This window comes from Salvelinus alpinus, chromosome 2 (genome assembly GCF_045679555.1).
Source record: "Salvelinus alpinus chromosome 2, SLU_Salpinus.1, whole genome shotgun sequence".
Taxonomy (NCBI): domain Eukaryota; kingdom Metazoa; phylum Chordata; class Actinopteri; order Salmoniformes; family Salmonidae; genus Salvelinus; species Salvelinus alpinus.
This window is the reverse complement of record NC_092087.1, coordinates 53,988,729-54,132,907: the sequence shown is the minus strand read 5'-3', so window position 1 is coordinate 54,132,907 and position 144,179 is coordinate 53,988,729. Positions and strand designations below refer to the sequence as shown.

At 43.1% G+C, this 144,179-nt stretch overlaps 2 protein-coding genes across 5 annotated transcripts in view; both read right to left on the bottom strand.

The window, feature by feature from the left end:
• LOC139564882 (histone deacetylase 7-like) overlaps positions 1–10,871 on the bottom strand; it is an 88,494-nt gene extending 77,623 nt beyond the window's left edge. Inside the window, exons 1-2 of one of the 2 annotated variants that reach the window (XM_071384737.1) lie at positions 10,643–10,871; positions 2,949–3,016 (exon numbers count right to left, since the gene is read on the bottom strand). The gene's annotated coding sequence lies outside the window, so the exon portion shown is untranslated. Of the gene's footprint in view, positions 1–2,948; positions 3,017–3,320; positions 3,618–10,642 lie in introns of those variants that run through there. The other variant, XM_071384746.1, reaches the window with a different exon arrangement.
• Positions 10,872–70,886: 60,015 nt separating this feature from the next.
• LOC139564866 (vitamin D3 receptor B) lies at positions 70,887–140,796 on the bottom strand. Of its 3 annotated transcripts, none has more exons than XM_071384714.1 (11): positions 140,562–140,796; positions 139,889–139,971; positions 105,154–105,301; positions 100,996–101,126; positions 96,767–96,951; positions 92,063–92,162; positions 89,603–89,783; positions 87,603–87,754; positions 84,219–84,335; positions 81,390–81,634; positions 70,887–74,433 (listed from the first exon to the last, which is right to left on the bottom strand). In XM_071384714.1, the coding sequence occupies exons 2-11, from the start codon at positions 139,953–139,955 to the stop codon at positions 74,410–74,412; spliced, it is 1,350 nt and encodes a 449-aa protein (XP_071240815.1). In that variant the 5' UTR covers positions 139,956–139,971; positions 140,562–140,796; the 3' UTR covers positions 70,887–74,409. The 3 variants fall into 3 exon arrangements, with proteins under 3 accessions (XP_071240815.1, XP_071240807.1, XP_071240823.1); XM_071384706.1 differs by having other exon boundaries at positions 140,222–140,795; XM_071384722.1 differs by having other exon boundaries at positions 70,887–81,634; positions 140,222–140,792.
• Between the last annotated feature and the right edge of the window lie 3,383 nt (positions 140,797–144,179).

Sequence of the window (144,179 nt, the reverse complement as noted above, 5' to 3'; positions counted from 1 at the left end):
CTTCCAAAGTTGTGGCAAAATGGCTTAAGGACAACAAAGTCAAGGTACTGGAGTGGCCATCACAAAGCCCCGACCTCAATCCCATAGAACATTTGTGGGCAGAACTGAAAAAGCGTGTTCGAGCAAGGAGGCCTACAAAACTGACTCAGTTACACTCACTCAGTTTCTCTGTCAGGAGGAATGGGCCAAAATTCACCCAACTTATTGTGGGAAGCTTGTGGAAGGCTACCTGAAACGTTTGACCCAAGTTAAACAATTTAAAGGCAATGCTACCAAATACTAATTGAGTGTATGTTAACCTCTGACCCACTGGGAATGTGATGAAAGAAATAAAAGCTGAAATAAATCATTCTCTCTACTACAAAATAAATTGTTGATTCTAACTGACCTAAGACAGGGAATTTTTACTCGGATTTAATGTCAGGAATTGTGAAAAACTAAGTTGAAATGTATTTGGCTAAGGTGTATGCAAACTCCCGACTTCAACTGTATGTGTGCACATATCATGTTTTTTTGTTTCAAATGCGATCTGTGTAGACAAATGTGATGTTAGTTTGGTAGCTCACATATGCATGTACGCAAACACACACACACACACACACACACTGCAGTACTGCTAGATTTTGAGGGAGTGTGTGTGCGGTCAGCTGAGCTGGTTTAAAACCAGAAAGAGGCAACAACGTGATCTTCACGTCTAGTCCTGTCCAGCCCACAACACTATCCATATTGTCAGCACTGCTCTCTCACACTGTTTTTAAAAAAAAGTGTTTTTTTTTTAAAAATACACAGAGGTAGAGGAGCCAATTCCCTGTACCAACCAAGTTCCCAAGTACCAACCAAGTTCCCAAGTACCAACCAAGTTCCCAAGTACCAACCAAGTTCCCAAGTACCAACCAAGTTCCCAAGTACCAACCAAGTTCCCAAGTACCCAAGTACCAACCAAGTTCCCAAGTACCAACCAAGTTCCCAAGTTCCCAAGTACCAACCAAGTTCCCAAGTTCCCAAGTACCAACCAAGTTCCCAAGTACCAACCAAGTTATATTACTTTCTTCGCTTACCTCAAAAAGTCTGCTAAGATATAGTCATGTTAACACATTCTGTTTACATTTGACATTTTTTGTCATTTAGCAGACGCTCTTATCCAGAGTGCATACATTTTCATACTTTTCCCCCCAGTACTCTTCCCCCGTGGGACTCGAACCCACAACCTTGACGTTACGAGCGCCATGCTCTACCAACTGAGCACACACAAAAATAGCAACAAGCATATTATTGAGTGAACAATCACTTCATTGATACATATCAAATTACTAGCAACCAATGTTTCAGCAGGGTCTTCTTGTTAAGGGGAAACGGTAATGGCTAGCCATTTGATAAGCATGAATAATGCATTGTTCGGCCAAATGAATAACTTGGCACGATGCATGTTGTATGGACTATGTTGTCACACTGTCACACTTTTCCCAAGTTATAGCACACACTATGTTACATAAAGCAAGTTCCTAAAGGATTATGGGCTGGTGTCCCAGACTGAGATTAAACCCAGTCCTGGACTAAAAAGCTTTTTGAATGGAGATCTTCCATCGAGCATGCTCTTAAATCCAGAACTAGGCTTAATCTGTGTCCAGGAAACCAACCCACAAGAGTTTAGTTTAGTCTGCATCATGTTTTCCTTCTTGCTATGGAAAATGTAGTATCGTGATACCCCCCCATGAGTAAAAGTGCAGTTCAAACCCATGGCAGTGGCACATAACAGAAACCTCCAAGGTAAGGTTATAACATTTCACTTGAACCCTCAGCACCCAGTCTCCTTTACACTGTGTCTGTTATAACACTTGCGCGGCCAAACAAATGGCAGTCATAACAACTGGAGTCGGCCTGAGGCTGTGACGATCCCTGTGTAATGACACTTTCAGGTAAAGTGATACTAAAAATGTTTTAGCGCATCTATGCAGGCACGCACGCACGCACGCACGCACGCACGCAGGCATGCAGGCAGGCATGCGGGCAGGCACGTACACTCACACAGTGAACTAAGTTGGTTATCGGAGAGGGATGGAGAGAAAGAGGGAAAGAGGAGAACAAGACGGAGAGAAAGAGATCTAAAAGGCTATACAAACGGAGAGTGGTGTCCATTCCTCTGGCGTGGCACACGTGAAACTGGCGTAACTATATCCTCACATTACTATGACTATGACCTCATCCTGACTAGTGTGTGTGTGTGTGTGTGTGTGTGTGTGTGTGTGTGTGTGTGTGTGTGTGTGTGTGTGTGTGTGTGTGTGTGTGTGTGCTACTCTCATGTGTCCAGGTTTTTTCCTTTTCTCATACACACACACACACACACACACACACACACACACACACACACACACACACACACACACACACACACACACACACACACACACACACACACACACACACACACACACACACACGCATACACACACACACACGCATACACACACACACACGCATACACACACACACACACACACACACACACACACACACACACAAACACAGCTGCTCCCCCATTGCTACGAAACATCAGCCATACTCATAAACTACTGTAGCCTACAGTACATCAGAGAACCAAGTGTTTTGCCCATTGCATGAGTCAAACTTTTCAATGACTTTATAGGTCGTATTTGAGCCTCTTGTAAATGTAATACCTTCACTGACTATAAGGCTATTCTGTCCAAGCGTATGCTTTAGTTGCACAATTACACGATTACCAATGATTTATATCACATTTTCTAGTAATTGAGGCAAGCTTAACCTACAATACATGGTGTAGAGTACAACCACACCACCATTCAGTTAGCGCACTCCTTTCAACAGGAAATGTAGCCTTCATTAGTTTACAGACGCACCTGATACTACCTCAGGTTACACTACACCTGGATTCCAGACAACCTTGATATTAGTGAAATATGGAATCCTACCCGTCACTGTCGAAAACGTCTTTCCAGTCCGCCTGTCTCTATTTGAGGTCCAGATTCTATTGGTCCATCTGTTAGGAAGTAAAGGAAAACAATCGTGAGTACAACATACATTCAGCACTGAGTGAGTTTTGAGGTGCACCATTTAAGTGCATCATCACTTTCTGATGGGCAACCAGATGACGCGAGAGACTTGATTGTTTCAATAAATGGCTAATCAAATACGTGGGTAAATGCAAAAGCGTGCTGACCTTTCACACGCACTAAACTCAAACTCAAACTCCAAACATAATGTTAAACGAAGAATTGAAGATTATATTATACATTTAAATTGTACAGACTATTCAAGAGTAGACCAAATAATAAGTAGCCTACCTCCGCGGTTACTATTTGACACATTCATTTGAGATCAGTTTTCTAATTTATTGATGTCTTCGACGCTGCTATTAATTAGCGAATACAATTCAACAGGGGAGCAACATGTGGTCCAATTTTGCGATACATATAGGCCGTCTGTAATAGGAGGCTACTGTAAATGTAGCGAATGAAACTCCAAAAAAAATGACTAGCCTACTTCCCTTTGTCAAACGCGCAACAAAAAACTAAACTAGAGGTGTTGACATAATCTGTCTAATTTTCGCATTGTTGAAGCTATCATTTCTGCGACGTTTCTGTTGAGTTGATCTGTTAGTCTAACGTTCATCTCCTTTGAGGAACAGTAAAATGAGCCAGTTCGGTCTCAGGGCTCCACCTGCTGAACACCCATTTTATCAGCTTGTCTGAATCATGTCCATTTGAGCTAAAAGTGGAGACCACACAATCTCACAATAACACTGAAACAGCTCACTCTAAATATAGGGCTTTATTCAATCTGGAACGGTGAAGCGTTATAGGCCTACATATTCTGCCCAAGAAATGTAAAAGTGATTTCCGATTGAGCCGAAATGTGCAGTATTGACCGCTCCGCTAACGGGAACATTGCCTTTAACTTTCAATCGCGCTGTAATGCTGAATTTCTCTAAAGAGATTGCTGCAAGGATAATAACAAGTATAGAAAGGATGTGGTATATTGTGCTGTTATAGAGGATTTCGAGTTCACAAACACAAACAGAAAGTCATATGCAAGTACTGATGAAAAACTACAAATAGCAAGAGACATGTAGAAAATACATGCAAAAGCATTATAGTATACATTATGGTGTTAACTGAATTGTACTGTATGTATGTGTATGAATGTCGAGTAGCAATTAGCAAATTAACAAAAATAAACTAACAGACAGAAACTCACAAACACAGACAATACTAGTGCACTGCCCTGATGTTCACATACAGTAGTGTCCATAGACAGACTCTTCAGAGTGTGAGGGTAAGATAAGGAACATGGCAGGGAGGGAGAGATGAGATGAGTGCAGACAATGTACAGTGCCAGCCTCACCCTGCTGGAATAGGCAACAACATGAGGTGCCAAACACACATACAACACACTCCAACACAGCTTTATTGAAAACAGGTCATGACCTTGTCACTGTAAAGTCAAAACTGGACATTATTTTTGTCTGTTGTCTGTTGAGCAAAGAAGAGGGATAACTCCTTTTATTCAGCTTACAGTTGTAAAACATTGTGGTGTAAAATAATAGAAAAAAAATGGCAATTACTTTTAGTGTTAGGTAGATATGCCAAAAGGATTTTCCCTTTTCAGTCTGTGTGTGTCAAACATCAGAAGGGATGTGGATGTATAGCAGTTTACCTCAACAGCATTTGCTTTGAAATCATGTACTGCTTAATGTAAAATGATATGTTCCTAACATATTTTCAAAGAATCAAACATTAAATCTAAGTTATTAGAGTACAAATTGGGGCCACAATTAATCAAGGATGGACCACAAACGGTCCCCGGGCCACAACATTAATATAAATTGTGTATTGATCCATGGGAGTGCTGAGTTGAAATTCAAGCTACAAGCTTGTTAGGATTGGGTCCACCCCACAGTCATACCCATGACTTGTTGGCTGAATACTCTTGCCATAAGTACCAAAGGAGAGACACAAGCTGTGTTGTATTATGGTTCTGATAAACTTGTTGATATTAGTTTGTTTTGAGTGGAATTGTAATTTCACCTTAAATTAACTTAAGAGAGCCAAAGTGTAAACAGTGGTTCAGACAATTCCAAAAGATGACCTGAATTGATTCAAATCTATTTGACCATCCCAAATCAGGTTAGAGTTATCTCCATGGGCCGGGCTCAACGACATATTGTAGACATAGGGTGGATTTGGCCAAATGGAGAACCTTTAGTCTCATTTATAGGGAATAATCCTATTATCTAGGAGAGTGAGTTGAGGAGTAGCTGCTGATCTGACTGACAATGACCAGGATTGTGCGAACTAAGAGTTCAGCTGTGACTGTGGCAAATGGGCCAGACTGCTACTGCTGTTGTGTCTTACAGAATGTTGTCAGCATACAGATGGAGTTTAGTGGATTTTACATTCCTTCCAATAAAATAAATATACAGCGTAAAAATAATAGGCCCTAAAACTGAACCCTGGAGGACCCCCTTCGTAAGCTGCCGAAACTCACATTTCCGTGCCCTCCTGTACCACACATTGTGTTCTGTCAGAGAGATAAATGCTGAGGTGTCTGTGGGTGAGGACGGGCAGAGCTGAGAGAGATGGGGAGGAGGACAAGTGAGGTGGAGAGGTACAGAGAGAAACAGAGAGGGAGAGAGATACCATGCACATATGCCTCAGTAATAATGAAATGTACAGCTCTGAGCTCTATGACCAGTGGGGTGCCAGCTCCGCTCCCAGGCACAGGAAGCCAATAGGAATGAAAGGAATGCAGTCAGGCAATGCAGTGATGGAGGGAACAGAAGTTACCGTACACACAGGGCAGATTGCCAAAAAGAAAGAAAGACAGAAAGAAAGAAAGATAGATAGATACATACTGCACCTATCACAGTGTTCAACATGTACATGTATATGGCATTATTAAATATTAAATGTAGAATATTTGACAGAGATTATTATTATTATGAGGAGTCCTACTGTAGCTTCATGCAGTGTTATAATTCCTGGAATATGTCATATTATCTCAGTCACAGATTTCCTGGTACTGGGTGGAGGCCTGAGGGTATATCCCTGGGCAAACACTCATCTGTTATTCAATCTCTGGGGGGGGCACAGGGTGTGTTCACCACCCTCCATCTATTTATTTCAGTCTCTCTGTTCTGTGTCTCTGTTCTGTTCTGTTCTGTCTGTCTGTCTGACTGTCTCTTTCTCTGATTGTGAGACACACCAGCTGAGTTATGACTGCTGTGTGTCACTGAGCAAAACTGTCCTTTCCAATGGCAAGGCAGAGCAGGAAGCGTGAAAGAACTGAGAGAATGAATGTAATGGATCATTGTTGTGTTCCAGCCTTTCCCAGGCGCATTTGAAAGATGTGGTTACATTTAGCTTTGACACTTGGAAGGTCTTATATCTTTTTTTGGGGTGTATAGTTATGGTGTATTCCATTTACTGATATTCTATTTACTGTCTCTCTCTGCCATTACATCAATTCCCTCTCATATCAGGGTAGTGTGTTTTCTATCAGAGACCACTCTAGTCAACGTCCTGTAACAAACCTCTGACTCGACTGTCGCTAGCTAGCAGTGGTGCGGTGACTTTGAAGGTGTTGAGATGCTAGCGAAAAAGGGTTGCCTTTCAGCCTTTCCATTCCTGGTAGATGCTATGTTATGCTAGGCCACAGAGAAGACAGATAAAACACACTCGCTTCATTTCACTGGAAACAAAGATGCTGGAAAGCGTAGCGATACGACGCCCTCACACACTCCTCTCTGTGTGTGTGTGTGTGTGTGTGTGTGTGTGTGTGTGTGTGTGTGTGTGTGTGTGTGTGTGTGTGTGTGTGTGTGTGTGTGTGTGTGTGTGTGTGTGTGTGTGTGTGTGTGTGTGAGTGTGAGTGCGTGTGAGTGCGTGTGAGTGCGTGCGTGCGTGCATGCGTGCGTGTGTGTTTGCGCATGTACTGTAACCTCAATGGATTGTAAATGTCTTGTCTTATGTCTTGCTCTCTGCAGGCAACAACTTGAAATCAATGACATCAAATGTAGGTTTCATTTAAACCCTGTGCCCTGACTCCTTTGAGACCACGGGAACGAGTTGAAACTCCGTAAGCTAGTATTATGTGCGTTTCAAATCTAAAATGCTCAAACAAAGTTCATTCACGTGGAACACACCTCTTTGATGACAACCAATTGAAAAGACGAGGGAGGCCATGAATAATGGATAGAAATAGACAGTACAGCATTTTTCCTTTCTGTCTATGTTGCTATTAGTGGGTTTCCTTCCACCCCCAAGTGAGAATTGAGAAAAGTTGTTAGTCATCATTACATCCAGCATCACCTTCTACTGCAGTGGGCTAAATCAGGGTCAAACAGAGTGTTTCTTGGTTGTCTTACACAAATCTACTTCGAAAACAAAAGTATACACTTCACACACATGGTTATGTTTTTTTTTTTTTTAATAAGACACCTGTACCATGGCAGATATAGAGTTGAAATGTATTTCATTTTTAGTTTTCATCCCAATATTACACTAAGTACATCAGAGAAGACTGAAATATAACAAAACCGTTTGACAAAGAAACACTAGATTTTTGTCCGGTTTAAAAAATGAAATAAAACTTTATTCAATGATCAAATTCTGAAAAATATGAATAACATTCCACCCAGGAGGCCAAAGAGGGTGCTTTTGATCATTGACTGCCGAAAAAGGCTACCACTTCCCCTTTTGCACATACCTGCAAATCTCCCTTTCCATCACCCAGTGTCTGTGCCCCTTTCAAAAGCTACCTTTCAAAGTGACACCTACAACTGGTGATGGTTGCTCATTATATGGTATATAGTTTTGCAGTTATAATTTTGGGCGACAGGTAGCCTAGTGGTTCGTGCGTTGGGCCAGTAACCGAAAGGTCGCTGTTTCATAATACCAGAGCCGACAAGGTGAAAAATCGGTCGATGTGCCTTTGTGCAAAGGCACTTAACACTAATTTACTCCAGGGGTGCAGTACTACTATGTCTGATCCTGTAAAAACAACACGTTTCACTGCACCTACCGTATGTGACAATAAAACATCTCTTTTTGTTGTATTGATACAGAAATATACTGAGAGTCGTGCAATGACTAAACTTTTCCAGCAGGGGGTGGCATTTAACGAACCATTTGACCACCCTGAGGCTACAGTACTTCTCTTTGAATCTCAACATTGGCTAAAGCCCAAGGGAGTCTTACCATAAAAAAAATCACCCATCACACATCCTCTTTACCCATTATGCACAATAATTCCCTCTCTGCACTTGACCTATGGTCTAGGTCACTCCTCTACTGAGACTGAGAGTCAACTACTGTCCCAGAGAGAGTGTTATGTCCCAGTGGGCTACTTCTGTCTGACAGTGACCTTTTGACGTCTTGACCTAGTGACCTCCACAGGCTAAACACAGTCTGAGTTGGAAGATTTATCACCGCAACAGAAATACTGGCCATAAGTAATTAAAGCGGAGGCTGATTACCCAATCTGGCATTTCACAGAGAGAGTTTCTGTTCCGCTAAAATGAAATTAATTTAATTGAATTTCAATTAATGTAATAATCAGAGAACTCATACCATTGGTCCAAGAAGCATAACACAGGGTGCAATCATAGTGGTTACTATGCAAATATGACCAATTTTAACTTTTCATAACTAGGTACCAAGGGCATTTTGTGAAATATCACTGTTTTGCGATGTCATGCTATTTTCTGTAACTCTCAACAAGAGTTGGTCTGGAGTGAGATACCATCTCTATTATGGAAATACTTAATTTGTGTGTTATATACAACACATACTCTCATCTACGTCTCGTATAACTTCAATGGTGAGCTGTGAGCATCTATGAAACGGTGCACATCTACAATATGAATTCATCGAATTGTTCTGCTTAACAGTAGAGATTTATTTAGGTATAGATGACATCAGTCCAAACCTCTATATGAAGCGCTTTCAACTATCAAACCAACAAGAACTCCTTGGACTGTAATTTGAGTTTGTCACCTCCAAGTCAGAGCAAAATAGCTTGTGAATGTCCTCATTATGGACCATTATTGTCAAAAAAGGACATAAAACTCCTGATTTAGGAGCTCAACAAACCACACATACACAACTGGAGTAGCCCTGGGAAGATTAAAAATAGAGAGGAACTTTAGTGTTTTGGGCAAGAGAGTGAGCAAAAGGCTGAGCCATGAGTTCAATCGTGTTTTTTATCAAACTAGATTTAAGTGTGGTGCATTGTAAGTTCAAGATGAGGAGAATCAAGAAATCAAGAGCTGGGAATGCTCTGCACTCTGTTCTTTTGTGTGTGTGTGTCTTATGATGACTAGTTTTGATCTAGTCTCTGATAATGACTTTATGTTTTTCAACTTTTGGTTGCCTGAAGATTGTCCCACGCCATAGAAATACAACCAGTGGTAAAGTACACAAATGTTGAACGATACAGCTAGGACAGCTTTCGTAGCTATACAACTCAGAAAACGTTTGCGTGTTGCAATTTCAAATTGCGCTATCGCTATCATAAAGACAGTTTTTCTAAGGAATAAGAAGACGTGTGCCAATGGACAGGAAGGGAGTGTGTGGGGGGGGGGGGGGGGGGGGGGAATGAGATGGACAAATTGCAAACACATTTCGTTGATTTGTTCTTTTTCCCTGCTTAGGGACCTGTAGGGCAGTGATCAGTGCTGTGGGACACATGGAAATACATTGGTCAGATTATGAAAGCAGGCCAATTCACTCTCAACGCTCCTATAGCTATCTCTCCTCCTTCTCACTCTGCAAGCTCTATTAACCGTATGCGGAGAAAGTAGCACATCAGAGTGATCAAAACAAAACAAACCATTAGGAAAGTTCCCCTTACCCTGTGTACTCTCTCTGTTTCTGTGTGTGTCTCTCTCTACACACGCACACACACACACACACACACACACACACACGCGCGTGCGTGCGCTTGCACGCACAAACACACACACACACACACACGCACACACTCTGACACTGGTGGTGGGACTGTTGTTTTGTATTCCCTTCTTCTGAGCGGACTGACTAACTCTCAGGGGTGGGTGGGGTCTGTTTCCAATTTTCGACCCTCTCCCCGTCCCGAGTCCCAAGCAACATCACCTCCGAATTCAACGACAAAAGGAAAAACCTACTGTAGGTACAATAATCATATTTTCCTCCGAATGCCCAGAGTTTTTCCGCATGTGATATTAGTGTGGTATTATTTAACATGAACAACAAAGCGAGTGTGGGAAGCTACATCACAAAGCGAGGAAGAACCAAAGCTAGAGCTGTTCTCCAGAAACGCACAATGAGAGACTTGACACATGAACATCTGCCGTGGAGTTTGACTCAAACAAGATGACAACAACGATGAATCAACAAAACTCTGTCTTTACCAACTTAAATAAACAACATATCTCCTCATCTGCACACTTGTTACCCTTACTCTCTAACTTGAGCATGTCAAGTACAGTGGGAGTTGAAGTGAAGTGTAAAGTGACATCTCATTCTCTTGTCAGCCCATCTCTAATAGCATAGAACCCCTGAGAAACCAGATTGCAGAGTGATACAAAAGTACCCATCTGAAACAGAACAGTAAAACTATTTTTTCTTACCAGTATTAGATCTGGACAGCCAGTGTTATGTGCTTTCTTGTCCCTCATACAGCAGTCAGCAAGCAGGTCAATCTCAGAGGGACGGGTTGAAGTGGGCGGGTGGGTTAGATACTTGCTGGACAGCGGAGTGGGTAGAGAGCAAGTGCGTACGTTCAAGGAGAGAGAGAGAGAAAAAGTGCTTGAGACAAGGGGCTTGCTCTGCCTTTTGAGCCACTCTCACTTCCGCTCTCTCTCTCTCTTTCTCTCTCTCTCTCTCTCTCTCTCCCCCTCTCTCCCCCTCTCTCCCTCTCTCTCCCTCTCTCTCAGACTCACACAGTTGCTCAGCTCTATCAGTGTGATGTAGGTTTTGTCAGTGCAGCCCCCGAACCAGAAGCTACGAGGAGAGGAAGAGAAAAAAATGGAAAGTGTGTGTGAGCAGTGGTGTAAAGTACTTAAGTAAAAATACTTTAAAGTACTACTTAAGTCGTTTTTTGGGGTATCTGTACTTTACTTGACTATTTCTATATTTTTGACTACTTTTACTTTTTACTCCATATATTTTCCCTGACACCCAAAATACTTGATATATTTCGAATGCTTAGCATGACAGGAAAATAATCAATTTCACGCATTTATCAAGAGAACATCCCTGGTCATGCCTTCTTTCTCTGATCTGGCGGACTCACTAAACACAAATACTTTGTTTGTAAATTATGTCTAAGTGTTGGAGTGTGCCCCTGGCTATCCATAACTTAAAATAACAAGAAAATGGCACCCGTAAGGTTTGCTTAATATAATAATGGTGAAACGATTTATACTTTTACTTTTTATACCAAATACTTTGACTTTTACTCAAGTAGAATTTTACTGGGTGACTTTCACTTTTACTTGAATCATTTCCTATTTAGGTATCTTTACTTTTACTCAAGTTTTAAATAAGGTACTTTTTCCAACACTGTGTGTGTGTGTGTGTCTGTGTGTGTGTGTGTGTGTGTGTGTGTGTGTGTGTGTGTGTGTGTGTGTGTGTGTGTGTGCGTGCGTGCGTGCGTGCGTGCGTGCGTGCGTGCGTGCGTACGTGCGTGCGTGCGTGCGTGCGTGCTTGCGTGTGTGTGTGTGTGTCAGAGAGAAAGAAAGAGCGAGAGAGAGCGAGAGTGTGAGAGAGAGAGAGAGAGAGAGAGAGAGAGAGAGAGAGAGAGAGAGAGACTGTAGCAGCCAGGGGCAGACATTGACAATGGCAGGAAATGTTGTATCAGGATGCACTGTATGAAAATACAAACAGTAAAATCAAATAACACCCATAAAAACAACTTAAAAACACATTGTACTCAAAATATCCTTTAGGAAGGTAGTGTTTTGACAGTTACTGTACGTTTTTAACCTGGCATTACAATGCAATATCCCTCGGGCATAACAATGTATCTTGTAGAGGGCTTTTACTGCAAATGATTATTTATTGATAGTCACTGGTTCAGGGAGGTCTCTCACAAACCATGATCAATAAGTTGAATGTGTTATTAGTCATATATACGGGATACGCATGGAATACATTTTCCAACAAAATTCTTACTCGCAGGTTCCTTCTCAACAATGCAACAACAATAATAAATAAGAAAATAAAAGAATACGAACATAAAGTAAATGGCAGTAGAATAATACATTTTAGTATAAGTATAATACAGGAAGGCACAATTTATAGTCCAATATTTACACCTGTATTGGGGAAGGGGGGAGGGCAAGTGTACAAATTGAGCAGTATAATAAGAGTCTGGTAGCAGCAGTTGTGATGTGTGTGTAGCATTAAAGTGTGTGTGTGTGTGTGTGTGTGTGTGTGTGTGTGTGTGTGTGTGTGTGTGTGTGTGTGTGTGTGTGTGTGTGTGTGTGTGTGTGTGTGTGTGTGTGTGTGCGTGCGTGCGTGCGTGCGTGCGTGCGTGCGTGCGTGCGTGCGTGCGTGCGTGCGTGCGTGCGTGCGTGCGTGCGTGCGTGCGTGCGTGCGTGCGTGCGTGCGTGCGCGCGCGCGCGCGTGTGTGTGTGTGTGTGTGTGTGTGTACTGTATGTCTGTTTGGATGCGTGCGTGAGTGAGTGAATGTGTGGTAAGGTGCGGACATACAGAGCAGGTGGTCTGTCCAGTTCAAATGTTTAGCAGTCTGATGGCTTGTAGATAGAAACTGTCTCTGAGACGGTTGGTATCAGACCTCATGCTTCGATGCCGTCTACCCGACGGTAAGTGAAGGTACAGCTCGTGGCTGGGGTGTGTGGGGTCCTTGATGAAGCTGCGTTCCTTCCTCGGGCCCCACTTCGAGTAGATGTCCTGGATGGGTAACAGTTGTGTATTTATTGGCTGCGACGACTGCCAATTTACCAATATTAACTGGAAGGACAGAGTCATCTCCAAAAAAGAATAAGGGAAGGATCTAGTGGTACCGTCATATTAGTGACCTGTGATAAAATCTGAATAATGCCTTCCCAATAATTGCCTAGTTCAGGGCAGGACAAAAACATATGCAGAAGTGTGCCCACACCCGTTTTACATCTTGGGCCAAATGTTGAATATTTAGAATGTATCTTATACAGTCTCTCGGGTGTAGTAGACCCTGTGTAAAAGATTTGATTGCATCAACTTGTGCCTTGTGTTAATATGAAAGGTGCTGGGCATCTAAAAATAGTTTTCTCCATTTGTCATCCTCAAAAATGAGACCAAGGTCATCATGCCACTTCATGCAAGCCTTCAGGGCTTCATCATTCCCTAACAGAGCTTGAAGACTAGAGGACATGTAAGAAATGAAACCTTTTACCCCTTTCCTCTCCAGTCACAATATATCATTTGTCGATTTACTCAATGGGCTGAGTCCTACCTCCCTGTTGAGTGGCAATACAATGCCTAACCTGTAGGTACTTGAAGAAATTAGTTTGAGGTAACTAAAAATGAGATGCCAGTTGTTAAAAGGATAGTGGTCCACCTTCTCTATACAGATGACCAAATGTTTTAATTCCTTTGTTGAACCAAGAAAATGTAACACCATCTCTCAGGGCTTTGGGTAAGATGGGGTTATTATAGAAAGGTGTTTGTTCATACATGCTATGCCCTTCTGTTTGTTTACAGACTTCAATCAATATGTTTAGAGTGTTTTTAATTAAAAGGTTGTTTATCAGACCTAGCAAAGATTTAAGTGGGCTAATATAAGGTATAGATGCCAATGAAACAGGGGAAAGACTATTCCTCTATCTGTCTCCAAGAGGGTGAACACGGTGTTGTATCTTGCCATAGCCACAGCCCTTTAACTGAGATTCCCAGTAATACAACTGGAAGTCAGGTAGAGTAAGACCTCCTTCTGAGTATGGTTTCAATAAAGTTGTGTGTTTCAGAGACTTTCCTATTAAGTTGTTTGTAGAAAACTTTGGGAGTAGGAAAGGCCAAGGTTTGAAAAAGGTACAGAAATGGTGGTAATATATTCATCTTTAAGAGAAATGGGTAAATCCTGCCATCTATCCAATTCTTCCCCAACCTTTTTGAGAAGTGGAGTATAGTTCAGTTGATACGGCTTAATATTTTCAGAAGGAATTTGCAATCCCAGATATGTCATTTTCGGATGTCTCCAAGAAAACGGCTGGTCTAGAATTGGGTTCTGCATAGCTGCCCTGTTAAAAGGCATGATTATACTCTTTCATAGGTTTATTTTATATCCTGAAAAGGTCCCTTATTCTTTCAGGATGTAAACTAATGCTCAGAGTGAAATTTCTGGTTTAGTGAGGTAAAGCAAAATGTCATCGGCGTATAGCGAGACCAGATGTTTACGCCCACCTATACGAACACCATCGATGAATGGATGAGATCTAAAAGCTTCCGCCAATGGCTCGATAGCCAAAGAAAAAAAGAGAGGACTAGCGGGATAACCTTGTCTTGTGTCACGTGATAGGGAGGACTGGGAGGAAACGTTTCCATTAGTCAGGATCTGAGCTACCGGACATTTGTACAGTAATCTAATCAGACCTACATACTTAGGTCCAATATTCATCATCTGTAAAAATACAAACAGGCGGTTCCATTCTATGCGGTCAAAAGCTTTTTCCGCATCAAATGAGGCCGCCACCACACGTTCTTGGTCATTCTCTACATAATGCATACTATTAAATAATCTTCTGATATTATCAGGAGATGAGTGGTTTCTTACAAAGCCAGTTTGGTCCATATCAACCAAATCAGGATGAACCTTGTCTAGTCAAAGAGCTATGAGTTTTGCAAGAATCTTATATGAAGTGTTCAATAAAGATATTGGTCTATTCAACCCACAAAGCAGAGGATCTTTCCCAGGTTTCTAACAAAACTGTGACCAGTGCTTGTTCAAGTGTGCCTGGGAGCTTTTCTGTCTCTATGGCATGAATAGGCATATTGCAAAGAGCCTCAATTAGTTTGGGTAAAAAGGATCTATAGAATTCAATAGGGAATCCATCTAACCCTGGTGATTTTCCCCCAACAGTTTTGAAAATGGAATCTCTAATTTCCTCAAATCTAATCTCTTTCTCCAAGTACTATCTATCGTCATCAGTTATAGCTTGTAAATTGAGTTTGTTCAAAAACTTGTGCATTGTGGCAGGGGCATCCCCTTCAGACTTGTACAATGTTTCATAAAACTCCCTAAGACTAGATTAATTTCCTCAGGACCCTGAACAACTGTGTTATTGGGCAGCTTAATAGAACTAATAACTTTACTAACTTCCTCTCGCCTTATCTTCCAAGCAAGCAACTTTCCTGCTTTATCTCCATGTTCATAGTCGTTTTGTTTTGTTCTCCTAAGTGCATGTTATATTGCAATTGCTTTGAGTCAAATTTTTGTGGAGTTGAGTTGTCAAATGTTATACTATGTTAATTTTCCAGATCTCAAATGTATTTCTCCAACAAATCTACTTGAGCCTTATACATCTTAGGAGCACCTAATATAAACAAAATTATTTGCCTTCTCAGATACGCAAGGAGAGCGTACAATTGGGGGGGAGGCAGAGTTGTTATTCGTGCTAAACAAAAGAAGTTGATATGAGTGTTTAGAAATGTTACAAATGTGAGATTATTTAGTAAGTATGTGCCAAACCTCCACCTTCTTGAGGGTGGTTGTGTTTTACTGACTGGTAATGAAGCCAGCATGGCAGAATTATCTGATATAGGTTTTGGTAAATACTTACACCCCCGTAGTTAAACTTCCCTTGCCTGCAGGAATAAGAAATAAGTCAATTCTAGAGTAACATTTTAGCTACTTGTGTGAGGTTGATACAATTAGAGGAAGATATATCATTGGAAGAGTCCAGTACCAAGTTAAAAACCCCTGCCATTATTATCTCTGATGAGGGGCACATTAACTTCCGAAAGATCATGGTTAGGCCCATACACATTCACAATGGTTGTGGGCTCAGTGTTAATGGAATCTTGAATGATCACAAATGTACCCCCTTTGTCTTTAACCTGAGTTTGTAGCTGAAAGGGGCAACGCTTATTAATGAGAATGGCCACCCCTCTTGCCCGAGAGGTGAAAGATGAATAGTACACTTGACCCACCCACTCTCTCTTCAGTTTATCACGCTCAGAGTCAGTCAGGTGTGTCTCCTGAAAAAGAGCTATATCAACCTTATGCTGCTTTAGATTATTCAGAATGCACTTGCGCTTGACTGGGAATTTAGTACCCCTAATGTTAAGTGTCATAAATGTATAGGTATTAGGTGCTGAAATCTTTAAGGAAAATAAGAAAAAGGGAAAGAGATATATACAAATTGTACAAAAGGATATTATGAAAGTATAAAATAGTCAACATCTAGTGTTTAAATTCGAGTGCCTTTGGAAATTTTTATAAGATTCGAATTGCTCCTCGAGTTTAGAAATGGCGTCTTCCAACATCTTGTACTTTTGATCCACATCCTCGTGGACGTCCAGGATGGCAGCCTGGTGGGTCAGCATGGTATTTTTCTAACTTTGTCACTCGTCCCTTTGTGACTTTCTGGTCTTCGTGGAGTTTATCGACCAGCACATGCATTTTGATGAGGCGTTCAGAAAGTGTCTCTTCAATGTTTTTTATACCCTTGTCCATCTCCATTCTGAACCATGCTGGTGCTTCTTCCGAGCTAGCATCCACCGAGGCCGAAGAAGGGCAGACAGAGGGGGAACTTTTCCATGCGTCATCTGAGTCTTTGCAAGATTGGGCATCTTTTGTTTTGGTGATAAAAGAGACGTATTAACTTCCAACTCACTATTAACAAACAGGTCAACCATGTCAAAATGCCTTAAAAAATTTCAAAAGTTCGAGGTCGATATACAGACGCGTCTTGTTAGAGCTTTGCTATTGCCGTAAGTCCAAGTATTCACTCTTTTGAGAGTTATCCTCACATCAGCCTCAGAGAGCGAAAGCACCTGGTCGCCCGGAGCAGCAAGAGTCTTGCTGGATGGCTCAGTATTGTCTGCCTCGAAGCGAACATAGAATGTGTCTGGGAGGGAGGCTTTGGTGGGCAATGCACAGCTGGATTTGCCAATAAGTTAACCAGATCATTTCTGAAAAGCCTGATCTGTCCTAGTTCACAGAGAAATATTAAATTAATATGGACATGGCATGGCCTAACTGACTCTGTATAACCCACACTCAACTTTAGTTTAATTTAAGTGTTTATTAAAGTTAGCTGGCTAGCTTATTGATCCTGCTTTCTGAAAAGCAACGTTACTATGGTAACAACGTACAGTGGCAGTGTAAAGACACAAATGGGCCATTCTCTGTAATCACAAACACAAACCGACATTTTTTACTGATTCGATTTCAGCTTGAGTGAAAGTTAATGATAGGAAAATGCGGAGGATGTGGGTGATATGGAAAAAACAATTGAGGCAGGAGGAGATTCAGAGCTTTTAGTAATGGTTGGACCTGGAATTGCTGAAATTATTGGTTTATAAATAAATCTTTGCTTCAAACTGAGAGTAAAAATACTTTCAGAGAGGCAACTGAGGAAATGTAGGAAGTTCATGTAGGAATATGAATACTGCTGTAGATGATCCTCAGTGGTGTTCTGGTTATGGATTACGAAGGAGAAAGCTTGACTTGGTCGCACACACATGCACACACACAAGCACATTAATACATCTCTGCATGCACACACTTCAGAAACAGTGCACACCAAGGACATGTAGGCTACAACACCATGGAAGTAAACACTTGACCGCCTTTATTTTTCCTTTTCTTTAATGAATCAACATTATGCTTTCATTTCACCTATCAAAACAACTCTAGCCCCACCAGACATAACTCAAGGACAGAACGAACCAGACAAAACAAGTCAACAACAACTGCCATGTTAAGGCTAGGTGACACTATGCTAGGTTAAATAACAGCAGGTACATTGCTAATGCTAACATTAGCAATGTTATTGTGGATTCATGTGTTTGTTTGAAGGTGGCACGTGACCTTAGACTTTCTCTGTCAGTCGACTGAAACAGCAACTGCTCCCTTGGAGAGATAATAGGAGAAGTGGCGAAGGTTGAGAACTCGCGTGACCTGGGCCTGTGGTCTGGCTCTCTGCGCTACGGCGCTAGCCACCATGGATTAGCTAGCCGTCCAACTGTAACCCCATCCTTTGGGAAAACACACTGACCAAAGGGGACGCGTGTTTGTGGGTTCTGACATTTTGTTTTCTTGGCGAAGCAAAATAATTATTGGTTAGGCTTCCCCCCTGGTTTCAAATCCTCTCCAAACAAACAAGTTCCATGGGCAGAATGTAGACTAGAATCCTGTCCATTTGCTCTGTGTACAGTATTGTCATAATTACAGGGTCAAAAAGGTGAGCTACAAAAATACATTTAAGATATAATTGCACGAACAGAACAATTAATGTAAAACTATAGCCTACAACATATGCTAATCATAATAAGGAGTAACCTTATGAAAAATATGTTTATTATGGTATACTGTTATTAATCTATAGGACTACTCATGAAGAAGCGTGGGAGGTTTACAAAGGGGAAAATCCTGCTCCTATTATCGGTTACAGTGCCTTCATAAAGTATTCAGACCCCTTTACCTTTTCACATTTTGTTACGTTACAGCCGTATTCTAAAATTGATTAAATAAATAAAACATCCTCAGCAATCTACACAGAATACCCCATAATGACAAAGCAAAAACAGGTTTTTAGAATTGTTTGCAAATGTATAAAAAAAAATATAAAAAAAATACCTTATTTACATAAGTATTCAGATCTTTTGCTATAAGGCTCAAAATTGAGCTCAGGTACATCCAGTTTACATTGATCATAATTGAGATGTTTCTACAACTTGATTGGAGTCCACCTGTGGTAAATTCAATTGATTGGAAATTGTTTATAAAGGCACACACCTGTCTATGTAAGGTACCACAGTTGACAGTGCATGTCAGAGCAAAAACGAAGCCATGAGGTCAAAGTAATTTTCCGTAGAGCTCCGAGACAGGATTGTGTCGAAGCACAGATCTGGGGAAGTGTACCCAAAAATTTCTGCACCACTGAAGGTCCCCAAGAACACCTTGGCCTCCATCATTCTTAAATGTGAGAAGTTTGGAACCACCAAGTCTCTTCATAGAGCTGGCTACCCAGCCAAACAGAACAATCGGGGGAGAAGGGCCTTGGTCAGGGAGGTGACCGAGAACCCGATGGTCACTCTGACAGAGCTCTAGAGTTCCTCTGTGGAGATGGGAGAACCTTCCAGAAGGACAACCATCTCTGCAGCACTCCACCAATCAGGCCTTTATGCTAGAGTGGCCAGACGGAAGCCACTCCTCAGTAAAATGGCACATGACAACCCGCTTGGAGTTTGCCAAAAGGCACCTAAAGACTCTCAAACCATGAGAAACAAGATTCTCTGGTCTGATGAAACCAAGATTGAACTCTTTGGCCCGAATGCCAAGCGTCACTTCTGGAGGAAACCTGGCACCATCCCTACAGTGAAGCATGGTTGTGGCAGCATCATACTATGCGAATGTTTTTCAGCGGCAGGGACTGGGAGACTAGTCAAGATCGAGGGCAAGATGAACGGAGCAAAGTACAGAGAGATCCTTGATGAAAACCTGCTCCAGAGCACTCAGGACCTCAGACTGGGGCGAAGGTTCACCTTCCAACATAACAACAACCCTAAGCACAGAGCCAAGATAATGTAGGAGTGGCTTCGGGACAAGTCTCTAAATGTCCTTGAGTGGCCCAGCCAGAGCCCGAACTTGAACCCAATTGAACATCTCTGGAGAGACCTGAAAATAGCTGTGCAGTAACGCTCCCCATTCAACCTGACATCGCTTGAGAGGATCTGCAGAGAAGAATGGGAGAAACTTCCCAAATACAGGTGTACTAAGCTTGAAGCGTCATACCCAAGTAGACTCGAGGCTGTAATCGCTGCCTACTGAGTAAAGGGTCTGAATACTTATGTGAATGTGATATTTGAGTTTTTTATTTTGAATAAATTAGCAAAATGTCTAATATCCTGTTTTTGCTTTGTCGTTATGGGGTATTGTATGTAGACTGATGAGGGGAAAAAACAATATAATACATTTTAGAATAAGGCTGTAACCTACCAAAATGTGGAAAAAGTCGAAAGGGTCTGAATACTTCCCGAAGGCACTGTAAGTGTGTGAAGATTGGTGGGGACATGGTTAATGTGGCCAGTTGAGTTACAGCACCTGTGTTCTGAATACCCATCACCACATTTACCAAGTGTACTATTAGTGTGCTAACATGGTGAAATGAACTACACCATTCTTCACCTGCTTATGACAGGCTTCCTTTAACTCCTCAAAAGCTTTACTGGAGACTATGATTAGTTGATGAGTAGAATAAGTTGTGCTACTGCCTGGCTGGAACAAAACCTGGACCAATGTTTTGCAGGGTATTGCCAACCCCTGCCCTAAATCATGGACAAAATAAACTAAGTCAAATTGCCTCACTAAAGTTGGGGGTACACAGGGAAAAAACTATCAAGGCCTAATGTAAAAATAATTATGTTGCTTGACAGATATATTTAGATGTACAAAGGGGTTCACTACTGGATGTGTTTTGTCCATTGTGTGTCCCAACTGTTAGCACTTTGTTGCGTGCATATGTGTCTGTTTACATGAGCAAGAGAAGGCGTCTATAACTGATAAAACCTCTTTACAAATGCACTGGTTGTACCCCCGACACAATGTAACGCATTCACTGCGATCTGGAAACCCTGAGGGCTATGGTTAAGTTATTACAAATGGCTAAATTATTCATTTTCCAATACGGAGAGAAAAGAAGGCGAAAAATACGTCAATGCTGACAGGAAGCAGGTTAGGAGTCCTTGAGGAGTACAGTGGGATCTGCATCATCTGGAAACATGAGGCACGCGTAGGCCGATACAAGACCCTAAAGATCAGTAGGAGGATGAGGAGGATGAGGAGAGGAGAGGGTTGCTTTATATGTAGGATACAGTTGAGATATATTCATGTTGGATGATTACTGTAAATGATAGATGGCATGGAACTGGAAATTATACTCTATTCTATTCCTGAAAAAACACAACTTTGTGATCCGCATCATCTGGAAATATGAGGCACGCGTGGTGGTAACAACACCGTGAAGATCAGTGGGAGGAGGAGGATTAGGAGGAGATGATTGTGACTTTATCTGGTGAACTAGTTTAGATTCACGGTAGATGACAACTCGATGAAAACATGACTTTGTGCTATCATGATTCAGTAAAAGGTCCACTACTCAAGTAAAAGATGTACACTGTGAATAAACACACACACACACACACACACACACACACACACACACACACACACACACACACACACACACACACACACACACACACACACACACACACACACACACACACACACACACACACACACACACACACACACACACACACACACACACACACACACTTACTTCCAGGAATTTTCTGAGTGTTTTTTAGCTTTCAATCAGCCGCCCGGCCCGGCGAGCCAACCTTTCCAGCAACGACGGGACAGACAGGAAGTGAGTGTTTCCTGAAAGGTCAGGGGCCGTCCAGCCAGACAAAACAAAACAAGATGCTAATTGCGTTATTTCTCGGCCTGCTTTCTATGTTACCACTTTTTTCCCTTTGTTTATAATTCCCAGTCTATTACCTGAAGACTATGTCTGTAATAGGAGTATGGGGGAGGTAGGCTAGTGGCAAGGCCCCAAAAATGTTGAGATAACCGTACCCTAGATATAACGAAACACAGCCATGTTTTTCCATATCTCTAAGGTCTTCAAAATGAAGTGAATGATTGTGTACATTTTTTTTACTGCAAAAGTGGTTAAACTGATAGATATCGTGACACACTCCCTTAACTCAAACAGTGCAGAATAATGCCTGGCTCGGATGGGGGCTCATAAACTCATCTAACCAAATATTGCACGCTCCGATACTGCTCAAATTTGGAATACAAGTACTGAGTAAGTATTAGTACTGAGTAAGTATTAAGTAAGTCATGTCTGCCCTACATACAGAAACAAACAGCATTAGGATATCTTTAAGCATTTAGGAAATATAGACCTGTAAACACACAGATACAATAGGTGGAAATATGATGAATGTAATCTTCACTTTTTGGTAGCTGTTTAATAGACAACTTTGTCAAGTCAAATTTGCTCTCATTCGGTGCTGTATGGTCCCGCCTGACAAAAATGGATACAGTAAAACATTTTTTTTAATGCTGTGGCTATTGTAATCGGCTCTAAGGGAAACAATTGGGGTCAGACATTGAAATTACATTTTTGGGGGTCCAAGATTCTTTCAACGATTTTGTATCATTAGGCCTTAGTCTTGCAATTAAGTAAGGGGGCCATCACAGATTATCTTTATATTTAGCCTCAAATCCAATATGGCGGCCAAAATCTAATAGAAGTTAAAACACCTGTAAATATTAATTTTGTAAATGAGAGTCATGCCTATAAAGACCATTTGGCCAACATGATTTACATTCGACTGCATATAAGTAGCCCTTATTAATTTTGTATTGTGTTATTCTTTCTTTAAAATGGTTTCATTGGTATATTTAGGACTATGAGTGGCACTGCCATGCCTCTGTTGTGTTTGAATAGCTTAAGCAAACTAGTTGTTTAATGTGTGTTCATGTTTTAATCTTATTCACACACTTACAGCATTTTAACAATGGGCAATTCCACAAAATATAATAACAAACACACAGTAGCGACCCTTCACATGCTACAAGTCCCGCCTTTCCCATCTCCTCATTGGTTTTTAGGAGCATATACCCACGTGCCAGCTCCTCATTGGTTTTTAGGAGCATATACCTACGTGGGTGATTCAAAGATGAACTGCGGTCCACACTCCAGTCCAGTCGGTAGTGGTAATGCACCTTAAAGTTGGTTGCCAACCACCATATAAAGTCCGAAGAAGAAGAAGAAGCCTGAAGCAGGAGAGATTTCTAGAAACAAACGTTTTCTGTTTTATCTGTGGATTAATTGTCGGAGTAGAGGACCTTGTGCATTTCAGGTAAAATAACAATGTTTATATCCCAGGCCAAATTTGATAGTAACAGCAAGCTAGTTAGTTAAATTGCCATAAATGTTTAATGCGTTTCGACCTGTCCCCAAATTAATATAGTTGGTTCAGAGTTTGTTTTGATATTTCAACATGCGTGTCCTAATCACATCTGGTGAGGGTTGACAAAATCAACATGCGCGCGATGGCGCACGTGGATGCACGCACACGTGTGGTCTGGTAAGCATGTAATACAACATACAATGTATGCACAGCCCTCTTATCCCACTAAAACTAAGTGTGCAAGGTAGCCAGTGGTGGTTGTAGTTATGGGGTCTCACCAGCTTGCGCAGCTGGTTGTGAAGGAAAGTTTGTGAATAGGCTGTCACAAAAAGACTTGCCTTTCGATCTTTCTAATGACTAATTGGCCTGTGGATGGATTTTTTTTTATGTTGAATGTGGCAAAAAGTCCAACATATTTCTTTATATTCCTTTGGAAGTCATTTAGGATGAAACGTTGGCCTATATTAACTGTGGGTGGTTGGCATTGATTACGGACTACTGTCGGATACATTTGCACTCGGTCTTGACTCGGTCTCGGACAGTAAGGACTCGTAAATTCTTCCCGAGACCAGCTGAGACCAGCAGACGAGCGGAGTAAAAAACTCATAATTATCAGCTTCCATTCAGTCAGCGGGAAATAAACTGATTCGCCAGGCCAAATATGTCAATGTCAATCCAATCAAATTAGCAAGGGCAATGATCACAAGTCAGTCATAATGTGGCTAATAGGCTAGTGTATATATTTATATAGCAAGCTAAAAACACAGAGCCTGATGTTAGCTAGATAGCTAGCTAGCTGCTAGGAGGATGTCATGTCATGCCATTGGAGGACTGAGTGAGAGACTGACTTTTTCCCCTCATATCGTTTTTCGGTGGCTATACACAGCTAGAGATTGTAGGTATCATTTGATTAGCTAGCAAGAACTTGAATGACTGTTATCCAGTTAGCATATCACTTGCGTTCGCAAATTCACTCTGGCTATCTACTCCAATTTCAGGGCACTCTCGTCTGAGTGTGTCAGAGCGCAAAACCATTGATGAATTTACGAACGCTCAACACCCGCTAAATATGACTGGTGTCTGTAAATGTCGGCAAAAAAAGTAATAGTTAGTCAAGAACGCTCTAGATAACATGTAAACAGCCTAACCAGCTCAGCCTAACCAGCTCATATGTGTCTGGAAGTAGCTAGCTAGCAAGCTAGCCAACTTTAGCCAGTTAGCTTGGGTGCTTGGTTGGGACAAGCATGCATTAGCAGGCAAGCTGCAGAAGGACGGGGAGGCTACAATTCCCTATCGTTTATCAGTGCAATTTTGACGGCCAACTAGCGGAAAAAGTTTGAGAAGGTTAATCTAATGTTCCTTCGTTAGATTTTAGCTCATCTTGCTCTGGTTAGCATTAGTTGTTGTTGATGTGCATAACTTAGAGAGAGACTACATTTTCATGGTTGTTTGATCAATAGGACTGTAAAGTTCACAAATGTAATGACATATTTTCAGAAATCTATTCAGGTGTATTTTGTGGCTTTTGGCGAATGCGTTCTAATGATCTAAAGCCACACTGTTGCAATTGCCTGTAAATACACAGTAGGATTCAAAGAGAATGATAGCAGGCCCGTGTGGCAAATGGCTTTTTTGTATAAAGGCTTACGGTAGCTCTGATTGGCTATAGCGCACCGGTCTGTGTAGACTCCGGTCCTGAACAAGACAGATTTTTTTTCTTCTGTTTTATTTACTGCAGTGTCTATTAATTGTCCAAACGCACGGCTGCTTTCCCACTCTACTGTATTTTCACAAAGGCCAAAAAATTCTAAGAATTTATGAAAACATGGAAATGACTTTATCTAAATTGTTGCTTGTCAGAAAATGTTTATAAAAGATTTTAATAAGATTTCATGTTGCTAAAATTGTGATGACCCTCCCACTCTGTCTGCTGAACTCTGTCTGCTTTGCTCTTGTTTTCCTTAACAGGATGTCGGTGGGCGGAGCTGGGAGGGTCGCCAGTGACATGGGACACACCTGGGCCCGGGTGTGTCCCGGGATAAATACACCTCTTCCCCATTCATCGAGGAGACTCTCTCCATGCAGACACACTGATAGATTTTGGTTGTGGCATTTTTATCGCCATTTTATTTGTTTGCTTTGGCACCTTTCAACACCACTCATTATCACATCTATGCACGCATCCACTCACTTACCCTGCTGATTACTGACTACACACACCATTGTTAATTGTACTTAGGTTACTTCAGTTAAGAAAATATATTTTTGTTATTCCTTATCTCCACGTTGTCTCCCTTTTTGTTACGAACTTCGAGCCGTAACAAAAAAGTTCCACTTTAAATGCAACAATGTTATTTTCAATGATAAAAAACACAGTTCCACTCACCAGATGATAATCATTTGAAACGTATCTTCTTGTTGAAAGTTATACTTGATAAGGGAGAAGCTAACAAATTAGCAATAACATCCTTTTTGATAACACCTGCTGCAGCCGCTGAAAACTAGCCAACAACTAAAGCCATCTAGCTACCTAGACCGTGGGAAAACTACTGCTTGCTATTGCGCAGTGACCTGTTGGCCTTCAAGAAGGCAGAAGTTCCCATACATGTTTGTAAAAATGGTCCCATCCGTTAAGTCAAAATGTGATTGGTAGATTCCACTGTCACTCCAAAATTTTGCCCTAATACAGTTGAATGGCAGATTTCTTTATCTAGCTTCTGATGGCGTAGCCAATGGCTGACTTGGCTAGCTAGATTTATCTCCCCAAAGACCAGCAAAGAAAATCCTGATTGGATATGTTTTTCTCTTCAGTGTTAACTCTTACCTTTCCAACAAAAACTGAAGAGCCAAGAAACACGGGTAATGGACATTAGACCCGTGGAAATCTGTCCCTCGGTCTGATGAGTACATATATTTGGTTCCAACCGCCGTGTCTTTGTGAGATGCAGAGTAGGTGAACAGAGGATCTCTGCATGTGTGGTTCCCACCGTGAAGCATTTGTCTCCTTCATTTGTTTTTCAACAGGACAATGACCCAACACACCTCCAGGCTGTGTAAGGGCTATTTGACCAAGAAGGAGCGTGATGGAGTGCTGCATCAGAATACCTGGCCTCAGCAATTACCCGACCGCAACCCAATCGAGATGGTTTGGGATGAGTTGGACTGCAGAGTGAAGGAAAAGCCGCCAACAAGTGCTCAGAATATGTGGCAACTCCTTCAAGACTGTTGGAAAAGCATTCCTCATGAAGCTGGTTGAGAGAATGCCAGGAGTGTGCAAATCAGTCATTAATGCAAAGGGTGGCTACTTTGAAGGATCTAAAATATATTTAGATTTGTTTAACATATTTTTGGTTACTACATGATTCCATATGTGTTATTTAATAGTTTTGATGTCTTAACTATTATTCTACAATGTAGAAAATAGTACAAATAAAGAAAAACCCTTGAATGAGTAGGTGTGTCCAAACATTTGACTGGTACTGTACATATACAGGTGATTACACCACCATTTAATCCTAATGTGGCAGCCATATTGGATTTTGGACGCAATATTGGATTTGGATTTAAATCTAGCGGGGCCCCTAATTGCAAGAGTAGGTGCTAAACATATAAAATCCACAGTGGAACCTTTGACTGGAAGAAAATCACAGTTTTTGGTGTCTGAGACCACTTTTTTATTTTATTTATTTAACTAGACAAGTCAGTTAAGAACAAATTCTTATATACAATGACGGCCTACCCCGGCCAAACCCTAACCCGGACCCGGACGACGCTGGGCCAATTGTGCGCCGCCCAGTGGGACTCCCAATCACAGCCGGTTGTGATACAGCCTGGAATTGAACCAGGGTCTGTAGTGACACCTCTAACACTGAGATGCAATGCCTTAGACCGTTGTGCCACTCTGAAGCCTACTTACTTAAGAGCTGATGTACAATAGCCACAACATTTTTTTTAAACATGTGTAACTGTATGCATTTTTGTCAGGCAGGACCATACAGCACTAAATGAGAGCAAATTTTACTTGGAAAGTTGCCTATTGAACAGCTACCAAACAGTGACATTTGCATTCATCATAAATATTCATAGTGGATACTTCCGATTGTTGTATCAAAATCAAATCCAATTGTATTTGTTATATGCACCAAAGGTGTCACGACTTCCGCCGAAGTCGGCTCCTCTCCTTGTTCGGGCGGTGTTCGGCGATCGACGTTACCGGCTTTCTAGCCATCGCCGCTCCATTTCTCATATATCCATTTGTTTTGTCTTGTTTCATGCACACCTGGTTTTCATTCCATAATCACGCTACATGTATTTAGTCCTCTGTTCCCCTCCATGTCTTTGTGTGTAATTGTTTATTGTTAATATGTTAATATGTTCACGTGCATATGTTCACGCGCTATACTTTTGTTTATTGTTCCGTGTTTTTTGGGCACTTAGATGTCATTTTGTGCCTATTGTTTTACCGGAATAAAAGTGTGCCTGTTTACTCTAATCTGCTCTCCTGCACCTGACTTCGCCTCCCTTACACAGCCTTAACAAAAGGCGTAGACCTTACAGTGAAATTGCTTACTTGCAAGCCCTTAACCAACAATGCAGTTTTAAGAAAAATACCTAAAAAATGAGAAATAAAGTAACGTATAATTAAAGAGCAGCAGTAAAATAACAATAGCGAGACCATATACAGGGGGGTACCGGTACAGAGCCAATGTCCGGGGGCACCGGCCAGTCGAGGCAATTGAGGTAATATATACGTGGGTAGTTATTAAAGTGACTTATGCATAGATAATAACAGAGAGTAGCAGCAGCACAAAAGAGGTGACTAGATGTTCAGCAGTCTTATGGCTTGGGGGTAGAAGCTGTTCAGAAGCCTCCCGGACTTGGAGCTCCGGTACCACTTGCCGTGCGGTAGCAGAGAGAACAGTCTATGACTAGGGTGGCTGGAGTCTTTGACATGCTCTCGATTGTGCAGCTGTAGAACCTTTTGAGGATCTGAGGACCCATGCCAAATCTTTTCAGTCTCCTGAGGGGGAATAGGTTTTGTTATGCCCTCTTCACGACTGTCTTGGTGTGCTTGTACCATGTTAGTTTGTTGGTGATGTGAACACCAAGGAACTTGAAGCTCTTTACCTGCTCCCCTACAGCCCGTCAATGAGAATGGGGGCGTGCTCGGTCCTCCTTTTCCTGTAGTTCACAATCATCTCCTTAGTCATGATCACGTTGAGGGAGAGGTTGTTGTCCTGGCACCACACAGCCAGGTCTCTGACCTCCTCCCTATAAGCTGTCTCGTCATTGTTGGTGATCAGGCCTACCACTGTTGTGTCATCGGGCAAACTTAATGAAGGTGTTGGTGTCGTGCCTGGCCATGCAGTGATGAGTGAACAGGGAGTACAGGAGGAGACTGAGCACGCACTCCTGAGGGGCCTCCGTGTTGAGGATCAGCGTGGCGGATGTGTTGTTACATACCCTTACCACCTGGGGGCGGCCCGTCAGGAAGTCCAGGATCCAGTTGCAGAGGGAGTTGTTTAGTCCCAGGGTCTTTAGCATAGTGATGAGCTTTGAGGGCTCTATGGTGTTGAACGTTGAGCTGTAGTCAATGAATGGCATTCTCACATAGGTGTTCCTTTTGTCCAGGTGTGAAAGGTTAGTGTGGAGTGCAATAGAGATTGCATCATATGTGGATCTGTTGGGAATGCAAATTGGAGTGGGTCTAGAGTTTCTGGGATAATGGTGTTGATGTGAGCCATTACCAGCCTTTCAAAGCACTTCATGGCTACAGACCTGAGTGCTATGGGTCGGTAGTCAGTTAGGTAGGTTACCTTAGTGTTCTTGGCACAGGGACTATGGTGGTCTGCTTGAAACATGTTGGTATTACAGACTCAGACAGGGAGAGGTTAAAAATGTCAGTGAATACACTTGCCAGTTGGTCAGCGCATGCTCGCGGGACACGTCCTGGTAATCCGTCTGGCCCTGCGGCCTTGTGAATGCTGACCTGTCTTACTCACATCGGCTGCGGAGAACGTGATCACACAGTTGTCCCCGAGGTGGTATACAAGTACATATTTCCAAGATGCATTAAGATATCCTAATGATGTTTGTTTGTGTATGTACAGTAGGGCAGGCAACTGACTACTTGTATTCCACATTTTTCAATATCAGAGCTTGCAGTTTTGGGTTACATGAGCTTAGGTGCATTATTCTGCACTGTTTGAGTTAAGGGTGTGTGTCACAATATCTATCAATTTACTTTTGCTGTAAAATATTTTTATACAACCATCCATTTCATATATGGGAAACCTTAGCGATATGGAAAAACATGGCTGTGCTTTGTTATACCTCGGGTAGGGATATAACAACGGGGCAGCAAGTACGTATAATTCTAGAGCCTAAAAGGGTTCTTCGGCTCACTCCATAGGAGAACCCTTTGAAGAACCCTTTTAGGTTCCACGTCGAACCCTTTCCCTTTTGGTTCCAAGTAGAACTCTTTTGGGTTCCATGTTGAACCCTTTCCACAGAGGGTTCTACAGGAAACCAAAAAGAAAGCCAAAGAAACCTTTTGGAATCCTTTTTTCTAAGAGTGTAGCCAAGCGGTTAAGAGGGTTGGGCCAGTAATCGAAAGGTTGCTGGTTTGAATCCCCAAGCCGACTAGGTAAAACATTCTGTCGATGTGCCCTTGAGCAAGGCACTTAACCCTAATTGGTCATATAAGTCGCTCTGGATAAGAGCGTCAGCTAAAGGACAATTTTTTTTAAATGGGTGTCTCAGAAACTAAAGCCCTTTTTAAAGATTGGCCATTAGCCTAAGGGTGGGGGAGAAGGAGTGAGAGGAGGGAAGGAAGGAAAGCCGAAGGAAGGCATTGACTGAGAATTTGAGACCAGTGGTTGTCGTGATTGGCCCTAATGGGGTGTCTCTCCCTCTCTTTTTCTCCTTACTTCCCCCTCTCCCTACCCATCTTTCTCCCACATCTTGTCTGGACATATCTAAAAATAGACTGAGCAGGAAGGTGCTTATAGGATCGAGCGGAGGGATAAGGGGGCAAAAGGAGCGGCATTGAAGTAATTAGCCAGAGACAAACAGCTGGGGAACACACGGTGTGTGTGTATGTGTTGGGGGCTGACTCCATGCAGCTGTGGATTGTCTGTCAGAGTCTACATCCCTCTCAGACTGTTACATAGCCAAAAACACATACACACACACAAACACACACACAGCAGGAAAGAGAGTAATGGGTCCCTGACAGCCAGAGCCCTAAAGAATGAAAGAATGTGCAACATGAGGCAAAGGAACAGCTGTATAGGGAAGTGGGTTTAAAGTTTAGGCTTTTTTGGCGGGTATTGGGATACGGCCTGAATTGAAGGATAGAGAGAGAGAGAGAGAGAGAGAAAAAGAGAGAAAAAGAGAGAGAACAAAAAAAAGAGATAGAGAGAGAGATGGGAAGGAAGATTGAGAGGGCGTGATGGGGAGTTTAAGAACATTGTTTGACAGAGGGAAATACACAGAGAGGTAATTATATAAAAAGCAGTTTAATTCATTGATTCAGTAATTTCATTCGAGCTTCAACTTAGAATTTCCTGCCTCAGAAATAATAGCTCCACATATGTCTCGATCAGCTAAAGAATTTGGACTTAGATCATCAGGTTAACTAAAGCCGGATATCTTCAGAAAATCCCTGATGTGTTAAGCCCTTTCTAAAACTACCTGCAGAACAGGAGAAAAGTAGTGAATAAAAAACAACACGCAGGCATGTGCACGACAGACCACAGTTCCCTACGTGGTTGGGCTGGAAATAAAATAATGTCATCAAGGTTAGGTGGGATACAAGCTTTTCGGGGTGATGATCCATGTACTGCATGTGTTCATACTGTACCTGGAAATACTGATTCATGCACAAAGCCATACATTGTGTGCACACATAACGCTCTCTCAGTCACGCAGTGTGCACACACACATGAACACACATACACACACCTCTAACAATACTATCATGTGTCAGAGGAATACATTTGTTGACGCCTTTTCCGCAACACTTAGAGATTAGGACAAACTAGGCTAAGTACATGCAGTTAAGCAATACTCATCCCTTTTGTCTTTACTTGGACAACAGATTTAGCAGTAGTACGTTTTTTAGCTAGATGTACTAATGTACTGTCTTATTACATCAGTTGTTCTGTTACAGTTACCCTTACAGTTACCCTGGCATAATGCCTATTTCCTTTAAGCTCTTTCCCATTACTTCTTTGCGTGTGGGTGTCTGTGTGTTGCCTTGTCTCTTCCTCTCTTGGAGATAAGAGCAGTAGACAGCACCTGGGTGTCTGTGGTTGACAGTGTAACTCTTAGACCCTTCAGAAGAAAAAAAAAACACACTAACTCTAAAACACACTTAGACAGTATTACCAAGAAAGCAGCAGGAAATAACTTGTGAGCAGCTACAAAGGATTTTAGGCACAAATAATTATTATGCATGCACAAAGTAAACATATGCATACACACTCATTTTTGTATTGCTATCCCTGTGATGACCAAATAACTGATTCCCATCCAAAATCCTATTTTCCCTAACCCTAAATCTAACCCTTAACCTAACCCTAACCTTAACTCTAAGCCTAAGCCTAACCTTAACCCCAAACCCATAACCCTAACCATAAAACTTTACCTAACCCTAACTCCAAACCCTAAATCTAACCATAACCCTTAACAAAATGTCTCCACTTATCCAAATTCTGCTCCTTATACTATCCTCGTGAGGACTTTTGGTCCCCACAAGGATATTTAAACAAACACACACACACACAGTTTTGTACAGCTAACCTTGTGGGGACACACAATTCGGTCCCATTCAAAATCCTATTTTCCCTAACCCCTAACCCTAAACCTAACCCGTACCTTAACCCTAACCTTAACCCAAAAACCTAACCTTAACCCTAACCCTAAACCTAACCCTAGCTCCTAACCATAACCTTAAACCCCCTAGAAGTAGCGTTTGACCAACAAAATGTCCCCAGTTGGTCAAATTTTTGTTTGTTTACTATTCTTGTGGGGACTTCTTGTCCACCCCCCCCCCCCCCACACACACACACACACACACACACAAAACACTTTGAATAGGTCAATGTGGATCATAGTTACATGTGCACGTTCAAGAGCCTTTGGCTTTGAGGCCTCCTCTTGTGAAATTCCCCTTACAGTGGTTCTACTGAAAACTTGACTGTCACCGTAGTAGACGTGACTTCATCAGAGCAAGTGTGTGGTGTGTGTGTGTGGTTGATAGGGAACAGGGGCGACATATTGACACACCTGCATACTGCCGGAAATGCACCCGGCAACTCACCGCACACACACCATCTGCACTGTAACACTATTCTGTCTCCCCAAATGTTAGTCTCTGATATACAGCATGACCATAGTCAGTAATTACGTCTTTCAAACAATGGTCATACAGAAATAATTAACGTCCCAAGTCATTAAAAAAATGATGGGTCCTGATAGGCAGGGCTCATTTCAGTGTGGACAAAGAGGGTTAGGTACAATAACACCGGTGCATTTACCTCATTAGGACTCGAGGGACAGTGATTGTGTGTATGTGTGCATGCATGCATGCGTGTGTATGTGTGTGTGTGTGTGTGTGTGTGTGTGTGTGTGTGTGTGTGTGTGTGTGTGTGTGTGTGTGTAGAGACAACACTCTCTCACGCTTGTCTGTGCAAGGGATAAGTTACAGGCGGCGTAGGAGAAGTAGGAGGAGAAGTCTTTACTATCCATATCTGCTCCCACACACTTCCTTCACTTAGTGCCTCGTCCCTCTGGGATTAATAGGGAAGAAAGGGAGAGGAATTAGGGAACCTCCCTGTTATGTTACAAACCTTTGTGCCATTGACAGACATACACGCGCACACACACACGCACACTCACACGCACACTCACACGCACACAGGAATGTCTTACAAACTGTACACATACAGGCACACACACAAGCTTGCACGCACGCACGCACGCACGCACGCACGCACGCACGCACGCACGCACGCACGCACGCACGCACGCACGCACGCACGCACGCACGCACGCACGCACGCACGCACGCACGCACGCACGCACGCACGCACGCACGCACGCACGCACGCACGCACGCACGCACGCACGCACGCACGCACGCACGCACGCACGCACGCACGCACGCACGCACGCACGCACGCACGCACACACACACACACACACACACACACACACACACACACACACACACACACACACACACACACACACACACACACACACACACACACACACACACACACACACACACACACATCAGAATAATAGAGATAAATGTGTCAGGCCAGTAGATCTAACATGTCTAAAAACAACATTTTCTACAACCCCCAATCTACCCCAAAGTCTCATGGGAGGTCACACTGTCTTTCTGATGTATCCAAGTATCCCTTCTCCCCTCCTCCCGATATAGACAAAAACATAAACAAAGTTATAGTCAAAATCCACAAGCTTAAATATAGCCACTTGTGTGACACACTCCTTTTTAAATAGCCTCACGGTAATTGAGTGCGTGTGTGTGTGTGTGTGTGTGTGTGTGTGGGTGGGTGGGATGGTATAGAAAGTTTAGAGGAAAGACGAATACACTGCGAAAGGAAGAATAAAGAGAAGGCACATGTTTAGGGCCCAATTCTTCCCAGAAAGAGGAGCCTGGGTGGGATCAAGTACCCTTTACTTTACATTTAGTCAACTGAAATACAAACATTTGGCATGGAAAGGAAGAGTTGACAAAAGCTGTCTCGTCTGGGTTGTGTTCGGTAGGGCATAACGTAACAAAATGTTTTAAAAGGAAAACGAAACATTTGGCATGGCAATGAAGAGTTGACAAAATCTGTCTCATCTGGGTTGTGTTCAGTACGGCATAACGTAGCAAAGCTTTAAAAAGGAAACATTTTAATTCAGGTTGGACAAGTTCAGATACTACCTCCATTTCACTGTTTCTCCTGTATTGTGCCTACAGAACATGATACTTAGGTCAGGGATCAAGGTAACCATTGGCACTGGCAATCTTTATTTGATTAGTTAATGGACACCTGTCATAAGCCTTTCTCTCTTTGCATGTCCCTCTCTCACGCTGTACTTTTCTCTTTCTCTCTGTTAGGTGTATGTAGGTCAATGTAACCACAGGGCTGAACTGGAGCTCTACAGGTGTCCTGGATCCACAGCTGTGAAGCACAGAGAAGCCTGTGGTTTTTACACAGAAAACACCCTGCTCCTGTACACGGACCATATCACAGGCTGTTTTCTGTGTATTATGCACAGTGCTCAGCCACAGTCCTGTTGCAGGGAAATCTCATTACGACTTGGACACACATGCACACAGAGAGAACCAAAATACCCATGGCTTACTGTATTGCTCAATGTTTTCTCTGTCCCACCTAGGGCTTTAGAAAAGCACAAAGGTGCAGCTTACGTATTTGACATTTACATGACACAGTAACATTCACAGCCCTGAGTCTTCAATATATGCCATTTAGCAGACTATTCTATCCAAAGCGACTTATATTCATGCATAGATACATGTTACATACGGGTGGTCCCAGGAATCAAACACACTATCCTGGCATTTCAAGCCCAGTGCTCGACCAACTGAGCTGCGGAGGACAACAGTCTCACCACTCCGTTTGATACTACATGCCCTTGCTATAGAGCTTTCACATCTTTCTCTCATCTCTAAATCTCATCAGATCCATTTCTGTGGGTATAACTAACAATATACACCGAGTGTACAAAACATTAAGGACACCTGCTCTTTCCATGACATAGACTGACCAGGTGAATCCAGGTGAAAGCTATGATCCCTTATTGATGTCACTTGTTAAATCCACTTCAATCAGTGTAGATGAAGAGGAGACAGGTTAAAGAAGGATTTCTAAGTCTTAAGACATGGATTGTGTATGTGTGCCATTCGGAGGGTGAATGGGCAAGACAAAATATTTAAGTGCCTTTAAATGGGGTATGGTAGTAGGTACCAGGCGTTTGTGTCAGGAACTGCAACGCTGCTGGGTTTTTCACACTCAACAGTTTCCCGTGTGTATCAAGAATGGTCCACCACCCAGAGGACATCCAGCCAACTTGACACAACTGTGGGAAGCATTGTAGTCAACATGGGCCAGCATCCCTGTGGAATGCTTTCGACACCTTGTAGAGTCCATGCCCTGATGAATTGAGGCTGTCCTGAGGGCAAAAGTGGAGGGGGCAACTCAATATTAGGAAGTTATCCTTAATGTTTTGCAGGCTACTGTACTTATAGCCACATCAATACAGTGTTCATGTTTCACTAGCTCACAATCAGCGACCAAATTCTTGGGCCTCTGACTCATGATTTCTAACATCGCTTTACAGTTCTAAGGTCAACTTATATGGATTGCAGGATCGCTTCATCAACGGTGCTTATTCTCTTGAATTCATGTCAAAAGTAAGTTAAAGCTGTAACACATAGGGTATATCTCGCTTCAGCCAATGACCTTTTGCAGAAACCCAAAGAAACAGTCTCAGACATCCAAGTCCATGGATTCAGATAAGACTTTCTAGACAGATCTTGCTTATCACTTCTTATGGTGTGCAGAGTGAGGAGCAGGGTGGAGACTCATCCCTTACAGATGGATGGCTATCACCTCTGACAAACAGCAAACTCAGATCCCCACAGCAGAGGAGACAAGACGGAAGAATTAATGAATGAAGACGGAAGAAAGATGTTTTCAAATGAGTCATCCAACCTTCAGGTTTATGATTCATTGTATTCTTTAAAAACATTTTTTTATGTAATGTTAAGGGTTGGATCAGCTTTAATATTGAGGATAGATTGTTTCTTCCATCAATGTAATTGTCTGCATCATTTCCAATCCCCCATATATTTTTGGGGTAAATATATACAGTGGGGCAAAAAAGTATTTAGTCAGCCACCAATTGTGCAAGTTCTCCCACTCATTTTGTCTGTCATAGTTGAAGTGTATCTATGATGAAAATTACAGGCCTCTCTCATCTTTTTAAGTAGGAGAACTTGCACAATTGGTGGCTGACTAAATACTTTTTTGCCCCACTGTATATCCATATACAGTCGTGGCCAAAAGTTTTGAGAATGACACAAATATTAATTTTCACAAAGTTTGCTGCTTCAGTGTCTTTAGATATTTTTGTCAGATGTTACTATGGAATACTGAAGTATAATTACAAGCATTTTGTAAGTGTCAAAGGCTTTTATTAACAATTACATGAAGTTGATGCAAGGAGTCAATATTTGTAGTGTTGACCTTTCTTTTTCAAGACCTCTGCAATCCGCCCTGGCATGCTGTCAATTAACTTCTGGACCACATCCTGACTGATGGCAGCCCATTCTTGCATAATCAATGCTTGAAGTTTGTCAGAATTTGTGGGTTTTTTGTTTGTCCACCCGCCTCTTGAGGATTGACCACAAGTTCTCAATGGGATTAAGGTCTGGGGAGTTTCCTGGCCATGGTCCCAAAATATCGATGTTTTGTTCCCCGAGCCACTTAGTTATCACTTTTGCCTTATGGCAAGGTGCTCCATCATGCTGGAAAAGGCATTGTTCGTCACCAAACTGTTCCTGAATGGTTGGGAGAAGTTGCTCTCGGAGGATGTGTTGGTACCATTCTTTATTCATGGCTGTGTTCTTAGGCAAAATTGTGAGTGAGCCCACTCCCTTGGCTGAGAAGCAACCCCACACATGAATGGTCTCAGGATGCTTTACTGTTGGCATGACACAGGACTGATGGTAGCGCTCACCTTGTCTTCTCCGGACAAGCTTTTTTCCGGATGCCCCAAACAATCGGTAAGGGGATTCATCAGAGAAAATGACTTCACCCCAGTCCTCAGCAGTCCAATCCCTGTACCTTTTGCAGAATATCAGTCTGTCCCTGATGTTTTTCCTGGAGAGAAGTGGCTTCTTTGCTGCCCTTCTTGACACCAGGCCATCCTCCAAAAGTCTTTGCCTCACTGTGCGTGCTCACACCTGCCTGCTGCCATTCCTGAGCAAGCTCTGTACTGGTGGTGCCCCGATCCCGCAGCTGAATCAACTTTAGGAGACGGTCCTGGCGCTTGCTGGACTTTCTTGGGCACCCTGAAGCCTTCTCACAACAATTGAACCGCTCTCCTTGAAGTTCTTGATGATCCTATAAATGGTTGATTTAGGTGCAATCTTACTGGCAGCAATATCCTTGCCTGTGAAGCCCTTTTTGTGCAAAGCAATGATGACAGCAAGTGTTTCCTTGCAGGTAACCATGGTTGACAGAAGAAGAACAATGATTCCATGCACCACCCTCCTTTTGAAGCTTCCAGTCTGTTATTTGAACTCAATCAGCATGACAGAGTGATCTCCAGCCTTGTCCTCGTCAACACTCACACCTGTGTTAACGAGGGAATCACTGACATGATGTCAGCTGGTCCTTTAGTGGCAGGGCTGAAATGCAGTGGAAATGTTTTTGGGGGATTCAGTTCATTTGCATGGCAAAGAGGGACTTTGCATTAATTGCATTTCATCTGATCACTCTTCATAACATTCTGGAGTATATGCAAATTGCCAACATACAAATTGAGGCAGCAGTCTTTGTGAAAATTAATATTTGTGTCATTCTCAAAACCTTTGGCCGGGACTGTACATACATACATACACATACATACATATATATATATATACATAAACATTCATACATACACACATATATACATACACATATATACAGTTGAAGTCGGAAGTTTACATACACCTTAGCCAAATACATTTAAACTCAGTTTTTCACAATTCCTGACATTTAATCCTAGTAAAAATTACTTGTCATAAGTCAGTTAGGATCACCACTTTCTTTTCAGAACATGAAATGCCAGAATAATGGTAGAGAGAATGATTTATTTCAGCTTTAATTTCTTTCATCACATTCCCAGTGGGTCAGAAGTTTACATACACTCAATTAGTATTTGGTAGCATTGCCTATAAATTGTTTAACTTGGGTCAAACGTTTCGGGTAGCCTTCCACAAGCTTCCCACAATAAGTTGGGTGAATTTTGGCCCATTCCTCCTGACAGAGCTGGTGTAACTGAGTCAGGTTTGTAGGCCTCTTTGCTCGCACACTCTTTTTCAGTTCTGCCCACAAATTTTCTATGGGATTGAGGTCAGGGCTTTGTGATGGCCACTCCAATACCTTGACTTTGTTGTCCTTAAGCCATTTTGCCACAACTTTGTAAGTATGCTTGGGGTCATTGTCCATTTGGAAGACCCATTTGCGACCAAGCTTTAACTTTCTGACTGATGTCTTGAGATGTTGCTTCAATATATCCACATAATTTCCCTTCCTCATGATGACATCTATTTTGTGAAGTGCACCAGTCTCTCCTGCAGCAAAGCACCCCCACAACATAATGCCGCTTCCTCCGTGCTTCACGGTTGGGATGGTGTTCTTCGGCTTGCAAGCCTCCCCTTTTTCCTCCAAACATAATGATGGTCATTATGGTCAAACAGTTCTATTTTTGTTTCATCAGACCAGAGGACATTTCTCCATAAAGTACGATCTTTGTCCCCATGTGCAGTTGCAAACTGTAGTCTGGCTTTTTTGTTGATGGTTTTGGAGCAGTGGCTTATTCCTTGCTGAGTGGCCTTTCAAGTTATGTCGATATAGGACTCATTTTACTGTGGATATAGATACTTTTGTACCTGTTTCCTCCAGAATCTTCACAAGGTCCTTCGCTGCTGTTCTGGGATTGATTTGCACTTTTTGCACCAAAGTACATTCATCTCTAGGAGACAGAATGTGTCTCCTTCCTGAGCGGAATGATGGCTGTGTGGTCCCATGGTGTTTATACTTGCGTACTATTGTTTGTACAGATGAACGTGGTACCTTCAGGAGTTTGGAAATTGCTCCCAAGGATGAACCAGACTTGTGGAGGTCTGCAATTTTGGCTGATTTCTTTAGATTTTCCCATGATGTCACTGAAAAAAGCACTGAGTTTGAAGGTAGGCCTTGAAATACATCCACAGGTACACCTCCAATTGACTCAAATGATGTCAATTAGCCTAATAGAAGCGCATAAAGCCATTACATCATTTTCTGGAATTTTCCAAGCTGTTTAAAGGTACAGTCAACTTAGTGTATGTAAACTTCTGACCCACTGGAATTGTGATACAGTGAATTATAAGTGAAATAATATGTCTGTAAACAATTGTTGGAAAAATTACTTGTGTCATACACAAAGTAGATGTCCTAACCAACTTGCCAAAACTATAGTTTGTTAACAAGAAATCTGTGGAGCGTTTGAAAAACGAGTTTTAATGACTCCAAGTATATGTAAAGACTTCAACTGTATATATGTATATACATACATACATACATACATACATACATACATACATACATACATACATACATACATACATACATACATACATACAGTGGCTTGTGAAAGTATTCACCCCCTTGGCCATTTTTCCTATTCTGTTGCTGTCACGCCCTGACCTTGGAGATCCTTTTTATGTCTCTATTTTGGTTGGTCAGGGCGTGAGTTTGGGTGGGCATTCTATGTCTGGTGTTCTATGTTGTTCTATGTTTTGTATTTCTATGTGTTTGGCCTGGTATGGTTCCCAATCAGAGGCAGCTGTCTATCGTTGTCTCTGATTGAGAACCATACTTAGGTAGCCTGTTCCCACCTGTGTTTGTGGGTAGTTGTTTTCTGTTTTGTGTATTGCACCTTGCAGAACTGTTTGTTTGTCGTTTTGTTGTTTTTGTTCAAGTGTTCGTCTTTATTAAAAGTAATATGGACACTTACCACGCTGCACCTTGGTCCTCTTCTCCTTCTCCCGACGACGTTTGTTACAGAACTACCCACCACCAATAGACCAAGCAGCGTGGAAGAATGGACTCCTGGACATGGGAGGAAATCTTGAATGGAAAGGGACCCTGGGCAAAAACGGGGGAGTATCGCCGCCCGAAATCAGAACTGGAGGCGGCAGGAGCTCAGAACCAGCGGTATGAGGGAACACGGCTGGCAAGGAAGCCCGAGAGGCAGGGGGTGGGAACACAGGGGGTGTGGCGGAGTCAGGTTGGAGACCTGAGCCCACTCCCCGTGCTTACCGTGGCGAGAGAGTGACCAGGAAGGCACCGTGTTATGCGGTGAAGCGCACGGTGTCCCCAGTGCGCACGCATAACCGGTGTGCTACATCGCAGCTCCTCGCATCGGCCGGGCTAGAGTGGGCATCGAACCAGGAGGGATGATGCCGGCTCAGCGCATCTGGCCTCCAGTGCGTCTCCTCGGCCCGAGTTGTACTGCACCAGCATGGTGTCCCCGGTTCGCCAGCACAGCCCAGTGCGGCCTGTTCCAACTCCCCGCACTTGCCGGGCTACAGGTGGTATCCAGCCAAGACGAGTGGTGCTAGCTCTGCGCTCGAGACCGCCAGTGCGCCTCTACGGCCCAGTGTATCCGGTGCCTCGGCCAAAGACAAGGCCTCCTGCATGTCTCCCCGGCCTGGTGAGTCCTGTGCCTGCGCCGAGAATTAACCCTCCTATGTCTCCCCAGCCTGGTGAGTCCTGTGCCTTCTCCCAGAGCCAGGCCTCCTGTGTGTCTCTCCACTCCAGTGATGATACATGGCACGAAGCCTCCAGTGATGATCCATGGCAAGAAGCCTCCAGTGAGTATCCATGGCACGAAGCCTCCAGTGATGATCCATGGCAAGAAGCCTCCAGTGATGGATCCATGGCACGAAGCCTCCAGTGATGATCCATGGCAAGAAGCCTCCAGTGATGATCCATGGCACAAAGCCTCCAGTGATGATCCATGGCACGAAGCCTCCAGTGATGATCCATGGCACGAAGCCTCCAGTGATGATCTATGGCAAGAAGCCTCCAGTTATGATCCATGGCCCGAAGCCTCCAGTGATGATCCATGGCCCGAAGCCTCCAGTGATGATCCATGGCCCGGAGCCTCCAGTGATGATCCATGGCCCGGAGCTTCCAGTGGTGATCCATGGTCCGGAGCCTCCAGTGATGATCCATGGCCCGGAGCCTCCAGTGATGATCCATGGCCCAAAGCCTCCAGTGATGATCCACAGTCCAGAGCCTCCTGCGACGGTCGGCAATCCAGAGCCTCCAGCGACGGTCGGCGGTGCAGAGCCTCCAGCGACGGTCGGCGGTCCAGAGCCCTCAGCGACGGTCGGCGGTCCAGAGCCTCCAGCGACGGTCTGCGGTCCAGAGCCTCCAGCGACGGTCTGCGGTCTAGAGCCTCCAGCGACGGTCGGCGGTCCAGAGCCTCCAGCGACGGTCTGCGGTCCAGAGCCTCCAGCGACGGTCTGCGGTCTAGAGCCTCCAGTGACGGTCTGCGGTCCAGAGCCTCCAGTGATGATCCATGGCCCGGAGCCTCCAGTTTTCATAGCCAATCATTCAAAGTATCTCTACCGCTCCTGCTGTCTTTAGAGAGTTGAAAACAGCAGGTCTGGGACAGGTAGCACGTCCGGTGAACAGGTCAGGGTTCCATAGCCGTTGGCAGAACAGTTGAAACTGGAGCAGCAGCACGGCCAGGTGGACTGGGGACAGCAAGGAGTCATCAGGCCAGGTAATCCTGAGGCATGGTCCTAGTGCTCAGGTCCTCCGAGAGAGAGAAATAAAGAAGGAGAGAAAGAGAGAAAGAAAGAGAGACAAAGAGAGAAAGGGAGAGAGAATTAGAGCGAGCATACTTCAATTCACACAGGACACCCGGGGGCAACCAGGGGCAACCCGGACAGGAAGAGCACATCAGTGACTCAACCCACTCAAGTGACACACCCCTCCTAGGGACGGCATGGAAGAATACCAGTAAGCCAGTGACTCAGCCCCTGTAATAGGGTTAGAGGCAGAGAATCCCAGTGGAGAGAGGGGAACAGGCCAGGCAGAGACAGCAAGGGCGGTTCGTTGCTCCAGTGCCTTTCCGTTCAACTTCACACTCCTGGGCCAGACTACACTCAATCATAGAACCAACTGAAGAGATGAGTCTTCAATAAAGACTTAAAGGTTGAGACCGAGTCTGCGTCTCTCACATGGATAGGTGAGTGGGTGACTGTTGTTGATGTGTGCAGAGGTTCCCTGGTTCGAGCCTGGGTAGGGGCGAGGAGACGGACGAAAGTTATACTGTTACACCTGCACAGCATCTTCCTTTTTTCACAGCTGTCACAAATCAAGTTGTGCACCATGCAATGTTGATTTTGTTGTCCATTTTGTTTCAACATTTTTTGGCAAGTTGGTTTTATTATTGTGTCCTTAACCTCATAACCTCTACAGGATCGGTGGGTCCCCCGCGGACGGTAGAGCTAACGTAAACTAATGCGATTAGCATGAGGTTGTAAGTAACAAGAACATTTCCCAGGACATAGACATATCTGATATTGGCAGAAAGCTTGAATTCTTGTTAATCTAACTGCACTGTCTAATTTATAGTAGCTATTACAGTGAAATAATACCATGCTATTGTTTGAGGAGAGTGCACAGTTATGAACTTGAAAAGTTATTAATAAACCAATTAGGCACACTTGGGCAGTCTTGATACAACATTTTGAACAGAAATTACTCTTGCATTTCAAAGATCATGGTACAAAAAAAACAACAACAAACGCATGGTTTTTGCTATGTATTATCTTTTACCAGATCTAATGTGTTATATTCTCCTACATTCATTTCACATTTCCACAAACTTCAAAGTGTCACGCCCTGACCTTAGTTATCTTTGTTTTCTTTATTATTTTGGTTAGGTCAGGGTGTGACGAGGGTGGTATTGGTGTTTTTGTCTTGTCTAGGGGTTTTTGTATATCTATGGGGTTTTGGTATTGTCTAGGTAATGTAGGTCTATGGTGGCCTAAATTGGTTCCCAATCAGAGACAGCTGTTTATCGTTGTCTCTGATTGGGGATCCTATTTAGGTTGCCATTTTCCATTTTGGTTTTGTGGATTATTGTCTATGTGAAGTTGCATGTCTGCACTCGGTGTTTATAGCGTTCACGTTCGTTTGTTTAGTGTTCTTTGTGGTCATTCGTCTTATATTAAAAGTATGTATTCATATCATGCTGCGCCTTGGTCTCCTCTATACGACGGACGTGACACAAAGTGTTTCCTTTCAAATGGTATCAAGAATATGCATATCCTTGCTTCAGGTCCTGAGCTACAGGCAGTTAGATTTGGGTATGTCACTTTAGGCAAAAATTGAAATAGGGGCGGATCCTTAAAAAACACCTCAAATTAATGTCACTTTACTTGAGGTGTCCGAGCACACTCTATAAGAGCATATGACATTGTTGTGATGCCCATCATTCCATTCAATTTAATAATGTGACACAGAGGTAGGTAAATTACATAAATCCCTGTTAACATATTACATAAGTTATAATGTAGACTGTGTAATATCAGTTGTTATTAACAGGATGACAACAGGATGAACAGTTGTTTTTAACAAACATTATAACCGGTTTTACAACATCTCATGCCGTGACTCATAACTATTTAAAACTACTTCTGACAGCTTCTGACAAATGTTATAATGTGTTGTATAGCTATTATAAATGCTTTATGAATGCATGCATAAGGACAATGAAAGTAAATTGTTACCCAATGTATTACAGGTGCAGTAGAGCTGTTTTAAATTCAATATCAAACCATTTTTGTGTAACAATGAAGTCACAACTGTTTTCAATTCAAATGGTCAATTTTATTTTTAAATAACAAGATCCAGGCCAATCAGTCCTTTTGGTCCTTTTTCCACGAATGTACTCATATAGAAACAAACTTTCAGTTTCTATTAGTCACTGGCATAAAGTTGTCTTGTTTCACTGTTTACGTGTGATTCAGGTTTGGCGTCAATCCCAATTGAAGTCAGTCAATTTAGGAAGCAAACTGCACTTACAATTCAATAACTCAAAAGGAGAAGCTAATTAATCAATCAATTAATTCAATCACTGCTGTGATCTCTTCCCAACATTGTGTAAGTAGCCCTCTCACGTTTTGATAAATACCATAGTACCAGCAACTAACACAATTACTTGTTACACATACAGTGCATTCAGAAAGTATTCACACCTCTTGACTTATTCCACATTGTCTTGTGTTACAGCCTGAATTCAAAATGTATTAAATGTATTGTTTATTCTCACACATCTACACACAATGCCCTATAATGACAAAGTGAAAACATGTTTTTAGAAATGTAATCAAATGTATTTAAAATTAAATACAGAAATATCGAATTGACATTAGTATTCACACCCCGGGGTCAATACATGTTAGAATCACCTTTGGCAGTGATTACAGCTGTGAGTCTTTCTGGGTAAGTCTCTAAGAATTTTGCACACCTGGACTGTACAATATTTGTACAATATATTATTCTTTCCAAAATGTTTCAAAGCTGTGTCAAATTTGTCAGGTTTTGGCCAAGACTGTTCGGGTTTTGGTCACTAGATGTCCCCATTGCACCTTTTTTGTACCTTTTGTTTTTCTTGCTCTAATTATTGTTTGCACCTGTAGGTTATTCCCTTGTTAGTATTTAAACCCTGTGTGTTCCTCAGTTCCTTGCTCCGTGTTTGTAAGTTAGCACCCAGCCCCAGCCCAAGCCTTGTTTTATTCAGATATTTCTCTTGTTGGATTCTCCAGAGGTTCTCTGGTTTAGTTCTTGTGTATTATTTGAGTAGTCTTTTGAGGTTTGTTTTTCCCTGCTGTTTTTTACCACTTTGTGGAGTTTCTTTTGTATTTTGGAGGATTTCCATTTTGTGCCTTTTGGCTTTATTTTTGGACATTGTGGATTTAGTTTCTTTGCCTGAAGATTTTGTTCTTTAATTAAACCACCATCTCTAGTACTGCTGTGTCTGCCTCATCTTCTGGGTTCTGACGATTATTAGTGACTGTTTCTCGCACCGGGTCCTGACAGAAACACGGAGCCATTATAATGAACCCAGAGGCAGCCAGTACCCAGGATTTTTTTCCCATGCTGTCCCACCACGAGGGGACTGTCCAACGCCACGAAGCTGCTCTGGTTCAGCAAGAGGCCTTAATGGCTAGACATTCTCAACTTCTGTCAGAGATGCTGACTTCCATAAAGCAGATTTCGGATCGACTTTCCCCGGCAACCGCTTCTGCTCCAGTTCATCCGATTCAAGTGCCCCTGGCAGTTAACCCCCTGGCTGAACCTCGTCTGCCGCCTCCCCAACGGTTCTCAGGGGTCCGAGTGTTTGTAAGGGGTTTTTCACCCAATGTTCTCTCTCCTTTGAGCTGCAACCATCGTCGTTTCCCACCGACCGGTCCAAGATAGCATATATCATCACCCTGCTGTCGGAAAAGGCCCTAGCCTGGGCTACTGCTGTGTGGGATGCCCAAAGTCCCTGCTGTGCCAGCTACTCTACCTTTGCTGAAGAAATCAAGCGAGTGTTTCAAGGTCCTACCAACGGCCCTGACTCAGCCAAACAGCTCCTGACTCTCCGCCAAGGTCGGCGCAGCGTGACGGACTATGCCATCCAGTTCCGCACTGTGGCAGCAGCAAGTGGCTGGAACGACGAGGCGCTCACAGTGTGTTTTTTGAAGGGTCTTTCTGACACCATCCAAGATGAACTGGTCACTCGGGAACCACCGGACAACCTCGAGTCCCTTATCAAGTTGGCTTCACGCATAGACCAGCGTCTGAGAGAGAGAGAACTCAACCGTAGACCGCTCACCCTAGCTCCTATCGGTTCCAGCTCCGAGTCTCCACCTTTATCCTCGCTGGCTCCACCAGAACCCATGCAGGTTGGATGCATCTCCCAGGCTGAGAGAGACCGCCGGATGAGGGAGCGATGCTGTCTATATTGCGGCAAACCGGGCCATTTCCGCTCCACGTGTCCCGGGCTCCAGGGAAACGCACTCTCCCGTGCAGGCCTGGGAGGACTGTAACGGGAAACATAACCTCCTCCCATCCATCCAACTCCCGCCTGCTCATTCCAGTTACCCTTTCCTGGGACGACCACGAGTTTTCTCTTCAAGCCTTGGTAGACTCTGGAGCCGCAGGTAACTTCATGGATGGGGTCTGGGCGAAAGAGAATGGCGTTCCTTCTGAACCTCTGAGTGACCCCATAAGGGTTACTACGTTGGATAGAAGCCCTTTGGGATCTGGACTTGTTACTCGTGCCACTACCCCCTTGCGACTTTCAGTTTCCCAACACCAGGAAGTGATGAACTTTCATCTGATCTCCTGTTCCGAGTTCCCTCTCGTCCTTGGTTATCCCTGGCTTCACAGCCATAACCCTCACATCGACTGGTCTGTGGGCACTATCAAGCAGTGGGGTCCTACGTGCCAAGCCACTTGTATCTTCCCGAGTTCCCCGAGTTCCCCTTCCGAGTCTCTAGAATCCATTGACCTGTCCCGAGTTCCCGAGTGTTACCATGACCTCAAACTGGTATTTAGCAAACAGAGGGCCACCAAACTACCACCCCATAGACCTTACGATTGCACCATCGACCTGTTTCCGGGGACCTGCCCTCCCAGGGGTCGGATCTTTTCCCTTTCTCCTCCCGAACGAGCTGCTATGGATACCTACATCAAGGACGCTCTGGCAGCAGGCCTCATGCGTCCATCTACCTCGCCGGCGGGAGCAGGGTTTTTCTTTGTGGCCAAGAAAGACGGTGGATTACGACCTTGCATCGACTACCGGGGACTCAATGCCATAACCGTCCGTAACCGCTACCCGCTACCCCTTATGGCCACAGCCTTTGAGCTGCTCCAGGAAGCAGTTGTCTTCACTAAGCTTGACCTGCGGAACGCATACCATCTTGTGCGGATCAAACCCGGGGACGAGTGGAAGACCGCTTTCAACACGCCTACTGGTCACTACGAATACTCGGTGATGCCCTTCGGCCTGACCAACGCTCCGGCTGTGTTCCAAGCGCTCATAAACGATGTGCTTAGGGATATGCTTAACATCTTCGTGTTTGTTTACTTGGATGACATCCTCATCTTTTCGAGCTCCCTTCAAGAACACACTAAGCATGTCAGACAAGTGCTCAAACGCCTCCTAGACAGCCATTTGTACGTTAAGCCGGAGAAGTGTGAATTCCATTCCTCTCGAGTACAATTCCTGGGATTTATAGTGGAACCCGGTCGAGTCCAGATGGACCCCAAGAAGGTAGGGGCGGTAGCGGATTGGCCCACCCCCAAGTCCGTTAAGGAAGTTCAGCGTTTCCTGGGCTTCACCAACTTTTACCGCAAGTTCATCAAGAACTTCAGCTCGGTGGCAGCCCCTCTCTCAGCTGTAACCAAGGGTGGCAACACAAGGTTTCTGTGGGGAAGAGAAGCTGAGACGGCCTTCCAAGGACTCAAGCAGCGCATCCTCTCTGCTCCCATCCTGACACTACCAACGGCGGATGAATCTTTTGTGGTGGAGGTAGACGCATCAGAGGTTGGGGTTGGAGCTGTCCTGTCTCAGAGGGGTGAAGACAAGAAGCTTCATCCTTGCGCCTTCTTCTCTCACCGGCTTACCCCGGCCGAGAGGAATTACGATGTGGGGGATCGTGAACTCCTAGCGGTTAAGATGGCATTGAAGGAATGGAGACACTGGCTCGAGGGGGCTTCTCAACCGTTTCAAGTGCTTACGGACCACAAAAATCTGGAGTATATCCAGCAGGCGAAGCGGTTGAACTCCAGACAAGCTCGATGGTCTCTTTTCTTCAGCCGATTTCAGTTTATCCTCACCTATAGACCCGGGTCGAAGAATCTCAAACCGGACGCCTTGTCACGAATCTACTCTCCTGCCATTCGAGAAGATACTGACATGACTGTCCTTCCGGCCGCTAAGATCGTGGCTCCGATCTCGTGGCAAGTGGAGGATACCGTGAAACAAGCTCAAGCCATCGAACCGGGCCCTGGAGGAGGTCCTGCTAATCGGTTGTTTGTTCCCAAGGCAGCAAGGTCCCAAGTCCTTCTGTGGGGGCACTCCTCTCGCCTCACCTGTCACCCGGGCGTAGGTCGCACCTTGGAGTTCATCCAGCGTAAGTTCTGGTGGCCCACCATAAAAGAAGACGTTGCCACTTTCGTCAAGGCCTGTTCCGTGTGCTGCCAGGGCAAATCTTCTCACCTCCGCCCTCAAGGACTCCTTCACCCTCTATCTATTCCCCACCGACCCTGGTCCCATATCTCGTTGGACTTTATTACTGGCCTTCCTCCATCCCATGGTAATACTACGATCCTAGTCATCATCGACAGGTTTTCTAAGGCGGCCAGGTTTGTTCCCTTGACCAAATTACCTTCTGCCAAGGAAACAGCTGAGTTGGTGATTAACCATGTGTTCCGAGTCTTTGGGATTCCGCAAGATATGGTTTCCGACAGAGGTCCCCAGTTCGCCTCAAGGTTTTGGAAGGCCTTCTGCCAACTCATAGGGGCCACGGCCAGTTTATCTTCAGGGTACCATCCGGAGTCCAATGGCCAAACTGAGAGGATGAATCAGGAGCTGGAAACCACCCTCAGATGCATGGTTTCCAACAACCCGTCCACATGGTCATCATTCATTGTTTGGGCCGAGTACGCGCACAACACCTTGTGCTCCTCCTCCACTGGTATATCCCCGCATGAGTGTCAGTTTGGCTATGCGCCTCTATTGTTCCCGGACCAGGAGGCAGAAGTCAGAGTGCCTTCAGCCTCGAGGTTCATCAGACGCTGTCGGCTTACGTGGAAGAAGGCACGTCTTAATCTTCTGCGTTCCTCTCAGCAGTACCAACGACAAGCCAACAGACGTCGCCGTCCCGGTCCTACCCTGTACCCCGGCCAGAGAGTATGGCTATCAACTAAGAATTTACCACTACGGGTGGAGTCTCGCAAGCTGTCCCAGAGGTTCATCGGTCCCTTTAAGATTGCCAGGAGAGTCAATCCCATTACTTTTCGCCTGCACTTACCCAGATCCCTTAAGATCAATCCAACATTTCACATTTCTTTATTAAAACCTGTTGTTTTTTCTCCCCTTATCCCGGCAGGCAGACCTCCCCCTCCGCCCCGTGTCATCGGTGGCCAGTCGGCTTATACCGTCCACCGGATACTGGATTCCCGCCGGGTGCAGCGGTCCTGGCAGTATCTGGTGGACTGGGAAGGCTACGGCCCCGAGGAGCGCTCCTGGGTTCCTGCCAAGGACATACTGGACCCTGACCTCATTCGTCAGTTCAGGACCCTCCACCCTGAGAAGGCTGGTAGGAACGTCAGGAGCCGTTCCTAGGAGGGGGATTCTGTCAGGTTTTGGCCAAGACTGTTCGGGTTTTGGTCACTAGATGTCCCCATTGCACCTTTTTTGTACCTTTTGTTTTTCTTGCTCTAATTATTGTTTGCACCTGTAGGTTATTCCCTTGTTAGTATTTAAACCCTGTGTGTTCCTCAGTTCCTTGCTCCGTGTTTGTAAGTTAGCACCCAGCCCCAGCCCAAGCCTTGTTTTATTCAGATATTTCTCTTGTTGGATTTTCCAGAGGTTCTCTGGTTTAGTTCTTGTGTATTATTTGAGTAGTCTTTTGAGGTTTGTTTTTCCCTGCTGTTTTTTACCACTTTGTGGAGTTTCTTTTGTATTTTGGAGGATTTCCATTTTGTGCCTTTTGGCTTTATTTTTGGACATTGTGGATTTAGTTTCTTTGCCTGAAGATTTTGTTCTTTAATTAAACCACCATCTCTAGTACTGCTGTGTCTGCCTCATCTTCTGGGTTCTGACGATTATTAGTGACTGTTTCTCGCACCGGGTCCTGACAAAATTGGGTGTTGATCATTGCTAGACAATAATTTTCAGTCTTGCCTCAGATTTTCAATCAGATTTAAGTCAAAACTGTAACTAGGCCACTCAGGAACATCCACTGTCTTCTTGGTAGATTTAACCTTGTGTTTTAGGTTATTGTCCTGCTGAAAGATGAATTCATCTCCCAGTGTCTGGAGGAAAGCAGACTGAACCAGGTTTTCCTATAGGATTTTGCCTGCTCTTTGCTCCATTCTGTAAATTTTTTATCCCAAAAAACTCCCCAGTCCTTAACAATTACAAGAATACCCATAACATGATGCAGCCACTATGCTTAAAAATATGGAGAGTGGTTCTCAGTAATGTGTTGTATTGGATTTGCCCCAATCATAACAAGTATTCCAGACAAAAAGTGAATTGACCACATTTTTTGCAGTATTACTTTAGTACCTTGTTACAAACAGGATGCATGTTTTTGAATATTTTTATTCTGTACAGGATTCCTTCTTTTCACTCTGTCAATTAGGTTAGTATTGTGGAGTAACTACAATGTTGTTGATCCATCCTCAGTTTTCTCCTATCACAGCCATTAAACTCTGTAACTGTTTTAAAGTCACCATTGGCCTCAGAGTGAAATCCCTGAGCGGTTTCCTTCCGCTCCAGCAACTGAGTTAGGAAGGACGCCTGTGTCTTTGTAGTGACTGAGTGTATTGATACACCATTCAAAGTTAAAATAATAATTTTACCATACTCAAACAGATATTCAATGTCTGCTTTTTTTACCCATCTAACAATAGGTGCCCTTCTTTGTGAGGCATTGGAAAACTTCCCTGGTCTTTGTGGTTGAATCTGTGTTTGAAATTCACTGCTCGACAGAGGGACCTTACATATAATGGTATGTGTGGGGTACAGAGATGAGGTAGTTATTCCAAAATAATCTTAAACATTATTATTGCACACAGAGTCCATGCAACTTCATGTGACTTGTCAATCACATTTTAACTCCTGAACTTTTGCTTACCATAACAAAGGGGTTCAATACATATTGACTCAAGATATTTCAGTTTTCAATTTAATTATTTTGTAAAAAATTGAAAAAACATAATTCCACTTTGACATTATGGGATATTGTGTGTAGGCCAGTGACAAAAAAAACTACATTTAAGACATGTTGAATTCAGGCTGTAACACAACAAAATGTGGAAAAAGTAAACGGGTGTGAATACTTTCTGAAGGCACTATACACAATGATTTCTCTCCTTACTTGATGAGCCTATCCAGCATTGCTACTTCCTATATGCACTGGGCCTGTCCCATTCCCCAAAATATTTTACTATGAATGTTTTATTAAACGTTTAAGGTTAAAAAAAAATCCTTTATTATTGAAACATGCTTTGTTGTCTCCGTGTAGTCCACGCCTGTACCATGGATCTCCCATCCTCCTCAATTTGTCAAATTACCAGACTTCACTGACACACACACACACAGAGACACACACACACAATTGTGTTTTGTGAACTCAAATCTGAACCTAAACATGTGATGTCTTACTTTTAGGCTGAGTATGAATGTAAAGCACGAGGGAACGTTTGGCTGTGAATGGCCTCATTACACACATACACATGCACAACACATGCAGGCATACAAACATAGACACAGACAAGACTCACACACCCACCCACACTTCCCTCCTTCAATCTCTTCTAGCTCTGCCCTCTTCCTCGAGTCTGCTTGGAGTAAAGTAAGAAGGGCACACGCAGGAGGGAAGAAGTCAAGTTATTTTTCTTTCCTTTCTTTGGAACAATGTCAAACAAAAGTGCAAGAGAGAGCGAGAGAGAGTATATTGATAGAGAGGGGGAGGGAATGAGAGTGAGAGTGTGGTATCATCTATTTGATACTTGCAGATATACAGATAAATACATTTTGCTTGTATTATATTCAAGTACTCCTTTGAAAAATGAATCTTTTTTCAAAATAACTTTCTCCCTTAAATCCTGTACAGGCCCATCTCAATCCCTGGCCATGTTTGAACAATTCTTATTCTTACCAAAGTTTCATATTCTTACAAGCCCAAGCTCATTGTTAACTCTTCTCATAATCTTCAATTCACGTTGGGTACGTGTACATAATAATACATACGATTTTTGTGAATAGTCAGATTAATATAGCAGTTTGATAAAAACTTTGACATGCTTGAAGAACGATTTCCCTAATAATCCTGTTTACATGGACACATCTGAAATCAGGCTACCCAATGGGAACTTGATGAATGCAGAAAATTGCCAATCAAAATAAACGTTCTGCCACAGCGACCATGTCATTTTTGGGAAGCCTGTTTGATTCTGATTTCAGATATATAAAGTCTGAATGTGAAAACTAATTCTAAGATGCATACTTTCAGTTTGAACGAACTCTCTTCACTGGCACAAAAGAGGGCTGGTACACCTCCGGAACTCGGATTAAGGTGCTCACATGTCCAAATAATTTGAAAGATTGCTAAGAAAGGTGTTTTAATCGGTGTGTGCTTAATTCGATGAAGACCTTATGCTAATTCAGTAAAGTAAGGTGTTTACATGACTAATGCCATACTCGGCCTACTGCCATAATCAATTTAATATCAAATTATTAGTGTGAATGTAAACGTACACATTGACATGCTTGATAATCTAATATCAATACATTGTACTGGGCTTGGCTCTTGCGCTTGTGCTCACCAAAACTCTTTTATTGCTAACCCTAACCATTAGCTTGTGACCCATGTTCTGTCTATCAAGCCGCTAATTCTGCTAGCTGAACCGCTAACCATTGCAAAAAAAAAGGTTTATTTAAAAACTGCGTGTAGTTCGAGGCTGTCTCGACCTTGAAAACTCAGAGGGGAAAGAATGTTATTCTGCCCCAAAAGAGGGCAAAAAAATAAAGAAACATCTATGTGATATCTGTATGCGTTCCAGACATTCTCCAGTAAACCACATGGTGGGTTTGCAGTAATGATATTTGGATGACTTGCATCAAGGGCATCCAACTTTCAATCTAGATGAGTAGACAGAGAATTAATAGAAAATGAGAGGAAAAGGGACTTCTTTCTATAAGGCGCGCGCACACACACACACACACACACACACACACACACACACACACACACACACACACACACACACACACACACACACACACACACACACACACACACACACACACACACACACACACACAATCACACCCACTCATAGAGAAACCCCTGAAGATTCTGAGTAAAACCGCATGAGGGATTGACAGACACACACACACACACACACACACACACACACACACACACACACACACACACACACACACACACACACACACACACAAAATGGATTTGTAATGGTAATTGCTTTGTACAACCTTAATACATAAGAACTTCAAATATGAGACTGTTAAGCTAGCTGATGCTGGTGTACCATGGGCTGTAATGTCGGCATTCACCCTCTGTTTGACATAGAAAAAGAAACAAGACAAGACATAGCCTACTGTATCAAACTCAACATTTCTAGTTGAATTTCATTTAATAAATGGTTCCTAAAGGTAACTGACAAAATAAAGGAAACGCCAACAAAGTGTCTTAATAGGGCGGTGGGCTGCTACGAGACACCAGAACAGCTTCATTGGGTCCTTGGCATAGATTCTACCAGTGTCTGGAACTCTATTGGAGTGATGCGACACCATTTTTCAACGAGAAATTCTGTTGATGGTGGTGTAAAATGCTGTCTCAGGAGCCGCTCCATAATCTCCCATAAGTGTTCAATTGGGTTGAGATCTGATGACTGAGACACACACACCCTTTAAACACCCTATGCTCCTTAAAGACCCCCCTCTTTCAAAGTCACTAAGATCTTTTCTTCTAGCCATGGTAGCCAAAATAATGGGTAACTGGGCATTTTTATACATGACCCTAAGCACGATGGGATGTTAATTGCTTAACTCATTTAGGAACCACACCCGTGTGGAAGCTCCTGCTTTCAATATACTTTGCATCCCTCATCTGCTCAAGTGTTTCCTTTATTTTGGCAGCTACCTGTATGTTCCAGTTCGGAGTTTGATAAAAATGTCAGAGCTAAAATTGAGACATTCTAAGTCGATGAATGAAAAGGAAGAAATGCTTAATTTGGATTACTGATCAAAAATCTATAGAAAGAAACTTCAGAGTTTGCTTGTCCTAACCATAGGTAATGCTATTGAACAGCTTATTAGGTGAAAAGTCTAAAGTTTATATCAATGGTCATAAAGCCACATTAGGCCTTTTCTTCATCAAGCGTTTTGGGAATATCCCCTCCGGTTGACTGAATATTGAGCAGCTATAACTGTGCAAACCAGATACGAGCGAGAGAGACCTCTCCTTACCCTGTACTTCTTTAAAGGGGAGATTTGTGACAACATCCCGCCCTGTGGCACTTACATGATACCCGAGCCTTATACATACATACCGAAAATCAATACTGTATATCTATATCTCATCAACTGAAAACAATCAACTCTCTTTATGTACACACAGAGGCATGCATGTGGAAAGGAAATTAAAAACCAAAACCGCCCAAAATGCACAAGTCATCTAACAACCGTAACCTCGCAACACACCGTCACCAAACTGACATGAACACGAGTGGTACTGAGTAAAAGGAATCATGTAGCCTATCACCACCTTAATAAAACACATCCCGAGAAAGAGGAACTTGTCAATCAACAGTATGAACTAAAAATATTCCACGAATCATCAGGTGCCTATGTAAGTGAATTCCTAACACTAGGTATTTAGTGTGTTTTGCAAAACAATATCACTTTATACGACTTATATAGCTTATCGATAAAAATCCATTAAAAAGTCATTTTTCTGCAGTCATTCAACGGAACATTTGCTATGGTGGCTGGGAGGGGACATAACAAAATAATGAATGACTGTCAATAAGGGGGAGAGTGATGGAGTAGGCTGTGGTCCACTATCTGACGTCAAATGTTGATGTTTTAAAGCAATGACAAGGTTTAATGTATGCTAAGAACACAATGTTCTGATTACGTTCCTTCAACAGTAGGAAGACAGAGTCCTTGTTCTCCCCCACGTCCTGCAAGAAGACCACAAAATAGCCCTCTCTGTAGCCTATAGTGATGATGTCATAACTAAGTGCCACAGTAGTTTCTGTTTGGCCAATCACGAGTCCAGTTGAAGCAGAAGTGACTCTCGCGTACAGGGACTGAAGGACAGGATGTACAATAGAGCGCCGTCTACCTCGACTCACGCAATCCATTTACCCTCTTTTTGACAATTTCCCCAGATGATATCAGTGTCTTAGCTTCGAGGCCACAGCTATAGGCTGACATAATTGAAACATTCCAGGAAGTCAATGTGTCATGCCCATTAAAACAGAAGGAGATACTATAGGCTCCGGAGAGAAGTAACCCCTAGGTACAGATCTAGGCTCAGCTTCCCCCTTCCCCAATCCTAAACTTAACCATTAGTGGGGGAAATGACCCAAGGTCAGCGTCTAAGGGCAACTTCACCATACACCAAGATCTCGCTATAGCCTCTTCGGCCAGTTTCCGGCACACAGATTAGGCTCAGACTAGTCCTGGATTAAACATGAATTTAATAAAATGTGTCCAGGGAAAGCGGTCCTCAGTGTCCATTCACTTGCTTTACAATATCATATACATGTAGGTCATTTTGAACACTGGAGCCGGTGATATGACATTAAATGTGGTCAACAGGTGCTCCCTAAAAACCTTTAAGGTCTCTGTAGGGTAGCCTTAATAGTTCCTAATAAGGGATTGGAATGAAGTGCTTTACATTGTATGGGTGAACTCACCTAATCCACGCAGCCAATGTGTTGCACACCCTTGGGTGACCTTACACACGGTTCTTGCATGGACAGGGGAATGAAGAGATCGAAAGCATATGAGTTGGTTCTACTTTATACAAGTACAATAGCATATCTGAGCCATAGAAATAAACATATTAGATATATCAATTGTGTATCTACAGCCCAATGAAATCAATAGCTACTAATGAATACGAGCCACATTTCTTTAAACTGGCTTTTTTTGTATTTCTTTCCCTCTATATGGCTTATATTAGAGAGCAGCACTGTATATTCAGCTTGTATAACATCCTTTTTCTCCCAAATGACTAACCAAAGTAAAGGCGCAAACCACGCATCGACGACACAACCTTAGCCAATACGTCAATCAATCACTCACCCACACCCAAAAATATATAGATTAATCTATATATATATATAAGTAGAAAAGTTTGGAAACACCGACTCATTCCAGGGATTTTCTTTATTTTTACTATTTTCTACATTGTAGAATAATAGTGAAGACATCAAAACTATGAAATAACACATATGGAATCATGTAGTAACCAAAAAAAGTGTTAAACAAATCAAATATATTTTAGATATTAGATTCTTCAAAGTAGCCACCCTTTGCCTTGATGACAGCTTTGCACACTCTTGGCAATCTCTCAACCAGCTTCATGAGGTATTCACTTAGAAAGGATTTCAATTAACAGGTGTGCTTTGTTAAAAGTTAATATGTGGAATTTGGTTGTGAGCCAATCAGTTGTGTTGTGATAAGGTAGGGGTGGAATACAGAAGATAGCCCTATTTGGTAAAAGACCAAGTCCATATTATGGCAAGAACAGCTCAAATAAGCAAAGAGAAATGACAGTCCATCATTACTTTAAGACAAGAACTTTGAAAGTTTCTTCAAGTGCAGTCGCAAAAACCATCAAGGGCTATGATGAAACTAGCTCTCATGAGGACCACCACAGGAAAGGAAGACCTAGAGTTACCTCTGCTGCAGAAGATACGCTCATTAGAGTTAACTGCAGCTCAGATTGCAGCCCAAAATAATGCTTCAAGTAACAGACACATCTCAACATCAACTGTTTAGAGGAGACTGCGTGAAATCAGGCCTTCATTGTCAATTTGCTGCAAAGAAACCACTACCAAAGAACACCAATAAGAAGAGACTTGCTTGGGCCAAGAAAAATGAGCAATGGACATTAGCCCGGTGGAAATCTGTTCTTTGGTCTGATGTGGCCAAATTTGAGATGTTTTATTTCAATCGCTGCGTCTTTGTGAGACGTAGAGTAGGTGAACGGATGATCTACGCATGTGTGGTTCCCACAGTGAAGCATGGAGGAGGAGGTGTGATGGTGTGGGAGTGCTTTGCTGGTGACATTGTCAGTGATTTATTTAGAATTCAGGGCATACTTAACTAGCATGGCTACCACAGAATTGTGCAGTGATACGTCATCCCATCTGGTTTGCGCTTAGGGGACTATCATTTGTATTTCAACAGGACAATGACCCAAAACATACCTCCAAGCTGTGTAAGGGCTATTTGACCAAGGAGAGTGATGGAGTGTTGCATCAGATGACCCGGCCTCCAGAATCACCTGACCTCAACCTAATTGAGATTGGAATGAGTTGGACCACAGAGTGAAGGAAAAGCAGCCAACGAGTGCTCAGCATATGTGGGAACTCATTCAAGACTGTTGGAAAAGCATTCCTCATGAAGTTGGTTGAGAGAATGCCAAGAGTGTGCAAAGCTGTCATCAAGGCAAAGGGTGGCTACTTTGAAGCATCTAACATCTAAAATATATTTTCACTTTTTTGGCTACCACATGATTACATACGTATGATTTCATAGATTTGATGTCTTAACTATTATTCTACGATGTAGAAAATAGTAAAAATAAAGAAAAACCCTTGAATGAGTAGGTGTGTCCAAACTTTGACTGGTACTGTATATATATATAAGAAAGTTGAGAAAGCATAGTGTTTCAGAGAGAGAAAGTGAGAATAAGTCGTAAAACACGGTCATCAATATCATGTTTGCATATATAATCCAAGAATTTCCTTACTGAGCGTTAGTAGTAGTAATATCTATGTAGCCCTATGTACAGCTGCGGGGTCATTGTATCGATACGTAGTATTTACAGGATGCAGCCACTGGAGGGCTGAGCAGCATACAACACCGGAGGACTCGGACGTGTCAAAAAACTAAACAGAAAACGGTCCATCCGAGTCCTCAAGACATTCTTTTCAAATAAATTCCACTTCCGAGTTGGAAACGAAAGGGGTGATATCTGTGAAGAAGCAGCTTTGAAACACTCCACCTACTAAAAACTGTACATTTGAGGAGAAAAAAATGAACAATTCATGGAATTGTTTTAAGATCCTGTCCAGATAACTTGCATGGTTTGTGGCTATAATACAAAAAGACGTGGACAGTAGAGTAACCGGCCTAACTATGCATTTCCAGTCAGAGTTTGGCATTGTAGCCCTTTAAAAACGGTGGTATAACTTGAACATAGACATATATTAATAGATACGCTTGAGTACAGGTAGCAGTGTTCATGATACATAGAAGTTGTAGCTAAGTCTATTTAGAGCTATCATAATCCCCCCCCCCCCCCCCCCAACCTCCGAAAAGAAAGAAACCAACCAACCAGCGCTCTGGCTTGGTTTGATTGACAGCTTGTTTTAGTGACTAAACAGCCACAGCTCCCACACACTATTCCACAACCAAACTATTTCCAGGTTACAGATAATATTCTGTAGGCTGTATGAATCTATTCAGAGTATACACATTTCCTTCATCAAGTCCTAGAAGCTAGTTAGCAAAAGCTAGCACAAATGGTGAGTGTGCACATAAAAGGCATCATGTGGCTACACTAGAAGCTTGGAAGCTTAGAGAGCGTTGACAATACCTTCGGCAGAGGTGAATGACGTGTGTTTTGCGGCGTATACGTACACTCAAACACTTGCCCTTGAGGGAAGCGATTGAGCAGAATAACCGGAGAAAGGATGAGAGAAACACGTGGAAATATTTTGCAGGCACTGTTTTCGCTCCAGTGAGGACCTAGTATCTATTAGCTGTCCACGATTGAAATGTTATCATGCATTTTGAAGGTTCTATGCTGTGTGTATTTCTGAATACAAAAACTGAGAGGTGAAAATCAGAGGTAGCTCCAACATATTGGCTAACTGTACAAGTGAGTGAGTGTCCTTACGTGTGTGTGTATGTGTGTGATCATACGTATGAGTGATCATACACCGCCATGCATAAAAGCAGCACTTGCATGACACACACACAAAAAGCACACGGTGTACTGTATATACCGGCACACAAGACGCAATACTGTTTGGCAATATACTGTCTCTTAAATACCAAGGTAAGCGTACATGGCAAATATTGGCAGAAGTTCCATGTATGTATGGTTCTGAAGTAAATTCCATTGTTTGTATCATTCGCTCCCCATCGCTTTGCATGTTCCAGTCAACAGCTCCTCAGGTACCCAGTCCCAGACCTGACCTACCGAAGCTCCTCACGCACACATGCACACGCACACACGGCAGGCGACTTTCTAACACACACACACACACACACACACACACACACACACACACACACACACACACACACACACACACACACACACACACACACACACACACACACACACACACACACACACACACACACACACACACACACACACTTCTATTACCCCCACCCCCCCTCCCCCCTCCCTCACAACACACACGCGCACCTTCACTCACACACTTACATTCACACCATCCACAGTCCGTCTAACCACATTCCTATAGCTCCCACCTCGTACTCTCCTCCCACCTCTCCTATGACCTTTCGTCCACCTCATCCACCTCCATCAAAGGTCACCAAAAAGTGTTAATTTAGGAGACCTCGCTGCCGAACACCTCCAGCACCAGCGGAGTCAGCTGCATGCTGTGCTCGGGCTGGAAGGACAGCGAGCGGTACTGCTTGGAGTGCTCCTCGTTCAGGCTGCGCAGGTCCGCCAGCTTCTGGATCATCTTGGCGTACACGAGGCGGCCGCCCGGGTGGTGCAGCTGGATGTAGGCCTGCAACGTCTCCGACAGACGGTCCTGCAGGGTCTCGATGCGCCCGTGGTCCTGCACGCCCGGACGGTCTGGAGAGGAGAGAAAGGAGGGAGAGGGGCAAGGAGAAACGGAACGGTAAGACTTTTAAAGGGCTTCTTCATATTCATTCTCGTCCAAGGTGGCTTAGCAGTTCAGACGTCTTTTTCTGTTCCGTATTGTTCGTGTCCTGTATATATATATATTTACACCTTTCTTCGCATATCTTTTATCTATTTTATTATCCAAGAACTCAACTACAAAAGCTTTCCTGCAAAAGCTTTCCTGCAACCCGCTTCACCAATTACAAAAAGTATTATTTACCTCAATCTGAAAATCCATCGTGGAAGCTAGCCAGGGGCTAATTCAGAAGCTAGCCTGAAAGCTAACCAGAAGCTACTCCGATAGCTAGCCAGAAGCTAATCTGTAGCTGCCCCGAAATTAGCCGGTTTGCTGGCTAGCGTTGGTGTTTCAGCTGCCCACGTTTAGTGGTCATCAGCTATTCCTTTAGCTCGATAATCTACCGGCACTTTTGTGCGAGCATTCCGGGACTCTTTTTCTCTCAGTTTCCCCGGATTCCAGCCGCAGGCTCTGGACACTTGTACCTTGATTTCGCAGCTAGCTAGCTGCAAACCGTGTGACTATTGGCTTACGTCGACCCCGGAGCAAATTCTAATCATTCTGGAGCTAGCCAGCTGAGGAGTTCCATCACCATCCGGACCCGTTTCTTTTGTTGCTGCTGCAGATACGGAACCCCACCGGGCCTTCACGACTGACTGCCGCGACTGACTGCCGACGTTATCTGCCCGAGGGATTTATCCAACTGGCACCTCCGTCCCGACGTTACCTGAACGCTCATCTGAGGCCCGCTAATCGTTAGCTGTCTTATCGGCTGCTATTTGAACAAGTATATTGGACAACTATTATTATTATTATTATTTATTTATTTTATTTTTTCCCTGGGTCACTATATCTATTTTGCCAATTTGGATTGATCCCCTCTACCACACGGAACCCCACTACACGGAACCCCACTAACCTACCGACGGAAACGCACGAGGTATCTACAAACAGACCTCCATCCTATGCTGCTACCGATAGCCATATACCCGGCCAGCTGTCTGGATCGCCACGACCCCAACCAACCTCTACTCACTGGACCCTTATTGATCACTCGATTAGCATGCCTCTCCTTAATGTAAATATGCCTTGTCCATTGCTGTTCTGGTTAGTGTTTATTGGCTTATTTCACTGTAGAGATTCTAGCCCTGCTCTCTATACCATATCCAACCTCTCAGTTCCACCACCCACATATGCGATGACATCACCTGGTTTCAATGATGTTTCTAGAGACAATATCTCTCTCATCATCACTCAATACCTAGGTTTACCTCCACTGTATTCACATCCTACCATACCTTTGTCTGTACATTATTCCTTTAAACTATTTTATCGCCCCCAGAAACCTCCTTTTACTCTCTGCTCTAGTAGCTCTAGGCGACCAATTCTCATAGCTTTTAGCCGTACCCTTATCCTACTCCTCCTCTGTTCCTCTGGTGATGTAGAGGTGAATCCAGGCCCTGCAGTACCTGGCTCCACTCCTATTCCCCAGGCGCTCTCTTTTGATGACTTCTGTAACCGTAATAGCCTTGGCTTCATGCATGTTAACATTAGAAGCCTCCTCCCTAAGTTTGTTTTGTTCACTGCTTTAGCACACTCTGCCAACCCGGATGTTTTAGCCGTGTCTGAATCCTGGCTTAGAAAGACCACCAAAAATTCAGACATTTTCATCCCCAATTACAAGATTTTCAGACAAGATAGAACGGCCAAAGGGGGCGGTGTTGCAATCTACTGCAAAGACTGCCTGCAGAGTTCTGTTATACTATCCAGGTCTGTTCCCAAACAATTTGAACTTCTACTTTTAAAAATCCACCTCTCTAAAAACAAGTCTCTCACCGTTGCCGCCTGCTATAGACCACCCTCTGCCCCCAGCTGTGCTCTGGACACTATATGTGAACTGATTGCCCCCCATCTATCTTCAGAGCTCGTGCTGCTAGGCGACCTAAATTTGAACATGCTCAACACCCCAGCCACCCTACAATCTAAGCTTGATGCCCTCAATCTCACACAAATTATAAATGAACCTACCAGGTACCACCCCAATTCCGTAAACACGGGTACCCTCATAGATATCATCCTAACAAACTTGCCCTCCAAATACACCTCTGCTGTTTTCAACCAAGATCTCAGCGATCACTGCCTCATTGCCTGCATCCGTAATGGGTCAGCGGTCAAACGACCTCCACTCATCACTGTCAAACGCTCCCTGAAACACTTCAGCGAGCAGGCCTTTCTAATCGACCTGGCCGGGGTATCCTGGAAGGATATTGATCTCATCCCGTCAGTAGAGGATGCCTGGTCATTTTTTAAAAATGCCTTCCTCACCATCTTGAATAAGCATGCCCCATTCAAGAAATTTAGAACCAGGAACAGATATAGCCCTTGGTTCTCTCCTGACCTGACTGCCCTTAACCAACAGAAAAACATCCTATGGCGTTCTGCATTAGCATCGAACAGCCCCCGTGATATGCAACTTTTCAGGGAAGCCAGAAACCAATATACACAGGCAGTTAGAACAGCCAAGGCTAGCTTTTTCAAGCAGAAATTTGCTTCCTGCAACACAAATTCAAAAAAGTTCTGGGACACCGTAAAGTCCATGGAGAATAAGAACACCTCCTCCCAGCTTCCAACCGCTCTGAAGATAGGAAACACTGTCACCACCGACAAATCCACTATAATTGAGAATTTCAATAAGCATTTTTCTACGGCTGGCCATGCTTTCCACCTGGCTACCCCTACCCCGGACAACAGCACTGCCCTCCCCTCTGCTACTCGCCCAAGCCTTCCCCATTTCTCTTTCTCCCAAATACAGTCAGCTGATGTTCTAAATGAGCTGCAAAATCTGGACCCTTACAAATCAGCCGGGCTAGATAATCTGGACCCTTTCTTTCTAAAACTATCTGCTGAAATTGTTGCCACCCCTATTACTAGCCTCTTCAACCTCTCTTTCGTGTCGTCTGAGATCCCCAAAGATTGGAAAGCAGCTGCGGTTATCCCCCTCTTCAAAGGGGGGGACACCCTTGACCCTAACTGCTACAGACCTATATCTATCCTACCCTGCCTTTCTAAGGTCTTCGAAAGCCAAGTCAACAAACAGATTACCGACCATTTCGAATCCCACCACACCTTCTCCGCAATGCAATCTGGTTTCAGAGCTGGTCATGGGTGCACCTCAGCCACGCTCAAGGTCATAAACGATATCGTAACCGCCATCGATAGGAAACAATACTGTGCAGCCGTATTCATTGACCTGGCCAAGGCCTTTGACTCTGTCAATCACCACATCCTCATTGGCAGACTCGACAGCCTTGGTTTCTCTAATGATTGCCTCGCCTGGTTCACCAACTACTTCTCTGATCGAGTTCAGTGTGTCAAATCGGAGGGTCTGTTGTCCGGGCCTCTGGCAGTCTCTATGGGGGTGCCACAGGGTTCAATTCTTGGACCGACTCTCTTCTCTGTTTACATCAATGATGTCGCTCTTGCTGCTGGTGATTCTCTGATCCACCTCTACGCAGACGACACTATTCTGTATACTTCTGGCCCTTCTTTTGACACTGTGTTAACAACCCTCCAGGCGAGCTTCAATGCCATACAACTCTCCTTCCGTGGCCTCCAACTGCTCTTAAATACAAGTAAAACCAAATGCATGCTCTTCAACCGATCACTGCCTGCTCCTGCCCGCCTGTCCAACATCACTACTTTGGACGGCTCTGACTTAGAATATGTGGACACCTACAAATACCTAGGTGTCTGGTTAGACTGTAAACTCTCCTTCCAGACTCACATCAAACATCTCCAATCCAAAGTCAAATCTAGAATTGGCTTCCTATTCCGCAACAAAGCATCCTTTACTCATGCTGCCAAACATACCCTTGTAAAACTGACCATCCTACCAATCCTCGACTTCGGTGATGTCATTTACAAAATAGCCTCCAAAACCCTACTCAATAAATTGGATGCAGTCTATCACAGTGCCATCCGTTTTGTCACCAAAGCCCCATATACTACCCACCACTGCGACCTGTACACTCTCGTTGGCTGGCCCTCGCTTCATACTCGTCGCCAAACCCACTGGTTCCAGGTCATCTACAAGACCCTGCTAGGTAAAGTCCCCCCTTATCTCAGCTCGCTGGTCACCATAGCAGCACCTACCTGTAGCACGCGCTCCAGCAGGTATATCTCTCTAGTCACCCCCAAAACCAATTCTTCCTTTGGACGCCTCTCCTTCCAGTTCTCTGCTGCCAATGACTGGAACGAACTACAAAAATCTCTGAAACTGGAAACACCTATCTCCCTCACTAGCTTTAAGCACCAGCTGTCAGAGCAGCTCATAGATTACTGCACCTGTACATAACCCATCTACAATTTAGCCCAAACAACTACCTCTTTACCTACTGTATTTATTTATTAATTTATTTTGCTCCTTTGCACCCCATTATTTCTGTCTCTACTTTGCACTTTCTTCCACTGCAAACCAACCATTCCATTGTTTTTTTTTAGTTTTTATTTTACTTGCTGTGTTGTACTCACTTCGCCTCCATGGCCTTTTATATTTTTATTTATTTATACATATATTTGTTTGCCTTCACCTCCCTTATCTCACCTCACTTGCTCACATTGTATATAGACTTATTTTTTTATTTTTTTTTCACTGTATTATTGACTATATGTTTGTTTTACTCCATGTGTAACTATGTGTTGTTGTATGTGTCGAACTGCTTTGCTTTATCTTGGCCAGGTCGCAATTGTAAATGAGAACGTGTTCTCAATTTGCCTACCTGGTTAAATAAAGGTTAAATAAAAAATAAAAATAAATAAAATAAATATTCATTATCTCCTGCACCAAACCAGACAGTGTGTACACGTGAAGGGAGGGGGAAGACATGGCTGGTAAGACTTTAAAGAGGCTATACAGAACTTTTGCCTCAGAGAGGTGCTCTTGAGCCAAAATGAGTCCGCTAAATGTCCAGAAATAAAGTCCAGAAATGACCTTATTGTATGAAAAGGGGCACACCTCCCCACAGGCATGAACAAAAGCTTATGTTAGCCTAACATCAGCCTAAAACTAAGCATATTTGTGGTTTCATGCGAAAATAAATAAATTAGGCTAATATTATATAATGTACAAACACGCTTGCATGTATATTTTAGCCTACAGTAAACTAGGAAATCTACACTGACTGTACAAAACATTAAGAACACCTGCTCTTTCCATGACATAGACTGACCAGGTGAATCCAGGTGAAAGCTAGAATCCCTTATTAATGTCACTTGTTGATGAAGGGGAGGAGACCGGTTAAAGAAGGATTTTTAAGCCTCAAGGCATGCGTGCCATTCAGAGGGTGAAAAGGCAAGACAAAATATTTAAGTAGCTTTGAACGGCGTATGGTCGTAGGTGCCAAGGCACCTGTTTGAGTGTGTCAAGAACTACAACACTACTGGGTTTTTCACGCTCAACAGTTTCCTGTGTGTATCAAGAATGGTCCACCACCCAAAGGACATCCAGCAAACTTGACCCAAATTGATGCTGTTCTGAGGGCAAAAGGGGGTGAAAATCAATATTTGTAAGCTGTTCCTAATGTTTTTGTATACTCAGTGTATATACAGACACTAAGGAATTCATGAGACAAGAAATTGATTCATATTAATGTACAAATACAGGCACGTAGTGCATGCACGTACAGTGCATTCAGAAAGTATTCAGACCGCTTGACTTTTTCCATATTTTGATACGTTACAGCCTTATTCTAAAATGGATTTAAAAAAATTATAATCACACATAATACCCCATAATGACAAAGCAAAAACAGGTTTTTACACATTTTTGCAAATGTAAAATGTAAATATCACATTTACATAAGTATTCAGACCCCTTACTCAGTACTTGAAGCACCTTTGGCAGCGATTACAGCCAGATTACAGTGTCTTCTTGGGTATGACGCTACAAGCTTGGCACACCTGTATTTGGGGAGTTTCTCCCATTCTTCTCCGTAGATCCTCTCAAGCTCTGTCAGGTTGGATGGGAGTGTCGTTACACAGCTTTTTTCAGGTTTCTCCAGAGATGTTTGATCGGGTTCAAGTCCAGGTTCTGGCTGGGCCACTCAAGGTCATTCAAAGCCACTCCTACGTTGTCTTGGCTGTGTGCTTAGGGTCATTGTCCTGTTGGAAGGTGAACCTTCGCCCCAGTCTGAGCGCTCTGGAGCAGGTTTTCATCAAGGATCTCTCTGTACTTCGCCTCCGTTCATCTTTCCCGAGATCCTGACTTGTCTCCCAGTACCTGCCACCACCATGCTTCACCGTAGGGATGGTGCCAGATTTACTCCAGACGTGACACTTGACATTCAAGTCAAAGAGTTCAATCTTGGTTTCATCAGACCAGAGAATCTTGTTTCTCATGGTCTTCAAGGACATTAGCTGCCTTTCGGCAAACTCCAAGTGGGCTGTCATGTGCCTTTTACTGAGGAGTGGCTTCCGTCTGGCCACTTTACCATAAAGGCCTGATTGGTGGAGTGCTGCAGAGATGGTTGTCCTTCTCCCATCTCCCCAGAGGAACTCTAGAGCTCTGTCAGAGTGATCATCGGGTTCTTGGTCACCTCCCTGACCAAGGCCCTTCTCCCCCGATTGCTCAGTTTGGCCGGGCGGCCAGCTCTAGGAAGAGTCTTGGTGGTTTGAAACTTCTTCCATTTAAGAATGATGGAGGCTACTGTGCTCTCGGGGACCTTCAATTCCTTTGACCTCATGACTTGGTTTCTGCTCTGACATGCACTGTCAACTGTGGGACCTTATGGAGACAAGTGCGTGCCTTTCCAAATCATGTCCAATCAATTGAATTTACCAAAGATGGACTCCAATCAAGTTGTAGAATCATCTCAACGATGATCAATGGAAATAGGATGCACCTGAGCTCAATTTTGAGTCTTATAGGAACGGGTCTGAATACTTATGTAAATAATATTTCTGTTTTTATTTGTAAGAAATGTACAAACATTTCTAACCACCTGTTATCGCTTTGTCATTATGGCATATTGTGTGTAGATTGATGAGGGAAACAATTGATTTAATCCATTTCAGAATAAGGCTGTAACGTAACAAAATGTGGAAAAAGTCAAGGGGTCTGAATACTTTCCGAATGCACTGTATATGCACATGTTATCGTCAACCTCACTGACGAAAATGTACAAAATATACACACATGCACAGGTGTGTGAACTTCAGCACAAAGACACACAACCCCCCCCCCCCACACAAGCTAACTGATCCTCACAAAAACAAGCAGACTCACATAAACAATTCATGACAGACACACACACACTACACACACCCAGTGTCAGCGTGTACCTGGGGAGAGTAGGCAGATGGCCATGAGCAGCACGTGTTCCTCCTCGTGGAGGTTGAGTTTCTTCAGGCCAACCTGGAATTTGACCAGAGGCTCCAGCAGCTCCAGAGTGTGGCCCGCTGCAGGAGACAACACACACACACACACACACACACACACACACACACACACACACACACACACACACACACACACACACACACACACACACACACACACACACACACAATCACACCCACTCATAGAGAAACCCCTGAAGATTCTGAGTAAAACCGCATGAGGGATTGACAGACACACACACACACACACACACACACACACACACACACACACACACACACACACACACACACACACACACACACACACACACACACACACACACACACACACACACACACACACACACACACACACACACACACACACACACAGACAGGATGGACAAGACGGACAGACAGACGCATACACAGAGTGGCATTCACAACATAAGGGTCCACACACAGGTAATGCATGAGTTTTACATTAGAGAGGCTATTGCATCATCGCCAGCTCAGCAGGCATACCTCAACTGGAACGTAAAATATAACACACTTCTGATTATGCCAAGGCACTTTCTCAGTAAAAAGTACAGTTGCATTTGGCGCGTAGACAGACTCCCATATCAGTATGCCCATAAGCTGTGTCTCAGTTGATTTCTGATACGAGGAGGCGGCCGCCAGTTACCACCCTTTGTATTAATACCCCCTATACAGACAGAAATAAATGCTAATTCAGGGGGCTGCTCCTCCTTGGCATTTGAGCCAATAAACCACGCTTTCTCCGCGCCTTCGCTCTACATCTTTATCTGGTGCCCTTTATCGGTCCAGACCTCGCCCGACGAACGCAGCGGGGCCAATGGCACGCTTCCAAGAAGCTGTCCTGACCTGACCCGACACTGCCGCTGACTGCGCCACATGAACAGAAAAGAGGAGCACTCATTGACAGATCATGGAAGGTTAGGGTGAAGGGGGGTGTCCGAGGTGTCCTCCTACCGAACATTTATTTTAAGAGGAAAATGATATTCTATTATAGAAAGACTTTTACAATTATAACAGGTAAATGGTACATGTTGTCCGGTAAATATAATTGTAATGAAGAATAGTGCAGATTTCTATAGGGTGTACTGGGGGGTGGGGTACACTGGCTTCGACTTCCAGGCCTTGCTTTCATACCTGGTAGTGGCTATGTAGACGCATACCTTACTTGACATCTGATTTAAGGCACAAAAGGTATAGCAGCTGAAGAGTGGAGCATGCATACTGTTAAAAGGGCATAAAGGGGTCTTCCCTTGAGGGTAAAAAGTGAATTATGTTGTCACAAGTGTATACACTGTGCCTTGTAACACGCAGGCAAATATAATAAGCATATGAAGGCATAAAAGGAAGAGAGGATGCCCACACACCACCATATCTCGTAGTAGTGAGTAGTGCAAATGTCTCAAATCTTTTGCATTCAAAACACCTTGGGGAAAAGATTCCAGGGGGACTACCGTGATAAATGATACAGTCTATATGTCGCGTGGTTGAAATGTCATTGTATGACTAATTGTATTGACAACTCCTCATGATAACAGTTGGACGATGAGCACCACAGCACAGAATTGCTGCCGGTCTAAACCAAATGGGAGGCGCACAATGTACTACTACGCTAAGATTAGAAGCTGCATGACTGCAATAAATATTCTAGTTGTCATTTTTTGTTGTTATTGTGTCTATTGCATTCCAAACTTTTTACATTCTCCTATACAACAGTGTGTGGGTCTCTGTCTTTGACCTTACCTTGTTGAAACCAGTGCACCTGTGACTGGTACTGACAGGCCTACTAGGCTTAGGTCTATACAAAAGCAGTGGGTATGAATGCTATGCTAGGAAAATACAGTTAAGATAATGCAACCACTACTGTACTGAGAACAACAAGCCAAGGGCCTCACCTAGAAGACGTTCTCCTCATCCAAGCCCTATAGGGGTCTAACACTTCACCCCTCACCAAACCGCACTTTACACGGCCTTATCAGTGCACAAGCAAGTGCCACCGCTTCATAAAAACACTGACAATTAACTGTCACAACGCTGACTGGATGCTCTGATAACCTTTTGTTTTTCCCCCTGCACAGACGCCATACATGCAATCTCTCTCTCCATTCCTAGAGAAAGGGGGATGTGGTGTGTGTGAAGGGGAGGACAGTGACCTGAAATCTCTTCTCAATGTACTTGGAAGATATTCGCTAAAATCACACAGCAACATGATAGGCCGAACTGAGAAGCAACAATGGGCATTATGTAGACCGAATGGCAGCGGCATTGAATTAGAACAGCCCTGAAACGTGTACAATGCTTTTAAAGGGGAACCGTGCAGTGGGTTTTAGTTTAGCCAACCCATTAACCCGTTAAGCTAGCACATTTTAAGCACAATGTACACGCCTATTCCTCTGTGGAACTCAAAAGTTGAAAAAGAAGGGTCATAGGGTCAATAGTTTAAAAAAATAAATAATAATCACAATAGGAAACACTACCCTCTACTGGAAAATAGATTAAATGATAGTAGGAGTACAGACAGTAGGACAAGGATCAGCAACTAGATTCAGTCGCGGGCCAATTTTTTGTTGAGAGGATGGTCGGGGGGCTGGAACTTAACTACGAATAATTTGTAGACTGCAATTTGATCACAAGAAGCTCAAACAGATATGTTTGACTAAAACATAATCATTTCAAACCTTGCTTACATTTGTATACAATCACACATCTATCGCTCTATTATGCGTGGGAATACTTGGGAACAGATTTCTTAAATTAAAATCACTAGGAGCTGATTTCCTGGTGTTTTTAGTCTTTTATGTCCAACAATGAAAATAAAAAATAATAAAATGTGTTTTTTTGGGGGGGCTCAGAAAACTTGGGGGCCCAAATGAGACCACCGGCCCACGGGCCGCCAGTTGGGGAGCCCTGCAGTAGGAGATAAAAACACAACAGATACAGAACAAACACATCAGAAATTGAGGTTGTTTTAGAACATGGAAATATTTTGAACTGACACCAGAGTTCCAAAGCTTTGAAAAAAGTTCAATGTATTTGAAAGTATTCCAGATATTTTATGTTTTTAGATAAAGCAACAACATAAAACGTCGTCTGACAGTAATTCAGTCGCCTTGCGGTCATTCCTACGTCTTCCCACATGAATCGTCGATCAACCAAACACGCATCTCATCCGTTCCAAAAATACTTTACAGCGACCTAAATGTGTATAATTATATAGACTATTAAATATCAGTTCCCCACATTGTTGTGACATCACCAAAACACTGGATGAAGTTGGTGCCACAAGCTTAGATGCACCGCTTGTACAGTATGTTACTCCACCACATGAGAGCAGTATTGCCCGTTCAGTTTATTGATTTCTCTCTGTAATTGTATTTTAGTTATATTCACTATTCACTCATGCAGCAGTGTCCAAGAACTGTTGAAGCAATAAACATTGGTTTTTAATTCATATAAAACCTAACACATACATGTTATGCATACAACAAAGATCAAACAGACAGCAACACAACACTATGCACAGTCGTTTATTAATTGATTTGCAAAACATCTGACAAAAATAACATTACATAAACACCCATTTATAATGTCTGTTGTAATAGAGAGAGAAAAAAACCATCTTAAAAAGAAAGAAAAAAACCAAAGAACATACATTGCAAGAAATTAGACAAATTACTTTGATAATTGCAGCCATATAACGCTGACATCGACAGGCAGTAATTGATAGCATATTCATACAAATGTACGCATTGTGTTACAAACAATACTGTAAGTGCTTTTGTTGTTTCTGTCGTTCCATCGAATGTGATGTGGTGCAGTGTCTTAAAAACAGGATTATTCATTTAACAAGCGAACATTTTAGAAACAATTCTTAATCAACTCCATTTTCTTGCCAATAAAGACAGCTAAAGTAGAATCACCGTCAGTTGCTAGAATAATAGGTTATTAAGTAGTATTGACCAATCTTTGAAATAAGCCATCTTGAGAAACAATATATTTTTAAAAATTGTTTTAACATACTTGAAAAAGATACTTGGAAAAGTTTGCTTGCTAACTTTCTAATCCTGCTTCACGAAACACTCCAATCTTCAAAAGGTTCCTATAGGCACTCAACTCAGGCCCTGAAGGGCCACAGTGTCTGCTGGTGTCAATACCTATAGCTAATCGCTACTAATTCTGAACTCCTTTCACTCCCTGCATTGTACTCCAAAGTGTCGAGTGAGGAGCACATGGGAGCCAATTCCCCATTTTCTTTGGAATTCTTTGCGAATGCAGGAAACTTTAAGCTACTTTTGAGTTAGCTTCTATCGATTTCATGTGTAGCAAGGTCTACATACACTACCGTTCAAAAGTTTGAGGTCACTTAGAAATGTCCTTGTTTTTGAAAGAAAAGCTATTTTTTTGGTCTATTAAAATAACATCAAATTGATCAGAAATACAGTGTAGACATTGTTAATGTTGTAAATGACTATTGTACCTGGAAACGGCAGATTTTTTATGGAATATCTACATAGGAGTACAGAGGCTCATTATCAGCAACCGTCACTCCTGTGTTCCAATGACACGTTGTGATAGCTAATCCAAGTTTATCATTTTAAAAGGCTAATTGATCATTGTAAAACCCTTTTGCAGTTATGTTTGCACAGCTGACAACTGGGGTGCTGATTAAAGAAGCAATAAAACTGGCCTTCTTTAGACTAGTTGAGTATCTGGAGCATCAGAATTTGTGGGTTCGATTACAGGCTCAAAATGGCCAGAAACAAATAACTTTCTTTTGAAACTTGTCAGTCTATTCTTGTTCTGAGAAATGAAGGCTATTCCATGCGAGAAATTGCCAAGAAACTGAAGATCTAGTACAACGCTGTGTACTACTCCCTTCACAGAACAGCACAAACTGGCTCTAACCAGAATAGAAAGAGAAGTGGGAGGGCCCGGTGCACAACTGAGCAAGAGGACAAGTACATTAGAGTTTGAGAAACAGACGCCTCACAAGTCCTCAACTGGCAGCTTCATTAAATAGTACCCGCAAAACACCAGTCTCAACGTCAACAGTGAAGAGGCGACTCCGGGATGCTGGCCTTTTAGGCAGAGTTGCAAAGAAAAAGCCATATCTCAGACTGGCCAATAAAAATAAAAGATTAAGATGGGCAAAAGAACACAGACACTGGACACAGGAAGTTTGGAAAAAAGTGTTATGGACAGACAAATCTAAGTTTGAGGTGTTCGGATCACAAAGAAGACAATTCGTGAGACTCAGAAAAAATGAAAAGATGCTGGAGGAGTGCTTGATGCCATCTGTCAAGCATGGTGGAGGCTATGTGATGGTCTGGGGGTGCTTTGGCGGTGGTAAAGTGGGAGATTTGTACAGGGTAAAAGGGATCTTGAAGAAGGAAGGCTATCACTCCATTTTGCAATGCCATGCTATACCCTGTGGACGGCGCTTAATTGGAGCCAATTTCGTCACAGGACAATGTCCCAAAGCACAGCTCCAAGCTATGCAAGAACAATTTAGGGAAGAAGCAGTCTGCTTGAATTCTGTCGATAATGGAGTGGCCAGCACAGTCACCGGATCTCAACCATATTGAGCTGTTGTGGGAGCAGCTTGACCGTATGGTACGTAAGAAGTGCCCATCAAGCCAATCCAACTTGTGGGAGGTGCTTCAGGAAGCATGGGGTGAAATCTCTTCAGATTACCTCAACAAATTGACAACTAGAATACCAAAGGTCTACAAGGCTGTAATTGCTGCAAATGGAGGATTCTTTGACGAAAGCAAAGTTTGAAGGACACAATTATTATTTAAATTAAAAATCATTATTTATAACCATGTCAACGTCTTGAACATATTTCCTATTCATTTTGCAACTCATTTCATGGTATGTTTTCATGGAAAACAAGGACATTTCTAAGTGAACCCAAACTTTTGAACGGTAGTGTACCTCCAATAGCTAGCATGACGACTGATTATCAAACTGGCTGATTTTTCTAGACACATTTTGTCTTTTCTTTTTTAAAGTTCTGTTTGAAAACAAACGGTCAAAATTGAGACAGTTAATTGGAAAGATAGTAGGGACCATTGCCAAAAAGTACTCAAAATCAGTACTCAAAGATATTAAAGCAGTTACTCAACATCTTTAATTGGTACTAACTGAGCAATGTCGGGCAGAACAGTTTTTTTTTGCCCGCGCTACAGACGGCTATATAGGTCCACTAATACAGGACTTGTAAAAGCCTACCTTTGTTAAAAAAAATAAAAGTTTTCATAATGTAATTCCGATATTTCAGGGGGTGCTGCAGCACCCCTACTTCCCGCGGCAATGGTAGCTGGCGATTAATATTACACTGATCAATTAAAGCGGTTGAATCAAAGTTTATAAATGGGCATCAACTTCCTCAAATGTCCACATTGTTCAAATAGGAACTTGCCCCATGTGTGCTTTTCTAGAACCAGCTTGTCCAAGCTTCAGACCAACCTAAACTACTCAGCTTTACAAAAACTACACAACACGACACTGTGGCCACCTATGTCCTGGTTAGCATATTTCTGCTGGGTGATACTCAACCGTGCCAATGTTAGTAACAATAACAACATTCCCATCAATCTGTGATGTTCTTGATAAAAGCAGCATTAAATGGATACTGAGGGTTGTCCTCTCAGAACTTTTGCCCTTTCCTGAAAATCTGAAGATCTATATGGAATAGTCTACTCTAAAAAGGTGGGTTGGGGCATAAGAGTGGAGAAAATGAGCTGAGAGAAGGAGGGAAGGAGAGAGAGAAGAGATGGATTGGGGAAAGGGGACAGAGTGAGAGACATCTAGTGAGGGCAAAGACCATTCCAACTGTGCCAAGAGGAGCAGACACTCCAACTCTCCAACCGAAACCATATGACTCATGACCTCTCTATACAGAGGTCACAGTTAAGTCTCTGGCTGCGTTTCATTCCAGGATGTTGCTCCCTCCCTTCTGTCCTTCAATGAAAGCCGAATATGGCGGAAACCAGGTGGAGGTATTTCTTACATACAGCTACCCAGTTGTGTCAGACGTGCGATATGCGAGTGAACTAAGAAAAAAAGGGAGGAAACCACGTATTAGAATGAAACGCAACCCCGGCTAACCCAAACCCAGCCTGGAATCCCATTGGTCAGAATGCAGGCACAATTAAACCACAACCTCTGGTGGGTGTTTGTGCGTTACTTAAAAAAAATGCAATGCTTTTAGTTGAAAAATACTTTACAAAAAAATTTAAAATACCAATGACTTCATTAGCTGTATAGTCTCCCAGTCTGCATGATGACATCTTTGAGGTAATCAAAGTGTTTCATTAGACAGCAATAAATACCAACACATATTACAAAAGTAAAAACAGAGGCAACTGCTTTAATGCTAAAGCATAATCTGTAGCTAAAAGAGGTAGATCATTGTTGTGTACATCCATTGTGGGCACTCCTTTTAAATGTTTGAAGAAGAACAAAATTAAAAATCTACACGTCAAAATCAACGGTACTGTGTATCAATCCCTGTCACATTCAAAACATTTATTGAAAGGCAATCTCACTCGATCGAAACGATTCATAGAATGTTCTTTAAAAAAAAAAAAAAAAAGATTTGCGAGTTCAATTTCTAATCATTTTCCAAAATGGATTTGTAATGGTAATTGCTTTGTACAACCTTAATACATAAGAACTTCAAATATGAGACTGTTAAGCTAGCTGATGCTGGTGTACCATGGGCTGTAATGTCGGCATTCACCCTCTGTTTGACATAGAAAAAGAAACAAGACAAGACATAGCCTACTGTATCAAACTCAACATTTCTAGTTGAATTTCATTTAATAAATGGTTCCTAAAGGTAACTGACAAAATAAAGGAAACGCCAACAAAGTGTCTTAATAGGGCGGTGGGCTGCTACGAGACACCAGAACAGCTTCATTGGGTCCTTGGCATAGATTCTACCAGTGTCTGGAACTCTATTGGAGTGATGCGACACCATTTTTCAACGAGAAATTCTGTTGATGGTGGTGTAAAATGCTGTCTCAGGAGCCGCTCCATAATCTCCCATAAGTGTTCAATTGGGTTGAGATCTGATGACTGAGACACACACACCCTTTAAACACCCTATGCTCCTTAAAGACCCCCCTCTTTCAAAGTCACTAAGATCTTTTCTTCTAGCCATGGTAGCCAAAATAATGGGTAACTGGGCATTTTTATACATGACCCTAAGCACGATGGGATGTTAATTGCTTAACTCATTTAGGAACCACACCCGTGTGGAAGCTCCTGCTTTCAATATACTTTGCATCCCTCATCTGCTCAAGTGTTTCCTTTATTTTGGCAGCTACCTGTATGTTCCAGTTCGGAGTTTGATAAAAATGTCAGAGCTAAAATTGAGACATTCTAAGTCGATGAATGAAAAGGAAGAAATGCTTAATTTGGATTACTGATCAAAAATCTATAGAAAGAAACTTCAGAGTTTGCTTGTCCTAACCATAGGTAATGCTATTGAACAGCTTATTAGGTGAAAAGTCTAAAGTTTATATCAATGGTCATAAAGCCACATTAGGCCTTTTCTTCATCAAGCGTTTTGGGAATATCCCCTCCGGTTGACTGAATATTGAGCAGCTATAACTGTGCAAACCAGATACGAGCGAGAGAGACCTCTCCTTACCCTGTACTTCTTTAAAGGGGAGATTTGTGACAACATCCCGCCCTGTGGCACTTACATGATACCCGAGCCTTATACATACATACCGAAAATCAATACTGTATATCTATATCTCATCAACTGAAAACAATCAACTCTCTTTATGTACACACAGAGGCATGCATGTGGAAAGGAAATTAAAAACCAAAACCGCCCAAAATGCACAAGTCATCTAACAACCGTAACCTCGCAACACACCGTCACCAAACTGACATGAACACGAGTGGTACTGAGTAAAAGGAATCATGTAGCCTATCACCACCTTAATAAAACACATCCCGAGAAAGAGGAACTTGTCAATCAACAGTATGAACTAAAAATATTCCACGAATCATCAGGTGCCTATGTAAGTGAATTCCTAACACTAGGTATTTAGTGTGTTTTGCAAAACAATATCACTTTATACGACTTATATAGCTTATCGATAAAAATCCATTAAAAAGTCATTTTTCTGCAGTCATTCAACGGAACATTTGCTATGGTGGCTGGGAGGGGACATAACAAAATAATGAATGACTGTCAATAAGGGGGAGAGTGATGGAGTAGGCTGTGGTCCACTATCTGACGTCAAATGTTGATGTTTTAAAGCAATGACAAGGTTTAATGTATGCTAAGAACACAATGTTCTGATTACGTTCCTTCAACAGTAGGAAGACAGAGTCCTTGTTCTCCCCCACGTCCTGCAAGAAGACCACAAAATAGCCCTCTCTGTAGCCTATAGTGATGATGTCATAACTAAGTGCCACAGTAGTTTCTGTTTGGCCAATCACGAGTCCAGTTGAAGCAGAAGTGACTCTCGCGTACAGGGACTGAAGGACAGGATGTACAATAGAGCGCCGTCTACCTCGACTCACGCAATCCATTTACCCTCTTTTTGACAATTTCCCCAGATGATATCAGTGTCTTAGCTTCGAGGCCACAGCTATAGGCTGACATAATTGAAACATTCCAGGAAGTCAATGTGTCATGCCCATTAAAACAGAAGGAGATACTATAGGCTCCGGAGAGAAGTAACCCCTAGGTACAGATCTAGGCTCAGCTTCCCCCTTCCCCAATCCTAAACTTAACCATTAGTGGGGGAAATGACCCAAGGTCAGCGTCTAAGGGCAACTTCACCATACACCAAGATCTCGCTATAGCCTCTTCGGCCAGTTTCCGGCACACAGATTAGGCTCAGACTAGTCCTGGATTAAACATGAATTTAATAAAATGTGTCCAGGGAAAGCGGTCCTCAGTGTCCATTCACTTGCTTTACAATATCATATACATGTAGGTCATTTTGAACACTGGAGCCGGTGATATGACATTAAATGTGGTCAACAGGTGCTCCCTAAAAACCTTTAAGGTCTCTGTAGGGTAGCCTTAATAGTTCCTAATAAGGGATTGGAATGAAGTGCTTTACATTGTATGGGTGAACTCACCTAATCCACGCAGCCAATGTGTTGCACACCCTTGGGTGACCTTACACACGGTTCTTGCATGGACAGGGGAATGAAGAGATCGAAAGCATATGAGTTGGTTCTACTTTATACAAGTACAATAGCATATCTGAGCCATAGAAATAAACATATTAGATATATCAATTGTGTATCTACAGCCCAATGAAATCAATAGCTACTAATGAATACGAGCCACATTTCTTTAAACTGGCTTTTTTTGTATTTCTTTCCCTCTATATGGCTTATATTAGAGAGCAGCACTGTATATTCAGCTTGTATAACATCCTTTTTCTCCCAAATGACTAACCAAAGTAAAGGCGCAAACCACGCATCGACGACACAACCTTAGCCAATACGTCAATCAATCACTCACCCACACCCAAAAATATATAGATTAATCTATATATATATATATAAGTAGAAAAGTTTGGAAACACCGACTCATTCCAGGGATTTTCTTTATTTTTACTATTTTCTACATTGTAGAATAATAGTGAAGACATCAAAACTATGAAATAACACATATGGAATCATGTAGTAACCAAAAAAAGTGTTAAACAAATCAAATATATTTTAGATATTAGATTCTTCAAAGTAGCCACCCTTTGCCTTGATGACAGCTTTGCACACTCTTGGCAATCTCTCAACCAGCTTCATGAGGTATTCACTTAGAAAGGATTTCAATTAACAGGTGTGCTTTGTTAAAAGTTAATATGTGGAATTTGGTTGTGAGCCAATCAGTTGTGTTGTGATAAGGTAGGGGTGGAATACAGAAGATAGCCCTATTTGGTAAAAGACCAAGTCCATATTATGGCAAGAACAGCTCAAATAAGCAAAGAGAAATGACAGTCCATCATTACTTTAAGACAAGAACTTTGAAAGTTTCTTCAAGTGCAGTCGCAAAAACCATCAAGGGCTATGATGAAACTAGCTCTCATGAGGACCACCACAGGAAAGGAAGACCTAGAGTTACCTCTGCTGCAGAAGATACGCTCATTAGAGTTAACTGCAGCTCAGATTGCAGCCCAAAATAATGCTTCAAGTAACAGACACATCTCAACATCAACTGTTTAGAGGAGACTGCGTGAAATCAGGCCTTCATTGTCAATTTGCTGCAAAGAAACCACTACCAAAGAACACCAATAAGAAGAGACTTGCTTGGGCCAAGAAAAATGAGCAATGGACATTAGCCCGGTGGAAATCTGTTCTTTGGTCTGATGTGGCCAAATTTGAGATGTTTTATTTCAATCGCTGCGTCTTTGTGAGACGTAGAGTAGGTGAACGGATGATCTACGCATGTGTGGTTCCCACAGTGAAGCATGGAGGAGGAGGTGTGATGGTGTGGGAGTGCTTTGCTGGTGACATTGTCAGTGATTTATTTAGAATTCAGGGCATACTTAACTAGCATGGCTACCACAGAATTGTGCAGTGATACGTCATCCCATCTGGTTTGCGCTTAGGGGACTATCATTTGTATTTCAACAGGACAATGACCCAAAACATACCTCCAAGCTGTGTAAGGGCTATTTGACCAAGGAGAGTGATGGAGTGTTGCATCAGATGACCCGGCCTCCAGAATCACCTGACCTCAACCTAATTGAGATTGGAATGAGTTGGACCACAGAGTGAAGGAAAAGCAGCCAACGAGTGCTCAGCATATGTGGGAACTCATTCAAGACTGTTGGAAAAGCATTCCTCATGAAGTTGGTTGAGAGAATGCCAAGAGTGTGCAAAGCTGTCATCAAGGCAAAGGGTGGCTACTTTGAAGCATCTAACATCTAAAATATATTTTCACTTTTTTGGCTACCACATGATTCCATACGTATGATTTCATAGATTTGATGTCTTAACTATTATTCTACGATGTAGAAAATAGTAAAAATAAAGAAAAACCCTTGAATGAGTAGGTGTGTCCAAACTTTGACTGGTACTGTATATATATATAAGAAAGTTGAGAAAGCATAGTGTTTCAGAGAGAGAAAGTGAGAATAAGTCGTAAAACACGGTCATCAATATCATGTTTGCATATATAATCCAAGAATTTCCTTACTGAGCGTTAGTAGTAGTAATATCTATGTAGCCCTATGTACAGCTGCGGGGTCATTGTATCGATACGTAGTATTTACAGGATGCAGCCACTGGAGGGCTGAGCAGCATACAACACCGGAGGACTCGGACGTGTCAAAAAACTAAACAGAAAACGGTCCATCCGAGTCCTCAAGACATTCTTTTCAAATAAATTCCACTTCCGAGTTGGAAACGAAAGGGGTGATATCTGTGAAGAAGCAGCTTTGAAACACTCCACCTACTAAAAACTGTACATTTGAGGAGAAAAAAATGAACAATTCATGGAATTGTTTTAAGATCCTGTCCAGATAACTTGCATGGTTTGTGGCTATAATACAAAAAGACGTGGACAGTAGAGTAACCGGCCTAACTATGCATTTCCAGTCAGAGTTTGGCATTGTAGCCCTTTAAAAACGGTGGTATAACTTGAACATAGACATATATTAATAGATACGCTTGAGTACAGGTAGCAGTGTTCATGATACATAGAAGTTGTAGCTAAGTCTATTTAGAGCTATCATAATCCCCCCCCCCCCCCCCCAACCTCCGAAAAGAAAGAAACCAACCAACCAGCGCTCTGGCTTGGTTTGATTGACAGCTTGTTTTAGTGACTAAACAGCCACAGCTCCCACACACTATTCCACAACCAAACTATTTCCAGGTTACAGATAATATTCTGTAGGCTGTATGAATCTATTCAGAGTATACACATTTCCTTCATCAAGTCCTAGAAGCTAGTTAGCAAAAGCTAGCACAAATGGTGAGTGTGCACATAAAAGGCATCATGTGGCTACACTAGAAGCTTGGAAGCTTAGAGAGCGTTGACAATACCTTCGGCAGAGGTGAATGACGTGTGTTTTGCGGCGTATACGTACACTCAAACACTTGCCCTTGAGGGAAGCGATTGAGCAGAATAACCGGAGAAAGGATGAGAGAAACACGTGGAAATATTTTGCAGGCACTGTTTTCGCTCCAGTGAGGACCTAGTATCTATTAGCTGTCCACGATTGAAATGTTATCATGCATTTTGAAGGTTCTATGCTGTGTGTATTTCTGAATACAAAAACTGAGAGGTGAAAATCAGAGGTAGCTCCAACATATTGGCTAACTGTACAAGTGAGTGAGTGTCCTTACGTGTGTGTGTATGTGTGTGATCATACGTATGAGTGATCATACACCGCCATGCATAAAAGCAGCACTTGCATGACACACACACAAAAAGCACACGGTGTACTGTATATACCGGCACACAAGACGCAATACTGTTTGGCAATATACTGTCTCTTAAATACCAAGGTAAGCGTACATGGCAAATATTGGCAGAAGTTCCATGTATGTATGGTTCTGAAGTAAATTCCATTGTTTGTATCATTCGCTCCCCATCGCTTTGCATGTTCCAGTCAACAGCTCCTCAGGTACCCAGTCCCAGACCTGACCTACCGAAGCTCCTCACGCACACATACACACGGCAGGCGACTTTCTAACACACACACACACACACACACACACACACACACACACACACACACACACACACACACACACACACACACACACACACACACACACACACACACACACACACACACACACACACACACACACTTCTATTACCCCCACCCCCCCTCCCCCCTCCCTCACAACACACACGCGCACCTTCACTCACACACTTACATTCACACCATCCACAGTCCGTCTAACCACATTCCTATAGCTCCCACCTCGTACTCTCCTCCCACCTCTCCTATGACCTTTCGTCCACCTCATCCACCTCCATCAAAGGTCACCAAAAAGTGTTAATTTAGGAGACCTCGCTGCCGAACACCTCCAGCACCAGCGGAGTCAGCTGCATGCTGTGCTCGGGCTGGAAGGACAGCGAGCGGTACTGCTTGGAGTGCTCCTCGTTCAGGCTGCGCAGGTCCGCCAGCTTCTGGATCATCTTGGCGTACACGAGGCGGCCGCCCGGGTGGTGCAGCTGGATGTAGGCCTGCAGCGTCTCCGACAGACGGTCCTGCAGGGTCTCGATGCGCCCGTGGTCCTGCACGCCCGGACGGTCTGGAGAGGAGAGAAAGGAGGGAGAGGGGCAAGGAGACACGGAACGGTAAGACTTTTAAAGGGCTTCTTCATATTCATTATCTCCTGCACCAAACCAGACAGTGTGTACACGTGAAGGGAGGGGGAAGACATGGCTGGTAAGACTTTAAAGAGGCTATACAGAACTTTTGCCTCAGAGAGGTGCTCTTGAGCCAAAATGAGTACGCTAAATGTCCAGAAATAAAGTCCAGAAATGACCTTATTGTATGAAAAGGGGCACACCTCCCCACAGGCATGAACAAAAGCTTATGTTAGCCTAACATCAGCCTAAAACTAAGCATATTTGTGGTTTCATGCGAAAATAAATAAATTAGGCTAATATTATATAATGTACAAACACGCTTGCATGTATATTTTAGCCTACAGTAAACTAGGAAATCTACACTGACTGTACAAAACATTAAGAACACCTGCTCTTTCCATGACATAGACTGACCAGGTGAATCCAGGTGAAAGCTAGAATCCCTTATTAATGTCACTTGTTGATGAAGGGGAGGAGACCGGTTAAAGAAGGATTTTTAAGCCTCAAGGCATGCGTGCCATTCAGAGGGTGAAAAGGCAAGACAAAATATTTAAGTAGCTTTGAACGGCGTATGGTCGTAGGTGCCTTGGACCTGTTTGAGTGTGTCAAGAACTACAACACTACTGGGTTTTTCACGCTCAACAGTTTCCTGTGTGTATCAAGAATGGTCCACCACCCAAAGGACATCCAGCAAACTTGACCCAAATTGATGCTGTTCTGAGGGCAAAAGGGGGTGAAAATCAATATTTGTAAGCTGTTCCTAATGTTTTTGTATACTCAGTGTATATACAGACACTAAGGAATTCATGAGACAAGAAATTGATTCATATTAATGTACAAATACAGGCACGTAGTGCATGCACGTACAGTGCATTCAGAAAGTATTCAGACCGCTTGACTTTTTCCATATTTTGATACGTTACAGCCTTATTCTAAAATGGATTTAAAAAAATTATAATCACACATAATACCCCATAATGACAAAGCAAAAACAGGTTTTTACACATTTTTGCAAATGTAAAATGTAAATATCACATTTACATAAGTATTCAGACCCCTTACTCAGTACTTGAAGCACCTTTGGCAGCGATTACAGCCAGATTACAGTGTCTTCTTGGGTATGACGCTACAAGCTTGGCACACCTGTATTTGGGGAGTTTCTCCCATTCTTCTCCGTAGATCCTCTCAAGCTCTGTCAGGTTGGATGGGAGTGTCGTTACACAGCTTTTTTCAGGTTTCTCCAGAGATGTTTGATCGGGTTCAAGTCCAGGTTCTGGCTGGGCCACTCAAGGTCATTCAAAGCCACTCCTACGTTGTCTTGGCTGTGTGCTTAGGGTCATTGTCCTGTTGGAAGGTGAACCTTCGCCCCAGTCTGAGCGCTCTGGAGCAGGTTTTCATCAAGGATCTCTCTGTACTTCGCCTCCGTTCATCTTTCCCGAGATCCTGACTTGTCTCCCAGTACCTGCCACCACCATGCTTCACCGTAGGGATGGTGCCAGATTTACTCCAGACGTGACACTTGACATTCAAGTCAAAGAGTTCAATCTTGGTTTCATCAGACCAGAGAATCTTGTTTCTCATGGTCTTCAAGGACATTAGCTGCCTTTCGGCAAACTCCAAGTGGGCTGTCATGTGCCTTTTACTGAGGAGTGGCTTCCGTCTGGCCACTTTACCATAAAGGCCTGATTGGTGGAGTGCTGCAGAGATGGTTGTCCTTCTCCCATCTCCCCAGAGGAACTCTAGAGCTCTGTCAGAGTGATCATCGGGTTCTTGGTCACCTCCCTGACCAAGGCCCTTCTCCCCCGATTGCTCAGTTTGGCCGGGCGGCCAGCTCTAGGAAGAGTCTTGGTGGTTTGAAACTTCTTCCATTTAAGAATGATGGAGGCTACTGTGCTCTCGGGGACCTTCAATTCCTTTGACCTCATGACTTGGTTTCTGCTCTGACATGCACTGTCAACTGTGGGACCTTATGGAGACAAGTGCGTGCCTTTCCAAATCATGTCCAATCAATTGAATTTACCAAAGATGGACTCCAATCAAGTTGTAGAATCATCTCAACGATGATCAATGGAAATAGGATGCACCTGAGCTCAATTTTGAGTCTTATAGGAACGGGTCTGAATACTTATGTAAATAATATTTCTGTTTTTATTTGTAAGAAATGTACAAACATTTCTAACCACCTGTTATCGCTTTGTCATTATGGCATATTGTGTGTAGATTGATGAGGGAAACAATTGATTTAATCCATTTCAGAATAAGGCTGTAACGTAACAAAATGTGGAAAAAGTCAAGGGGTCTGAATACTTTCCGAATGCACTGTATATGCACATGTTATCGTCAACCTCACTGACGAAAATGTACAAAATATACACACATGCACAGGTGTGTGAACTTCAGCACAAAGACACACAACCCCCCCCCCCCACACAAGCTAACTGATCCTCACAAAAACAAGCAGACTCACATAAACAATTCATGACAGACACACACACACTACACACACCCAGTGTCAGCGTGTACCTGGGGAGAGTAGGCAGATGGCCATGAGCAGCACGTGTTCCTCCTCGTGGAGGTTGAGTTTCTTCAGGCCAACCTGGAATTTGACCAGAGGCTCCAGCAGCTCCAGAGTGTGGCCCGCTGCAGGAGACAACACACACACACACACACACACACACACACACACACACACACACACACACACACACACACACACACACACACACACACACACACACACACACACACACACACACACACACACACACACACACACACACACACACACACACACACACACACACACATCGTCAATCAGATCAGATAACAATCACGATATACAGTACCAGTCAAACGTTTGGACACACCTACTCATTCAAAGGTTTTTATTTTTATTAAGAGTGTGCAAAGCTGTCATCAAGGCAAAAGGGTGGCTACTTTGAAGAATCTCAAATATAAAATATATTTGGATTTGTTTAACACTTTTTTGGTTCCGTATGTGTTTTTTCATAGTTTTGATGTCTTCACTATTATTATACTGTTATTCTGCAATGTATAAAATAGTAAAAATAGAGAAACACCCTTGAATGAGTAGGTTTGTCCAAACTTTTGACTGGTACTGTATCTCTCATTATATTGTTTGCCTAACACTAAGGATTTGTGTGGTTTTGTGAGATAAGAAATGGATTTAGATTTATATAATTTATGTGATATATTATACAGTATATCTACACTGAACAAAAAAATATAAACGCAACATGTAAAGTGTTGGTCCCATGTTTCATGAACTGAAATAAAATGTCTTTAAAATGTTGTGCACAGATTTGTTTACATCCCTGCTAGTGAGCATTTCTCATTTGCTAAGATAATCCATCCACCTGACAGGTGTAGCATATCAAGAAGCTGATTAAACAGCATGATCATTACACAGGTGCACCTTGTGCGGGGGACAATAAAAGGCCACTATAAAATGTGACGTTTTCTCACACAGCACAATGCCACAGATGTCTCAAGTATTGAGGGAGCATGCAATTGGCATGCTGACTGCAGGAATGTCTACTAGAGCTGCTGTCAGAATGTTAATTTCTCTACCATAAGCCAAGTCCAATGTAGTTTTAGAGAATTTGGCAGTACGTCCAACCGGCCCCTCAACTGCAGACCACATGTAACCACGCAAGCCCAGGACCTCCACATCCGGCCTCTTAACAAGCGGGATCGTATGAGACCAGCCACATGGACAGCTGATGAAACCGTGGGCTTGCTTAAGCGAAGGATTTCTGCACAAACTGTCAGAAACTCATCTGCATGCTCGTCATCCCCACCAGGGTCTTGAGCAGACTGCAGTTCGGCGTCGTAACCGACTTTAATAGGCAAATGCTCATCTTCGATGGCCACTGGCACGCTAGAGAAGTGTGCTCTTCACAGATTTATTCCTGTTTCAATTGTACTGGGCAGATGGCAGTCAGTGTGTATGGTGTCGTGTGGGCGACCGGTTTGCTGATGTCAACGTTTTGAATAGAGTGCGGTAGGGTTATGGTATGGGCATGAATAAGCTACTGACAACAAACACAATTGCATTTTATTGATGGCAATTTGAATGCACAGAGGTACTGTGACGAGATCCGGAGGCACATTGTTGTGCCATTAATCCGCTGCCATCACTTCATGTTTCAGCATGATAACACACAGCTTCATGGAGCTGAAAATGTCCCAGTTCTTCCATGGCCTGCACCAGATATGTCACCCATTGAGCATGTTTGGGATGCTCTGGATCGACGTGTACGACAACGTGTTACAGTTCTCATCAATATGCGGCAACTTCGCACGTCCATTGGAGAGAAGTGGAACAACAATTCCACAGGCCACACTCAACAGCCTGTTCAACTCTAAACGAAGGAGGCAAATGGTGGTCACACCAGATACTGACTGGTTTTCTGATCCGCACCCCTACCTTTTATTTAAGGTATCTGTGACCAACAGATGCATATCTGTATTCCCAGTCATGTGGAATCCATAGACTAGGGCCTAATGAATGTATTTCAATTGACTGATTTCCTTATATGAACTGTAACTCAGTAAAACCTTTGAAATTGTTGCATGTTGCGTTTATATTTTTGTTCATTGTATGTCTCTTATTCATTCTAATTTAAAAGGCCAAACTGATCCTAGTTTAGCGCTCCTAGATTACAAGGGCCCAGATAACAAAGAACTGTTGATTATGGTTTCCCTAACACTCCTCTCAATGCCATTTTCAAAGATGTATGGGTTCACTTCCAATTATTGATCTTACGGCTTTCATATGGTTTCCCTAACACTAAGGATTTGTGTGGTTTCATGAGATAAGAAATGGATTATCGTTGTAGACGGAAACGTATAGTTCACCTCAGTTCACTTTAGTTAGGTGTTAAATGCAACTACATGTCTCCTGGCTGTCTGCTTTGGATCATGACAAAAGGAAAATGAGAAAAAAGCAAGTTGCCAACTTCACAACCAAAAAGTATACTTATGTGTTATCAATTGTTTAATTAATTGTTAGTTATTCATTATCTCTATTTACTTCTATTGAATAACACTGCAGCTGGTTAACAATCATAGCCTGCTTATTCAAATCGCCTTGTAACAAAGGAGAATGGAGTGTCGCTAGACAAAAGCTGACAAAGTAACTAGCTACGGAACAACAACAACAGCATCATTTGGAGTGAAAATAAAATGGGTACAACGCTTGTTTTCAGGAAAAGTCTGGCTAATTTGCTGTCGAGCCTGACTAAAACTCCAATTGACTGGTCAGCCACAGAGATGCCATGGCTAACTTGGGTTTGTCTTCTAGAACAAAACCAAATTCGTTCTGTGAGAGACCAGACGCTTTGTGAGCGTGTCTTGGCCTAGAGTGACATTCTTCGGTCGATCTGTTAAAATACCAGAGGCTTGTTTGAAAGGCAAATGAATGCCGTGCCTTGAGGGTCTGCGGATTGGTGTACGGTGTGTGTGAGAGTACGTGCTTATAGGTACACGTGCCAAAGTGTGTTACACTCCATTTCAGCTGTCCTGGCGGAACTGACACACAGTCATGATAGGAAGGCCACGGGACATGGTACTGGAGAGTATATTGGAGTGTGTATCTGTGTGTGTTGTGCCTGCACAAATGGAGTGCATTTTTGTTACCCTTTCTCGCTCACCTTCAGTGGCAGCAATGGTTGTCAAGTGAGTGTGTGTGAGTGTGGTAAAGTGGTGTCCGCCACCGTTTCAGAACATGTCCTCTAAGCCGAAATGACTGGTGTTTGTGTGTGTGCTCGTGCCATCGTTGACAGAGTAGAATGGTTTTGACTGCACATTTTGTCTGTGTCGATCTCAAGGTCTCAAGGTCTGCACACACATACATGTGTGTGCTAGCCTGCCTCGGTCTCGTACCTTTAGTGACGTCGTTGACGCAGTACTTGAAGTCGGGCCCTCCGCAGCTCCAGGACATGTCCTCCAGGTTGAAGGACTGGTTGGAGCGCAGCATTATCACCTCGATGGCACTCGACTTGAGCAAGGCAATCTGGTCCTCAGCCGTCAGCTCCCTGGAAGGATGACAACCAGGGGTGTGTTCATTAGTGCGCAGCGCGGAAAAAAAGATTTTGCAGCGGGAAACAGAAACGAGCCTTTCTGTCGCTCCAGTCGCACAGTGGGCTAATGGTCCGACAGGGGTTAAGTTAAAAGGCTGGGGTCTCGCTATAGATCTAGATCTCGCTATAGTGGGTAAATAGTGGAAGGATCTGGTAACACTTTAGGTAGATGGGGCACAAGATGGCTATTGGCTATTCTTAACACCTTTATAAACTCCACTCACAAGTGGTGATAGAAGGAAGTTCATGTCATGTTCATGTAGGCGGTTTTGCAACCCTGTCATTGAGTTACCAAAGATGTATACCCATTAGTCTGAGCAGTTGTGTTGTGCAATCGAGATAAATAATTGTCTAGAGTTGTAAGGCGCTGTATCGCACGCACGCACGCACGCACGCACGCACACACACACACACAGACAGAGGGAATAATGACATCCAGGAAAGACAGGCCCCTTTCCATGACCTCCATGACACTGAGCGATGGCCTCTGTTGGCAAACTCGACATGCACCAACAGGAGCAAACACTGTACGACAACAGGCCTTGTGTTGTCGGGTGAAAAAACAACAACCCGACATGCCATATCTGTCACGGCAGAAGTTAAGAGTTTCCGCAGGAACTCCTATGTCATATCCGTCACAAACTCTGTCATATCCGTCATGGCAGGTGTTACGAGTTTCCCCAGAAACGTGTATATCCATCATGGCTAATGAGCTGCGATCAGTAGATATTATAGCCCCTGAGGGGAAAAATGAAGTTGTGTAGAATTTAATTGAACATGTTATTTATTTTGAGGATTTGTTTGTATTCTTTGTACTATTTCAGGGTAAACGTACTGAAGACCCCCGAGTTCTTTTACTGACGCAATGTGACCTTCGACCTAATCAACCAATCACATCTTTAGTGTGATGTTAAAGGTGCAAGCTGTCATTTCGACAGCCTGTCCCTGCCGCTAGGCTTGCTTTAAGCTGAGGGACGGGGCTTGAGAAAGAACCACTCTCAAATAGATAAACGGCGCTATGGATGCAAGAACTAGTTTTCAACATATCGAAGCCGTACTGTTTGTATAGCTTGTTAACAAAGACTCAAAAGACAGCAAAAACATGTGAGTAATACAACCTTCGATTCAGTTGTAGTAAGACATTCATAATGTGTATTATAGTCTTCGAGAAGCAATGGCTTTGTAACATTAATTGTAGCGCAGTGACAAGCCTTTAAGCTCAAAGCTCTTCTTGGGTCAGAAGACAGCTTACGTGATCATTACTAACAATGCCCGTTACTGTGTCCTCGACCTCACTTTACTCTGCCACCCGGGGGAGGGGGGTGAAGACAGAATGTACACAGTGACGACCACACACACGCCTAAGGTTACTGTGACGACAGCCACTCGCGTCATGTGTAGGACAGATATCAGATGCTGATAACAAAAGATAACAGAAATAATTGCATGTGTAGGCACACTTGTCCTTGTTTGTAGGAACACAGAACACTTAAACGAGTAAACACACAAACAAAGGCTTTGTTCACATTCATGCCGCGTAGAGTTAAATAGATTTTCATTTTCATCATGCTTTAACTCATATTGGATGTGCACATATACACATTGTTTTTCTGTGCACATTGTAGGAACACACACAAACACACGAACGCACACAATCTCTCTCTCTCCAAAAAACGAGCACACAATGTAAAGTACAACCCCTCCCTCCACACACACACACACATTTACCCCCCCTTGCTATCCCCTCATCCCCTACCTAATCCACCCACCCACCCCTCTTACCCCACTCAGCCCTCCACCCACCTGAAGCCAGGGATCATCTTGGCGAAGCCAATGACCTTTTGGATGCTGTAGCTGACCAGGTCGGCCAGGTGGGGCAGCATGGAGAGCTTGGAGCCGTCGTCGTCGGAGTCCGGGCTGCCCCCCTGCTCCTGGTACATCATCAGCAGGTTACTGAAGTTCATCAGCTTAGTGTCCACTGACTCTATATGGAGGGAGGTTGGAGGAGAAGGGGTGGGAGAGAGATTAGATGAGTTAAAAACTCTTCGGAGAAAAACAACATTCCCATCAGATTCTGCTGATGAAGGGAAAGAGGACACGGAGAGAGTGACAGAGAAAGAGTGAAAACATGAAAACACAAGAAAGAAGCATAACGTCTACGTCAGTCAGATAAAAAAAAAACGTGGAGACTGTGGTAAACCACACACACACACTCGCACGTACACACACACATGCGCAACACACACACACACACCCACCCACTCACATGTAAATCGAATGAATGACTCAACACAGAGCGAGGTTTGTTCATTGAGGAATGGAACACAGTGACCATCAGAAAACAGCTTAGATAAGAGTAAGAGAGAGAGAAACAGAAGTAGAGTGACAGACAAAAAGAGATACAACAAAAAGATGATCGAGAAACAGAGTAGAGATACAGTTGAAGTCGGAAGTTTACATACACCTTAGCCAAATACATATAAACTCAGTTTTTCACAATTCCTGACATTTAATCCTAGTAAAAATGTCCTGTCTTAGGTCAATTAGGATCACCACTTTATTTTAAGAATGTGAAATGTCAGAATAATAGCAGAGAGAATTATTTATTTCAGCTTTTGTTTCTTTCATCATATTCCCAGTGGGTCAGAAGTTTACATACACTCAATTAGTATTTGGTAGCATTGCCTTTATATTGTTTAACTTGGGTCAAACGTTTCAGGCAGCCTTCCACAAGCTTCCCACAATAAGTTGGGTGAATTTTGGCCCATTCCTCCTGACAGAGCTGGTGTAACTGAGTCAGGTTTGTAGGCCTCCTTGCTCACACACGCTTTTTCAGTTCTGCCCACAAATTGTCTATAGGATTGAGGTCAGGGCTTTGTGATGGCCACTCCAATACCCTGACTTTGTTGTGCTTAAGCCATTTTGCCACAACTTTGGAAGTATGCTTGGGGTCATTGTCCATTTGGAAGACCCATTTGCGACCAAGCTTTAACTTCCTGACTGATGTCTTGAGATGTTGCTTCAATATATCCACAATTTTCCTCCTCATGATGCCAGCTATTTTGTGAAGTGCACCAGTCCCTCTTGCAGCAAAGCACCCCCACAACATGATGCTGCCACCCCCATGCTTCACGGTTGGGATGGTGTTCTTCGGCTTGCAAGCATTCCCATTTTTCCTCCAAACATAACGATGGTCATTATGGCCAAACAGTTCTATTTTTGTTTCGTCAGACCAGAGGACATTTCTCCAAAAAGTACGATCTTTGTCCCCATGTGCAGACTATTTGCATTGACCCCCCCCCCCCCTTTTACACCGCGGCTACTCTCTGTTGTTATCATCTATGCATAGTTACTTTAATAATTCTACCTATATGTACATATTACCTCAATTACCTAGACTAACCGGTGTCCCCGCACATTGACTCTATTTTACTGCTGCTCTTTAAGTACTTGTTACTTTTATTTATTATTCTTATTTGTACTGCATTGTTGGTTAGGGCTCGTAAGTAAGCATTTCACTGTATTCAGTGCATATGACAAAGAAAATTTGATTTGATTTACTGTTTTTGAAGCCAGGGAACGCAGGCTGTGAGGGCCATGTCCCTCTGTGAGTTCATTTCATTATGAGCGGATGTGTTAATGGGAGACTGTGGTCTGAAGGTCTACAGGGTGTCCTGAGAAACCCCTGAAGATTCTGAGTAAAACCGCATGAGGGATTGACACACACACACACACACACACACACACACACACACACACACACACACACACACACACACACACACACACACACACACACACACACACACACACACACACACACACACACACACACAGGAGTGAGCTCCCACACAAACACACAGGAATCAATCACTGATGACAACTAACACCAATTGTGTGATCTGCACCATCTCCCTCTCTGTGTGTCCGCTTCACCATCTGATTCTGAATTGCTCACCTTTTCCCATTTTTTTCTCTGTGTGTGTGTGTGTGTGTGTGTGTGTGTGTGTGTGTGTGTGTGTGTGTGTGTGTGTGTGTGTGTGTGTGTGTGTGCATGTCTAACGGAAGTAAGAATGTGCTGTAAGCTCACTCCACAGCTAGCTTGAAATGCTCCCAATGGTGCTATCGAAAATATTATTTTTCTATAGCACAACTGTTTGCCATCACGTGTTTGCCATCAGAGGATCACAGGTTCAAGCCCAGTAAGGGGACAGGGACAGTGGAGGAAGCGAAGCTGTTAGAAGCACACTGACGTGTGTTTACCTGGAGAGTGGCTGAAGGAGTCAGATGAGGCATCAGATAGAGAGTGGAGAGAGGCAGCTCTGCTGGCACTGCGTGTCACTGGGCCTTCTCGGACCGGAGGCTAAAGGAAAACACACAAACCATTTAGTATACATTTTTACATGAATATAAAAACAAAACCACAATCCTGGCATTGCAAGCGCCATGCTCTACCAACTAAGGCTGACCGTAATTAGTCGACTGGTCGATTGTTTGGTGGATAAGCTGTTGGTCAACCAAGATTTTAAGTCGAGCAGTAGCATATATACAGTGGGGAGAACAAGTATTTGATACACTGACAATTTTGCAGGTTTTCCTACTTACAAAGCATGTAGAGGTCTGTAATTTTTATCATAGGTACACTTCAACTGTGAGAGAAGGAATCTAAAACAAAAATCCAGAAAATCACATTGTATGATTTTTAAGTAATTAATTTGCATTTTATTGCATGACATAAGTATTTGATACATCAGAAAAGCAGAACTGAATATTTGGTACAGAAACCTTAGTTTGCAATTACAGAGATCATACGTTTCCTGTAGGTCTTGACCAGGTTTGTACACACTGCAGCAGGGATTTTGGCCCACTCCTCCATACAGACCTTCTCCAGATCCTTCAGGTTTCGGGGCTGTCGCTGGGCAATACGGACTTTCGGCTCCCTCCAAAGATTTTCTATTGGGTTCAGGTCTGGAGACTGGCTAGGCCACTCCAGGACCTTGAGATGCTTCTTACGGAGCCACTCCTTAGTTGCCCTGGCTGTGTGTTTCGGGTCGTTGTCATGCTGGAAGACCCAGCCACGACCCATCTTCAATGCTCTTACTGAGGGAAGGAGGTTGTTGGTCAAGATCTCGCGATACATGGCCCCATCCATCCTCCCCTCAATACGGTGCAGTCGTCCTGTCCCCTTTGCAGAAAAGCATCCCCAAAGAATGATGTTTCCACCTCCATGCTTCACGGTTGGGATGGTGTTCTTGGGGTTGTACTCATCCTTCTATTCCTCCAAACACGGCGAGTGGAGTTTAGAGCAAAAAGCTCTATTTTTGTCTCATCAGACCACATGACCTTCTCCCATTCCTCCTCTGGATCATCCAGATGGTCATTGGCAAACTTCAGACGGGCCTGGACATGCGCTGGCTTGAGCAGGGGGACCTTGCGTGCGCTGCAGGATTTTAATCCATGACGGCGTAGTGTGTTACTAATGGTTTTCTTTGAGACTGTGGTCCCAGCTCTCTTCAGGTCATTGACCAGGTCCTGCCGTGTAGTTCTGGGCTGATCCCTCACATTCCTCATGATCATTGATGCCCCACGAGGTGAGATCTTGCATGGAGCCCCAGACCGAGGGTGATTGACCGTCATCTTGAACTTCTTCCATTTTCTAATAATTGTGCCAACAGTTGTTGCCTTCTCACCAAGCTGCTTGGTTATTGTCCTGTAGCCCATCCCAGCCTTGTACAGGTCTACAATTTATCCCTGATGTCCTTACACAGCTCTCTGGTCTTGGCCATTGTGGAGAGGTTGGAGTCTGTCTGATTGAGTGTGTGGACAGGTGTCTTTTATACAGGTAACGAGTTCAAACAGGTGCAGTTAATACAGGTAATGAGTGGAGAACAGGAGGGCTTCTTAAAGAAAAACTAACAGGTCTGTGAGAGCCGGAATTCTTACTGGTTGGTAGGTGATCAAATACTTATGTCATGCAATAAAATGCAAATTAATTACTTAAAAATCATACAATGTGATTTTCTGGATTTTTGTTTTAGATTCCGTCTCTCACAGTTGAAGTGTACCTATGATAAAAATGACAGACCTCTACATGCTTTGTAAGTAGGAAAACCTGCAAAATCGGCAGTGTATCAAATACTTGTTCTCCCCACTGTATATACAGTGCATTCGGAAAGTAATCAGACCCCTTCCCTTTTTCACATAAGTATTCAGACCCTTTGCTATGAGACTCAAAATTGAGCTCACGTGTATCCTGTTTTCATTGATCATCCTTGAGATGTTTCTACAACTTGGAGTCCACCTATGGTAAATTCAATTGATTGGACATGATTTGGAAAGGCACACATCTGTCTATATAAGGTCCCACAGTTGAAAGTGCATGTCAAGAGCAAAAACCAAGCCATGAAGTCGAAGGAATTGCCGCAGATTGTGTTGAGGCACAGATCTGGGGAAGGGTAGCAAAACCTTTCTGCAGCATTAAAGGTCCCCAAGAACACAGTGGCCTCCATCATTCTTAATTGGAAGAAGTTTGGAACCACCAAGACCCTTCCTAGAGCTGGCCGCCCAGCCAAACTGAGCAATCGGGGGAGAAGTGCCTTGGTCAGGGAGGTGACCACAAGAACACGATGGTCACTCTGACAGAGCTCTAGGGTTCCTCTGTGGAGATGAGAGAACCTTCCAGAAGGACAACCATCTCTGCAGCACTCCACCAATCAGGCCTTTATGGTAGAGTGGCCAGACGGAAGCCACTCCTCAGTAAAAGGCACATGACAGCCCGCTTGGAGTTAGCCAAAAGGCACTTAAACAAGATTCTCTGATCTGATAAAACCAAGATTGAACTTCTGAGCGTCACGTCTGGAGGAAACCTGGCACCATCCCTACAGGGAAGCATGCTGGTGGCAGCATCATGCTGTGGGGATGTTTTTTAGAGGCAGGCACTGGGAGACTAGTCAGGATCGAGGCAAATATGAACGGAGCAAAGTACAGAGAGATCCTTAATGAAAACCTGCTCAGGAGCGCTCAGGACCTCAGACTGGGGCGAAGGTTCACCTTCCAACAGGACAGCGACCCTAAGCACACAGCCAAGACAACGCAGGAGTGGCTTCGGAACAAGTCTCTGAATGTCCTTGAGTGGCCCAGCTAGAGCCCAGACATGAACCTGATCAAACATCTCTGGAGAGACCTGAAAATAGCTGTGCAGCAACGCTCCCCATCCAACCTGACAGCGCTTGAGAGGATCTGCAGAGAAGAATGGGAGAAACTCCCCAAATACAGGTGTGCCAAGCTTGTAGTGTCATACCCAAGAAAAATCGAGGCTGTAATCGCTGCCAAAGGTGCTTCAACAAAGTACTGAGTAAAGGGTCTGAATACTTATGTAAAAACATTTTTATAAATTGTAAAAAATGTGTAAAAAACAGTTTTTGCTTTGTAATTATGGGCTATTGTTTGTAGATTAATGAGTGGAAAAAACAATTTAATCAATTAAATAATTTTTTATTTAATCCATTTTAGAATAAGGCTGTAACGTAACAAAATGTGGAATAAGGTACTTCTGTTGATTTTTTATCCATCTGCAAAAAAATCAAAAAATCTGTTTTCACTTTGTCATCATGGGGTTTTGTGTGTAGAATGTAACAAATTGTGGAAAAAGTGAAAGGGGTCTGAATACTTTCCGAAGGCACCGTATGTAAAAATACACTTTTAAAAATGTTGACCAATCGATCGGTCGAAAGAACAGATGACTTCCGGTCAACCAATACTTTTTTAGTCGGGGAAAGCTCTACTACCAACTGAGCCGTACAAGACCACGTGTACTCAATATAGTGTGTGTCACTGACCACTGGACAATTAAATGTCACACTGCACACTTCGGGAGTTTCATCCCTGGAGCTAGAACCATGATGATCACTTCAATGTAGCTTCCTCCTATATAGGTGTAGGTGTGGGGCGGTGTAGGTGTCTGACTGTTACTGTTGTTTGATTCTTGCTGCATTTACCATGTGGTTTGTGTGAGGAGAGCTAAGATTCTTCTTGTGGGACAATAAACGGCAATCTAATCTGGCAATATTGTGCAGGCAAACAGTCAATTTGTATGACTGTATGTCCAGTATACTTCAATCTGTAAGTTCCTTGATAGGGAAATAAATTGTCCTACGGTAAATAAAAGGCAGAAATTAAGTTATGGAGTGGTCTGACTTCCAACGCGAATGACGTCACTGAGGTGACCGAGTGGGAGTTAAGTCTATGCTACGGGGCGCAGAAGTCCAGATACCAGAGAAGAAGTGGTATTTGCAGGAGGGGGGAGACTGGGAGTGAAGAAATGGAGTGGACACGGACTCTAACATACAGCGTCTACATCATTGACACCGACCCTGGAGCAGGAAATGTCAGTTGTATAGAAAGAGATACTGCAGTGGGTGTTGTGTAACATGATGGATGCTGGCAGAGTAGCAAATAGTATCAGGGTAGGGCTTATCTGTGGACAATTGAAATAAGAGTGGTGTTAGGAAGTGGAGTATGGTGTTACACTAGTGGAGTTGACACTAGTGTAACAGAGTTGGCACTGGTGTAATGGAGTAGAGACTGGTGGTAGAGAGTGGAAACTGTGCTTTAGCGTGAATACTAGTGTTACAGGTCAGAGACTAGTGTCATTAAGTGAAGACAGGTATTAGAGAGTGAAGGCTGGTATTATAGAGTTCAGTCTGGTGTTACGGAGTGGAGACTTGTGTAACAGAGTGGAGGCTGGTGTTACGGAGTGGAGGCTGGTGTTACGGAGTGGAGGCTGGTGTTACGGAGTGGAGGCTGGTGTTACGGAGGGGAGGCTGGTGTTACGGAGGGGGGGCTGGTGTTACGGAGGGGAGGCTGGTGTTACGGAGGGGAGGCTGGTGTTTCGGAGGGGAGGCTGGTGTTACGGAGGGGAGGCTGGTGTTACGGAGTGGAGGCTGGTGTTACGGAGTGGACACGGACCCTGAAGCGGTTGAAGTCGGAGTAGGAGTCGTCGTAGGTCTTGTGGTGAGCATCCACCAGCGTGGCGATGACCTGGCTCTGCTCCTCGCTCAGCCGGGGTCGCTGCGCCTCCCTCTGCGCCTCCTCATCCTTCCTCCGTTGGATCAGATCCTTCTTCCTCTGCACCTCCTCGTCTGTCAGAATGACTGGGAGAAAGAGGTTTAGAAGGAGAGAGATCAGGGTTATGAAAAAGGATTAGAGAGAGAGAGAGAGAAAGGGTTAAAGAAAAAGAAAATGTGCCCAAATGCCGTAGTTTTTATATCAATATAAATCATTTCTGGGTAACAATTAAGTACCTTACTGTAGATTTCTCAAGCAAGAATTTTGCTAGGACTGTCTAGGAGTGGAAAGGAGAAAACTGAAAAGTAGCTGTAATTGGCAGAACTCTCTTTATTGGTCTATTTACCAATTTAACGCATGGTGACGTCATGCTGACAGTCCAATGTAGATTGTATTTTCACCCGGCAACTATCAGAAAATTACACAGATATTTCCCCCCCCCACACTTTTACAGTGTTAGTTTCATCAGATGTTCTACTGTACAACATAAAACACAGGAAAAGCTGACTTTTGACTGGGCTTAAAAGAGAGGGAGGAGCTCAAAAGAAAAAAGTGGTGCGACAGAAAGTGAGGAATGGAGATGTCACCATGAGTATATCAGACTGAAATTATTGGGACTAGGGCGATATGACCAAAATATCATATCGCAATATTTTTCTCATTTTTGACGGTATGGTGGTATTTGACTGTATTCAATGTTTCTGAAAAATACAAGTTTTAAATGTGTTTTTATGATTCGTGCATGATCCAAGAATAGCAAAAACCTAATTTGAAGTGATTTAAATGATCTTTCTCCATTAAGATGGTTTTACACTGAAACAAACTTGGACAAAACTGACAGTGAAATGTTATAATTTGTATATATTTTCATTTAATTTAGCATTGTATCAAAATATCATTACAAACTCAGCAAAAAAAGAAACATCATTTTTTCAGGACCCTGTCTTTCAAAGATAATTCGTAAAAATACAAATAACTTCAAAAATCTTCATTGTAAAGGGTTTAAACACGGTTTCCCATGCGTGTTCAATGAACCATAAACAATTAATGAACATGCACCTGTGGTATGGTAGGTAGGCAATTAAGGTCACAGTTATGAAAACTTAGGACACTAAAGAGGCCTTTCTACTGACTCTGAAAAACACCAAAATAAAGATGCCCAGGGTCCCTGCTCATCTGCGTGAATGTGCCTTAGGCATGCTGCAAGGAGGCATGAGGAGATGAGGAGACTGCAGATGTGGCCAGGGCAAGACAGCGCTACAGGGAGACAGGACGGACAGCTGATCATCCTCGCAGTGGCAGACCACGTGTAACAACACCTGCACAGGATCGGTACATCTGAACATCACACCTGCGGGACAGTTACAGGATGGCAACAACAACAGCCCGAGTTAATCCAGGAACGCACAATCCCTCCATCATTGCTCAGACTGTCCGCAATAGGCTGAGAGAGGCTGGACTGAGGGCTTGTAGGCCTGTTGTAAGGCAGGTCCTCACCAGACATCACCGGCAACTACGTTGACTATGGGCACAAACCTACCGTCGCTGGACCAGACAGGACTGGCAAAAAGTGCTCTTCTCTGACCAGTCGTGGTTTTGTCTCACCAGGGGTGATGGTCGGTTTCGCATTTATCGTACACCGAGGCCTGTACTCTGGAGCGGGATCAATTTGGAGGTGGAGGGTCCGTCATGGTCTGGGGCGGTGTGTCACAGCATCATCGGACTGAGCTTGTTGTCATTGCAGGCAATCTCCATGCTGTGCGTTACAGGGAAGACATCCTCCTCCCTCACGTGGTACCCTTCCTGCAGGCTCATCCTGACATGACCCTCCAGCATGACAATGCCACCAGCCATACTGCTCGTTCTGTGCGTGATTTCCTGCAAGACAGGAATGTCAGTGTTCTGCCATGGCCAGCAAAGAGCCTGGATCCCAATCCCATTGAGCACGTCTGGGACCTGTTTGATCGGAGGGTGAGGGCTAGGGCAATTCCCGCCAGAAATGTCCGGGAACTTGCAGGTGCCTTGGTGGAAGAGTGGGGTAACATCCCACAGCAAGAACTGGGAAATCTGGTGCAGTCCACGAGGAGGAGATGCACTGCAGTACTTAATGCAGCTGGTGGCCACACCAGATACTGACTTTAGATTTTAACCCCCCCTTTGTTCAGGGACACATTATTCAATTTCTGTTAGTCATATGTCTGTGGAACTTGTTCAGATTATGTCTTAGTTGATGAATCTTGTTATGTTCACACAAATATTTACACATGTTAAGTTTGACAGCGAGAGGACGTTCCTTTTTTTGCTGAGTTTAGATGGTTTTGTAAAAATCCATATAGGCATGTGGATTCATACTGGTAAACCGGTATTCACGATATATCCTCCAGCCCTAATTGGGACATAGGCAAAATAGAGATGTTAACACTGATGCTGCGTGTGTGTCAGAACCAGCGTATGTAAGTGTGTGTGTGTACACAAGCACAAGCCAGCGTGTGCTCTACGATGTGATGAGGCTGCCGCGGCGGCCGCATCGGAGGGGCTTGTTGTTGTCAGGGGGGTGTCCGTAAAAAGACTCCCTTAGTGCTGTCGTCAACACAGCACGCATTGTCTCCGTTCCGTTCCGCCTGTTGTTGCCCCAGCCACTGAATTAGCTCACACTCCGCTCCGCACTACAACATGTTGTTGTCCATGCAGCAGCAGCTCCGAGAGCAGCAGCAGCAGCATAAGTGCATTCCAATGGCTCCCATTCATGTACAGTGTTCGGAGCGGTGGCGTCACTCTCCGGGAATTCACAGTTCAATCTCAGGGGGAGAACAACATCCGGAACCAACCCCTGCTTCAAATACAAAATTCTAAACACCCGCCTGGACAATATCCGGATTTCACGAGAAAACAACAGAACGACCAAACCTTCTATTTACGGACTCTGAAAACAAACAGTCCATTGGATTGAAGCGTGGCCAAAACATCAGCAGGTGTCTAAAGTTCAGATGGGCACATGATGTACAGGCTCTCCCAGAACAATATAGTACTTCTAGTGGACATTATAAACATTCTCATGAGGGCAACGGCCTAGAAGGACTTGACCAAGGAGTCCCAACGTTGTGTAACACTATTGGTATATAACAAACACTATACTGTGTGTGCCTGCCTTGTGCTCTACAGGCATGGGGGGGGGGGGGTAGATGGCACTGTGATATGTGTCCAGTGTGTGCGTGTGCTTGTTATTGTTATTGCTATTGGCACGCTAATACATGTTTTAAAGCTGACACGTATTTGCTTCTAAGAGGAAAGGAGCCTTATTTCATTTGAATTCCCATTTTCCTCCAAGAGTGGCTGAATTATTTCCTGTTAATCGGTGTGTCATTACACACCGTCAACAGTTGCCTAACAACAGACTGATCGAAGCACATCTCTCTCCTTAGTGCACGTCCTACTCTTTTCAACACACACATCGTCATGGTTCAAGAGATCGGTTCATAATTCAAGAGGTCATTCAGCCACTCATGGAGGAAAACGAGTGTATTTGCCTTACAACCGGCTGAAAATAAATGTCTTCCTGTGGTGCTCGTCAGAGTAAAATGCCATTTTTCTTTGTGCGATCATGTGTATGTCTGATCTTATACCTCGGTAGGACAACACCACATGATTCCGTGGCTCAAACCTCGTGTTTCTTAGTCCTGGTCCTGGGTGCACATTCTTGTTTTTGCCCTAGCACTACACACCTGATTCCACTACTGATGACGAGTTGATTATTTGAATCAGGTGTGTAGTGCTATGGCAAAAACAAGAATGTGCACCCTTTTTGGGTCTCCAGGACCAGGATTAAGAAACACTTCTTTAATCTGCAAGGCTATCCTCTATCAGTCAAAAAGAAACCAAGCAATTCTGATGGTAGAGATGAGGAAGGAGGAATGGGATAAGGTTTCCCCTAGGCAGTGCTCTACGGTCAGTTTTGCATTATACTCCCTAAAAGCTGATGGTAAGATTTGGGAAAAGGGAAGCTGAGCTCATACACCCACATTCCTTAATCATGCTGGTCTTAGGTCAGTTTTGCCTTATTCCCCCGAATGGCTGACATTAGGATTTACTGAAGCGGAAACTGATCCTGGATCTGGGTACAAGACACTCACACTCCTTCATCATGCCGATGTCCACGCAGCGCTTGAGCCGGCAGGCCTGGCAGTGGCGGCGGTTGTCCTTGGTTATGGTGCAACTGCCGTTGAAGGGACAGGTGAAGCTGGCCTTGCGCTTCATACTGCGTCTGTAGACGAAGAGGGGGGAGAGGGAGAGGGAGGAAGAGCGAGAGAGGGAATGTGATGAGAAATAAGGTCCTTGTATCTGGTGCTGAATGTGGCGTGACCCTTTTGCCACACTTCACATAGTAATGATTTCTTTAAAATCTATATTACAATAACCCGACTAAATCAACATAACGATAAATAGAAAGATACATTTAGAACATTAATGTGCATCACAGTTTTTTATATTACCCTTAAAACTACTTGTACTACTTTGAATGTTATAATTATCAATTGATAACAAGCCCATATTAGCAGAGTTGTTTCATTTCAAACTTTACATTTCTCTAGTATTGGCTACTTGTAATTAACAATATCCTCATAATGTCCTCGATGAGTGGTCTGTTTGGTTGATGCCGGTAATTTCCGGTTTATCTTCCCAGCTCTACTAACCATCAGTTCGAAGTGGGACCCAAATGTGTAATCATAGTGTAATAGTTACATAAATATTTATGGCCTTCACCTTCTCATTCTGGATCCTACCCAATAACACATTCCAGTCGAGGCAAAAAGAGAGAGAGGGATGCTTAAAAGCCATGCATAATAACTAACAGAAACGCACATGTAAACATTCGTGACACCACACACACACACGGAAAAAGTGTTAAATCAAAATATATTTTATATTTGAGATTATTCAAAGTAGCCACTCTTTGCCTTGATGACAGCTTTGCACAATCTTGTTCCATATGTGTTATTTCATAGTATTGATGTCGTCACTATTATTCTACAATGTAGAAAATAGTCCAAATAAAGAAAAACCCTGGAATGAGTAGGTGTGTCCATTCATGATGCGACATCTGCATTTCTGACTTTCTGTCGCACCTCCCTTTAAACCCCTTAAGCCTCATTTCTTCTCCTTCAACAACACATTCTCTCTTTCTTTAATGCATAATTACTGTAAATAAATATTGGTTTTGTTTTTTGACACACACACACGCAGACGCAGACACACACACACACACACACACACACACACACACACACACACACACACACACACACACACACACACACACACACACACACACACACACACACACACACACTTGTCTGTCTGTCTAAGAGAGAGAGAGAGAGAGAGTGTTTAACAACGTGATAAGGCTGAGTCAAATCAAATCAAATGGTATTTGTCACACGCGCCGTGAAATGCTTACTTACAAGCCCTTAACCAACAATGCAGTTCAATAAATGGAGTTAAGAAAATATTTACTAAATAAAATTGTAAAAATTATAAAAATAAACAATAAAATAACAATAACGAGGCTATATCAAATCAAAGGTTATTTGTCACATGTGCCAAATACAACAGGTATTCATTCACCTTACAGTGAAATGCTTACTTAGAAGCCCTAAACCAACAATGCAGTTAAGAAAAAAATAAGAGTTAAGAAAGTATTTACTAAATAAACTGAAGTAAACAATAAATAAATACAAATGAAAAAAAGAAGAAAAGAGGAAAATAACAAATAATTAAGGAGCAACAATAAAATAACAGTAACGAAGCTATACACTGGGGGTACCGGTACCGAGTCAATGTTTCGTGGTACAGGTTAGTCGAGGTAATTTGTACATGTAGGTATGGGTAGTGACTATGCATATAGATAATAAATATGGGGGAGGGGGACAATGTAAATAGTCCGGGTGGCTATTTGATTAATTGTTCAGCAGTCTTATGGCTTAAGGGTAGAAGCTGTTAAGAAGCTGTTTGGACCTAGATTTGGTGCTCCGGTACCGCTTGCTGTGCGGTAGCAGAGAGAACAGGCTATGACTTGGGTGACTGGGGTCTGACAATTTTTGGGGCCTTCCTCTGACACCGTCTAGTATATACAGTGCATTCGGAAAGTATTCAGACCCCTTGACTTTTCCCCAAAAAAATTACGTTACAGCCTTATTGTAAAATTTATTAAATTGCCCTTTTCCCTCATCAATCTACACACAATACTCCATAATGACAAAGAAAAAAACGTTTTTTAGACATTTCTACAAGTATTCAGACCCTTTACTTAATACTTTGTTGATTTTTTTTTTATTTGAACATTTATTTAACCTTTATTTATCTAGGCAAGTCAGTTAAGAACTAATTCTTATTTACAATGCCGGCCAAATCCTAACCCGGACAACGCTGGGCCAATTGTGCACCGCACTATGGGACTCCCAATCACGGCCGGTTGTGATAGTTAGTTGCCTTTTTGGCAAACTCCATTCAGGCTGTCATGTGCCTTTTACTGAGGAGTGGCTTCCGTCTGGCCACTCTACCATAAATGCTGATTGGTTGAATGCCGGTTGTCACCTCCCTGACCAAGGCCCTTCTCTCCCGATTGCTCAGTTTGGCTGGGCAGCCAGCTTTAGGAAGAGTCGGTGGTTCCAAACTTCTTCCATTTAAGAATGATGGCGGCCACTGTGTTGTTGGGGACCTTCAATTCTTCAGACATTTTTTGGTACCCTTCCGCAGATCTGTGCCTCGACACAATCCTGTCCCGGAGCTCAACAGACAATTCCTTCGACCTCTTGGCTTGGTTTTTGCTCTGACATGCACTGTCAACTGTGGGACCTTATATAGACAGGTGTGTGCCTTTCCAAATCATGTCCATTCAATTGAATGTACCACAGGTGGACTCCAATCAAGTTGTAGAAACAAGGATGATCGATGGAAACAGGATGCACTTGAGCTCAATTTCGAGTCTCATAGCAAAGGGCCTGAATAATTATGTAAATAAGGTATATGTCTTTATTTTGAATACATTTGTAAAAAAAATTGTGTAGATTGATGAGGTATTGTGTGTAGATTGATGAGGAAAACATGTAATTGAATACATTTTAGAATAAGGCTGTAACAAAATTTGTAAAAAGGGAAGGTGTCTGAATACTTTCCGAATGCACTGTAGGTCCTGGATGGCGGGAAGCTTGGCCGCAGTGATGTACTGGGCCATACGCACTAACCTTGCGGTCGGATGCCGAGCAGTTGCCATACCAGGCGGTGATACGAACGGTCAGGATGCTCTCGATGTTACAGCTGTAGAACTTTTTGAGGATCCGGGGAACCATGCCAAATCTTTTCATTCTCCTGAGGGGGTGCCCTATTCACAACTGTCTTGTGTGTTTGGACCATGATAGTTTGTTGGTGATGTGGACACCAAGGAACTTGAAACTCTCGACCCGCTCCACTACAGTCCCGTCGATGTGAATGGGGGCGTGTTCGGCCCTCCTTTTCCTGTAGTCTTGCTCACGTTGATGGAGAGGTTTTTGTCCCGTCAAGTCCAGGATCCAGTTGCAGAGGGAGGTGTTTAGTCCCAGGGTCCTTAGCTTAGTGATGAGCTTTGTGGGCATTATGGTGCTGAATGCAAAGCTGTAGTCAATGAACAGCATTCTTACATATGTTTTCCTTTTGTCCAAGTGGGAAAGTGCGGAGGGCGATTGAGATTGTGTCATCTGTGGATCTGTTGGGGCGGTATGCAAATTGGAGTGGGTCTAGGGTTTTCGGGATGAAGATGTTGACGTGAGCCATGACCAGCCTTTCAAAGCACTTCATGGCTACCGACGTGAGTGCTACGGGGCGGTAGTCATTTAGGCAGGTTACCTTCGATTTTTTGGGCACAGGGACTACGGTGGTCTGCTTGAAACATGTTACGTATTACACACTTGGTCAGGATTTGTTTTTTAAATGTCAATGAAGACACTTGCCAGTTGGTCCGTGCATGCTCTCAGTACACGTCCTGGGAATCCGTTTGGCCCTGCGGCCTTGTGAATGTTGACCTGTTTAAAGGTCTTGCTCACATCGGCTACGGAGAGCGTGATCACACAGTTGTCCGGAACAGCTGGTGCTCTCATGCATGCTTCAGTGTTGCTTGCTTCGAAGCGAGCATAAAAGGCATTTAGCTCGTCTGGTAGGCTCGCGTCACTGGGCAACTCAAGGCTCACAATGGAGGGTCTTGTTGTTGCCAGGAAGTGTGTGCGTGTGTGTGTGCATGTGTATACGTCTCTCCATACCTGAAGAAGCCCTTGCAGCCCTCGCAGGTCATGGCATTGAAGTGGAATCCGGAGGCCTTGTCCCCGCACACACCGCAGATCCGCGGCACGTTCCTGTCAAACTCATCATTGGCCAGAGTGGTGGTACTCACAGCCGTAGTCTCCATTACTACAGAGATAGAGAGAGTGAGGAGGAAGAGAGACAGAGAGCAAGAGAGAGAACGCGTGAGATGGAGTGGGAGAGAGGGAGATAGAGAAATAGAGAGCGATAGTAGGAGAAAGGGGAAAAAAAGGCACATCAACGACCGTTGACCTGCAATGCACACTGTGGGATTGGTCAGTATGTGATCGGTCCTCTGACCCCCTTCGGACCTATGGCTGTATTGTGGGTCATGTATGTATACTGTTGAATTGTATGGCTGCATAGACAAACCATCCTGAAATAGGATACATCTCAGACAAACATAAATATCAGTGTTTGCGTGTGTGTGTTTGTATCGTGTGTGTGTGTGTGTGTGTGTGTGTGTGTGTGTGTGTGTGTGTGTGTGTGTGTGTGTGTGTGTGTGTGTGTGTGTGTGTGTGTGTGTGTGTGTGTGTGTGTGTGTGTGCGTGCGTGCGTCAGAGAAAAAGGAAGCAAATATTTGCATGTGGAAATTGTTTGACTAAACGAAACGTGACAACATCTTGCCCAACATCTTATGGTCATTGCAGAACACTGTCGCCTCTCAAAAACCCAACCCGTCGTCCAAGTCGTGGGAGGCGGAAACAGGTAAAGTACGGGATTGCCAGACAGGGCGAAGCATGGTGGGTGGCTCTACCACCCGGGCCTAAAGGCATGTCTGGAAACACGCTGGCCAACAGGGCTCTGGCAATGCTAGGTGGATCAATCATCCACTTAGTGGAAAATACCATTTACAGAAACATTCACAAAGAAACTACAGCAAGATTTGGAAAAGGAAGGTGTCTCAAGTCAGACAAGAATAATGCTGCACAACCAAAACCCGAAAGGAAGTTGCACAGTTGACCCCTCTTCAACCACAGAGAACAATTCAGTGACTCCTGTGTATTCCACAACCTTGCCATTGGAGGGATTGTCTTCCCTCACAAAAGAGTGCACAAGGCCACATAGGTATCTCCAGACCACACCAAGGATAAACAGATACGTAGATCCTAAACTCAGCAAAAAAAGAAAAGTCCCTTTTTCAGGACCCTATCTTTCAAAGATAATACGTAAAAATCCAAATACCTTCACAGATCTTCATTGCAAAGGTTTTAAACACTGTTCAATGAACATGCCCTGTAAACACGACATGTTTACCTGTAAATCCGTCCAAAAACGTAAAAGCAGAAAAGCACCAAGACCTGACGGAAAACCTCCAAAAGCTATACCTCCAAAAGCTATCAGAGCAGACCCTGAGAAAGCAACCGAAATGCTGCACCAACTTCTGGGACAGATTTGGGACACTTTACACTTGGTAAAGCTTCCCAAAAAGGGCAACCTCAGAGACCGCAATAACTACAGGGGCATAATGCTTTTATCTGTGCCAGGAAAAGTCTTGAGCAGGATCATCCTGGAAAGACTTTCAAAAGCACTGGACAAAGAACTCCCGAGACCAACAAGCAGGATTCCGACCAGATAGATCATGTACCGACCACATTGACACCATTTGCATCATTGCTGAACAGACCCTGGAATGGAACACATCTCTGCTCCTCACATTCATAGACTTTCAAAAAGCATTCGTCGGTCTGGACCGAGAAACCTTGTGGAAGCTCATGGCACACTACGGCATACCAAAGAAGTTCATCAACATCGCCCAACAGTTATATCTACAGTCATCCTGCAGACGAATACACGATGGACACCTCACGGACAACTTCCCTATAAACACAGGAGTTCGACAGGGCTGCCTGCTGTCCCCCCTTCTCTTTCTGATGGCAGTCGATAGGATAAAACTTTGGCATACCGTGGACCCAACTAGAAGAACAAGACTTACAACATATACAGAACAAAACCTCAAAACTGGCTTTTAGGCTTGGGTGGTATACGGTATATACAGGTATTTGGAAATAGCCACGGGATGTTTTTTCAGTACCTTCAACACCGTTAAAACTATCTCTTCGACATTTTTCAATACATTTGAATATTTGTAGCTGTTTTTGAAGTAAATACCTGCAGTCAACTTGTGCAATGCGTTTAGGAGATAACGCAGATTGCGTTCTTATTTCACCTGTCAAATGATGAAGCTTACTTAGTTTCCCAGCACCTTTGAGCCAGTCATGTGTGTTTGCTTGTAATTAGCACAATGGGAGAAAGCGGGAGCAGGTGAGTCCAGCTGTGTACTGACAGAGGTCGCGTTTTATATTGTAAGTCAACAGTGTTTCTTTTTCTTCAATAGAGTGATCAGGGATGTGCAACTATAGTTTTCCTTCACAGAAAATACATTAGTGCAACACATTTGGCATAAAATAGCTTACCATTTCCATCAGATGACAACTGAAGTACAATGTTATTTGGCTGGCAGCCACACAAGTAAATGAGCTTACAATGAAAAAGAAAGGTATTTTTTTGATAAAACTATGCATGGCCATCACATTCCTAATGTTTAGGCCTATCATAGAAAGAATGTAGCCAGCTACATTTTCGAACGTTTTGCTAAAAGTTAATCTTGCGTTTTACCTGAGAGAAATAGGCTGGCTACACTGAGAAAAGTACCAGAGAAAAGTAGCTACACATTGGAGCGCTGTCTGCTGATAGAACGCCCGTTCTTGAATTCTCATCCAAGTTTAGAACTAGAAGTGCAGCTGAAGCACAAAATGTGTCTGATGCCGAGCAGAAATTACAATAAGAAGCATTTTAGATCGGTGTTAACAAAACGCAGCAAGATATTTATTATGCATTTTATATATTTTTTTCGGAGTGAAAAATGCATAATTATTTGTTTAACACGACCCCTAGTTTAACTTGCTATCTAAGTAAGTGGCTGAATTAATAAGGTAACAGGGCACCATACTGTGTTAGCTTTCTGCCGTGTTTGAGAAGGTAAAACCCTTTCGATGAGTTATTTTCTCCTCTGCTCTCAGCCCGTCTGCTCCTCCCCCCTCTTCTCCAAGCAGAGCAGGCAGGCCCGTTGCCCTAGCGACTCCAGACTCCACACAGACAGCCTGTAGACATGCTGCTGGAGAGCCAGCACTGCATGCGTCAAACCTTGTTCATTTGCACAATGTCTCTCGTTCACATTTGCTCGTAATTGTCCAAACTCACCAAGAATGACATTAGGTATATTGGCCAAACATCATAAGGAATGAAAATCTCTGGGAAAATCACACAGCAAGAACATATTGACACTCAAATAAAATGCAGGAAATGAGGCTGGATTGGGCACACCTTAAGAAAACTACTCAACAACATAACCAGACAAGCTCTAACCTGGAAACCATAGGGAAACCAGGAAGACCCAGAAACAGCTGACGAAGGTCTGTGAAGACGGGGCGGCAGGGTAGCCTAGTGGTTAGAGCGTTGGACTAGTAACCGAAAGGTTGCAAGTTCAAATCCCCAAGCTGACAAGGTACAAATCTGTCATTCTGCCCCTGAACAGGCAGTTAACCCACTGTTCCTAGGCCATCATTGAAAATAAGAATTTGTTCTTAACTGAGTTGCCTAGTTAAATAAAGGTAAAATAAAAAGTAAAAAAATAAAGACAGAATTTAAAGTGGCAGGATCATCCTAGAAAGAAAGACCGCCCAACACCGAACCCACTGGAGGAAGTTTGTGAATGACCTATGCTTCCCAAAGAATAAAAAGGGTTTAAGTCAAGAACAGTGTCACAGGCCACCAGTGGCCAATATCCCACAGTCAAGTCACCGTTGAGGACAGCTCTCGAATGAGTCCAATGCAGTTGCCACTGCCTTCTTAGACCGAGGTGACTGAAAACCAGATAAACGTGTTTCTGATGGCTCAACCTTCAATACCCATGGCCGTCCACTCAAATTCTTTGAACAAATTGCATTTCCAGCTTAACATTTGACATATACATTTTAGTCATTTTAGTCATTCATTTACTCTTATCCAGAGAGACTTACATGAATGCATACATGTTCCCAAAATGTTTCATACTGGTCCACCGTGGGAATCAAACCCACAACCTGGCGTTGCAAGAGCCATGCCTCTACCAACTGAGCGACACGGGACAATACGATTTGTGTGGAGGGACATGGTATGTTTTTCAAAAGTTAAACCTTGCTCCTTTGCCTCGTCCTCCAAATGAAGACTAAAGACAGCTAAGAGGCCACTTTATGTAGGCTGTGTCGACATTTTGCCAGCATAACGGTCTGTATCTATACTGCCATCATGGTGGAGTCTTCAATCGACTTAGTGGAGAGGTGAACTCCAGTGTCTTCATTTGTCCTGGGGCTTGGAATATTACCCGAAGGATTAAAGTGGAAAAACCCTCGTTCCAGTCCAAATGTCGGGTCTGAGTTACATTTGATTACATAGTACGCAGAGTATCAATTTCACTTAAGAGTGTCTGTGAGGGGGGGAAAAACACATGTCACCGCAAGGGTAGCATCCCCATAAACAAACAATCGCTATCCTTTACAAAGCCTTTTCTCATTCCTTGCCACTGCCAACGAGTGAAAGGAAAGCAGAGGCAGAGATGGAGGGATGGATGGAGGAGGGATGGAGGGAGACAAAAGGACGGTGACAGAATCTCAATACTGTACCGACATGAATATAAACAAACTCACAAATCACGAGCAATGGGGTAAGGAGGCAAGTTGAATAATTTAAGCCGTTTTGACAGAGCTCTCCATCATCACTTGCTGCAAACCTGGGTGTCTAAAAACATGGGTGCTAAACCCCTCCAAAACACATCTTGATACATATAGGTCTATATGTATCAAGCATGACAGAGTAGGAGTGCTGGTATACATTGAGTGTACAAAACAATTCCACGACATAGACTGACCAGGTGAATCCAGGCGAACGCTGTGATCCCTTATTGACGTCACCTGAAGTGCCTTTGAACGGGGTATGGTAGTAGCTGCCAGGTGTCCAGAACTGCATCGCTGCTGGGTTTTTCCACACTCAACAGTTTCCATTGTGTATTAACTTGACAAAACTGTGGGACGCATTGGAGTAAACACGGGCCAGCATGCCTGTGGAACGCGCTAGACACCTTGTAGTCCGTGCCCCGAAGAAATCGAGGCTGTTCCTAATGTTTTGTACACTCGGTGTATGTCATCCTCGGAAAAACAAACACATATTTGTGTGACTATGGTTAGCAGATGGCCTGAGCTAGCCTTTGCTATGAAAACCATGGCAAGGAAAGACCCAATGTTGATGAGTAAACACTTTACCGAACCGCTCAACTATGGAGCAGATTGTTTTTATGATGAAGAACAGCTGAACAGCTGGAGGCTTGCCTCAACACCGTAACGCAGAACGACAGCTCTACTTAACGGTATAACACAGATTGGGAGATCCAGGCAATATCACAGCCCATGACACAGGATGAGACTTCGACTCATCAACACCACCAAACAGTGGCGACAGTTTGAATCAACACCGTGACGGACTTGACAGCTGCACACGACAATTTAACACCGCTCATTGCGTCATGAAACGTGGGCGTGTCGGCTTCCCTCGGCTAAGATTGTCCAGAGCACTCTGTGTCCATATGTGACACTATAAAATATAAAACAGTCTAAACTGTTTTACGGAGGTGATGGGACTGGGCCTTGTGTGATGGAACAGTCAAGAGTGTCTTGTTTTCTACCCAGATTGTTTTACGGTACAGATCTTGTGTCTCGTCCTCAGTTGTTCGCCCCCACCCCCACCCGAGCTCACTTTTTCCCCACACTCACCCTCCCAAATAGCCCTCACCTTTCATGAGTGCTGAGGTAAAGTACACACAAAGGGTCAACGGTCACAGAGAACAACAACAGGCAACTGGGAGGCCATTTTAGGGCAGGGGAGAAACGGGCAAATAGTGGAATCAAAGCCTATCAATCATGCACTAAACATTCATATGTTTAAAGAGCAGGGCCTCGGTCTATATTGCAAATTTATGATATGGCTTATTGGTGGTTAAATATAGATAAGGACAGTATTTAGCCTACAATATGATAATTTATGATATGGATAAGTACAGTATTAGCCTACAATATGATCATTTTTGACATGGTTGAGAACAGTATTAGCCTACAATATGACCATTTATAAATATAGATAGAGACAGTATTTAGCCTACAATATGAGAATTTATGATATGGCTTATTGGTGGCTAAATATACAGTAGGTAAGGACAGTATTTAGCCTACAATACAATCATTTATGATATGGATAAGGACAGTATTTAGCCTACACTATGATAATTTATGATAAGGACAGTATTTAGCCTACAATATGATCATTTATATATATAGATAAAGACAGTATTTAGCCTACAATACGATCATTTATATATATAGATAAAGACAGTATTTAGCCTACAATATGATCATTTATAAATATAGATAAAGACAGTATTTAGCCTACAATATGATCATTTATGATATGGCTTATTGGTGGCTAAAAATAGATAAGGACAGTATTCAGCCTACAATATGATAATTTCCATGGATGTTACGAAACAACAAACTGGCTCAAATTCCTAGCTGTCCACACAAAATATATTAAGTACAATAGTAGACTAAATCAAAGCATATCATAGGAAAGTAGACAGTAATATAGTAAAGTATAGGCTAGTGTATAGGCCTATTATTATCTGGTTACAAAAATGATATGACCGATTCATTATTTGTAGTCTATTATTTGTAGGCTTTGTTTAACATATGGTTAACCCCCAAAACAGGACATTCCCAATGCAAACAGGAAGATAGAATGAAAATACAGTTATGTACAGACAAAGTTGACCAAGTTTCCTCTTTCTCCCCCAGGTCTCAGCTTTCCAGGTCATTAGTTTCTTAATAACACTGATTTCATGGGAAAATTGCTTCTTTTAAGGACAATAAACACTTCAGTGTCTCACATACAGTGCAAGAAGGGAGGTCTTCCGGAGTCTTGCTGAGTTTCTGTGAAGTTAGGCATTTGAAAATATCCTGTAGACTTGCACATCCACAATCTAACATATAAACGCAGCAAAAAAAATAAACGTCCTCTCACTTATTTTCAGCAAACTTTAACATGTGCAAATATTTGTATGAACATAACAAGAATCACCAACTGAGACATAAACTGAACAAGTTCCACAGACATGTGACTAACAGAAATGGAACAAAGGGGAAGTCAAAATCAAAAGTAACAGTCAGTATCTGGTGTGGCCACCAGCTGCATTAAGTACTGTGGTGTATCAACTCCTCATGGACTGCACCAGACTTGCCAGTTCTTGCTGTGAGATGTTACCCCACTCTTCCACCAAGGCACCTGCAAGTTCCCGGACATTTCTGGGGGGAATGGCCCTAGCCCTTACCCTCCAATCCAACAGGTACCAGATGTGCTCAATGGGATTGAGATCCAGGCTCTTCGCTGGCCATGGCAGAACACTGACATTCCTGTCTTGCAGGAAATCATGCACAGAACGAGCAGTATGGCTGGTGGCATTGTCATGCTGGAGGGTCATGTCAGGATGAGCCTGCAGGAAGGTTACACCATGAGGGAGGAGGATGTCTTCCCTGTTACGCACAGCGTTGAGATTGTCTGCAATGACAACAAGCTCAGTCCGATGATGCTGTGACACACCGCCCCAGACCATGATGGACCATCCACCTCCAAATCAATCCTGCTCCAGAGTACAGGCCTCAGTGTAACGCTCATTCCTTCAATGATAAACGCGAATCCGACCATCACCCCTGGTGAGACAAAACCGTGACTCGTCAATGAAGAGCACTTTTTCGCCAGTCCTGTCTGGTCCAGCGACGGTGTGTTTGTGCCCATAGTCGACATTGTTGCCGGTGATGTCTGGTGAGGACCTGCCTTACAACAGGCCTACAAGCCCTCAGTCCAGCCTCTCTCAGCCTATTGCGGACAGTCTGAGCACTGATGGAGGGATTGTCCGTTCCTGGTGTAACTCGGGCAGTTGTTGTAACCATCCAGTACCTGTCCAGCAGGTGTGATGTTCGGATGTACCGATCCTGTGCATGTGTTGTTACACGTGGCCTGCCACTGTGAGGACAATCAGCTGTCCGTCACAGTACGGACATTGCAATTTATTGCCCTGGCCACATCCGCAGTCCTCATGCCTCCTTGCAGTATGCCTAAGGTACGTTCACGCAGATGAGCAGGGACCCTGGGCATCTTTCTTTGTGTTTTTCAGAGTCAGCAGAAAGGCCTCTTTAGTGTCCTAAGTTTTCATAACTGTAACCTGAATTGCCTACCGTCTGTAAGCTGTTAGTGTCTTAACGACCGTTCCACAGGTGCATGTTCATTAATTGTTTATGGTTCATTGAATAAGCATGGGAAACAGTGTTTAAACCCTTTACAATGAAGATCTGTGAAGTTATTTCGATTTTTACGAATTATCTTTGAAAGACAAGGTCCTGAAAAAGGGGCGTTTCTTTTTTTTGCTGAGTTTAGGTTAGCCACTCTCGTTCAACCGGTTCATACAAGCGCTATAGGCAAATGTAAGAGATAGATGTGTAGGCCTATACTACATTGGCAATTTGGCACTACTGCTGCACAACCACACAATAAACAACACATAGGCAACAACCACATACTTACATGCAACATACTTATCAGCACATTCAAGGCCGAGGTCCAACTTTCTGACTCACCCCAACTTTGACAAATCAGTGAACAGACACTTATCATGAAAACATTATTAATTACTTCTTCGATATCGTTCCACTCTATCAGAGAAAGTCGATCCATTGTGTTTCAACTCGGCCCTGACAGCCCATTAGACTAAACTCACAACAGCATACAGTGGAGCTCTAAATAATGAATGAGTCTATTACAGCGGACCTGCTGCCACTAGTGCCCAACACGGAAGAGGGGAAACGGTAAATAATAATAAGAAAAACCTGTGCCTCCATCTCAGTATTGATGAATTAATATTCCGACAATGTATGGTCTTGGTCAGATGTGGGAGCAGTATCAATCAAGTTGCCAATATATGTTTATGCAGTGGCTTTTGTTCACGCGACTACTGCTATTTCACAAACAGGTCGTGGTAGTACAGTATGACATGTAACGTAGGTTAAATGTAAGAGGAGACTGCCCGCTCCGTTTACATTACGAAGCCTTATGGGATGTCACTTTGACAACGGGAGAAAGAAAAACGGGTATGTTTATGCCGACGAAAGAGAAAATCCCACCGGATCCGATGTTGAACCGTTAACGGGATGGAAGTGTATGTCTGTAACGCTGATATGCTCCCGGTCCCGACTCAGACGCAATCAGACATGGACGTTTCAATCCCCCATTGGAATCATGGTCAGGATGTTGATATGCGCTACTGTTTGCATACATACTGCAATGCACCGTTTTATCATGGGATAGAGTCCCCTGGCTACTTAGTGCTGCCTGGTGGAAAGTCCCTCTTCCACATGTGATAAGAAGCAGTCAATCTACGCCAAGCCATAAAACAATGGGAGAACGATAGGTCAGGGTAGTTACTAGCTTCTACTGCGTTATCACATGTAATGGTAGGACACCTATAGCTAATTGACCATTGATGTCTGCCATAACCGGAGCCAATCCAGGTCAGGGATAGGTCACTGTATCCAGGTCACTGTATCCACTGTCAGGGATAGCAATGAAAATACATGTTTATCGTGGTGGTGCAAAGACGGAGAGGAGAGCATTCCTTGGGTTTAGTTAGCGAAGCGTTGCGTAATTGTGTTCTTGAATGTTACATTGCAGAGATGCATAGAAAGTGACACACTTAAAGCGACTCTCTGGGATCTTGGCTTGAATCTAGGCCAAGGAGCTACAAGGGATAACGCGGCCTTACTGTCATCTATATAAAGTGTGTCACGTTCACTTTGCGTTACACATTTTCTACTTGATTGGCGAGCTGCTCGTGGTAAGCTCGGGTATCTCTACAGTACGTGACCACTGAGTCGGTTCAAGACTAGAACTGACTCTAATCCGGTGTGATAACAGTGCTAAAGACACACTCTGTGAGATTTGATTACCATACAAGAGTTGGGCCAGGGCCCACCAACAAAACCAGGAACACCTTCCTAATATTGACCATTCTTTATACACACAGGCAGTGTTGGAAAAAGTACCCAATTGTCATTCTTGAGTAAAAGTACAGATACTTAATAGAAAATGACTCAAGTAAAAATGAAAGTCACCCAGTAAAATACGACTTTATTAAAAATCTAAAAGTATATGGTTTTAAATATACTTAATTATCAAAAGTAAAAGTATAAATCATTTCAAATTCCTTACATTAAGCAAACCAGATAGCACCAGTTTCTTGTTGTTTTTTACTGATAGCTAGGGGCACACTCCAACACATACTTTACAAAGAATGAATGTGTGCTTAGTGAGTCTGCCCGATCAGAGGCAGTATGGATGACAACCAGGGATGTTGTCTTGATTATTGTGTGAATTGGACCATTTTCCTGTCATGCTTAGCATTCAAAATGTAACGAGTACTTTAGGGTGTCTAGGGAAAATATATGGAGTAAAAAGTACATTACCTTCTTTAGGAATGTAGTGAAGTAAAAGTAAAAGTAGTCAAAAATATAAATAGTAAAGTACAGATACCCCTTTAGTACTTTAAAGTATTTTTACTTAAGTAATTTACACCACTAAACACGGGAAACTGTTGACCGTAAAAACCAATCAGCGTTGCAGTTCTTGACACAAACAGGTGCAACTGGCAACTACTACCATACCATAACCCTGTTCAAAGGTCTTGCCCATTCACCCTCTTAATGACACATACACAATCCAGGTTTCAATTGTCTCGAGGCTTAAAAGTCCTTCTTTAACCGGTCTCCTCCCCTTCATCTACACTCATTGAAGTGAATTTGACAAGTGACATCAATAACGGATCATAACTTTCACCTGGATTCACCTGGTCAGTCTGTCATGGAAAGAGCAGGTGTTCTTAATGTTTTGTATACTCATATGTATATATTTTTTCTTACTTTAAAAAAAATTATTGTTGGACATAAAAGACTGTAAAAACACCAGCAAATCAGCTCCAACTGATTTGAATGTTGGAAAATCTGTTCCAAAGTATTCCCACGCATAATAGAGATATATGTGATCGTATACAGATGTAAGCAAGGTTTGAAATTATTATATTCGTTTCGGACCCCTGACCATCCGCTCAAGAAAATAATCAGCCCACGGCTGAATCTAGTTGGTGATCCCTGCACTAAACAATGGAAACAATATTTCAAGGTACATTCGTACCTCATAGATTTGCAATATGTGGTTGGTTGGGCTTCTGAACACACTAGAAGAATCCTATTTGAAAAACAGCTGTGACGGTTTCTCTTAAGCGACCAAAAGAGACAACATCTTGGAATCAATCACTATTTTTCACGTGAATATTCACTCTCATGAATACGTTTCCCTCCGTGCGGTGTGCTCAAAGTTGAGCTGTCAACGTGGCTAACGTCAATCATTTCACAGCCTAGCTGTTACAGTAAACAACTGGCTACCCAAAATGTGGAGCGTCCAAGATTCCAAGATAACAACACGGATGAGCCCCAAATGTCATCCTATTCCCTTTATAGTGCACTACTTTTGCCTTTATAGTGCACTACTCTTGGTTCTGTTCAAAGGTAGCGCACTATATAGGGAATAGGGTGCCATTTGGGAACCAGACTTTGTTGTTATCTTGGAGTCTTGGACGCTCCACATCTTGGGTAGGCATCTCCTGCGCCCCCTTGAGCTTGATGCTAGGAATTCCTGCCACACATGAACGGCATTGATTCAAATGTTCATTAATACCTATTTCCTCTAGAATCCCTTCATCTAATTACCAAATTAATTGTGAATGAGACACAGGGCAATTGTGCTCCTCCTGACAACTATACTATTGCTTCAATGAGATATGAGTCACGACTTTAGGGTGTACGTCCCAAACGGCACCCTATTTCCTATATAGTGCTCTACTTTGACCAGGGCTCTGGTTAGAATTAGGGCACTATATAGGGAATATGGTGCCATTTGGGATGCTGACAGGCACTGTTGTTTCTCTACAGGGACTATTGGCCTGAACCCTCCGCTGCTGCCCTCTAAATGGCCTCTCGCTGTTGACAGCCAGGGAGAGGAAGTGGCAGCCCACGGGCTGCAGAGCTAGAGTAGGAGGGAGGGAGAGAGAGAGAGAGAGAGAGAGAGGGAGGGAGGGAGGGAGGGAGGGAGGGAGGGAGGGAGGGAGGGACAGACAGACAGACAGAGAGAGAGAGAGAGAGAGAGAGAAAGAGAGAAAACTATGGAGAGTATGAAACAGAGTAAGAGAGGGAGCTAGAGAGAGGTCCGAATAAGAGAAGGGAAGAAAGCTCATCAGAAACCACGACAAACCGAGAAAGAATAGTGTGTCAGAAATCAGCAAACAGAGCGAAAGCGACAGAGATGGATTAAAATAGATAGAGATGGAAGGCGAGAAAATCTAAATCAGAGAGAGAAATGGACAGCGAGAGAATGAGGGAGCGGTGGCGGTGGTGACCTCCTTGTCTCAGTGACATTGTGTGTCACAAAGCCCCAGTGTGCCTGATGCGGATACGGAGCAGGAGTTGGAGGCAGCCCAGGAAAAGGACCAGTGGGCCAACAGCATGAGGGAACAGAGTAGTGAAGAGGACAAACAGACTGTTTTTGTGTTATTCAAACGGCGGCTAAAAATATAGCTAGCTACACACAGAGTGCCGGGTAAAATTGCTAAAAATAAAACACAACACATGTCTCGTCAACTATTTATCTTCTTTAGATCTATCAGCGATAAAATGAAAGGGATGCGGCCTGCGTTTGTATTCCGGAATGCGGAATGGCCTAATAGCTAGTGGTGTGTGTGGTGTGATGTGTGGGACTTGTCTTGCGGTGTGTGTCTAATGTGTGTGATGTGTGTTGACAGAGAGCGAGGCAGATGGAGGCCCCTTTTTTCCACATCCTGGCCAATCGGGCCATTGTATACATTGACTGTACAGGAAGGAGTGGACCGATCTATGGCAGACGGGGGCCACGAAAGTGGACGGGGTGACATGTTACAAACTGACTGGAGCAGTGTCTGACACGCCCCCTCACGCCATGGGTCAGGGGGTCAAAGGTCCCTCACTGTACAGTGTCACTATAGGGTCTCAGGTGCCGGGATCTCATTGGTTGGAGGAACAAGTGCCTGTTTCACACTATAGGGCCAAACGAAGCCAAACAGAGCTGTACTGAGCTGGCCTGGTTACTCCTCCACCATAGTTGCTGGAACCATGCTGGAAAGGGCCATATGAAATGAAAATATCCTGGCCTGCACAGTACGGTCAGTTTTTGTATCACTGTAAGGTTAAGGTTGAGGGTAGGGTAATCTGAATTCAAACTTGGTGAATTCAAACTTGGTGAACACCCTGGTCTAGTGAAATAGCTCATGAGAGAGATATGAAGTGGTGGTTAAGATGAGCACGCGGCGAGGCGCGCTATAATTACACGCTAGGCCGCAAAATCGAGTACGACGTGCCATTTCAAGTGGGTGATGATGACAGCTACGAAATGAGCCATACCCATCTGAGATTAAAAATAGGGCCTGTTCAGAAGGGTGCAAAACGTAACAAAACGTTCGGATGGAAATACATTTTGTAGAACGGGTGTGATTTTCCGTCTTACCAGGTTTATTTGACACATGCGCGAGCGCGCGCACACACACACACACAAACACACACACAAACACACCGTCAATCAGATCAGATAACAATTACAATATATCTCTCAATATATTGTTTGCCTAACACTAAGGATTTGTGTGGTTTTGCAAGATGATAAATATATTTATATTATATGTTTGTGTTATACAGTGCCTTCAGAAAGTAATCACACCTCTTGACATATTCCACATTTTCAAAATTGATGAAATAGATTTTTTTCTCACCCATTTACACACAATAGCCCATAATGACAAAGTGAAAACACGTTTTGAGACATTTTTTGCCAATTTAGTGAAAATGAAATACAAAAATATCTCATTTACATAAATATTCACACCCCTGAGTCAATACTTTGAAGAAGCACCTTTGGCAGTGATTACAGCTGTGAGTCTTTCTGGGTAAGTCTAAGTGCTTTCCACACCTGGAATGTACAACATTTGCCCATTATTATTTTCAAAACTATTCAAGCTCTGTCAAATTGATTGTTGATCATCACTAGACAACCATATTCAGTTCTTGCCATAGATTTTCAAGAAGATTTAAGTCAAAACTGTAACTCGGCCACTCAGGAGTATTCACTGTCTTCTTGATAAGCAACTTCAGTGTAGATTGGGCATGTGTTTTAGATTATTGTCCTGCTGAAAGGTGAATTCATCACCCAGTGTCTGGAGGACACTGGTTTTGCTCTAGGATTTTGCCTGTGCTTAGCTCCATTACATAAAAAAAAAACATAAAAACAGCTGCAATGAACCTTTAAAAACAGCTTATAACAAATTCCCAAAACAACATTCCTTGTGTTTCGATGTGTAACATATGCAAAACTTTCTAGCCTATTGTTTTTTACTTTCCTATAACAATAATTTTCCACATCACGATTCAGCTGTCGGAGATTTGAGCACTAAATGTCCTAAATCAGGGGAATTGCATGCATAGGCCTATAGGCTTCCACTGTATGATATTAACATTTAAAAAATCAATATAAAAAGGAAGAGAAGCTTAGGCTTGGCCCCAGAGAGAGAGAGAGAGAGATATGCCAAGCATGCTAGGACACCGCCATGCATTTCTTTATCCTTGTCAGATAGGCTACTGCGTCTGCTACACAGATATAGGCATACAGAAGTTGATTCGTGATTCGTGAATTCGTGAATTTTAATTCAGAATATATATTTTTTTATAAAGGTAAGCAATATTTTGTTACATTATAGGAGTAAGTCTGCTAGGCCTAAAACATTCTTCCTCACCTCGAGTTCAACTGTCGGAGTCAGTTGGAGAGCCAGTGCGCACTGCCTTCATATCATAGCCCTGCAGTAGCTAAAGCTTAATAATTGCCACACCAAACCTTAACAAAAGTTTCTAAACTTTATTAGGGTAATATAAAAATAAGTCAAGCCATTGATTATAGTGAAAATAAAAAACAGACTATTTGCGGCAAACACATCACTACAGTTGGAACTTAATTAAACAAAACACTTCACAAAAAAAACTATTATATTGCAGCAATTACCAAGAAAGGCTAGTGCCTACCGTACCCAACAAATAACAGCAATAGGCTAATGATTTTTGTTGTTGTTGTTACAACATCTTAAACTAATTACAGAGCACACAATAAGAAAGATAGATCAAACTTAATTTACCCAACAAAAGTGTTTCAACAGAATGAAAGAAAACACATCTAAAGAACTGGTAAAGATGAGTAAATAGGCCTACAATATTAACAATTATATACAATAATAATAATAATAATAATATTAGGCTACCTGGAGCGATAGGTAGCCTAGTGGTTAGAGCGTTGGGCCAGTAACCGAAAGGTTGCTGGATCGAATCACAGAGCTGACAAGGTAAAAATCTGTCGTTCTGCCCCTGAACAAGACTGTTCTTAACTGACTTGCCTAGTTAAATAAAAGTTACATTTAAAAATAAACTTACTTTTGTTTTACTTCAATGAAAAAGGCCTCCATCTTCCTGAAAATTTGGCCGGCTACAATTGTATTTATCAGTTTTTCATTTTTTTGGTGGGGTCAAAAGCCAGCAATTGCCGGCTAATGGAAACCCTGCTTAGATTAGTACTTAGATTAAATTTACCAACATTACGACCGGGAAAACAACTTTCCCGAAGCAGATCCTTTGTTTGGACCTCCACCCTGGACATTGGATCTAATCCCAGAGGTCGACCCCAAAACAACGTCGTCCCCGCAGGAGAGGCAGAAGGAGTGGTCAGACTTAGAAGGCGAGTACACCATCCACCGCTTCCGAGCATATTTCTCGCCAATGTCCAGTCTCTAGACAACAAGGTGGACGAAATTAGGGAATGGGTTGCAATCCAGAGAGACACCAGAGATTGTAACATTCTCTGTTTCACGGAAACATGGCTCACTCGGGATATGTTGTCCGAGTTGGTACAGCCACCGGGTTTCTTCATGCGTCGCGCCGACAGAAACAAACATCTCGCTGGTAAGAAAAAGGGCTGGGGTGTATGCCTCATGATTAAAGACTCATGGTGTAATCATAACAACCTTCAGGAACTCAAGTCCTTTTGTTCACCTGACCGACAATTCCTTACAATCAAATGCTGACCGCATTATCTCCCAAGAGAATACTCTTTGATTATAGTCACAGCCGTGTATATCCCCCCCCCCCCCCCCCCCCCCGCCAATCAGACACCTTGAAGGCCCTGAAAGAACTTCACTGGATTCTATGTAAACTGGAAACCATATATCCTGAGGCTGCATTTAGTGTAGCTGGGGATTTTAACAAAGCTAATTTGAGAACAAGGCTACCTAAATTCTACCAGCACGTTGATTGTTGTACCCACTCGAGTGAAACATTGGACCATTGCTACTCTAACTTCCGCGATGCATACAAGACCCTCCTCCGCCCTCCCTTCGGCAAATCTGACCATGACTCCATCTTGTTGCTCCACTCCTATAGGCAGAAACTAAAAACAGGAAGCGCCCGTGCTTAGGTCTATCCAACGCTGGTCTGACCAATCGGATTACACGCTTCAAGATTGCTTCGATCACGTGAACTGGGATATATTCCGGGTAGCTTCAGACAATAACATTGACGTATACGCTGACTTGGTGAGTGAGTTTATTAGGAAGTGCATTGGAGATGTTGTACCCACTGTGACTATTAAAACCTTCCCTAACCAGAAACCATGGATTGATGGCAGCATTCGCGCAAAACTGAATGCACGAACCACCGCATTTAATCATGGCAAGGCGACTGGAAACATGACCAAATACAAACAGTGTAGCTATTCCCTCCACAACGCAATCAAACAAGCAAAGCGTCAGTATAGAGGCAAAGTAGAGTTGCAATTCAACGGCTCAAACCCGAGACGTGTGTGGCAGCGTCTACAGACAATCACGTATTACAAAAAGAAAACCAGCCCCGTTGCGGACATCGACGTCTTGCTCCCAGACAAATTAAACAACTTCTTTGCGTGCTTTGAGGACAATACAGTGCCACCGATGCGGCCCGCTACCAAAGACTGTGGGCTCTCCTTCTTCGTGGCCAACATGAGTAAAACATTTAAATGTGTTAACCCTCGCAGCCCAGACGGCATCCCTAGCCGCGTCCTCAGAGCATGCGCAGACCAGCTGGCAAGTGTGTTTCCGGACATATTCAATCAATCCCTATCCCAGTCTGCTGTGCCCACATGCTTCAAGATGGCCACCATTGTTCCTGTTCCAAAGAAAGCTAAGGTAACTGAACTAAATGACTATCGCCCCGTAGCTCTCACTTCTGTCATCATGAAGTGCTTTGAGTGCTTTGAGAGACTAGTCAAGAATATATTTGTTTACCGCCCTAATAGGTCCACAGACGATGCAATCGCCATCACACTGCACACTGCCCTATCCCATCTGGACAAGAGGAATACCTATGTAAGAATGCTGTTCATTGACTACAGCTCAGCATTCAACACCATAGTACCCTCCAAACTCGTCATTAAGCTTGAGACCCTGGGTCTCGACCCCGTCCTGTGCAACTGGGTCCTGAACTTTGACGGGCCGCCCCCAAGTGGTGAAGGTAGGAAACAACATCTACACCCAGCTGATCCTCACAACTGGGGCCCCACAAGGGTACGTTCTCAGCCCTCTCCTGTACTCCCTGTTCATCCATGACTACGTGGCCAAGCACGCCTCCAACTCAATCATCAAGTTTGCAGACGACACTACAGTGGTAGTCTTGATTACCAAGAACGACGAGACAGCTTACAGGGAGGAGGTGAGAGGCCTCTGAGTGTGGTGTCAGGAAAATAATCTCTCACTCAACGTCAACAAAACAAAGGAGAGGATCGTGGACTTCAAGAAACAGCAGAGGGAGCATCCCCCTATCCACATCGACGGGACAGCAGTGGAGAATATGGAACGTTTTAAGTTCCTCGGCGTACACATCACGGACAAACTGAAATGGTCCACCCACACAGACAGCATGGTGAAGAAGGCACAACAGTGCCTTTTCAACCTCGGGAGGCTGAAGAAATTTGGCTTGTCACCTAAAACCCTCACAAACTTTTACAGAGCATCCTGTCGGGCTGTATCACCGCCTGGTACGGCAACTGCACCACCCTCAACCAAAATGCTCTCCAGAGGGTAGTGCGGTTTGCACAACGCATCACCGGGTGCAAATTACCTGCCCTCCAGGACACCTACAGCACCCGATGTCACAGGAAGGCCAAAAAGATCATCAAGGACAACAACAACCCGGGCCACTGTCTGTTCACCCCGCTATCATCCAGAAGGCGAGGTCAGTACAGGTGCATCAAAGCTGAGACCGAGAGACTGAAAAACAGCTTCTATCTCAAAGCCATCAGACTGTTAAACAGCCATCACTAACATAGACAGTCTGCTGCCAACATACAGACTCAAATCACTGGCCACTTTTATAAATTGATTTAATAATGGTATCACTAGTCACTTTAAATAATGCCACTTTAATAATGTTTACATATCTTACATTACTCATATGTATATACTGTATTTTACACCATCTATTGCATCTTGCCTTTGCCGCACGGCCATCGCACATCCATACATTTATATGTACATATTCTGATTCCATCCCCTTACATTGCTTGTATAAGGTAGTCGTTGTGAATTTGTTAGATTACTTGTTAGATATTACTGCACGGTCGGAACTAGAAGCACAAGCATTTAGCTACACTCGGATTAACATCTGCTAACCATATGTATGTGACCAATACAATTTGAACTATCCCTAAAATGGTGTACTAATATAATATAAGCTTGGTGTTGGATGAATGCACATGAAGACATTCAATGAAAGGGTACAGGTACATGCACTCCCACAATTTCATCTATTTTAACACAGTCAATAAATCAGGAGTACATGGTTCGAATGTTGTACCGAGGTGTATACATTTCCACACTTTGTTGCGGTATGCTGTATCTCCTATCTTCTACCCACAGTCAGTTGGCACTGTTACAAGCTCCTATTGCAAAGAGGACAGAGGTGCAGCTGTGGTACCTCCACAAACTGACCGTGGCAGTGTTCCAACCCTCACAGAATACCTCCTTTCCTTGCTTCCTTTTTGTTACTGACCATATAATAGTGGACAGGTAGGGGAAACTAACCATTGGTTTCACCTATCCAGTTGTTTCAGGCTTGTGGTGAGGCAGAAAAGGAGACAAGGAAACAGGGGGCCATGCAAAAGGTTTGGAACTCGACTTCCATGAACGCCAATAGAGGCCGGGCATCCCACCAACCTGATTAGGCGGTGATGTTAGAAACCTAGCATTACGGCTAAGTAAAGGGTGATTATGGAATACCGTAATAGAGGGAGGGGAAGAAGGTTAGGAGGGGGGAAGGAGGATGCAGACGGGATTTTCTAAAAGTGATCATTTGCCTTAACTGCGCACAGACACGCAGGAAAGTGGAAGGGGAAAAAAACGTCTCGGCATCATGCCTCAAGAATGTCAGCAATGAGCTTACAGACCACATCCCTGACACACAAGAGTCGGAGTCGGAATCACATCCAGACCTATAACAAAGCTGGGAAAATGAGAGGGGACGGAACGTCGGTGGAGCGAGAGAGAAGGGGGCCTTCTCCAAAACGACAGAGCCCAATGAGCGGCTCCCTACCGCATCACATGACGCAATCCTAGAAATGGCTTGGAAATCACTCCCGACTGCCAAGATTTTCCCGAAAGGAAAAAAAGAGAGAGAGAAGGGAAAACACAAGGCGATGTGTTTTACTGCATACCTCTGGCTGGGTCACTACGAGTACAGAACAGACATAAAACAAATCAGACCTGGAATGACCCTCGCCATAGAGAGAGAGAGAGAAAGAGGGATAGAGAGCGAGAGAGTGAGAGAGGGGGATAGAGAGCGAGAGATAGAGAGGAATAGAGAGGGATAGAGAGTGAGAGAGAGAGCAAGAGAGAGAGAGAGAGAGAGAGAGAGAGAAATGGAGGGATAGAGTGAGAGAGAGGGATAGAGTGTGTGAGAGAGAAAGAGAGAGAGAGAGAGAGAGAGAGTGCAAGAGAGGGAGAGAGAGCGAGAGGGAACTAACTGGCCTATATGGAAATACACTGGCCATACACTCCACATCCACACACAGCAAGATCAACTAAAATCTGCAGAGAGAGGAGGGAGGGAGAAACGAGCAACTTTACGAGGCGAAGAAAAGTGGGGGGAGGAGGGGGAGAAACGGAGAGAAAGAAAGAGAGTCAGAAACACAGGCAAACAGAGCGAAAATAAGAAAGGGATATAGAAAAACAGGGAGAGAAGTGTCAGAAGAGATAGGAAATGCAGTAATGAAACCCTTAAAAGAGGGTGATCGACTGATGGAAAAAAAAGAGAGCGAAAAGAACAATAGACAGAGAGACAATGGGAGAGAGAGAGAACGTGGAACAACAGAATAGGTCCCGATAGACAGGAGTGAGTAACTGACAGAGCAGACTAGTCCAGTCCTGTCATTCCATTTGCCTTTCTCTCTCTCCCGCTTTCTTTCCCTCCGTCTTACTCCCTGCCTCGTGTTCTATTTTTTCCCTGCATTCACAGAGAAGCATGCAGCGGCAGCACATGACGAGGTGACCTGTGCCCCACAGGATGGGCTGGACTGGGGGGGTACCATGTTCTGTGACCAATCCCCATGGTCTCCACACAGAACACACACACCCCTCTCCAGGCCCCATTGCGAGGGGAGAGAGGTAGAAAGCGGCCTGCCCTTTCGCTGGGCCCCTCGCTAGACTCTGGAGAGGGGAGAGAGGACGAGGCAGGGAGAGGCCCGCTTGGACACAAACAGACGAAACACACACAGACAGGCAGCCCTGTCTCTGCAGAGCTCGGCAGCAATTGAGTGCTCTCGCTCTCTCGCAAACACACACACACAGTCACACACTCTGAACTAGCAAGGACAGGAACGGATAGGCAACAGACATGTGGGTGATGTGGGTGCGTAAGCACTTAGCTCTGGTCCCAGTTACATAACCTCAACCCAAAAAGCACAAACCTCGGCGACGTGTACTATGCCGAAAGTCAATCGTCAAGTCATTGAATTCCAGGAAATAATGCCATGTTGACTTTGTATCATCAGTATGGGTGTATAGTAAAGCATCCTATTTCCACACTACTAACTCATAGTAAATCATACCAACTCACTCATACTAACTAAATCATACTAACTCTTGAAAGGTCACGAACAGTCAAAATCATGTTTTTCATGAAATTTGATGATATTTGACGGGGGGAAAAAATCAAAGAAATGACTGTTGCTTCTACATTGATAAAGTTAAATTGTAGAGTTACTGGTCGCCTCCCCCATGTCAAACACTTGGATTAATTATTAAGGGGACAAGGTGGCATCACCTTAACTCTCATTTTAACACACCAATTGTAACATGGTATTCTTATACTTCATTTAAATATGTACCGCCTTCTAACCAACATCGGAGAAAGCGTGTTTGCAGAGGGGCGTGGTTTATATAGCTACAGTGCCTTCAGAAGGTATTCACACACAGACTTTTTACAATTTTGTTACAAAAGTATTGATAATGAAATACAGAATTTACATAAAGTATCCACACCCCTGAGTCAATACATGTTAGAATCACCTTTGACAGTGATATTTCTGGGTAAGTCTCAGAGCTTTGCACACCTGGATTGTACAATATTTGCACATCATTCTTTTCAAAAATTCTTCAAGCTCTGTCAAAGTTGATTGTTGTTAATCGCTAGACAGTCATTTTCAAGTCTTGCCATAGATTTTCAAGCCGACTATAGTCAAAACTAGAACTACGCCACTCAGGAACATTCAATGTCGTCTTGGTAAGCAACACCAGTCTATATTTGGCCTTGTGTTTTAGGATATTTTCCTGCTGAAAGGTGAATTTATCTCCCAGTGTCTGTTGGAAAGCAGACTGAACCAGGTTTTCCTCTAGGATTTTGCCTGTGCTTATCTCTATTCCATTTATTTTTATCCTAAAAAACTCCCTAGTCCTTGACGATGACAAGCATACACATAACATGAGGCAACCACTATCATGCTTGAAAATATGAGGAGTGGTACTCAGTGATGTGTTATGTTGGATTTGCCCCAAACATAACACTTTGTATTCAGGACATAAAGTTAATTTCTTTGCCACATTTTTGGCAGTTTTCCTTTAGTGCCTTATTACAAACAGAATACATGTTTTGGAATATTTTTTATTGTGTACAGGCTTCCTTCTTTTCACTCTGTCAATTAGGTTAGTATTGTAGAGTAACTACAATGTTGTTGATCCATCCTCAGTTTTCTCCTATCACAGCCATTAAACTCTGTAACTGTTTAAAAGTCACCATTGGCCTCATAGTGAAATGCCTGTGTGGTTTCCTTCCTCTCCGGCAACTGAGTTAGGAAGGACGCCTGTATCTTTGTAGTGACTGGGTGTATTGATACACCACCCAAAGTGGAATTCATAATTTTGCCATGCTCAAAAGATATTCAATGTCTGCTTTTTACCCATCTACCAATAGGTACCTTTCTTTGCTAGGCATTGGGAAATATCCCTGGTGTTTGTGGTTGAATCTGTGCTTGAAATTCACTGCTCAGCCAATGAACTTAACAGATAATTGTATGTGTGTGTGTTCATTTTTAAAGTTTACCATAATCATCTATGGCAAATATACTATATGTTTCCCAGTTCATCTGTGTCTGGTGTTAGCTAGTTACTGACGAGCTAGGTCTTCAGCAAGCATGGAATAAAAGGGGGAGGGGTCGTTCAAAACACTGATGCAGCTGTCAAGTCAACACATCCGTCAGTGCTGCTGTGAACCGCATCACAAGAGACATGCCAAACGGGAGATGTATAAAAAAAAACATATAATTGATGCAATTTTAATGTTGTTTGAGTTTCTTTGTGTATCACCACATTTGCTCGAGATGATTTTACTGCAACCCTGCTCACTGCGTACAAGTTGCTTGACATGGGCGTTTCATAGAGCTGTCAGTTAAGGCGATAAAGTGCTTTCAGAATAACTTTTCAGGACCTTTAACAACTAACTCATACTAACTCTGTCATACTAACTCCCTCCTACTAACTTATAGTAACTCATACAGGAACCAAACAAAGCCAGCTGGGTTTCTCCTTTGCTCACGTTCCCAAGAAGTCGTATTATTCTACATGACTACTGCCTGCCTATACTTAAAACAGTAAAAACGATATGTGACGATTCGAGCGTAAGAACCATCAATCACTGGATGTTTCAACTTGGACCCCAACACTAAAGGGCTATTTATACCCTACGGTGCGTCGCGCAGTGTCACAATGTCTTTTTTTGACACAAAACGGGCGGCTTTTTGTTGTGCGCTCAGACATTCTATGTACTCTCTTGATTGTAACGCGCCGGATCATTCCTTGAGTAGCCATGGAGGCAGTGCTGTGTAAGCAATGAAGTTCGCTTGGTTCCTTGATCTGATCTATAGGCAATGCATCAAAGTAACCTATTTTGCATTGATAAGTAAATATAATCTCAGCGGCTGTTCAAACAACAAACCAAACAACATTTTAGCCTTATTAGAATCTCCACCAAAATGTATTTTGTTTGGAAGTAATAACTATTGATTCCGGGCTATTGGTTAAAACAGCTGCGAAATATGGGCTTTTTCTCTGTGTCCAAAACATGATGACATTCAATTTTAAGCTGATATGGGAGTGAAGACTTTTGAAGCAGCATATCAAATTGGGATAATATTGTAGGTTACACTGGACATTATAAGAATATTTGCGAGGGCATATTATTTAATTATAAATCAAATTATTTCACATGGCGATGTGGGAAGCTAATCAACTTCAAAATCACTAACATTGTAGCCTTATTAGAATCTCCCCAAAATATATTATCTCCCCCAAAAATAAGGCTACAATGCTATTGATTCCAGACTACTGGTAAAAACAGCTGCGAGCTATTTGTTTAGAAGTGATAACGTTATTCTAGGCCATTTGGAAACGGAAAAACACATAGACGTGCTTTTTTTTCTCTGTGAATAAAAATGAAGACATTGTATTTTAAGCTGATATGGGAGCGAATATACTGAAGCGGCATATCAAATTGAGATCATGTTTTTGGTTACACGAGCAAGTATAAGAATATTTGCCAGGTGCATAATATTTAATTATAAATCTGATTATTTCACATGGCGATGTGGGAAGCGAAAAGGCTAGCTAGCTTGTAGTGTTTAGCCAACTTGCTAGCAAGGGAAGACAACCGACTCTTCTTTTACTTTAACAACAAATGAGAAGACAACAAGAAAGCCTCTGTCGCCCCCTTGTGAATGTTGCTATTTGGGAGTCTGGATTGGCGAGGTATTTTGTTACCCCCAAAAAATCAAACTCCCCCAGCGCACGCATGCACATAGGTCTACACTATAGGTCTGCACGTTAAGTGTGTTGAAACCTTAACAGGTGGAACTTAACACGTCATTACTCACAACAACAACTTCAAATGTGCCCTATATACGCCTATACGGCACACACTCGCACAAAAGCCCATCTTGCGGTGCCTAGTAAAGGGTAGCTCTATAGGAGGCCTATACTGTTACATGTGGGAGAGGAGGAAGCAACCAATTAGTGGTCACGGCGGGGGTGGGGTGGGTATGATGACTGTACTGCTGTCGCAGAGTGGACAAAAAGCTAATGGACTATACCAACACGACTGCTTGGCCCTCGTACACAACCTGCCATTGTTGTAGCAGTGACTGGCCGGAGCTGAACATGAGCCTACATTACAATGCCCTCGGCTACTGTTCTAGGTTCAGCTCTTGCTGTGCAGCTCCTAGTGGGATAGAGTTTGGAGTAATGCGGGAGGGCTGTTCCAAAGTCAGTTGTTAAGGGCACAAAGTAATCACTTGTGTGCCAGTGAAGCTCTCCCTCAAAGCTTTCTAATGAATCGCCAAAAGAATAGCTTGGTCTGAAATGAAAACAACCCCCGACGCCTCTGGTGTTTCAGACCAGAAGGAACTGGATAGGTGTAAGAAGAGGTAAGCAATATGGCGGAAGCCGAGACCCGAGACCGTTGAAAAAGACTAGGTGGAACCGCCACCATCACATTGCTGACTTACACTTCTCCGCTCAGTCAGATATGAAAACACTGAAGAAGTGGGGACTGGGGGAAGTGAAGTCCTTCTCAACCGAGAAGGACTTCTGCTTTCTTTAGATCGTATCACGTTTATCCAAGTTCTCCAATTCTCTAGACCCAGTGGTGAAAAAAGATGTCTCTTTTGCAACTTGTGGATATAATCTTGACAGCCCTTAACAACAATGAATATGTTCTTGGCATGTTTTTAGTTTTATCCAAAGCTTTTGACACGGTTGGTCATGAAATATTACTTTCTAAATTGCCTTATTACGGTTTTCATGAATATACATATAATCGGCAGTGGTGAAAAAAGTACCCAATTGTCATACTTGAGTAAAAGAAAAGATACCTTAATAGAAAATGACTCAAGTAAAAGTCACCTAGTAAAATTCTACTTGATTAAAAGTCTAAAAGTATTTGGCTTAAAATATACTTAAGTATCAAAAGTACATTTAATTGCTCAAATATATTTAAGCATCAAAAGTAAAAGTGTAAATAATTTCAAATCCCTTATATTAAGCAAACCAGACGGCACCATTTTTTTATGGATAGGCAGGGGTAACCTCCAACACTCAGACATAATTTACAAACGAAGCATGTTTGTTTAGTGAGTCCGCCAGATCAGAGGCAGTAGGGATGACCAGAGATGTTCTGTTGATAAGTGCGTGAATTGGACCATTTTCCTGTCCTGCTAAGCATTCAAAACGTAATGAGTACTTTTGAGTGTCAAGGAAAATGAATGGTGTGAAAAGTACATTATTTTATTAAGTAAAAGTAAAAATAGTTCAAAATATGAACATTAAAGTATGGATACCCCCCCAAAAAATGACTTAAGTAGTACTTCAAAGTATTTTTACAGCACTGACTAGACCAGTGGTTCTCAAACTTGGTCCTGGGGACCCAAAGGGGGTCACATTGTAGTGTGAAGGCAAAAACTCAAGAGCTGGTTCAAATCATCAACAAGCTTTGGTGATTTGAATCAGCTGTGTAGTGTTAAGGCAAAAACAAAAATGTGCAGGACCAGGTTTGAGAACCACTGGTCTAGACTCTAGAGGTGAACGCACTGTACGTCAATTCTACAGGCCTCTAAACATGTACTCTTGGCAACTTGACTTCACCATTTCTCTCATCGTCCCCTCTTTGGCAGAGGAAGTGTGATTGAGCAAGGGAGTGTGTTGGGGAGAAATTTGGCACCCCGACCAGGTTCAGATAATCTTATTACACGGTCTTGTACATAGCAACCAGGAACTGCACGTTCCACAACAAGAGGGACTTAATTAGGGGTGCTGCAGTGTACACTGCAACTTATCCGTACATTATCATCTGCTTATAAATGCTCTCGAGTCCCATCTGAGGTGATGGCAGCCGGTGGCAGGAGGACCATAACATTAAGACAATTTCCTTAGGATAGATCTTTATTGTCCCTAAGAAGGAAATTGTCTTGGACACACAGTACTGCTGTAGGCTATAAAACATAAACACTATACATTACAAACTTGACAAATACATAGTACAGGCCTACATTGCATGTTACCCCTGTCATACACATCATATTCCTTAGTGGGTTACATAGTTCTTTGGTCCATAGTTCTTAGACCACGGCGCCACCCGGGAGGCCCACAACAAGGCTATTCTAATGTAATTGAAGTGGTTTATTGGTCTAAACCTTTTCAATTTTTCAATCATCTAGGCCTGAGTAAAGATCTATCAGAGGTAGTATGAGAGGAATAACGTACCAATAACACAGAGAGCACTGATATCAATTCACAATTCTTAATAGCTCGAAGACTATCAAATGAACATTTTTGTTGGATTCATTAGAGCCAACCAAAGCATGATTCCTACAATAACATGACCAGTTGCCCCAGGTCACTTATGACAAATCAATGACATTTAACTCAGCATTGTGAGTAGTACTTAGAGAGGCAGTGTTTTGAATTCTCATCATTCCTAATAGTGAAATCTCATATGGAATCACTCGTCAACACCTTCAGCTACAAAGGCTGCGTAGTAAAACAAAGGACCCTCCCCAGTTCTAAATGGAAACCGGGTCATGTTCAGTAGGAGCAAATGGTAGAAAAAATGTTGAAGCAGAGAAGGGGCTGCATGTGAACGTGTCTAACAAGAGCACTGATTTGTTTTCTGTTTGACATTGTGTCCTACACGCTTAGAAAAAAGGGTTGTGAAAAGGTTCTTAGGCTGTCCCCATAGGAGAACCCTTTTTGGTTCCCAGTAGAACCCTTTTTTGGCTTCGGGTAGAACCCTTTTGGGTTCCATGTAGAACGCTCTGTGGAAAGGGTTCTACATGGAACCCAAAAGGGTTCTACCTGGAACCAAAAAGGGTTCTTCAAAGGGTTCTCCTATGAGGACAGCTGAAGAACCCTTTTAGGTTCTAGATAGTACCTTTTTTTCGAAAAATGAACATAGCTATTGACTAAAATAAGAATGTCAGGTAGCATAAGTTTACTTACACGCAGAAAGTTTGGCGGTACCGTCCATTACAGCGCCCCGGCAAAAAGAAATGTGTGGGTACGCCGTACCGTTAAAACATAAGCCAATCACAATAATTAAAACCACATGCCCAAAAAATTGGTCACTATTACACCACTATTTATCCTTACCGCATGTCAGAGGCATGAAAATGAGCAAATTGACTCGAAAACAGGTGGTAGCCTATAGCCTACGCTCCAAAATGTGATGTGGTTCGATGAGAACATTGACATTTTGCCAAAGTAGAGATTAGTAGCCGAGACGCGCACTGACAGCAGTGGACGCATAAATTCTGGCCTAATGACAATTGCCAAATGTCATTACACTTTTAGTTTTTTTGTGTAACAGATGTCTCTTTCAATTCACCACTGTTTTGAGGATGGAAATATATTGCGAGTGGATTAATGTGCGCGGGTAGCCTAGTAAAGGAAACCTTTGAAGTGATTGTTTGACAAGTGCGTGCACACATAGGTCACATACCGGGGAAAAATTATTCTACTTCACCCCTGCTTACATGTCACCTATTTCCAGGATAGTTTTATGCATATGGTGCACATTTGTGGATAAAAACAAACTTGATTTGTTTCAAACATACACTATATATATAAAAGTATGTGGACACCCCTTCAAATTAGTGGATTCGGCTAATTCAGCCACACCCATCGCTGACAAGTGTATAAAATCGAGCACACAGCCATGCAATCTCCATAGCCAGTAGAACGGCCTTACTGAAGAGCTCAGTGATTTTCAACGTGGCACCGTCATAGGATGCCACCTTTCCAACAAGTCAGTTCGTCAAATTTCTGCCATGCTTCAGCTGTCCCGGTCAACTGTAAGTGCTGTTATTGTGAAGTGAAAACGTCTAGGAGCAACAATGGCTCAGCCGCGAAGTGGTAGGCCACACAAGCTCACAGCACAGGCCCACCGAGTGCTGAAGTCCTCGGTTGCAACACTCACTACCAAGTTCCAAACGTCCTCCGGAAGCAACGTCAGCACAAGAACTGTTCGTCGGGAGCTTCATGAAATTGATAACTTTGGTGTAGTGTACAGCTCGCCGCCTATGGACTCTAGGGCAAGGGAAATTGTTCTCTGGAGTGATGAATCACGCTTCACCATCTGGCAGTCCGATGGGTGAAGCTGGGTTTGGCTGATGCCAGGAGAACGCTACGTTCCCGAATGCATGTTGCCAACTGTAAAGTTTGATGGAAGAGGAATAATGATCTGGAGCTGTTTTCATTGGTTCGGACTAGGCCCCTTAGTTCCAGTGAAGGGAAATCTTAACACTCCAGCATACAATGACATTCTAGCCGATTCTGTGCTTCCAACTTTGTGGCAACAGTTTAGGGAAGGCCCTTTTCTGTTTCAGCATGACAATGCCCCCGTGCAAAAAGCGAGGTCCATACAGAAATGGTTTGTCGAGATCAGAGTAGAAGAACTTGACTGGCCTGCACAGAGCCCTGACCTCAACCCCATCGAACACATTTGGGATGAATTGGAACGCCGACTGTTAGCCAGGCCTATTCGCCCAACATCAGTGCCCAACCTCACTAATGCTCTTGTGGCTGAATGGAAGCAAGTCACCACAGCATTGTTCCAGTGGAAAGCCTTCCCAGAAGAGTGGAGGCTGTTGAAGCAGCAAAAGGGGGGACCAACTCCATATTAATGCCCACGATTGTGGAATGAGATGTTCGAGCAGGTGTCCACCTACTTTTGGTCATGTAGTGTATATTGATTTAACCTACGTATTGAACCCATTAAGACGGTAGATGTTCAATCATAGAACAAAGTTAATGTGAGACATCACAAGAGGCCTATTTTCATCGTTTTATGGTCTAGTAACAGAAGCCTAAAATGTAATTCCTGTTATGTAAAATAGTAGTAGTCTGTCAAATTTGGGGCAAGGGTGTCTGCAATTCACTCAAGCTTTTAATAAGCCTATCGGTCACACATTATTTTCCGGATTTTCCGGACTATCCAAATAACAGATGGTCACACTATTAACAAACTATCTGTTGATAAGCAACTGCTTGCTAAGGTTACGGTTAGGGTTAGAGTAAGGGATAAAGTTAGGGTTACGTTTAGGGTTAGGGTTAGTAGATAGTTAGTTGAAATGTTATTCGATGGTCTGTAGAGATAAAATACCAGGAAAATATTCAATCGTAGTCGGTAGAGTAGGGATTATCAACCAGATTCAGAATGATTTTTCTGGAGCGGATGGTTACGGGGCCAGAACATTAATTACCAATAATTTGTAGAAAAAGAAGGCCAAACAAATAGAATATTTGATTCAAGCGTAATAATTTCAAACCTTGCTTCCATTTGTATACGATCACATCTCTATTATGCCTGGGAATACTTTGGAACAAATTTCCAAAATGTATGTTTGAATTTTTTTTATAAATGATATATACTGTATATATATACACATATATACCAGTCAAAATGTTATGCACACCTACTCATTCAAGGGTTTTTCTTTATTTTTACTACTTTCTACATTGTAGAATAATAGTGAAGACATCAAAACTATGAAATAACACATATGGAATCATGTAGCAACCACCAAATTGATGACAGCTTTGTACACTCCTGGCATTCTCTCAACCAGCTTCAAGAGGGATGCTTTTCCAACGGTCTTGAAGGAGTTCCCACATATGGTGAGCACTTGTTGGCTACTTTTCCTTCACTCTGCGGTCCAACTCATCCCAAACCATCTCAATTGGGTTGAGGTCGGGTGATTTTGTAGACCAGGTCATCTGGTGCAGCACTCCATCACTGTCCTTCTTGGTCAAATAGCCCTTACACAGCCTGGAGGTGTGTTGGGTCATTGTCCTGTTGAAAAACTAATTATAGACCCACTAAGCGCAAACCAGATGGGATGGCGTATCGCTGCAGAATGCTGTGGTAGCCATGCTGGTTAAGTGGGCCTTGAATTCTAAATAAATCACTGACAGTGTCACCAGCAAAGCACCCCCACACCATCACACCTCCTCCTCCATGCTTCACAGTGGGAACCACACATGCAGAGATCATCCATTCACCTACTCTGCATCTCACAAAGACACGTCGATTGGAACCAAAAATCTCAAATTTGGACTCATCAGACCCAAGCACAGATTTCCACCGGTCTAATATCCATTGCTCGAGTTTCTTGGCCCAAGCAAGTCTCTTCTTATTACTGGTGTCCTTTAGTAGTGTTTTTTCCCCCCAGCAATTTGACCATGAAGGCCTGATTCACACAGTCTCCTCTGAACAGTTGATGTTGAGATGTGTCTGTACTTGAACTCTATGAAGCATTTATTTGAACTGCAATTTCTGAGGCTGGTAACTCTAATGAACTTATCCTCTGCAGCAGAGGTAACTCTGGGTCTTCCTTTCCTGTGGCGGTTCTCATGAGAGCCAGTTTCATCATAGTGCTTGATGGTTTTTGCGACTGCACTTGAAGAAAGTTTAAAAGTTTTTGACATTTTCCAGATTGACTGACCTTCATGTCTTAAAGTAATGATGGTTTGCTTTATTTGAGCTGTTCTTGCCATAATATGGACTTGGTCTTTTACCAAATAGGGCTATCTTCTGTATACCACCTCTACCTTGTCACAACACAACTGACTGGCTCAAACGCATTAAGGAAAGAAATTCCACAAATGAACTTTGAACAAGGCACACCTGTTAACCTTTTCACACGTACCAACAAATGGGTGTGATCATTCTACAGTGGTCCCTATAGCATACACTCAAACCAGTTTGATTAGAACGCTTATTTAGAACATCTAGTTCCCATTGACGCAACAGTCAGCATTTGAGCTAGCCACATTTTTTTTTCTTCACGTAAGCATTTTGCACAAACACTGTCCTTACAAAGTTATGTCCTGAATGTGACAAGTTCATTTTTGGATGCAAAGTTCAACCATTCACAGAAGTAGCTACAGCATAACACAATCATCCAAACCGGAAAATGTAAGCTACATTAGTCCTAGCGCTATCTGAGGAAATATTGATGCTACACAAGTGGTCATATTTAGATAACGACAGAAACCACAATATGAATTAGCTAATAGCAATTACTATTGATAATTCATCACATCACGGGTGAGCTCAACATTGATCGAAATAATTGACTAAAACACTTTCTAGAAATCAAAAGTAATCTGATGGGTAGTTTGTGCGCGCCTCCATGTTTGTTTTTTGCATCAACCAAATATAATAAGCAGAGACAAGATGAGTTTTGTCTTTTTGCAGTATGCATGTTGAAGGGGGTGTGTTGTCTACGATCATTCACTTCCCTTCATTCACTTCCGGAAGTTTACCCAAAAGAGGAGTGAACCATTCCTTCACCTCATTATAACGTCTTTGGTCTGACAGACGTTTACGTGACACCCAAAATGCATTGTATGATGTCAACAAACATGGCGTCACACATAGCTGGCAAATAGATTAGCATTAGCTCATTATAATCAGTACAACCTTCAAAAAGGTATTTTACACACATCATAGGTGTCCATTACAATCTATGCAATAATCAGAATGAATTATTTGTCACCAGTACTTGAAAACATGTGAATAAAACTGTTAATACATTATGCTCCATACATACAATCTTCATGCTACAGTAACAACAACAGCATGATATGCAGAAAATAAGGCACTTACTTTGATAGGAACGCACACATGTCCAAAGTTATTATTTGTATGGAAAACAACAATGGAGGCATTGGGGAAGGGCTCTCCTCGAAGAGGGAAGTTGGTACGGCTTAATTAAGCCTCAAACATAAATTGTCAGCAACACTGAAATGGGCTACTTCCATGTGATCTAATGAGGCGGAACACACCTCAATTCAAACAGTTGTTAGAAGAAAAAAAACTTGTTTGAAAATATTTTGAAATTGACAGGTTGAAACACATATAATTAGCAGGCAGTGCATGTTAACTGTCCTGTTGTGTAACAATCACATTTTGGAACATTGAGTGAATTCTGATATCACGTGCATAAAACAACTCACGCTGGGGCGACTGTTAGAGATATTTGGAACTCACGTATGAAAAGGTTAATTGAAATGCATTCCAGGTGACAACCTCATGCAGCTGTTTGACAGAATGCCAAGAGTGTGCAAAGCTGTCATCAAGGCAAAGGGTGGCAACTTTGAAGAATCTCAAATACAAAATATAATTAGATTTGTTTAACACTTTTTTGGTTACTACATGAATCCATATGTGTTATTTCATAGTTTTGAAGTCTTCGCTATTATTTTACAATGTAGAAAATTGTAAAAACAAAGGAAAACCCTGGAATGAATAGGTGTGTCCAAACTTTTAACTGGTACTGTATATATATATATATATATATATATATATATATATATATAAATAAACTCAGCAAAAAAAGAAATGTCCCTTTTTCAGGACCCTGTCTTTCAAAGATAATTTGTAAAAATCCAAATAACTTCACAGATCTTCATTGTAAACCCTTAAACACTGTTTCCCATACTTGTTCAATGAACCATAAACAATTAACGAACATGCACCTGTGGAACAGTCGTTAAGACACTAACAGCTTACAGACGGTAAGCAATTAAGGTCACAGTTATGAAAACTTAGGACACTAAAGAGGCCTTTCTACTGACTCTGAAAAACACAGAAAGAAAGACGCCCAGGGTCCCTGCTCATCTGCGTGAACGTGCCTGTGGGACAGGTACAGGATGGCAACAACAACTGCCTGAGTTACACAAGGAACGCACAATCCCTCCATCAGTGTCCGCAATAGGCTGAGAGAGGCTGGACTTAGGGCTTGTAGGCCTGTTGTAAGGCAGGTCCTCACCAAACATCACCAGCAACAACGTCTCCTATGGGCACAAACCCACCGTCGCTGAACCAGACAGGACTGGCAAAAAGTGCTCTTCACTGACGAGTCACGGATTTGTCTCACCAGGGGCGATGGTCGGTTTCGTGTTCATCGTCGAAGGAATGGAGGGTCCGTCATGGTCTGTGGCGGTGTGTCACAGCATCATCGGACTGAGCTTGTTGTCATTGCAGAGAATCTCAACGCTGTGCGTTACAGGGAAGACATCCTCCTCCCTCATGTGGTACCCTTCCTGCAGGCTCATCCTGACATAACTCTCCAGCATGACAATGCCACCAGCCATACTGCTCGTTCTGTGCGTGATTTCCTGAAAGACAGGAATGTCAGTGTTCTGCCATGGCTAGCGAAGAGCCGGATCTCAATCCCATTGAGCACGTCTGGGACCTGTTGAATCGGAGGGTGAGGGCTAGGGCCATTTCCCCCAGAAATGTCCGGGAACTTGCAGGTGCCTTGGTGGAAGAGTGGGGTAACATTTCACAGCAAGAACTGGGAAATCTGGTGCAGTCCATGAGGAGATGCGCTGCAGTACTTAATGCAGGGTGGCCACACCAGATACTGACTGTTACGTTTGACCCCCCCCCCCCCCCCCTTTGTTCAGGGACACATTATTCAATTTCTGTTAGTCACATGTCTGTGGAACTTGTTCAGTTTATGTCTGCTGTTGAATCTTATGTTTATACAAATATTTACACATGTTAAGTTTGCTGAAAATAAATGCAGTTTACAGTGAGATTACTTTCTTTTTTTGCTGAGATAAATATATATATATATTACAATTGCTTGGAAAACTGGGTGGGCAAAATCCAGTCTGCTGGTTGGAGAATCCTGCTGTAGAGCATCTATAGATGGACTATCCAAATAAAGTCTATAATAAAGTATATTATTTATAAATTGTGACAGATAATAGATATTTGGAAATATCCAGCTGACATTAAATGCATGCATTTTATACAGATGCAGTTTGGCTATGAATTAAAGGATTTAAAACAGATCAAATGAATTTACCTGAGATTTTGGCATGCCCTTGTTTGTTGATGTGAGATAAAGACTTGGCAACTCTCTTCTTAACCATAAAGATATCTTTAATCCTGAAAAATAAGAAATTGTCTTAATCACTTCAGACCTTGTTTCAAGCAGTTTGGTTGTTTGAATAATAGTCTTATCATATATTCTCTGTAAAGAAAAGCATGACAATTATTTGAGCAACATGCGTGCAATGGTTTGATTGTAAAGATTATTTTGGTAAACTGACAGCCTTGTAACGCTGCGTTTGTTTTGAGCTCGAGCCGCAGAATAGTTTCAGCTTTCACATTCCTTCTCTGGATGCGAGTTTTATACCTGCGTACAACTTTTTCCAAGAACAAGTTGTCCTTAATCCGGTTGTCGTCGTCAATCTCTTGAAAATAAATTCATTCCCATGTTGACTTGTGGTATGAGATACTGTGTAATAACTGCGTTATACAAATATCCGCATGTGATCGACTCGAAACGTCCAAACTATCACGCCCAAGGAAGGTTCTAAATGTTGGCTGGCGAGCTGATACTGATAGCTAGCGTGGCTAGATGGCTGGTTAACCCTAAATTGGTGTATCAAGTTCAGGCGATATATCAACTATATTCAGACCGAACGCGACTGCAATTAACGAATACGGCTAGTAATACTGGTTACGATATTTACCTTGTTCGCTCTACAAACGGCGAATTCTATAGAATAGCTATGATAGACGAGAAATCCCCTGGCCAGACCCTAAATAGATGGCCATTACTTTTTGATATGCCCCGCCCCCGGACTTCGACAAAATGGGATATTTTCTCCAAGCCTCTCCAATAACCAATCAAAGGTGCAATCTGCGTGTATCCCGTGTATCCCGTGTTTTGGTTGGTGACGACTTACACCAGCCCTGCTTTGCTTGGTCAAGTCCAATGCTCGTAACGTGTGTGAGCGACTCCCCTTCCCCCAAACACAGGGGTGTGTCATGACGTCAGAGGTAACGAAGAGGTAAACAACTTTGACCGCGTGAGGTTTAAAGCAACATTGTTTCTTCGCAGACACTGATACAGTGCTACAATAACACTGTAACAATATGATAATAGATGCGCTGAAAAGGAAATTATATCATTATATACCACAAGTCTGTGCAACGCACTCTCCTTTGTTTTGTGGCCACACAGGTGGCAGCATTGTAATAAAATATGGACTTACAGAGAGGCTCTGAATTAAACATTGTAGCGACATATTCACCGATATTCTCATGGTCTCGGAGTTCGTATTATTATTATTTTAATTTTAGGATTGTGCGTATGCGGAAGCGCGTGTGTGAGAGAGACAGGGAGAAAGAAAAGGACAGAGAGACATAGGGGTGTGTCTGCGGTGTGCTGCGGATGGCGTGTCAGCTGCCTAACGTAGCATAAACATGGTTTGTTGCTATGATTGTTATGCAATGTACTTGTGGAACAAACTATGGAGTACCATGATCCTCCCTTCCTCTCCTTTTAGACACAGACCGGGATACCCACTGAAGAATGGTAAGTGAGGTTAGCAACAAACATTCAAATTCAACATTGGTGATATGGATATTTTACATAGGTGGTTTCAGTTCGGTTCACGTGTTTTTGCATGATTTATTGAAGGATTGGTGCATATTGTATGTTGTGTCAGTGACATGCACGTTGTGTTGGAATTCATGCCATGGTGTGTGTGTGTGTGACAGGATTGGGGGATGGGGTTCGGGTGAAGGGCAGGGGTGTGTCGACAGTGTAAACATAGTAAATGCGACAGAAAGGAAGGAAAGATGGAGAGGGGCTCCATCCCGGCCCATACAAAGTAACGGGAAAGGCAGGCAGGGCATGGAATAGGGGGCTGCGTATTTCTTTTGTAATGTTGATTATGTTGCCTTTCAATGAAACGTAATTACATTTATTAAATGCCTGGTCAATGTCACAATAGTAATACATTGAAGCTTTCATGGCCTAATCAAACTGGTTTAATATTTCTATTCTGGGGGCTATTTTATTTACCTATTCACATATTCTGTTAAATAATCTAGTGCGTCTTCCTATTGTGTGTTTAGAAATAAAATGCAATTTATTTTAAGATGTATATTTTTTTTAAATGCTCAAATTCACTATGCTTGAAGCCAGTGGCAGGGTTTTTTTCCCCTCCAGAGAGAACAAAATGCAGCGATATCTCCTTTCAAATCTACTCATACCGTGTTGTGTTTATCAAACGTATATTGCAGTCTCATCACCTCTCCAGTTATCCCTGGATCGATCCAGCCATCAGCACAAGGTTAGCACAATGCTGGGGGCCGCTCTCTGTCCCCTCCTCTTCTTCTCCCCCTTGCTGTTTCGGCACCACTGACTAAAGGTTCCACTTTCACGCGGAACCTGGGACATGTTCTGCAACATAACAAATTCCATTCGATTCCACAGTTTCAGCCCCTCATCTGTGTGGTTTAAGTGACGAGACACCACATCAATTCAAATCATACAATGGAATAACTATATCGATAGATTCAATTTACCATATGCCACGTGCAAAATACCTGTTACAAATAGGAACCGTGTCTAGGTTTACCTATGAATGCATTTTTTTTTTTACCTCATCCAAAACCCTAGAAATACTGCATCTGAGTGTGTTGATATATTGGATTCTATCTCATAATTAAGTGTGAGAGTTCACTTTAGAAGCCATGGCCGTGTGTAGTGGAGAGTTGATCCTTGTCCTGAGGCTTGGGTTGCCTTCAAACTGGCACCAACTCAGGATCAAGCTGTTCTGTTAATGAGGATTTATTTGGCTCCATGACACCTCTGTCAGATCCGTTTTCCGGCGCAGCCATTTTGTGTCCTCAAATGCTCACCCAGTAGCCAGGTTGGACGGTAACCAGGTTGGCAGGGAGTGATGAAATAAGCACTAGCTGGCCAGAGTTGAGTGAGTGAGTGGGTGGGGATAGGGCTGGGGCACGTGTGGGGGGAAATATAGGCAACGTCAAGAAGTCCGTTTCTATAACTCACTTCATGATCACTTCAAACATCTACAAATATTTGTATAAATGATTCACAGTAACGATCGTCCTGGGAAGAAGGAGTGGACCAAAACGCAGCGTGGGAAATGTTCATGTTAACTTAATAAATAAACTGAACACTGAAATAACAAAAACACCAAAGAGAGAAAACGAAATGAAACAGTCCTGTCTGGTGCAGACACGAAACAGAAAACAACTACCCACAAAACACAGGTGGGAAAAGGCAACCTAAGTATGGTTACGACGATAGACAGCTGCCTCTGATTGAGAACCACACCCGGCCAAACACATAGAAATAGACAACATAGAACAAAAACATAGAATGCCCACCTCAACTCACACCGTGACCAAACCAAAATACAGACAAAAAAAGGAACTAAGGTCAGGGCGTGACACACATAAAGTAGAAAAAATGGTTTCAAAGAGCGGTAAGCATGTGACCACATTAACCATTTCATATCATGTTTTGTTTTCTTCTTATTTTAAAGCCCGTCTAGGGGCTGATGCTGGAAAGTAACATATGCTCTTTTTCGAACGTCATTTTAATCTAGGGACTGAAAAATGTGTATAAAAGCTTGGTGATATGTATCTTATTATTCAATGTGTCAATGTTTTAATTGTATCTGTCCCTATTCAAATACACATTGTAAATAAATACAGTATTAGGCCTATAGAAGTCATAATATAACATAGTAATATAGAGTTATTCGTTAACATAGGACATGGCAAGTATGAGAATATAGAGCTCTGTGATGTGTTGAGTCTCGTTTCTGTAGGTTTACCAATCATACAGAATTGTAAAGCTACAGTACAACCTCGGTCTTGAATTGAAACGTTGTCAAACCCTCGGGAAGAGGGGAATAATTATTACATTGATGGACTGTATGATTTTAAGATCTCTATCCTCCTCGGCAAGACCATGTATATGTATTCATTGATCTGTCAACACTTGCGAAAAACATGAGCACATTACTAGGTATCTCTCTCGAGGCTAATATCGTTATGATATATGGATATCTCTCGGGGGAACTATATTTCAAACGTGACATAGCAGAATGGTAAACGCCATTTTCTGCAACGTAACAAATTCCATTAGATTCCACAGTTTCAGCCCCTCATCTGTGTGGTTTAAGTGACACAACATACAATATGCACTAATCCTTCAATAAATCATGCAAAAACATGTGAACCGAACTGAAACCACCTATGTAAAATATCAATATCACCCAATGTTGAATTTGAATGTTTGTAGCTAACCTCACTGTGTACAA

Excerpts from the sequence above, each read along its gene's own strand:
- LOC139564866 (XM_071384714.1), bottom strand. The coding sequence starts at position 139,955 with ATGGTTAAGAAGAGAGTTGCCAAGTCTTTATCTCACATCAACAAACAA. Across the intron at positions 105,302-139,888 it reads AGGGCATGCCAAAATCTCAG|TAATGGAGACTACGGCTGTG; the intron begins GTAAATTCATTT and ends CTATCTCTGTAG. Across the intron at positions 92,163-96,766 it reads CCGACTTCAACCGCTTCAGG|CCTCCGGTCCGAGAAGGCCC; the intron begins GTCCGTGTCCAC and ends GTTTTCCTTTAG.